Source organism: Euprymna scolopes, chromosome 5 (assembly GCF_053919585.1).
Source record: "Euprymna scolopes isolate OS-2025 chromosome 5, ASM5391958v1, whole genome shotgun sequence".
In the NCBI taxonomy this organism is placed as follows: domain Eukaryota; kingdom Metazoa; phylum Mollusca; class Cephalopoda; order Sepiida; family Sepiolidae; genus Euprymna; species Euprymna scolopes.
In genome coordinates this window covers 37,112,521-37,256,699 of record NC_136486.1, presented here as the reverse complement: position 1 = coordinate 37,256,699, position 144,179 = coordinate 37,112,521, and the positions used below count along the sequence as shown (strand labels likewise).

The following is a 144,179-nucleotide window of genomic DNA, read 5'->3' as shown; positions in this document are numbered from 1 at the left end:
CAAAATTGGCTGAGTAGAGACCGCAGAGGTAAAATTTTTCTTCACTTTGACCCCAATTTTGACCCCTTAAAATTTATTTCTTTGGGCTCAAATCAAATTAAAAAGTTTGATCCATGTCCAAGTAACCCACATCTAAAATCTCAAGTGGCCGAAAACCGATTAAAAAAGATTTTTCTGTATCTTAATACTCCTTATGTAAAACCTCGAGTCAGTAGACTGAAAATTGACAGAGTAGTTTGGTAGGGAAATGTACACACACAGACACGCAGTCAGACAGACAATTTCACTTTTATAGATATATAGATAGATATTTTATTTTTTAATTTATATTTGGGACACTTGAACGAATTCGTTTGCTTCATTTGACTGTGTCGCCGCATTTGACTCCATTGATCTTGGAGCTCTTTGGAAGGTCATGCATGCCGATGACATGCCCTCAAAACTGCTCGACATAATCAAAGCTTACTATCTCTCCACCTGCAGTATATGGCCAGAAGTCACGCTTCTTTGATATTTACTCTGGCGTCTGACAAGATTGCGTTCTCTCGCCTTCACTCTTCAATTACGCCATCGATTGGATTAAAGCGAACGCCTTGACCAACTTTCATGGTGTAACAGTAAGTTGTGGTCTACGAATATTGGACCGCGACTATGATGATAATCTTGCCATATTGGGTAAAAGCTTTGCTGACCTTCAATCGGTCATTGACGAGATGCAATCTTACGCTTAAAAAATCGATATGAAGATAGAGGTCAATAAGACAAAGCACCTGACGGCAGGCTTTCTTTCAAATGAAAAAAAGTTAGTTTTCCGCGACACAGAAGCCCTTGAAGAGCTCAATTGGTTCAAATACCTTGATTCCATCATTATTGCAACAGGTCAAGGGGAGGAAAACAACCTCAATTGCTTACACCATTTTCTGGTCTTAAAAAGAAATAAAGTTGAACATCAAAGCTAACTTCTTGTCCACACCATTATCCTTTATGGTTACGTGACTTGGCTTATGCAGGCTAGTCACCTATGTAAGCTGGAGCTATTCGACCAACACTGCCTACGCCGAATGTCCCGTGCTCGCTGGCAATAGTTTATCTCTAGTACAGATCGTGCTCGCTTCAAGATCCACTCCCTCCAAAAATCTCTCCTTGTCAGACGTTGGTTCAGCCACGTCCTTGATCGACACTCAGGTGACTTCATCTGTGAAGTCATCGACTCAGCATCAACACCAGGCTTAAAGAAAAGTCGCGCAGGTAAACTCAAAACCTGGCTCGGGATGATGAATCAGGATGATGAACTAATTCTGAGCCCTTGCCTTTACGATCTCCATCGTTGAAACCGCAAATAGCTTGCACTTGCAGAAGTAGCCTTGAATCACCGTGCCAGGTCATCTAGTATTCCGGAAACAGTGAACTTGTTGGAAAAAGCCGGCCTAACCGACCCAATGTAGATGCTGCAACCATTACTATTTTTTTTACACTTGATTGAATTCAGCTACTTATACTGACAAGCATTTTACCTAAATGCTATTTCTATTTACTGATGTGATTTAAATGTGGAGCATATATATTTTTAAAATGGTACTGTCCGCGGTTCTGCCGATGTCAGAAGACGACGAAACATTGCCCCAAAGGATGGAGGTTATGCCTGAAATATTGGTCTCATGAGGAACAAGCAGATAGTATGTTACATCTGCCTTTCGAAAAGGAGATGGTAATACCCGGAAGGATTGTATCCTGACAACAGAAAAGATACTCATCTACCCCGTTCCTGATTTAAGAATGAAAATATTGTTCAATTAATCAATCAATTAATAAAGGTTTTATCACTTAATGAGGAACCCTTCACTGGACTTTAGCCATCTAACTCTGTCCCGAGTTATCCGCTGCCATGTGGGGTCCATGTGTTGTATAAGGTCGTCCCTCCATCTTGTTCTTAATAGACCATCTGTTGTCATGTTGTCTGGCTACGTGCCCTGTCCATCTGTGTTTGCATGTTTTGATGACAGTATTGATGTCAATAACTCTTGTTTGTTGGCGGATCCAGATGTTTGTCTTTCTGTCTAGTAGAATGATGTCTAGCATTATCCTCCCCATCTTCCTTTGTGTTACTGTCAAGATTTCAATTTGGCGAGTTGTCAGGGCCAAAGTTTCACAACTGTAGATCATCACAGGTAGTACATATTCATTGAAGATCTTCCCTTATTTTCTTTTCGGCTTTTGAAGATCTTCTTTATTTGCTTTTCGGCTTCTCATGATATTCACCACTTTCCAAAAGCTGCCCATACCAATGCTATCCTTCTCTTTATCTCAGAGAGGAGATCTCCATCTTTCGTCATTTCTTTCCCAAGTAGATGTAGCTTTCAACTTTCTCAATGATCTTTCCATCAACAATTATTGGCGACTTGGAGTCTGCTGGTTTAACATCACCTTGATCTTCCCAAAGTGCATTGAGGCCAACCGGTTTGCTCTTAGATGCCGTTTAGAATGTGATTTAGTTTCCGATGAGAGTGTGCCATCAGTACTATATCATCAGCGAAGATGAGATTTGACAGGTGTTCGTCATCGATGTTCACTCCCGTTCCCTCTCACTTAATCCGACTAATTATCGCTTCCTGGCGATAGGTTGTGAAGAGTTTTGGCGATTTTTTAAAATATTGTTCATTAATCTGAAATAGTATAGAAGAATGAATGAAATATTATAAGTTAGTAATAGTAACGTTTATATTTTAAACGGGCTGATAACAAATATCTATTATTAATGGATGTAATAGCAGTTTCCATTTCAAACAGGCAGATACCAAATTTCCATCATTAATAGAAGTAACAGCACAGTTTCGACTTCAGGGAGATATATACCATACCTTCATCATTAATAGAAATAATCGCACAGTTTCGACTTTAGGCAGACAGATATAAAATCTCTATTATAATTCGAAGTAATAGTATAGTTTCGGCTTCAGAGAGACATATATCAAATCTCCATTAATAAGACTAATAGTATAGTTTTTACGTAAGTTGTTGCAATATTTTTCATATGATGGGAATGTATGATCACCGAAAGTTAGAAGGTTCTACTTATAGACACTGGTGATAGAAACTGGCGAATCAAATGGAGCCATGTTCTGCTAGCAACCAATCAGAAACAAGAGTTGCTCCATAAAAAGTACTAAATCCTTTAGCATTCTAGCACGTATTTTTTTCGTGTTAACACGAGAAAGATTTTTTGCTCTTTGCCTGCAAAATTATAAAGTCCATGACCTGTACAGAAAAGCTACCCACTGAAAACTCTTCATCTCCAGGACTTGTACAGAATAGCTACCCATCGGAAACTTTTCTGGAATTAAACATGGCTTTAAATTCAAGATAAGACATATAAGAATTTCCATTTATAATAGAACTAATGACATAGTTTCATTTTCAGGCAGAAACATATCAAATGCCCACCATAATAGAAGTAATTCAATAGTTTCGTTTTCAGACAGTTAAAATGTCACATCTCCATTATTAATAGAAGTAATAGTATACCTTCGTACCTCCATAGACGGATACTAAATATCTATTATTAATGGAAGAAAAAATATGAGTTTGATTTCGAACAGATATATACCAAATCTCTCTCATTAATAGGAGTTATAATATAGTTTCAACTTAAAACAGACAGATACAAAATCTCCAGTGTTTATACGAGCAATATTATATATTCGCCTTAAAATATATAGATGCCAAATCTCCGTTATTAGCAGAAATGATGGAATAGTTTCAACTTTAGACAGACAGATAACAAATCTCTATTATTTATAAGAGTAATATTATAGTTTCAACTTCAGACATATAGATGCCAAATCTCCGTATTTAATAGAAATAATAGCATAGTTTCAACTTCAAAAATTTCTATTTTTATGAGTAATATTATAGATTCGGCTTAAGACAGACAGATGATAAATATCTATTATTGTAAGAGTAATATGATAGTTTCAACTTCAGACAGATAGATGCCAAATCTCTCTCATTAAAATGAGTAATAGTATAAGGTTCAGCTTAAAAAAAGACGTACTAAATCTCCATTATTTATAAGAGCAATATTATATGTTTGGCTACAAACAGATAGATGCCAAATCTCCGCTATTACTAGAAATAGTAGTATAGTTTCAACTTTAGACAGGCAGATAATAAATCTCTATTATTTATAAGAGGAATAGTATAGTTTCGGTTTTAGACAGACAGACGGCAAATCTTTTTATTATTTTTTTAAAATTTATTATTATTATTGTTATTATTGTTATTATTATTATTATTATTATTATTATTGTTATTATTATTATTATTGTTATTATTATTGTTACTATTATTATTATTGTTATTATTATTGTTGTTATTATTATTATTATTATTGTTATTATTATTATTATTGTTATTAATATTATTATTATTGTTATTATTATTATTATTGCCATTATTATTGTTATTATTATTATTATTTTTATTATTATTATTATTATTATTTTTATTATTATTATTATTATTATTGTTATTATTATTGTTATTATTATTCTTATTATCATTATTATTAATATTATTATTTTTATTATTATTATTATTGTTATTATTATTATTATTGTTATTATTATTATTATTGTTATTATTATTATTATTGTTATTATTATTATTGTTATTATTATTATTATTATTGTTGTTATTATTATTGTTATTATTATTCTTATTATCATTATTATTAATATTATTATTTTTATTATTATTATTATTATTGTTATTATTATTATTATTGTTATTATTATTATTATTGTTATTATTATTATTGTTATTATTATTATTGTTATTATTATTATTATTGTTGTTATTATTATTGTTATTATTATTATTGTTATTATTATTATTATTGTTGTTGTTGTTGTTGTTGTTGTTGCTGTTGTTGTTGTCGTCGTCGTCGTCGTCGTCGTCATCGTCGTTTCGGCCACAATTATAAATAGATGAAATAGTCTAGAAGATCCCAATAAGCTTTCCTCTCAAACTATTTATAAATGTGTTGTTTTTTTCTTCTCAAGGACCCTTAAAACAATCTTTATGGGAGAAACAGGTGTAAGACATGTCAAAAGCCTTTTAACAGTTAATAGGTTTTGTAGGGTATCACATGGCAGTGGTTTTCGTTGATCGACATCGCATAAATAAACCCCTTTACTTGTCCGAATTCCCAAGATAAAATATCAGATGAATCAGTTGAAGCCCTTAAAATCTTGAAATCATATGTAGGAATTATGTAGGCGTAATATGAACCATCTTGTGGGCTTTCGTTACCTCGCAAAAATTGGTGCGAATGTTTTTCCTTTATTCTTTGTAAGAAGGTTGAGAAGAAAAGGAAGAAAAACAAACTGAAAGGGAAGAAAGATAAAGATGAAGAGAGAAAGAGAGAGAGAAAGAGAGGGGAAGAGAAAAAGAGAGGGAGAGTGAAAGAAAGAGAGAGGTGGGAAATGAATGAAAACAGAAAGTGAAAGAAAGAAAAAGAAGGAAAGAAAATAAAAGCAAAGACGAAAAGAAAGAATAAAAGAAAAGAGGAAATGGAAACTGAGGAAGGAATGAATAAAATTGAGCGGAAGAATTAAAGGAAAAGAAATAGATACAGAGCAGGACCGGCCTTAGTTAATTGGAGGCCGTAGACAAAGTGAATTTGGTTACCCCAAATAAAATAGAAAAACAAAAGAAATACCAAAAAATAAAATTACGAAATTTATTAAAAACTATCTATACTTATAACTAAATCAACAAATAACTGAAATTTATGCAAACATATTCGTGCAGATGTCCTAAAAAAAAACAAAAACAAAACAAAAACTTTTCATGTTTTGATAGCAACAATGTCTCGAATAAATTTGTGAATAACCCAGAGACTGGATCTCGTTCGATAGATATCATTGTTCAGGTGTTCTTGCGTTATTGCTGTTCTCAAATAGTTTTTTGTTTCTTTTTATTAATTTCAACTTGGAAAAACTTCTTCCCCCCGATGCAACAATAATCGGAATTGTCAATGCTATATGAAGGGCTATAGCAACATTTGAAATAGCAGTATTTAAACCATGATAATAAATTAAATGTAAAGCACCGAGAGAAGACGAAACAGTATTTGAAACAACGTTGGAAAATATTTGCAATTCACTAAGTATTCAAATAAATATGCATTAAGATCTCAAGCCTATATTAATACGTCTATATTTTGTTTTAGTCATAATTAGCATTATGTATATAAGTTTTTTTCTTATGATTCCTGTGAGAGACCCCCCACTAATCGGAAACCCTAGGCGGCTGCTTAGTTTGTCTATGCCTAAAGCCGGGTTTGTAGCCAGAAAGAAAGAAAAGAAGGAAAAAGAAAGACAGGATTAAAAAAAAATAAAGAAAATTTAAAGATAATTATTTATTGATTTAAAAATACCAGTAAAAACTAAAACTTATAAATCATAATAATTTAGGTAAAAATGCACCGAAAAAATGTACAGGTAAAAATGTGACAGGTAAAAATGGCAAGCGTAGATAAATAAATAAAAATGGCACAAGTGAAAAAATATAGATGCGAGTTTATAAAAATCTTGGTAGCAATATATAAAAAGAAAATATTAAGAAATTTATCAAATTAAAAATAAAATTATATCTACATGTAAAAGTAGATTAGGAATCTCTGCTGATCCCATCCTTTCCCAAAAGAAATTCTACTTTTTTGAGCCACTTAAAGATCGGAAAAGGCAATTGTTTCGAAATCGGGAATTTAGAAACGAATCGGTAATAGTATCGGAATCGGGAAGATATTTGAATAGTCCCATCTCTCATATCATGGCATCCATTCAGTCGCTAGAAGCAATGGACATCCCCTGTAACGCTGATTGCGCGTATAATTGTAAAGCAAGTGGTGCACACTCCCTAACCCCACCGCTATGAATCGGCACTGCTTGAATTCAGTAGGAAACGATTGGAAACGATGCCGGGATAAGTAGAGAGCCGGCAATGCATTTCCAAATGGTCACCCATTTTAGTGCTGACCAGGCTCAGCGCCGCTTAACAATCACTAATCATAAAACTTATAATTACATTTTATATTTTCCATCGAATGCTCAACGGAAGGTCTACAATGCCGTTGTCCTTCTCTCCCTTCTCTAATGTTTCGAAATGTGGACAATGTATCGCAGGCATATCAAGAAACTGGAATTCTGCCACGTGCGAGCTCTCCGCTCCATCCTAGGAATCAGGTGGCAGTACCGTATAATCAATCTGGAGGACCTCGACCAAGCTAATTTCACCACCATAAAGGTCACCATCATCAACATCCAACTTCGATGGGTTAGACACGTGATTCAAATAAAGGCGTGTCGCATGGTGAGACGCCTGATGTACGGAGAGCTCCAGGCCGGCAAAAGAAACCAAGGTTGACCAAAACTGCTGTATAAGGACACAGTTAAAGCCAATCTCCAGTGGTACTACATCAAACCGAAAAACCTGGGGGGCCATGGACAGACCAAGATGGTGAGGCTCAGTTCACAAAGCTGTAGCCAACTTCAAAGACAGAAACTCTACTACCAGAGAGAGACGCCGAAGAGCAGCCTCAGCAGTGATCGCAACAATTGATTTCCAGTCCCTTCATTGTTCAAGACTGTGCCTATAGGTTGGATCTGCAGAGCCACTTCCAAGTTCATAAATGAGATGCAGAACACAAACGGCATCATCGGATCCGACGGACAACCACTATATTTTCCATAAGCCTACGAGTATTTTGTATTTTTTTAATTGCGTAGAAATCGATCGGCTTTTTTTTTTAAATCCAAGAAACACGTTTTATAATATGCTCTTGTTATTAGTTTACTGATACAACAAAGAAGGAATTCTAGGAAAGTGTTGTAGTGAAATAACAATGTGCGCGCGGTTTAATTTGTTTAGCATTGAGCTAGAAATAAAAGATAGACGGCGGCGATGTTGACGGAAGTTTATTTTGTTTTAAAAGCAAAGGGAAAACATGTTGACTTCTGAATGACGTCACGTCACGGTTATTAGACGCCAGAGAGAGAGAGAGAGAGAGAGAGAGAGAGAGAGAGAGAGAGAGAGAGAGAGAGAGAGCATCAGACATGTTCGGGAAGAGACAGTCATTGGAGTGCGTGGGGATTGTCTAGACTCTAGATTCTAGAGGGATGAATCTAAAAAAAGTTATCTCAAATTTTCTCTTTCGATATTTTGCTGTTCCTCTCTCATTCTCCAGTTTTCACATTTTCTATTCTTTTCTCTCCTTTTTTTAACCCCGATTTTACCAGATCAGGCTGTCTGAAGATGCCGACTTTCTGATCTAAAATGCACCAAACATTAATGTTATTCGTATTATGTTTCATTTGGACTAATTCGACTGCTGTTCTTATCCTGAGTGTTATTCGCATAACCTTTCGATCGATACAACCTCCGACCTTCTTCAGATGTATCTTGTACTCAGTAATTTTTCTGACGAACTTGGAAATCAACACGGAATTTCGAACAGAACCCTTTATTTAATCCATGGGGGTATCATTCCGTAGGCCATGGCTGGGTAGAAAACCTAAGTAATTCGCAATTGTATTTTCTTTTTCTTCTTTCTTTCCTTCTTTCTTTCTTTATTTCTTTCTTTCTTACTTTGCCTCCATTTTTTACTCTTCTCTCACTGAGGCCAACGATTTGCCGTGATGGGCAATCTGTGACACTTAAGAACATGATCCTGGTTGCTGAGCAGTCAATTATCCGGAAAAGTGGATATGCGCACAGCAATACTCCACTTTGGCCCTTACCTGGGCTAGACGGATGGTTGGAGAGGCCAGGCCTGCTCAATCGGCTGGTTACATCAAGCCCCGCCACATAAAACACGTTCGAACCTAATCACAACAATTAATATTTCAATTCCAACCGCAACTAATAACTATCAATAATTGCCTCCTAGGATATAAATACGGCACAATAACGTTGACATACCGGTTCTCGCCAGATCACCGGTTAAGCAACGATGAGCCTGGTTAATATCAGATGGGTGACCATTTGGGAAGGCAAGGCGTTGTATGTACCACGCCGAGGCATAGAAATTTCCAGTTGGTATCTGGAGGTGTTTTAACTCACTGGAGGAGATATACCCCCGAAACAAGACGGGAAGCAACGGGAAACCATCGTCTTTACTTGTCTTCCCAAGATTACCATGACTCGACAATTTGGAGAGATATGGTCTCAGACACTGTTAAAACAGAAGTGCCGTTGCATGCATGCGAAGTGTAAAGGAAAGCGGTGGCTGAGAGTCAATTAATTATTTGAAAATATATAGAACTTGAAGAACGAAAGAACTTTTATTAAAATGGTTTGATTTGGAGTTAAATAACCTGGAAAGGGTTGATATGTCGTAAAACAAAATAACCAAACCAAACATTATAAATAAATATTTGAAGATATAAGGAACTTGAAACATAAAAACGTTTTTTTTTAAATTACTGAATTCAGCATTAAATAACGTGAAAAAGGTTGATATGCTGCAAAGCAAAGAACTAAACCAAGCGCCATGAATAAATATTTGAAAAAACAAGAACCCAAGTTTGCCCAGCTGGCTAAACTTGAGTCGTTGTACCGGAAAAATATCCAGTAAATAAAACGTTGTTTAGTAAATCGTTATTTTTTGTCATTTTTTTTTGTTTGCATTTCCATATACCACACATGGATATAAATATCATTAAAACATCTGCTGGGTCATAAGCTTCATTTCGGTATCTAACTTGCCTGGATGGGTTACCATAGAGATAAACAGCGTCACACACAGACAGGCAGACAGCAGGAAAATTTATAATAAGATACAGAATTTGAAGCATAAAACTTTAAGCAAAATGGACGGATTCGGCATTAAATAACTCGAAAGGATAACGCCATTAAACAAAACAACCAAACCTTTTCTTTTGTCGTTTTATTTTTCTTTCCTTCTTTTTGTTCTGTTTTCTTCTTTTTAATTTATTCTTTCCCTTTTCTCTATCTCGCCCGTTCACGCGTGATAATTAAATCAAAACAAACGATATTTAATTATAAACTGTCTGTCGCAGCCTTTATTTCGTAATTTTGATGAGGAGGATATTATTTGTTACTTCATTTCGAACCAAATCTCCTTCTGTAATATATTTACCGCCCTTCCATCCCCAAACCGATCACGAACACTCTCCATTTCAATGCCAACAGTTACAACCCCCCACTCCTAAATACACACCATGAGACACACCCTTTCTGGCACCACGAAGACGCATCATTTTAACCACCTTTCATCAACAATTTCCGAGTTATAAATCTACTTTTATGTGATGCATAAACAATTTTTGTTCGGAAATAAAAGGATTCTGTAGAGGTACCTACCTATGTATGTGTGTGTTTATATGGAACTTCCAAAAGTAATTACAACATAACCTGAAAATCAGATTATCCTTCACAGAAATTACACTACAAAATAACGAGAAAACAAGCATAAAAAACTAAATACGTCCAAGTGCGTACAGTACAAAAACGAACTTTAAATTGTAATATATATATATATATATATATATATATATATATATATATATATATATATATATATATATATATATATATATATATATAAAGCTGAATGTGTGTGTGTATGTGTGTGTGTGTGTGTGTGTGTGGTCACGAATAGGCCAAACACTATGGTTGACTATTTTAAATAAACTGATTACATATAATGATAGGAGATGTATCAAGACACAGGAATGGATATGTTTGATCTCGCAGAACGGTGGTTCATTAAAATTGTGGGATCTGCATTCGCGCCTGGTCCACAAAGTATGGAAAAAAAAAAACGTTTACAAGTATTTTTGATATAGATGTACATAATAATACTTTGATAAGTATGTTTTAACTTAAATAGGGATGGTATAATAAAATTGTAGGGTCTGCGTTCGCGCTTGGCCTCCATAGAATGGAAATAGGCACAAACTTTAATAAAGACTTTTCATACCTATCTGCGTAAGTATACTTTGATAATTATGCTTCAGTTTGAAGAAATATGGTATTATAAAATTATGGGGTGTTCGTTCGCACCTGACCTCCATAGAATGGAAATATGTCACAAAGTTTAACAAGTTTTTTTTAATATAGATCCACAGAATATTGTGATAAGTGTTTCAGTGTGAACAGGCATGGTATAATAAATTATGGGGTTTATCTATTTTATTTTTACTTTCATCATATTTTGCTTTGGTTTTGATACCCCTAAATTCAACCCAAATTTACAACCCTCCATTTTCATAACCTATCATACTTTCATAAATCAGAGTCCATTTTCTGTAGGCTGTTTTTGAACCCAGTCAACGACGGGTGCTTTTGCTGGTATATATATATATATATATATATATATATATATATATATATATACTAGCATTTAAGCCCGGCGTTGCCCGGGTGTTTGGAGATGTATGTTGAGCAAAAAAAAAAAAAAAAGCGGTCAGTTTTTTTTTAATTTTGACCCCTATTATGACCTTTTTACATTTACTTTTTGGGCTCTAATCAAGTTATTAAGTTAGATCTATATGCAAGGAACCTATATCTAAAATTTCAAGTGTTTAGACCCACAATTCTAGGAGGAGTTTGGTAGAGTTATCAAAGGTCAAATCGTGGAACTTTTACCCCTTACCAGCCAAATTTCCGGCCGAAAACGAATTATACATATTTTCTTAAATCTCAGTACTCTGTATCTCAAATTTTGAGTATGTAGACTAAAAATTGACAGAGTTATTGCGTAGGGAAATGTACACAGACAAACAGACACACAGACACTTTCACTTTTATACATATATAGATAGATAGACTAATAGATTAAACAAAAATATATACGTATACATAATATATATGGAAACAATTTTTTGTTTACTGTAAAGATTTTACGCAAATATTATGCAAGTATATATCATGTACAATATCTGCATGAATATAATTACACGTAATAGTTTACTAAACATTATCATCCCATATGAAAACCGAAAAAAATTAATTGGGAATTAATTAAAATGAATGTTTAAAAGTATATGCAAATTAGCTAGATCTTTTGCTAGTGAATGCATTTCCACAACCCATATATAACAAAATTATATTTTCTTTTTAAATAAATAGAAAAATGGGGCTTTTATATGAATGTCAACACACACAAAAGAAAAAAGAATTTATAGGAGTATAGATAAATTGAAACATTATTATCCTTTAATTTCTGTATTTTTGTAAGATTATAAAAAAATAATCATTAATTTAAGTAAGTTGTAATTTAAACTAAGTGCTTATTTAATTAGAATATTTATTTACTTTTTTACATGATGATTTGATTTGTTCTCAAACGTGTTGTAACGATGAATTATTACTTCTTAAAATAAAGTAAAAGAGTATTTAAGTGTGAAACAGTAAATTAAAGTCAATGATTTCACTGACAATTTATTCATTGAAAAAAAATAAGCAAACACAATTTATTAATAAGTAAAGAAAATACAACGACAGAGTAGGATGCAAATCTTGGTCTGTTTGCTTTTTATTTTTTTTTTACAATTTTGCCCATCCGTATTTGTCTAAATTAATCGTTATTAAAAATAATATCAATTTTTCAATTATTTTTTTTTCTTAGTGATCCTAGATCTCAATTGTTTCATTTTTTTTTAATATTTTCAGAATTATAAAAAAAATTCTTACGCTGATATTTGCACCATCATGCGTACAATGAAAACTATTATAATAATAGATTTGAAATTTTTTGAGAATTATCATTAAACCTCCATGAGATATTTATTTTCAATTATATCATTTTTGGGTGAAAATATTGAATAAACAATGAATTAATTCAATATATTATCGATAATTTGAGATATGAATTATATTTATTTCGTCATGTTCCTGAAATATTAAAACATTTTTTTTTAAATTGGTAACATCTATAATGCTTTATTTATTTATTAATTTCTTTTTCATAAAAAACAAACATAAATTAATGCATATTAATTATAGTACATAAAATTAAAATTTAGCAAAGGTGTTTTTGTTTACAAAAAATAATATATTTTTTACTAAAATTAAAAGGAAAATTATGGGTTCATTATATTCTGTGATTGTTAATTAATAAGTAGTGAAAATTTAATTAAAAATGAAATTAGTGGTCAAAATGTGTTTATGCATTTTAGGGATCGGCCATTTATTTTGCACGTACTTAATTAAAAAAAAACACATATTTTTTTTTTACGTATAAGGACACAAAATGTCTTTTAAAATGTCTAAAAATAGAATTTCGGTCGTTTACTACGACCTTTAATGAAAAGAGTGTTTTTGCGGTGGATGGCAGTAGCAAGGGCAATGAGTATAGCGAATATGGTAAAGAAACGCTTACATGTCACTCCATCCACAAACAAACACACACACTCACATGTGCGCACACATACATATATAAACACACAATTTTTAATATTTAATATACATTAAATGTATTTTAATTTCTAAATATTTTCAAGTGGAACATATATATAAATATAAAAATAAAATAAATGAATAATATGAATACATAAAAATAAAAATAAACAATGACAATAAATATAATGGACTCGTCCAAATTGTATAAAAAATAAAGTAGTTTTCTAAATAACGAATACTTTTTTCTTGTGTAAAGACGACTAACACAGATATGAACATTTTTAATTATAGGCAATATAAAATGAATCCGGAACGTTTTCATTCTTGATTTTTAAGGGTGTGGTGTCTAATCAACACTGCTGGGGAGCCATGAGATAAAATGAGTTTTGTTTTTAATCCCCGAAGTAATCTTTCATAGTAAACAATTGATGATCCTTACAAAAATATCGTAAATTCTTGGAAGCTACGTAATAGTTATTTCGAGGGATTGGTTGACTAACAAACACTGGAATTTTCAAACGATAGACGTGGGACTAATAGTTTGTTATTTTATTAAATTTTATGGATTGTAAAAAAAAAGATTATATAACTATCTAGGCACACACACACACACACACACACACACACACACACACACACACACACACACACACACACACACACACACACACACACACACATTAGTGATGGGACGATTCCAATATTTTTCCAATTCCAATACGATTACCAAATCCGTAGTAAATTCCCGATTCTAATCTAATTACCGATTTCGATGCTTTCTAAATCTCTTAAAATACAACTATGAAATGGTTATTTTATCCCGATTACTGAAGAAACACATCTTAAAGGTGCATACATTTTTCTCAAACGTAAAAACACATTTGTGAGGGAGTGATCTATAGATTTTCGTTTTACTTGAAGTTTAAAATCAATAAATATTTATTATTTTATTATTACTACTTAAATAAAAACGATAATGAAATTAATCGTTTTTGACAAAAAAATAAGCACGAATTTTTCCGATTCTGACGCCCTTTTTCCGATTCCCGATTAACCGCCCCATCACTAAAATTATAAAACTCAAATGACCTTGTAACGGGTGTTGTAACCCAACATTCGGTTTACGACTTCCGGTTGCGCGTGGGTACATAAACAAACAACCAACGAGACAATAAAAAGTATTTTACTGTGTACGTTTTCAGCGTTCTAATTGATTTTTTTTCGCGTTTAAATTATCCAAATAAACAATTGTTGATACTTTCTGCATTTTTTTTACATCGTTCATTTCCGTATTATGTTTAAGTTATTTTAACGCAATTTTCTTACAAATAAGTCTACTTTAACCCGTTGACAATCATAAGAGCATTTTACAACGACAATTTACCAACCGCCTTCATCTTTTAAAAAAAATTATTCTACATTTTTTAATACAATTTTCTTAAAAAACATTCATACATTTTCTTCTACACTACCAGCATAAATAAATAACCCCGAAAATATGTTTTCTTTTTAAATTTGCATTACAAATAAATAATCAACGCGACATTAAAACATATTGTTTTACTGTGTACGTTTTCAGCGTCCCAATTGTTTTTTTTTTCGCGTTTAAATTAAAAGATATATCAACATTTGAATTTAACTTTAAGTATTGTGTTAAGTTCACATTTACCTATAAATATGGCAAACCACTTATAATTTAATGGCTGTAAGTTTTTTTTTTCAAAAATAAATAATTATAAACAGAACGATTCATAGAAATCTATCTATATTCTTTTTTCATTTTAATATACTTTCATAGATATGTTTCTATTATGTCACAAAAAAACTATTTTCTTTACGTCACAAGTGTCACGCTCATACATTAATTCCATAGCTAATATAACATACTGACCCAACGGGTCACGGATAGTCTAGTCTAGTATATATATATATATATATATATATATATATATATATATATATATAATTATTTACTATAATAATTATTAAATACCTACAGACACTAGTGTTTCGTGTGTGTGTGTGTGTATATATATATATATATATACATATATATATATATATATATATATATATATATATATATATATATATATATATATATATATATATATTAGGCACCGCCAAAACTGGGGGGGGGGTAGGTCAGTACTTTTTGACGGACCGTCTTTTTAAAAATCTACCAAAAATCAGGTAATTATCCGATCAATACGAAATTTTCAGCGATTATTAGGAGAAGAATGAACTTTATAACAGTGTACTTATTTTTCATAAACGATATTTATATATATATATATTTTTGCTTACAAAACCCCCCTTGTTTTGAAGTGGGAACAAATATGCTTAAAATAATCATCTGAAACTGAACAAAACATATTGTGTTGTTGTAAGGGACAGAATTATAGATTAAAAAAAACTTGTTTGCATACCTTATTTTGACGTCTGAATATCAGAACTTCGATTGTGTTTAATTATCCCGCTTTTGAGTTTTAAAGTGTGAAATTCGGTGAATATGTTAAGTAAAATAATTAATTTAAGTTAAGCAAAACAAAAAAAATTTTTTTTTCAATATTTATACGAAAAAAGCCATTTTAAAATTTTTGATAAATAAATTAACAATTTTTTTTTAGCGAGTCGAATAATGCATGACCATTATTAAGCAGGGCATGCTTTGAATAATCGATACAAAAAAAAAATTCGATAAATATTGTGCCCTTTGTGTTAAAAATAGCATCATTTTTTTCGATCCCGTTTGAAAACGTTTGCCGCCTTTCGACTACGATGGACCAAACGCGCTGAAATAATTTTTTTTATTCTGCTTTAAATTGCCCCCCCCCATTTTGGTGAGCCTGGCCCCCACACACATACACATTAAAAACCAAACTCATACAAATGGTCACCCATCTGGTACTGGCCAGCCTCAGCTTAATAATACATTGAAATTTTCGTCACTGAAAAATAAGTTTTTTTTGGCCTGTTTGGTCTTCCATAGTTTTCTCCTTATCAAACGCAAACGTAAACAGAGTCGATCTAGACTCTACATCGACGCGAAATATCAGAATAAGTGGAATTATTTGAAATTCAGGTACTTATATTATAATATTTTTGCATATTCTCTTAGAAAATCATCCTAAATCTTAGTTAGACAATAAATAAATAAATTAATTATTTCAAAAACCTTTTTTTTTAAATATTTAAGTACGTTTTTTGTGCAAGACAAAAAAATGTCAATTGTTAACTTTTGGGGAAAATTTAACATTTAAAATTTAATTAAAAATAGTAGAAAATGTTTTACATTATTCTGTTTTCTATATGATAAAATTCAGGGTTTTATCTTTCTGGAAAAAAAAAAAAGTTACTCAGAAATAATGGATTTTAATAAATGTAATTTAGTTTTAAAAAACAACAACTTGATTTTGCGGCCATTTTTGGCGGTGCCTAATATATATATATATATATATATATATATATATATATATATATATATATATATATATATATATATATATATATATATAGATAGATAGATAGATAGATATGTAACGTTTGTGGGAGTGAATTCCCAGCAAACTGCTCGATTATAAAGAAAATATTGGTACTATTGTCATAAAAACAGAGGCTAAAGAGAGTTTGACTTAGGCGACCAGATATTGCTCCCCTTTGTTTTAGATTTGAAACTGACGGTACCATGTTTTTTTTCTGATCTTCTGTAGCAGACACATGTATTAACCCTTTTATTTAAATCAAAGTTATTCCATCTTCGTCCTCGTATATAGGTAGCTTCTCCATTTTTCTAATTAAATATATAAACACAAGTCTACCAATATGGGGATATAAAATGCGTACGATTAAAAGACAAAATAAACATTAGAAAACATTTGAACGCGAAATGAAAAAATAAAAGAAAGAAAAAAAAAAGAAAAGCAAAAAATAAAGAAAGGAAAAAAAAAAGAAAGAAAGAAAGGAGCGGGAAGAGATACGTCTGCCGGCGTCTAATGTCAGGTAATCTGAGTGCATCACGTCCAAGTTGCTCTCACCGTATCGTCTTGCCGGCATTTGTTTATGTAAGATCAGTCAGCGTCCGACTCTGCGCTGGAAACTTAAAAGTCTTTTCTGCTCAGACAACAAAGAAGGAGAGGCAACAAGAGCAGATAAGCAAGGCGCCTGGTCTTCATGACTATCGTCTGCTGGTCATGTCGTAGTTGGGTTTCCGGACTGTTGAGTCTAACTCATACTTGAAAGAATCCTCTTCCTCCTCCCCATACTACACTACTACTACTACTACTACTTAGTAGTAGTAGTTTCAAATAGGTTATTTCAAAGTAAACCTTTGTTCTTATAAGCACGGCTTACACCCACGAAGCGCGCCAGCTATGTAAAATGGGTATACATTTACCTACGCGTGTATTCATGGCGCAACAGATAAAGCACTAAGTGTAATCGGTTCTTCTAAACGCTGAAGTTTGATACTTAAAAGGATACTGCTTCTACTATTATTTCTGTTGCTACTAATACTACTGATTTAAAGCATTCGCAGCAAAAATTCGTCTAGCTACAACCATTGCCATTAAGTTCCCTTTTCCCCTTCTATGTATGTCTACCTAAATAATAATAATCACGCTGACACACCGATCCGCATTAGATCACGTTAACGATGTTGAACCTGGTCAGCACTAAAATGGGTGACCATTTTAAAATATCAGATGCTGTATGCGCTCTCTGCATATCTCGGCATTGTTTCCAGTCCTTCTAGAACGGGAATCAAGTAGTGCCGATCTAGGAGATGAATGATTAGGGATTGCGCAACCTTTGTTTCACAATTCAGCACTTGTCATTCATCATCCCCCCCCCAGAATGATCAGATGATCCTCGTTGTTTCGATGGATGGACACCCACCTAAAACTGAACAGAACTTGCATGAACAAAGTTTCTTTCCAAGAACTACCCGTCTATGGAATTCAATACTCAGGACTATTTCTCAGTCGAATAAAACAAGAAATCCAATGTAAATGGATTTTTGTTTAGCCGTCGTCTTATATATAGACTTTTGCAAAAATATTCGTATGATATTGCAAAAGCGCTCGTACAATATAGCTAAAATTGTCCGCCTCGATGACTGCAAATTATCAAAATAGCTGTTTTCTGGTGAGCTGGCAGTTGGCAAGCGTTCACAGCACGAACCGAGGAAGAGATTCAGGGATTGTTTGAGAGACGGGAAGAGATAGCTGTGAGAAGGAGTAAATGGCAGAGAGTGGCAGAGGATTACGAGCATTTAATGTTTTTGGATATAATGTATTTAATGTATTTAAATATAATGTATTTAATGTTTTTGGATATAATGTATTTAATGTTTTTGGATATAATGTATTTAATGTTTTTGGATATAATGTATTTAATGTTTTTGGATATAATATATTTAATGTTTTTGGATATAATATATTTAATGTTTTTGGATATAATGTATTTAATGTTTTTGAATATAATGTATTTAATGTTTTTGGATATAATGTATTTAATGTTTTTGGATATAATGTATTTAATGTTTTTGGATATAGTGTATTTAATGTTTTTGGATATAATGTATTTAATGTTTTTGGATATAATGTATTTAATGTATTTAAATATAATGTATTTAATGCTTTTTGGATATAATGTATTTAATGTATTTAAATATAATGTATTTAATGCTTTTTGGATATAATGTATTTAATGTTTTTGGATATAATGTATTTAATGTTTTTTGGATATAATGTATTTAATGCTTTTTGGATATAATGTATTTAATGTATTTAAATATAATGTATTTAATGCTTTTTGGATATAATGTATTTAATGTTTTTAAATATAATGTATTTAATGCTTTTTGGATATAATGTATTTAATATTTTTGGATATAATGTATTTAATGCTTTTTGGATATAATGTATTTAATGTTTTTAAATATAATGTATTTAATGCTTTTAGGATATAATGTATTTAATGTATTTAAATATAATGTATTTAATGCTTTTTGGATATAATGTATTTAATTTTTTTAAATATAATGTATTTAATGCTTTTTGGATATAATGTATTTAATGTTTTTGGATATAATGTATTTAATGTTTTTGGATATAATGTATTTAATGTTTTTGGATAAATGTATTTAATGTTTTTGGATATAATGTATTTAATACTTTTTGGATATAATGTATTTAATGTTTTTGGATATAATGTATTTAATGTTTTTGGATATAATGTATTTAGTGTTTTTGGATATAATGTATTTAATACTTTTTGGATATAATGTATTTAATGTTTTTGGATATAATGTATTTAATGTATTTAAATATAATGTATTTAATGTTTTTGGATAAATGTATTTAATGTTTTTGGATATAATGTATTTAATGTTTTTAGATATAATGTATTTAGTGTTTTTGGATATAGTGTATTTAGTGTTTTTGGATATAATGTATTTAATGTTTTTTGGATATAATGTATTTAATGTTTTTGGATAAATGTATTTAATGTTTTTGGATATAATGTATTTAATGTTTTTGGATATAATGTATTTAAATATAAGCATTTAATGTATTTAAATATAATGTATTTAAATATAAGCATTTAATGTATTTAAATATAATGTATTTAATGTATTTAAATTTAATGTATTTAGATATAATGTATTTAAATATAATGTATTTAATGTATTTAAATATGATGTATTTACTGTATTTAGATATAATGCATTTAAATATAATGTATTTAATGTATTTAAATATAATGTATTTAATGTATTTAAAAATAATGTATTTAAATATAAGTATTTAATGTATTTAATGTATTTAGATATAATGTATTTAATGTACTTAAGTATACTGTATTTAATGTATTTAAATATAATGCATTTAATGTATTTAAATATAATGCATTTAATGTATTTAAATATAATGTATTTAATGTTTTTTTTCGCAAAACACTTTTTTATGTTGGGCATTAAATTGTCGATCATTAGGGACCACCAAATGAACGTGAAGAATTGTGAAAAATGGACCGCATGTTTCCGTGACGTCAAATATTTGTGTTAACTATACGAACTATGGAAAAGCAGAAGCGACTTAATGACTTTTTTTAAAAACCTTTGTTTATCTTCTTCAAACTGCAATTAATAATTAATTTTTGTTATAATTTTGTTAGGTTTTATGATTTACACAGTTTAACGATTAATAATATTCTAAAAATTTGTATATTAACTATGAACTACGGTTTTACTGAATGTTCTTTTGGTTACCTACAGGGTTCCATATTTTATTCGGTAAAAAGAGACAAACAAAATATGAGGGGGGGCTACAAAATGCATAATATTTGTGCAATAATATTTTGAAATTGGTTTTAATCTGGCGATAAAATAGTTGACAAGAGTTATGTTTATATTAAAACTTAATATTAAAAAAAACAAAACATTTAAACACGATTAATTAGAAATCTATGTTGTAACGGAACATTTTGAAATAATGGAATTTTAATCGTTTTAATCTTTTAAAAATTAATTAATATTTACGAAGTTTCTTTTTCTTGGCAATTCAACTGATTATAGCATATATTAATTCGAAAAAACGCTATTTAAAAAAACATAATAATATTAAGTTTATATCAATTTTTTAATTGCAACATCAAGGCAAGTTTTTGTTCAATATGTGTCTTTAAATTAAAAAAAAAATATTTTTTACTTCTTTGAACTCTTATGTTTCATAACAAATAGAAATATCGATAGATTTAAATATATTTTGTTTTAATTTCGAAAAAAATAAATATGGGGGGGGGTGGAACACGCACTAAAAAAATATTTCCCCTCGTATATTTTACGAAAACTGCATTTTATATGTAATTTCATTCTAAAATGGATAAGTATTGAAAATTTCACGAAAATCTGACCATTAGTTGATTTTTGCTAGATTTATTAAATACGGAGATGTTTTTACGTTCGGAATGTCTACTACATGGGAACATTAATTTGAAGCGCCAATTATGTAAACACGATTTTCGTCTCGCAATTTCATTATTTTCGTTCGATGAAAAAATGTTCCCTTCTTTTAAATGGTACAAAAGTTATACTGATAATATTAATTTATAATAAAGTTACATCGTGTTACATATGGGGGGGGTAATTCTGTGGTGACTTTTGGCAGTCCCCATCGATCATGCAGTGCTGTAGCTGCATTTCACTATCCCCAATATTTTTTCCAAACATTTCTAGGTATATTTATTTATTTATTCATCCTAGTCTTCAAAGGTGTTGTTCAACGACGTTTCGGCCAACTATTTCTCTGGCCTTCGTCACGTAGTTAACCACGACGGGATAGGAACGCTGAATCTCTTAACTGTGTCCACAGTAATTACTGCCTTCATTGGTTGTTGTCGTCTCACCGGGTTTTGGCTAACTAATCCTCTGGCCAGCTTTGGGTAAAATTGAAACCGCTATCTTCAACATTGCTTACTAGGAACCGTAAAGATTCAACGCCTCTATCCACTGCGCCACGGGCTCCTAAAACGTCGTAAAACAGCAATTATGAACACGAGGATAACAGTCCGCAAATAAATATATAAATATACAAATTACTCATCTCAAAGGATTACAATAATAAATAACATTTGTAGAGGACTAGGATATATAAATCCTAATCCCGTTACAAAAGAAAAATAATGAAATGAATGGAATGAAGGAAACAAAGACTCAATTGCTGGAATAGATAAACGTGTCGTTTATTTATTGTTGAAAGAATGAATGTTTTAGATATAACACGTGTTCATGTCCGCGCGGGTGTAACCATCGTTTGTTGCGGGATTGGTAGTATAGAAGGAAAAAGGAAATGTGTGTTCATCTCACGTTCGGGTCACTATCGTTTGTTCGCGCGTGGAAAGAGAAGTGAGTAATGTAATGGATAATGGGAATGATAGTCCAGCGTGTAGACAAAGAAAAATATAGAGGGTTGACATCAGTTAAACTGTGCGCCATGTTAGCCGTCATCTACGCGGTGGTGTTCTCTGGCACAACTAATAGATAGAGAGAGAAAGAGTGAGAATGTCAATCTAGTTCATGGAGAGAGAGAGCGTATAAAGTGTACATACTGTCTGTTAGCTCGTGCCCCCTACATAGTAGCAGGGGACGTGACGCGCGGGGGCGCCCCGACAGTGGGGGGGGGGGCGAATGGTCCGACGACCGCTCAGCTCGAGAGCTAAGTCGAAAAGGCTGGAAACAGCTTGTCTTTTGCTTTTATAGTTGTTTTCAGTAGTCTTTTGCGCATGTGTGGATTTCCTTTGAAAGGGAAGTGACGTCGTCCATCTGTGCGTACGTTAGCGTGTGTGTGTGTATACACGTGAATGTGAGTGTATGTACGCGAACGTGAATATATGTGCGTGTGTGGACGTGCGCGCGTATGTTTGTGTGCGCGTATGTATGTGACAAGTAATATAGCTTGAGATGTGAACGCGTGTTTTTGTGTGAGACTAGAAAACGCTCGCGCACATTTCTAGGTGTTTGTTCCGAATTTCTTTATACGAAAAAACAAAATAAAGAAAAAATCTGTACGATGTACGTACACGAGACAGAAAGAAAATATCGTAAACGAAAAGTCACTAAAATTGATTAAGTAGTTTTATTTTTAAATAAGAAAATCAAATTTTGTTATTAAAAGAACGGAGGCGATATCGCGACGCGATCTTGAAAACAAGGAAAATAACTTCAAATAATTCAAACTTATCAAATTTTAGAAAGCCATTCTTACCATGGGGACATTGCAAAAAAAAAATATCCCTCAAATTCTCTTAAAATGATTTTCTTTATAAAAATAAAGCTACTTGATTAATTAACGTGATTTTTGGAATACGATACGGATTTAAATTTTTTTTTTTTTAATATAGGTGGAATTCTGGACAAGAACCCATTTTTCTTCCAATAAATTATTGTTCACTAATTCCCCACTTTGTATTTGGAAATAGTCGTTTTATTTTTTGTTTTCCTTTTTTTTTTATTTTTTTAAATTTTTTTTTTACTGTGTTTTAAAAAGTTTTTCAGGTAGTTTACACGTAATCGACTAAAAAGTTCAATCTCATTTTTTTGTGTCTGTGTGAGCGGCTTGTGAGGACGATTCAGCGGAGAGCGTTAATCTACAAATCCAAATAAAAACAAGCATTTTTACGTTAAACTTACGGACTTAATATTTTAAGGCAAGAACATAACGTAATGTCGTAGTAATATGCAATACACACCCCTAAAATAACCGAAACACAATTCTTCCGAGCCCCCACTCCCCCAACCCATTCAAAAGTGGAAAAAAATTTTCATCTTCATTGACTGAGCTCAGAAATGTGGAAATGCAGTATTAGAACAGATACCAGACTTTGATCCTAACCAAACGTACGAAGCAGGTTGCAATCAAATTCATAATAATTAAACAAAATTGAAAAAAAAAAAAAGAAATAGATACGAATGCCTCCAGTGAGATTCGAACTCACGACCCCTGGTTTACGAGACCAGTGCTCTAAACCACTGAGCTATGGAGGCACACTTATGCGCAATATTTAAGTTAATTTTGATAGCCTACGCACTTTTTTATACCAGCGTTATATATCGTTATCTATTTATTAATCTCGTTTTAATCCTCAACCACAAACAGAACTAAACATTACATGTTTATATTAAATCACGTGACAAACTTCTTTATAAGTCTAATTTATTTATGCAAAAGTGAAAATAAAAATGTTATTAACACGACCATGTTATATCTATATTCGGAATTATAAATGTAAAATGCACATTTTAAAACCAGTATTGGAATTCTTATTTTGTGTTTATTTATTTAATACACTTGGTTGACGTGGGATCGATCCTCACCCACTACCATCTATGAGAATGAGGTGGGTTTCTCAACAAGACATAAACAACTGTTACCATTCAATCCGTGATATTGATAATTATTTATTTAATCGGCTGTATAAATCTAACTCTATCGATAATATAAAATAAGGTACTTTGAAATAGTAAATTTAGAAAGTCAGCAAAAAAAAAAAAATGAATAAATAAATGAACAACAACAATAACAACAACAACAACAAAAAACAAAAAAAATTTTTTTAAATAATAAAAAACAAACAAACAAAAAACTAAAACAAACTCCATACATACACATTTTCCATAGGTAAATCCGACCCATTTACCAACAAAAATAACTCCATATTTAGAAATTTAAATAGAATCGGAAAAGGTAATTGTATCGGAAAGTGGAAATTAAAAAAAATGAAATTTGCCAGGTGAAGGTTGAACAACAGCATTACGAATATGTATGCGTAACGTAACAGCTATTGCGCCAGACTTGTAGCAAACATGTCTTCATATCTCAAGCATTAACGTCAAAGTAAATCGTAAGCTAAACGTTCTGGTTTCGATTCTCGGTGGTGGCGCACAAATAATTTTTTTTTAAACTATTTAAATCATTACTATATATTGGGTCCAATATAAAATAATAAATACGATATCTACATTATTCAAATTATATTTAAGCGTATTTTACGACCGGGCGGTCTGCTAGTATTATTATAGAATCGTGATTTCAAAAGTAAAAAAAAAAAAAAAGTATTTGGGTACCACCATCCAGAATTGAAACCGAAACTGTAGCATTCTAAGCTACTGACGTTACCACTGCACCATCGCGACACAAATGCGGACTGCTCAAAAATTAAAAATAAACTAAAATTAATGTACAAAATGTATAACGATTTTTTCAATTTTGATCTAACTTTGACCTCATAGAAACTATTTTTTACCGACTAAAGATCCATAAAAGAATGGTCCTTAAAAATTCAATCATTTCGCCGCTTTGCAACTTTTAGTTTCGGTGAAGATAGAGTTTGAAAATATGGAGGCAAACTGACCGACAGACAGACAAACAGACAGATAGACAGAAAGCCAGACATATCGATTTTTATATATTAGATTAAGAAAGCTCCTTGCTTTGATAAGCTCATAGGATTGACTTTTACTCCTGACTAGACAGAATACAAAATAAACTTCGTAATCTAGTGGGGATAGTCTCTTCTTTATCACAGAAACGATGTTGCTAGTCTTTCTCTACTCAATTATTATTTTCATACTCCACACAGCTGCAGTCTCTGGTTACACTTTTTAAAAACATTCACTACGGGAGCTTATCTATTTACAACCACTGCAAAGAACTTTTATAATTGATCGTAACAGATTGTAGAAAATTCTATTTTAAATTTAAATGTTTAAATGTAACAGATCGTAGATAATTCTATTTGCCACGGAAGCGTGAAGCATTAAGCAAACGTTCAGTTTAACCAGAAACGGAACAGACAAATATGGATTCTTACTGAGATAGAATGTATTTAAAAAAGAAAAGTGTCTTGCGAACAGATTGTAACATGTTCTGTGAAATACAAATAACAAAATATTGGTAAGAACTATCGGAAGCCTCCAGTGAGATTCGAACTCACGACCCCTGGTTTACGAGACCAGTGCTCTAAACCACTGAGCTATGGAGGCTAATTGTATGAGTTACTGCTTTTAGCTTACTTGACCTATTATTGTTGACTCATTTTTTTTAAAGAGAAGCATTGTGTATGAGTCTATTAACAACACAGCTTCAAACATCTACCGCAAACACGACTGAAAATAATATGCTTATGTTAAGTCTCGAGGCTGACTTATGCGAGCTAGGAGCAAAGTGTAGTATCTGATAATACAATTGATCTTTACTTTCTCCGTCAGAGAATGAGAAATCCTTCGAGACTGAGGCAATTAAAAAGGTCATATCTAGAGTTAGAGCACCTTTTTTGGGCGGAGAGAAAAAAAAATACGTGACCCTCGCGGGGAGTCAAGTAAATAAGGACTTCGGGACATTTAGAATAACCAACGAGTCAAAAAAAAAAGAAAAAGAAAAAAAAGGGGGGGTGTTAAAAATAAATAAATATACAACAAATAAATGTTACTAAAATAACTATTCTATCTCCCTGGATAAGTATTTTTTGTGTGTTCTAACTTTTTTTAATGTGTTATTTTATTTAAAAACTGTTGAGTTCGAATAAAAAAAAAAAGTAAGAACAAAAAAAATTTGTCGGACGTCTATGAGATTACACTCCGCTCCTAAATTTAACAATTTTCACATTTTTTTTTTTCTTACTTTTTTTTTCGGTTAATTTCATAGATTACATACTAAATTTTCAGATTAATAAATAATTTGAAAAAGAAAATGATTTTTATCACCAGGGATCAGTTTTCAGTTATAACGTCCTACTAAATTGAACACCAACTTTCTGGCTATCATCTAAAAAAAAAAAAAAAAAATGGCGAATCTCTCGCGTGATCAGTGTATATTTTTCCGTCTAAAAAAGGGGTTACGAAGCGAACTTTCCTCACCCTCTCTTCCCCCTGTTCCTCTCATCTATCTAAAAAAAAAAAAAAAAAAATAGAACTTTGTATTCAATTTCTTATTTGAATTGAATATTTAAAAATTTTTTCCCCGACGCTAAAATAGGACATTACCATGACAGTTTTTCCAGCATACTCGATAAACTGTAAAAGTCATCATTTTGTAGGTGAGTCTTGAATTGGAAAGAAAAAAAATTACCATTTACAAAAAGATAGATAGATGGATAGATGAGAGAGAGGGTAGTTGGAATGAAAGCAAAAATTGACGCTAGATAGCTAGATAAATGGAGAGAGAGAGAGAGAGAGAGAGAGAGAGAGAGAGAGAGAGTGAGAGAGGAGAAGGTTAAGTATGTTTCCCTTGTTACCCGCTTTTCGGGCGGAAATATTCACCGGTCATGTGAGGGATTCGCCATTTTTTTTTATAGATGGTGGCCAGAAAATGGGTGTCCAATTTAGTAAAACGTTATAATTGAAAACTGATCCTCGACGATAAAAATAACTAAAAAAAAAAAAAGAAAATTTTTTTTTGGAGTTGTTTGTTTTGAAATCTGAAAGTTAAATCTGTAATCGATAAGATTAACCGGAAAATCGTAAAATAAAATGAAAATTGTGGAATTTAGTGGTGGATGCAATCTCGTAAACGTCTGCCCTCCCTCAAATGAATAACAGATATATACATGTTAGATTGCCATAACTAACAGTTCTAAGCAAAATAGACATCTGTTTTTAGGTTTATTTATCTTAATTTCCGTGGTTAAACTAGATGACTACTTTGCCCTGAATCGATATGTAAAGTAATTTAACGTAATAAAACTGGGAGGTTAATAAAAAAAAATAAATTAAAAAAATATATATTTTAGTTTACCTTGTAGGAGTGAACCTCAGGCCACATACTACTACCATGAAGAAAATACATTGTTTCTTTATCCTCTCTTTCTCTAAAAGAACTCAACTAACCAAGATACCCAAAAATCTATTCCCTTTTCTCTTCTGCTGTTGCTGCTCGCTCACCCCCCACTCTCTCTCTCTCTTTGACCGATGATTGACCTAAAAAGGATTGGACAGTCAGTCTCCAGGTTGTCACACGTGTCCTGCGAAGAGCAGACACAGAATTTTAAAAGTATGTAAAAACTAAGAAAATAAAATATTCCTCTCAAGCTAATATTTGTATCCACTTTGTCAGTTATAACAACCAAGAAACAAATATTAAAACCTTCTTATTTGTGACCTATTTGCACAAATAACCCGTAACGCACAATCACGTTGACACACCGATTGTTGCCAGATCACCAAAGTTAAGCACCGATCAGCATGACCAGTACCAAATAGGTTACCATTTGGGAAGGCTAGGCGCTGTATGTACCGCGCCGAGTCGTAGAACATTTCAGGTTTGTATGTGGGACGAGTTTAACTCACCGGAGGAGATGCACCCCCGAAACAAGACGGAAAGCAGCGGGAAACTACCGTCTAACTATCTGTCTTCCTGAAATTAACATGGCTTTACAATTTGGAGAGCTGTGGTCGTCGACGCTGTTAAAAACAGCAGGGCCGCTGATCTATCTTATAATCTATAAGGCAGTGGTTCCCAACCTTTCAAATATGGCGACTCATTTTAAAATAAAATATCTTATGCTATCAGGGTGACCCAACGTTGCCCGGGATTGAATGATGATCAACGAATGTTTCACACTCCCATATTTTTATTGTCATCGAATTTAATGAAATAACCCATTTTAAATCAAATCGATTGATTGCATACTCTAATTGGGAACCCATCACAATGTACCTGGAGGAAGCTTGACATGCGTCTCGCAGTGACTAAGTTCACAATATATTGTAGTCTACGTTACACTGTAGAGAACCTACTGTTGATTTTATAAAATTATTTGCATATATAATGGCTTGCATTAATGTTTAAAATGCAAAAGTCAATTATCATGCTTCAATTGTGCGCTAAACAGAAACATTTATTTCGAACGCGCCTTTTTATATCAAAGAACCTATTGTTGATTTTATATGCGTGGCATTACTGCTTGCGAGGTGATAATGGCTTGAATTTAAGTTTAAAATGAAAAAGTCAAATATCATGGTGAAATTATGCTTAACAGAAAAATTCATTTCGAACGTACCCCTGTCATATTAAAGAATCTACTGTTGATTTCATATGTCGGGCCTTTCAGTTTATCTGGTAATAAAACTTCTCAAGTGCACTTGTGATCTGAGTACTGTGTAAGATGTTAACTTTGGTCAAAATGGCCTGTTCTTTCTTTTATCGGATTATTTCGATTATCAATTATCGATACTTATTGAAGACATTGCGATATAAAACCTATCTAAGAACACTGTCAGGTACATAAATTACCTTGGTGTGAAATTTGGTAAAAACTGACCCAGCTGTTTTCGAGTCCATAGGGAACGAACTCATAGACACGCAGATACACAGACACACAACGTTCCCTTTATATAATAGCAGAGAGATAGCAGTAGAAATATTCATTTTTTTTCACGACAATCTAATATATATTGCAATTATTGAATTATAGATTTTTTAATCGTGGAGTAATAATAATTTCAAATTTATGCATAAAAAAATCCAAAGCTGCTTCAAAAATTAATTAATTGCAAATCAATTCAAAATTATTCGAACACACGTTTCCATCGTTCTGTAATGCGTATTCATGAACTGACCTCGACGAGACGGCTGGTATTGCAGTTTTTTTTTTAGCGAGCAATTCTTTGTTTGGCTCTGTTGTCGATGTGGTGCACCTCAAGTTATCTTCCACAATTAATTGATTTAAGAAGTTGTGAGAATGCTGTTTCACATAAGTTGTCGGGAACGGCAATAAATTCCTTATGATTTTTGATATGACAGGGAACTCTTGGGAACTTTTTTTTACCCCAAATTCTTGTATTAGGTTGACAAGAAAGTTCTTGCGGGATTTTTAATTTTGATTAACAAATCATGTATTTTCAAATAAGTTTTTGTTAAAATACCTTTACTTCATATATCATTTTAAAGAGCGTTTTTCGCTCTATCTAATAGTTAAAATTACGATGGTTTTAAAACAATTATGTTTTCTTTTCAGAAAATTGAATACAAAATGGACAAAAAAATCAAATTGCACAATTTTCTTTTTTCAATTTAAGCTAAGCCGAAAAGCAATTGAAACAGCTCGCGACATTAACGATGCGTTTGACCCAGGAACCACTACTGAACGCACAGAACAATGGGGGGTTAAGGAATTTTAAGGTGGCTCCGAGAATTTTGAAGATGATAAGCATAGTGGTCGGCCATCCGATGTTGACAACGATCAATTAAGAGCGTTAGTCGAAGCCAATCCATGCAAAACTGTCCGAGAACTTGCTTTTGAATTAGACGTAATGTATACGACGATTTCCAACCACTTGAGAGAAATTGGAATGATAACACTCCCCAAAAGAAACGCCATTATGAAGTGCCATCTTCCCTTCTTTTATGCAACAAGAACGACTTCTCGACCGTGTTGTGACTTGCGATGAAAAGTGGATTCTTTACAACAATCGGCGACGCTCAGCTCAGTGGTTAGACGCCGACGAAGCTTCACGACACTTCCCAGAGCCTGAGTTGCATGGAAAGAAGGTCATGCTGACTGTTTGGTGGTCCGCGACTAGTCTCATCCATTACAGTTTTTGAATGCAGGCGAAACCATTACGGCGGAGAAGTACTGTCAACAAATGGATGAAATGCATCAGAAACTTCGACAACAACACCCAGCATTAGTCAACAGAAAAAGCCCAATTTTCCTCCACGACAATGCCCGACCGCATATTGCAGAAGTTGAACGAATTGAGCTAGGAAACTCTGCATCATTCGCCATACTCTCCAGACTTTTCACCTACCGACTATCACTTTTTCAAGCATCTCGACAACTCTCTGCGTAAGAAATGCTTAAAAACCCTAAGCAATATCAAAAACGCTTCAACGACTTCATCGCAATTGGAACGCAAAATTTTTACGTTACTTGCATAAATACACTTGTTTTGCGTTGGCAAAAGTGTGTTCATTCTGATGGGTCTGATTTCGATCAATAAATCAATCTTAATTGATCCTTGTCAACATCTGATAGCCGATCACTACTTCATCATATTCAAGACTCTCGTTGCCGCCACAAAATTTAGTAGTTCCTGGACATGGACATCGCGAGTTTTTTCTGTAGCTTTTCGGCTTAACTTTAATTGAAATAAGAGAATTATACGAATTTGCTTTTTTCCATCTTGTATTAAACGTTCTGAAAAGAAGACACAGTCATTTTAATACGATTGTAATTCAAATGATTAGATAGAGCGAAACACGCTCTTTAAAATGATATATAAAGTAAGGGTGTTTAACGAAAACTTATTTGAAAATATATCACTTGAAATCAAAATTAAAAATTCCGCAAGCACTTTCTAATCAACTTATACCTAGCTAGTTTTCTTTTTAGTGTTTTATCAATTTTAAAACGCCTATTCCGTTCGAAAAAAACAAGTAGTGCAGCGTTACGCTAGAACAGGAAAACTGGCCGCGATTTGACTCTTACATTTTTGAGCTCTCGATAATGATTTTAAAATAAACAAATAAAGCAAAATGACCAATAAATGTTACCAGTATTTTGTTTTATTTATTTAACTAATTTTTATCGAAGGATCAGAGATGTTAGAATAAACTCGCGGCCATTTTTTTTTTGTTTTCACGTAAGACTAGATACTACTTTATTCGAACAGAATAGACATTTTAAAGTAAGTAAAAACGCTAAAATTATCCAGCTAGGTACAAGAGTAACTTATATTGTCTTTGATAACATATTGTTATATATTTGCTTTTTATCCCTAACCACGTTTTTGTTCCTCTGTCTATTGTAAAACAACCCCAAATATGTATTTCATTCTTTGTCTTGTGCTTAGTAGTTCAATAAAATTGATTGATGTGGGATCGATCCCGTCTATTGACAGCTGTCGAAAAGAAATAATTTCATCGAGTAGACATGCCCAATTACTACTGGTCGATAATTGGTATTTACTCGGTACAGTGGAACAGTTTTAAATGGTAAAGTTGGACTGGAATACACGAAAGACTGGTCGAACAGGATCTTGTGTGATAAATTCAGAGAGAGAGAGAGAGAGAGAGAGAGAGAGAGAGAGAGAGAGAGAGAGAGAGAGAGAGAGAAAGACGGGGGGTTGCTTCAAAGCTCTTTTACAAGAAAGATTATGGTTGTTTGACTCAACAGGAATATCGGTAGACTTTTAGAGATGTGTATGTCATATACGGCACAATCACGTTGACACACAGGTTCCCGTCAGATTATCAAAGTTAAGCAACGATAAGTCTGGCCAGTATTAGATGGGTGACCATTTGGGTAGACATTTCCAGGTTAGTATCTGGAGGCGCATTAATTCACTGGGAGAGCTGCACCCCTAGTCTTAGTTAAGACATGATTCTAGGAGAAGGTAACTCTGATGACGTCGGCAGCAGGACGTTTGATGGCCATGAATGAGGATGAATCTCTAGCAGATCAACGGTTCTATGGTATTAAGAGTTACATTATTCGACTGCAGCTATGCGGATGATCTAAGGACAACAGATAGGTGCAAACAGGAGAGTCAGATGCCACTGCGCTGGGGAAGGTAATGACAACCCATCCCATGTATTCTGCCAAGTTCAAAATCATGTGATGTCTTCAGAGGAATCGGATCAACAATAGATTGAAGCCTTTGAAGAACAATAACCATGATTTCATCTACGGCATTAACATGCCATAGTACGAGAAGAAGAATATGTCCTATTATTTCTACTATTTTTTGCTTATGTTTCTGAATTTTTGAGATGGGGATTTACGATTCGTATCATTTGGATTATTCGAACTACTGTTCTCATCCTAAGTGTTTGGGCTCTCTTGGAGTTTAGATAAGCAAAAAATATGAGGGAAATACTGGGACATATTTGGGGGTACACCGTCTATAAAAATGTAATTTGATTGGATATTGAAATTGACGTAATTATCGTAAAAATTTTAAAATTAAAATGAAAAAATATTGAAATTGACATATTATAAAATTATAGTGAAACAATATTAGAAAACAGAATAATTTTTATTAAATAATTTTTATTAAATACAGAATTTTTTCTTTATTAAATGATTTTTTATTAAATACAGAATTTTTTTTTATTAAATGATTTTTTTTATTAAATACAGTGTTGGAATTTGTGTATTGGAAAAAGAAATCGAGTCAGGTATTTCCTCGTATATTATTTGCATCCAAGAACAATATCATTCCTAATTTTATTTGTTTGTTTCTGTATTTAATAAAAAATCATTTAATAAAAAAAATGCATGTATTTAATAAAATCATTTAATAGAATATTCATGTATTTAATAAAATCATTTAATAAAAAATGTCTATATTTAATAAAATCATTTAATAAAAAATGTCTATATTTAATAAAATCATTTAATAAAAAATGTCTGTATTTAATAAAATCATTTAATAAAAAAATGTCTGTATTTAATAAAATCATTTAATAAAAAATGTCTATATTTAATAAAATCATTTAATAAAAAATGTCTATATTTAATAAAATCATTTAATAAAAAATGTCTGTATTTAATAAAATAATTTAATAAAAAATGCCTGTATTTAATAAAATCATTTAATAGAATATTCATGTATTTAATAAAATCATTTAATAAAAAATGTCTGTATTTAATAAAATCATTTAATAAAAAATGCCTATATTTAATAAAATCATTTAATAAAAAATATTCTGTTTTCTAATATTGTTTCTCTTTAATTTTATAATATGTCAATTTCAATATTGTTTCATTTAAATTTTAAAATTCTTTTATAATAATTACGTCAAATTCAATATCCAATCAAACTGCATTTTTATAGGCGGTGTACCCTCAAATATGTCCCAATATTTTTTCATATTTTTGTTTATCTAAACTGCAAGAGGGCCAGTGTTTGTTAGTCGAACAACGCAAGGACAGTTTCCCGGGTTAGACATGATACGCCTTAAGAAGGGGGAGGTTACATCGACCGAAACGTTGGATGAGAACAGATGTTCTAAAATTAGTGTTGGGATGATTAAGCGGAATATGGAATCGAGAAAAGAGGCATTTTAAGGTATCGGAATCGGAATCGGTATCGGAATCGAAGAAAATTGTGCATAGTTTCCGATGGCAGAAACGATGCTTGCAATTGTTTATAACTTGGTCTCTTTTGGCTTATGTTCCATTACTCACTTACTAAAGATAAAATGGTGAATATTTATTGATTATAAATCACAAACAAAATTAAGATCTATAGATCATCCACACAATGTATAGCATGAAGTTTACGGTGATCTGAGGAAAGACAGCTCTATAACTAAACATTTAGTGATTTTAATAGAATCGGGTAAAATCCCTTCAAAACGTATTGAGGTTGTATGAGACAATAAAGTTGCGTACGCATTACAAATGTTTCTTTTCTGTTACTTATGTAATACATTAGTACATTGGGGGTCATTTCGAGTTAAAAGTTTATTTACTGTACCCACTTGAACTAGAGAAAATCACGATTTAAATGTGTATGTCTCGTGTAAATAACTCATCAAGAAATGAAATATGACCGACGTTCACTAGACCAACAGGTGATCAAAAAGTCAGATCGAGCGTACCGGAAAACGAAATGAGACCAAATTGACAACTCGGACCACATTGACAACTCGGAAATTTAAAATGAAAAAACTTTAATCGTTAATAATTTTTAAATTATTTCTACTTATGTAGAATAAATAATAAAAAAATAATTTAAGTTACATTTTTAAGTAAAATATATTTTTAATTTAAAATGAAAAATAAATTAGGCAACTTTTAATGTTTATACAAGCAACCGAAACGGAAAGAAAAAAAAAATTAATTTAATTGTTTAAATTATTTTTCATGTTTTCTGTTGTTGTTTTGGTGTTGTTGCATTTATTCTACATAAATATGAAATACAATTTGTTTAAATTGTTTCTTTTAGAATTTCCGAATTGTCAATTTGGTCTCATTTCGTTTTCCGGTACGCTCGATCTGACTTTTTGATCACCTGTTGGTCTACTGGAGGTCGGCCATATTTCATATCCTTCATTATCTATTTACACGAGACATACATGATTTTCTCTAGTTCAAATGGGTACAGTAAATAGACTTAACTCGAAATGACCCCTAATGTATTAATGTATAACATAAGAAACAAAAAAGAAACACTTGTAATGCGTACACGGTTTTATTGCCTCAATACGTTTTGAAGGGATTTTACCCAGAATCGGAATCGGAATGAATAATTGTATCGGAATCAGGAATTAAAAAAAGAATTGTTAATTGTATCTGAATCAGGGAAACATTATGGAATCGTTCCATCACTACCAATAACTCAAGTAGTCACTCATCACTCAATCTCTATCTACTAATCAAAACAGTAAACATTCAATCGTAAATTATGCAAATATTGCAATGCAAACATAAATTTTAATTTACTAGAATGTAGTTTAACATATCGTTAATTAGAACAATCAAAACAAAAAAGAAAATAAGGTGCAGTGTTAATACCGACTGCTGCCTCCAGTGAGATTCGAACTCACGACCCCTGGTTTACGAGACCAGTGCTCTAAACCACTGAGCTATGGAGGCTTACACCCACAGCGCCGCACAGCGATTGTGTTTAGCTTACTTGACCTAAATCGCTTATTCACAAACATCTGCTTTCATGAAGTTTATTAATAGCTACAGATTATTGATAAAACTGGTTGTGGATTTTTCTAGCAGGTAGCACGATGGCCGAGTGGTTAAGGCGTTGGACTTAAGTTCCAATGGACATATGTCCGCGTGGGTTCGAACCCCACTCGTGCTAATAAATTTTTATATTCTGGAAATAAATTTAATGTCATATTTTTGTCAAACTAGGAGTATTTTGCTTATTTTGTTGTGATATATATATATATATATATATATATATATATATATATATATATATATATATATCACAACACACACACACGCATATATGTATATACTTTTTGTATTTCTACACGTCAACACATAGGAAATAAATACAGAAAAGATATAGACATTTATACATTTATATATTTTTCGTATATATATCTATATATCTATAAAAGTGAACGTGTCTGTCTGTCTGTCTGTGTGTCTGTCTGTCTGTGTACATTTCCCTACGCAATAACTCTGTCAATTTTTAGTCTATAGACTCGAAATTTGAAATACCGGGTACTGAGATTTGGGAAAATCGATGTGACGGGTGTCAGCCAGAAATTTGGCTGTTAAGGTGTCAAATTTCAACGATTTGACCTTTAAGAACTTTACCAAACTCCTCCGACAATTTTGGGTCTAGACACTTGAAATTTTAGATATAGGTTCCTTGAACCTGGATCTAACTTAATAAAGTGATTTGAGCCCGAAACTATAAATTTTAAGGGGTCATAATAGGGGTCAAAGTTTTTAAAAAATTGACCTCTGCGGTCTCTTCCAAATTACTCAGACAATTTCTGTTCTAAATATTTGAAATTTTATATAAAGGGTATTCAGAGATAGGGCAAGCTTTTTCATCAGTTTGGGTCGAAAATTTTTTGTTACCAATATATAAATGTATGTATGTATGTCTGTTTGCATGTCTGCCTTAAACTTTCAATAGAGGTAACGGATTTTACCAAGATCAGTATCGTTTTTAAGTTCGACCTTTCATACGACAAATATCGAAAAATTGGCTAAAAACATTAATATCTTCCCCTTCAACTAGGCACTTTTCTACAGGGTGGAGGGTCACTTTTTTCGCCGATATTTTTTAAAGTTATCCTCTCCTTTAGATTGTCTAGCCTTACTTTTAAAAAAATGTCGCTTCCGGTTTGGCGGTGATCATAACAGCATAAACTTTAGGTTTTACCCCGTTCTTTTCGTCCTTTGCGGTCCGGGTTCGAGCCTGCCTTCCTACTACCACTTTTTTTTTTTTGCTCAACATACACATCCAAACACCCGGGCAACGCCGGGCTGAAATGCTAGTATATATATATATATATATATATATGTATGTATGTGTGTGTGTGTGTGTGTGTGTGTGTGCATACACGTTAATTTAAGTAATTCGCCAGTGTAAAATTACTACTAATAGATATTTAGTATCTGTTTGTCTAATGCTGAAACTCTTCAATAATTATATTTAATGATCAGGATTTCATCTTCCCAGGCATTTCCGCCTCTATTTTTGATGGAAAGTATACACTCATACTACATATCTTAATCTCATAAGGCCACCAGCGTGTAATAGTCACTGAGTGTCAGGTGGCCATTGAGACAACATCTTGATGATCAGTAATGGTGGAAGTTGGGTAGTATTTGTTGGTTTAAGAGAACGTCTCAACAAAAACTTGTTTATATTAGACTTTAAATCGACCATCTGATAGTCAGCTGGGATGTCGGAATGCGGTATTATGTTACACGAACGAGTAGTTCTCGGTAAGAAACTTTGGTATTTTTTATGACCTAACCCAGCGTGGTTTACCTCCTAAAAAGAAATCAAAATCTACTTTTTCTTGCTAACACGTTGCAACGATCTTTAATTATAAAATGAAAGAAGGAGTTTTTACACAGGAATCACCACTTATCAAGGCCCGGAGGCCACTCGAGGATAAGGGTTAATGGGTTAATGGGTATACATTAGTCAATGTGAATATAGCGTAGTAAACATAAGCGAACAAAATTTTGTAAATTGGATTACTTAGGGGGACGATTCATCAAGAACTTGTTTACATTGGACTTGAAGACAATGAGATTGTAGTCAGCTGGAAAGCAGGCAATCGGAGGAGAGTTCCACAGGCGTGCAGTTCTAAGAAATAAGCTAAAACAAAAATTAACATTTTAGCATGGGGCTCACTTTCCTATATAAATTTAATGTAAAATGAGCACCCACTTCTTGGCCACATAGTGGTCAACGAGACATGTAATCGTAAGCATTTTTTTTCAAGTTTGGTGTCAGGGGGGACGAGGGGGTTTCATAAGTTCCAAATATTTTAACAGCGCGTTGAAACATTTCAAACATTGGGAAGGTACCTTAAAATTTATAACTTTTTTTTTTTAGATTTGCCATGACAAGGTATCACCGTTAAATATTAATTATTCTTTCCTTATATTTTAAGGTTATTAACACAAAAAACTTGGATGGACCTATACAATATCACTCTCAGGTATTTTTTTCTTTAGTCTTTTTTTAACGGATTATCGAATAGACACTAATCTGCCTGATCAAAAAAAAAAAAAAATCAATGTACGGGGTGCTCGGTTTCCAATACAACGATCTCCATAATGGAGCCACTCGACGAGAACACGCACACCCCTCTTATATAAAGGAATTTTCATTTATTAATCGAAGGGCAATGATATTATCCAAATATCCAATGTACTGCGCACGCAAAAATTGAATGCACACGCGCTCGAAAACAAACATGGCGACCAGTGAAAATACGGAGTTCATTGGATAATAAAGGTCTGAATATCATTTGCATTAAATTAATAAATGAAAAAATCCTTTATGTAAGAAGGGTGTGCGTGTTCTCGCTAAGTGGTTCCAATATGAGGAATTGATTATTTTTTAGAAACTGCGCGCACCTTACAAATATTGCTTTTCTTGGATAATATGGTAATTAGTGTCAAACCGATAATAATCCGTTGAAAAAAAAAAAATTGAAAAAAAAAGAAAAAACAAAAAAAGACCCCCCCCCAAAAAAAAACATGAAAAGAATATATACTAAAAGAAAATGTGCATTATTACAGGTCCAGCCTAGTTTTTTTATGTGTGTTAACAGCCTTAAAAATAACAGAAAATAATAATTGATTGATTAAGTAATATTTAAGGTGAAACCTTTTCAAGGCAAACGTTATAAGAAAAAAAAAGAAGAAAACCTCTCCACCATGTTTGGAGTGTTTCTACGGGGTTTTAAAATATTTGAAACTTATGACCCCCCTACCGTTCCCTCTTTCTCCCCACTACCATAAAACTTGTAAAAAAAAAAAAAAAATGGCACCGATTACATGTCCTGTTCACCGCTACATGGCCAAGAAGTGAGTGGTCATTTTACGTTAAATTTATATAGGAAAGCGATCTCTCACTTTAAAATGTTATATATGTTTTTTATTACTTTCTAAACATTTCTTTCATGTTATCTTTAAAGTCTGTTGAAAAGTGTTAAGTAAAAAAAAAAAGGTAGATTTTGATTTCTTTTAGGAAGTAACTACACTGGGTTAGGTCGTAAAAATACCGAAACGTTGTTCATGGGATTTTCGTTAAGTTCTTGTCACAAATAGAGAGTAAAAGAAATTATTAATAGTTTTTTCTAGCTAGACAAATATTTGTGGCCAATGTTTTACAGGGAGACAATAGATAGAAGCTTAGTCAAGCACTTGCCATGAAAATAACAATAGAGAGGAGATAGACTTGCTACATTTTTTCTATGAGAAAAAAAAAAGGGAGAAAGGAAAACAAAATGTCCTAGACCACTAGATTTCGAAGACAGTTTTGTATTTTGTCAAAGCAGGAAATATTACTCTTAGTACACCTTCTCCAGATGTGGCAGCAGTACTTCATTTCAAAACATATTTTATAAAGATAAAGAATTGCATTTGGAGTGAGATACTTTCTGGAGTGATAAATTGATACTACAACGTGAAACCAATGCTAAGACTTCATTTTATTAGCGCCGTTAATCCACGTATTTTTAAAAGCCATTTTGTTGCAATATTCCCAGCTCACATTAACTAGTCATAAAAAGTAATATCGCATTGCACTAAATTTTTTTAAAAATACGTTGTTTTTTTTTTAAATAATTTCAAATTTTTTATATATTACAGACAGCGAGAGTCGTTCAAAAAGTACGGCCTCTTATTTATTTTTTTTAACTAAAACGTTGAGGATCGACGAAGACGGAAGTGGTACTATTAAAACGAGCGATCTTTTGTGCGTCAGAATATATTTTCTACATAGTGAGTACTATTCTCTGTGAACATTTGCCAGTTTCTTTTGAGGTATAAACGTCCGGAAAGCGCTTTGTCACGCATATCTCTGTCACCACGCTGAAATCAACGAACCCATCTAATTGTGTTAACATCAACTGTTTCGGCTTTGTATCCGCCGAACAAGCGCCGGTGAAGGTTGATCGGTTTAATATTTTCAGCATTGAGGAATTTAATAAGGCATGTCTTCATCTAATTCAAGCCCATGACCGGGCTTGCTTCCTAAAAATATCACACCGTCAATATCGGCAACAGAGTGATGAAACTTTCAGACCATGAATATGTACATTTAGTCATTATAACAATGCAATCTGCAATCCCTTTTGATCCATTCGGGTGGAATAAAAAAAAAATAAAAAGATAAGGAATTGCATCTGGAGTGAGGTACTTTCTGGAGTGATACATTGATACTATTTCCAACATGAAACAATGCTAAAACTTCATTTTGTAGGCGCCTTTAAACCACGTATTTTTAAAAGCCATTTTGTTGCATTTTTAAAATGTATATGCTCACTGCACTAAAAATTAGAAAAAAAAATTATTTTTTTTTATAATTTGAAAATTTTATAAGTAACGGACATACGAGAGTCGTTCAAAAAGTAGGGCTTCTTATTTTTCAATTAAAAAAACTAAGACTTTGAAGATATAGGAAGACGGGAGTGGTACCATTAAAACGAGCGATCTTTTGTGTAACAGAATTATTTTTCTACATAGTAAATTCTATTCTCAACGCGCTTTTGCCAATCTCTTTTGATGACTTCGTCGTAAAAGTTCGGAGCGCACTTTGTCACACCTATGGCAGTGGTACTCTGAAATCGACGAATCCATCCTCTAACTGCGTTGACATCAACTGCATCGGATATGAAATCGTTCAACAAGCACCGGGGAATGTTGCTCGATTCAATTTTTCTGCGTAGAAGAATTTAATATCTCATGTCTGCTTTTGACGCATGTCCATGACAGGAGTTGCTTCCTTAGAATCCCACATCGTCAATATCTTCAACAAAGAGATGAAACTCTTTGATCACGAATACATAAGTTCAATCATCATAACAATGCAATCCGCACTTTTTTTTTGATGGAAGAAATTCCATTGTAAATGTACAATTTTATATAATAGTTCGTAATTTTTGTAGGCGATGCGCGAGGCGCAAAGGAAGCGTGGAGTAGTGCAAGAAGCGGAAAATATATCTGGGCAGAGTTAGACCACCCAATAGATATTGTTTTTGTTCGAAAATGTAAGTGGCCTATTTAATGAGAAATACTCTACCGCATTAATATATAGATGCTGTTAATTTGAAAATCAAATCAAATGAAAACGAAAAAATGAAATAAAAGTTCATTATTGGCTACTTTCATGAGTAAGATTCGAACGAACGACTCCTGGTTTACCGAACTAGAGCTCTCCACTCGACTGTGCTATACAGATGGGTACATTTAAACGTATTGTTTAGTCACTTGATCATAATCACTTATTCACAAACACGTGTTCATGATGTTTTATTAATAGCTACCGATTATTGATAAAACTGCTTGTGGCGTCGTATGAAAGGTAGCACGATGGCCGAGTGGTTAGGGCGTCAAACTTAAGTTCCAATGGACATGTGTACGCGTGATTTCGAACCACACTCGTGCTAACGATTTATATTATCTGCAAATTAAAATCCTTTTCTCACATTCGTGAAAATATAAGGCTATTTTGTTCTGTTTGTTTTGGAATCAAATTTATCCCACTATCGCAACACAAAATTATAAATGTACCCACGGGGTGTGATAATATTTATTATTATTGGTTTATATATATATATATATATATATATATATATATATATATATATATATATGAATGTGAGGAAAGGATTTTAATTTGCAGATAATATAAATCGTTAGCACGAGTGTGGTTCGAAATCACGCGTACACATGTCCATTGGAACTTAAGTTCGACGCCCTAACCACTCGGCCATCGTGCTACCTTTCATACGACGCCACAAGCAGTTTTATCAATAATCGGTAGCTATTAATAAAACATCATGAACACGTGTTTGTGAATAAGTGATTATGATCAAGTGACTAAACAATACGTTTAAATGTACCCATCTGTATAGCACAGTCGAGTGGAGAGCTCTAGTTCGGTAAACCAGGAGTCGTTCGTTCGAATCTTACTCATGAAAGTAGCCAATAATGAACTTTTATTTCATTTTTTCGTTTTCATTTGATTTGATTTTCAAATTAACAGCATCTATATATTAATGCGGTAGAGTATTTCTCATTAAATAGGCCACTTACATTTTCGAACAAAAACAATATCTATTGGGTGGTCTAACTCTGCCCAGATATATTTTCCGCTTCTTGCACTACTCCACGCTTCCTTTGCGCCTCGCGCATCGCCTACAAAAATTACGAACTATTATATAAAATTGTACATTTACAATGGAATTTCTTCCATCAAAAAAAAAGTGCGGATTGCATTGTTATGATGATTGAACTTATGTATTCGTGATCAAAGAGTTTCATCTCTTTGTTGAAGATATTGACGATGTGGGATTCTAAGGAAGCAACTCCTGTCATGGACATGCGTCAAAAGCAGACATGAGATATTAAATTCTTCTACGCAGAAAAATTGAATCGAGCAACATTCCCCGGTGCTTGTTGAACGATTTCATATCCGATGCAGTTGATGTCAACGCAGTTAGAGGATGGATTCGTCGATTTCAGAGTACCACTGCCATAGGTGTGACAAAGTGCGCTCCGAACTTTTACGACGAAGTCATCAAAAGAGATTGGCAAAAGCGCGTTGAGAATAGAATTTACTATGTAGAAAAATAATTCTGTTACACAAAAGATCGCTCGTTTTAATGGTACCACTCCCGTCTTCCTATATCTTCAAAGTCTTAGTTTTTTTAATTGAAAAATAAGAAGCCCTACTTTTTGAACGACTCTCGTATGTCCGTTACTTATAAAATTTTCAAATTATAAAAAAAAATAATTTTTTTTTCTAATTTTTAGTGCAGTGAGCATATACATTTAAAAAATGCAACAAAATGGCTTTTAAAAATACGTGGTTTAAAGGCGCCTACAAAATGAAGTTTTAGCATTGTTTCATGTTGGAAATAGTATCAATGTATCACTCCAGAAAGTACCTCACTCCAGATGCAATTCCTTATCTTTTTATTTTTTATTTTATTCCACCCGAATGGATCAAAAGGGATTGCAGATTGCATTGTTATAATGACTAAATGTACATATTCATGGTCTGAAAGTTTCATCACTCTGTTGCCGATATTGACGGTGTGATATTTTTAGGAAGCAAGCCCGGTCATGGGCTTGAATTAGATGAAGACATGACTTATTAAATTATATATATATATATATATATATATATATATATATATATATATATATATATATATATATATATATATATATATGTGTGTGTGTGTGTGTGTGTGTGTGTGTGTGTGTGTGTGTGTTTTTGTTTTTGCGATACGTCTTGAATGAATTCGCTTATTTACGAAAGTGCACTTTTTACCTAAATGCGAGTTGGGAATAATTTTCCCTTTAACGAATTTGGTACCCCCACATGGGGAGCGGTATATATTATTTATTATTTTTAAAATATAATTTTGAAAATATAATAATTATCCTTTAAAAATAATATATATATATATATTATACTATTATTACTACTACCGGAGATTTTGATATCTGTTTGATGTTGAAACTATTCAAAGGTTATATTTAAAGATCAATACAGTTTTCTATTTCAGATTAATGTGGCATCTTTTTTTCAATTCTCACTTCAGGTGACACATAGCGTAGTATCTGTTCTGTTATCAGCATACCATCTTCCCAGGCATTCCCTCCCCCATTTCTGATAGATATCATGCACTCTTATTTCATGTGTCATTTATTTATTTACTAGCAGGCCGCTCGGGGTTGCCCGGTCGTAAAATACGCTTAAATATTTTATTTTAATTAACACAGAAACTGAAATTTGTGCATGCGACTATTATGTTTTTTTTTTTAAACCGTTCACTTATTGGAATTCCTCTATGCTAAGAATAATAGGTATGTTCAAAAGTAACTTCAATTTTCTCATAGTTTTACCCGATCCCGAGCAACGCCGGGAAGCCCTGATATAATAATATATACGAAATCTGCATTAAACAAAATATCATATTTAAGCGTATTTTACGAGCGCGCAATGCCGAGCGACCTGCTACTATATTATAAGGTTGTGATTTCAAAAATAAAAAAAACCATATCCATATAAGTTGGATGCATTAGCTTGAATCGAAACCGAAACCAAAACTTATGAAGAAAAAATAATTTAGTAGATATATATATAATTTGAGTTCCTTGAGCTAGAATACACACCGAAACCAAAACTTATGAGAATTCTTGATAAGATTATTTATAAAAAAAATAGATGATTTGAGTACAATCAGCTATAATCGATACCGAAACAACAAATATGAAGAATTATTGGTAAAATTATTTATTACAAGAACTGGAAGGTCATATGATTAAGCGACAGTTACTCGGAAGAATAAAGATATAAGCGTGAAACACAAAATACCACACACACTCGTATTAATATAGAGATGCCATTAATTAGAAAATCAAATCAAATTGAAACGAAAACCAGTTTAAGTTTGGCTGCTGCCTCCATCGAGATACGAACTCACGAGTCTTGGTTTACGGAAACCAGTGCTCTAAGTAACTGATCTATGGAAATAGACACCGCTCTCTGTAGTGTTCTGTTTACTTGACCTGACTTTACTTGACCTAAATCACTTATTCACAAACATGTGTTCATGATGTTTTAGTAATAGCCACAGATTATTAATAAAACTGCTTGTGGATTCATCTGACGATTAGCACGATGGCCGAGTGGTTAAGGCGTTGGACTTAAGTTCCAATGGACATGTGTCCGCGTGGGTTCGAACCCCACTCGTGCTAAAAAGATTATATTTTTTTGCAAATTGAATTACTTCTGTCATATTTGTGAAAAAATAAGCCTATGTTTTTTTTTCTTAAATTAAATTTATCAAACTATCGCAAAACAACATTATGAAAGTACTCCTGGGGCATAATATACTATTATTTATTATTAATGCTATACATATATATATATATATATATATATATATATATATATATATATATATATATATATATATATATATATATATATGTGTGTGTGTGTGTGTGTGTGTGTATGTATGTATGCATGCATATGTGTGTGTGTGTGTGTGTGTATGTATGCATGCATATGTGTATGTATATATGTATATATGTATGCATATGTGTATGTATGTATATATATATGTATATATATATGTCTATATGTATGTATATATGTATGTATATATTTATATGTGAATGTATGTATATATATATATGTATGTATATATATGTATATATATGTATGTATGTATGTATATATATATATATATGTATATATATATCTATAATATAAAACTAAATGTGTGTGTGTGTGTGTCTGGTCACAAATAGGCTCCTATATGGTTGACTATTTAAAAAAAGCTGATTACATATAATGATAGAAGATGTATCGAGACACAGAAATTGGAATGTTTGGTCTGGCAGAACGGTGGTTCATTAAAATTGTGGGGTCCGCGTTCGCGCCTGGTCCACAAAGTATAGAATTAAAAAATTAAAAATAAAACGTTTACAAGTGTTTTTGATATAGATGTACATAAGAATACTTCGATAAGTATGTTTTAATCTATATAGGGATGGTATAATAAAATTGTGGGGCCTGCGTTCGCGCCTGGCCTCCGTAGAATGAAAACAGACACAAACTTTAATAAAGGCTTTTCATATCTATCTGCGTAAGTATACTTTGGTAATTATGTTTCAGTTTGAAGAAATATGATAAAATAAAATTATGGGGTGTTCGTTCGCAACTGACCTCCATAGAATGGAAATATATCACAAAGTTTAACAAGGTTTTTAATATAGATCCACAGAATATTGTGATAAGTGTTTCAGTGTGAACAGGTATGGTATAATAAATTATGGGGTTTATCTATTTTATTTTTTATTTTCATCATATTTTGCTTTGGTTTTGATACCTCTAAATTCGAAACTATATCTTTACAACCCTTCCTTTTCATAACCTATCATACTTTCATAAAGTATTTTATTTTCTCTAGGCTGTTTTTGAACCCAGTCAACGACGGGTACTTTTGCTAGTATATATATATATATATATATATATATATATATATATATATATATATATATATATATATATATATATATATATATATATGCGCGCATTCGTTAAACAGTTAGCAAATAGATAAAAATCCGATGACTTCTACGTACCAATTTTTAAATTTTGACCTCTTATGAGCCTTTTTTTTCGGATGGAAACAGATTAAAACTTTTTCCACACATATGAATATTTTATATATGAAATTTCAAGTCTGTAGGTGAAAAATTCGTTAGATATATGCGCTTAGAATTGTTCTCACACCCACACGGGGGGTATTTATTTACTCCCCTACCGAGCAAATTAGGCACAAGGCCGATTTCTAATGTGAGGAGTGATGGGGAAATGGGGAACAACTCCCCGGGGAGTAGGGGAGCTGGATAGTGACAATTGGTATGAAGGGTTGCCCCTACAATAACCAAGGTCTTATATGTGGTGTTACCCCGCATATGGTCTTTGCTTGACACTTGTTGCCCACACCCCGAAGGGCTAGGGCCGGGGAAGTATTGTTCTCGCACACACAGGGTGTTTATTTGCACCCCCACCGAGCAAATTAGGCACAAGGCCGATTTTTAATGTGAGGAGTGGAGGGGAAATGGGGACCAACTTCCCGGGGAGTAGGGGAGCTGGATAGTGACAATTGGTATGAAGGGTTGCCCCTACATTGACCAAGGTCTTATATGTGGTGTTACCCCGCATATGGTCTTTGCTTGACACTTGTTGCCCACGCCCCGAAGGGCTAGGGCCGGGGAAGTATTGTTCTCACACACGCAGTCTAACTTTTATAGATGTATCCATTTTAATTACTTTCATTTTTATAAAAGTTATAAGGCCACTTGCGGATAATAGTTATTAAATGTAAGGTGGCCAATTCGACAAAACGGTAATGATCGGTAATAGTGAAGTTAGGCAGTGTTTGTTTATTTAAAAGAACGTCTCAACAAAACGTGTTTATATTAAACTAAAAAGGAACCATGTTGAAGTCAGCTGGGAAGTTGCCCAGTGGTAATGTATTGCACAAACATGTAGTTCTAGGAAATAAACTTTGTTTATGGGATTATCGTTTAGTGTTAGGCACAGATAGAAATGAAAGAAATCGTTGATTGCTGTTGCAGCTAGACGAGTGTTTGTTGCGAATGTTTTACAGGAAAGATCACAGATAGGAGCTCAGTCGAGCATCTACTTTAAAATGACGACAGAGCGTAGATAGACTCGCCACGTTTCTTCTGTGAGAAAGAGAGAGCAAGGAAAAGAAAATATCATCGACTGTTGGATGTTAAAGCCTATTTTGTTCTTGCTCAAACCAGGAAAGTTGACTCTTAGCTGACCTTCTCCAGATGTGGCAACAGTACTCCATTTTAAAATATATTTGCCGCTTACATAGATAAAGAATTGCATCTGGAGTGAGGTACTTTCTGGAGTGATAAATTGATACTATTTCCAACATGAAACAATGCTAAAACTTCATTTTGTAGGCGCCTTTAAACCACGTATTTTTAAAAGCCATTTTGTTGCATTTTTATCAAGTCATAAAAAGTAATATCGCACTGCACTAAAAAATAAAAAAAAATTCATGTTTTCTTTTTATAATTTCAAACTTTTTATACATTACAATAAAAATTAAAAAAATACGTATTTTTCTTTTATAATTTCCAACTTTTTATAAGACACAAACATACAAGAGTCGTTAAAAAAGTAGGGCATCTTATTTTTTAATTAAAAAAAAACTAAGTCTTCGAAGAGCTAGGAAGACGGGAGTGGTACCATTAAAACGAGCGATCTTTTGTGTTACAGAATTTATTTTATCTACATAGTAACTTCTATTCTCAATGCACTTTTGCCAATCTCTTTTGATGACTTCGTCGTAAAAGTTCGGAGCGCACTTTGTCACACTTATCGCTGTGGTACTCTGAAATCGACGAATCCATACTCTAACTGCGTTGGCATCAACTGCATCGGATTTGTAATCGTTCAACAAGCACCGGTGAATGTTGATCAATTCAATTTTTCTGCGTGGAAGAATTCAATATCTCATGTCTGCTTTTGACGCATATCCATGATAGGGATTGCATGTCTCACATCGTCAATATCTTCAACAAAGAGATGAAACACTTTGATCACGAATACATAAGGCCAGTCATCATAACAATGCAATCCGAACTTTTTTTTCTTTCATGGAAGAAATTCCATTGTAAATGTATAATTTTCTATAATAAATCGTAATGCGATGCGCCGGGTGCAAATGAAGTGTGGGGTAGTCCAAGAAGAGGAAAATATATCTGGCCAGAGTTAGACCAATCAATAGATATTTTTTAAAATTTTGTTTTATTACATTTTCACCCCATACAAGGCACATTGCCACTTTGGTGTAGGGGGCTAATAACAGGGGCAACAACTACTGGGGTACTATGTAGGGATTTGGGTAGCAAGATGTTGGTTCACGTTGGACTTGAACTTCTGCACGTCAGTACAGTTTGGGAAGCAGGGACCTGGAATGGAATTCCAAAGTCTAGCGGTTCTGGGGAAGAAACTACTAGAGTAGAAAGATCTTTTACATCTAGGGATTTCTACTGTGTGGGGGTGGGATTTTGCAGCCTGTCGGGTCTGTCGAGGGTGTTCACGTCATGGGGCATAAGTGCTTTCAGTTCGTCAGAGCATTCACCATTATAATACTTGTAGAACAGGCAGAGGGATGCAACGTTTCGTCGATGGGACAGAGGCTGAAGCTTAGATGCCAGTTCAGGGCCGATCAGATTAGCGACTCTCTTTTGAACCCTGTCAAGGAGCGAAAGACTAGTAGTATATGCACCAGCCCAAATATGACAGCAATACTCCATACATGGGCGAATGGTTGCCTTATAGAGGTACAGGATACTTTTGGGTGTTAGTAGTTTTCTAGCACGGTAGAGAGAGCCCACCTTCCTTGCAGCGGCCCTGGCAATGCCCTCGATGTAATTGTCCCAACTCATGTTTCCTGTGAACGTTAGGCCGAGGAGCTTGAAAGACGTACTCTCAGATAAAGAGTCGTTGACCATTGCTATAGGTGGTAGAAAAGGTTTCTTGTAATTATTGAATGAAACTAGTTTAGTCTTGACGGCATTGAACGTGACCATCCATTTTTGTCCCCATTCACCACAGATTGGAGGCCATCTTCTAGTGTTTCTGCCATTTCTTTAGATATGTGTTCATTTGTTTTTCTGTCGTGTCTGTTATAGAGTGTGGTGTCATCAGCATATATACCCATCTCAGAGGAAATTTTGTCGGGGAGGTCATTTATGAATATCAGGAACAGTAGATGTCCAAGGATAGACCCCTGGGGCACTCCCGCGTTTATATCATATTGTTTAGATGTACGACAGTCGAGGACAACCAGGATTTTTCTCTTATCTAAGAAGGATTTAATTATGTTAAGTATTCTACCAGTGATACCGTATGATCTAATCTTCCTGAGGAGACCCTCATGCTATACCCTGTCAAAAGCCTTAGATATATCTAGAGCTACCGCTCTGCCCTCCGCCGCTTTGTCCAGTGAATGGTATATACGTTCAGATATTCTCTTTGTTCGAAAATGTAAGTGTCTCATTTAATGAGAAAGTAACGCCGGGATCGGACTTTGTGTGAAAAGTAATTTTCTAAGCGGTATTCCACGTAAAATTTCTATGTATAGAATCAGTTCTAGACATTATTAAGTGGATGTCTGCAGCAGTAAAACATGAGACAAACGAACAGTGACCGATAACGAAATGCCAGTCTCAGCCAAACGTGAAGAGATCTCAGGATAAGCAGAAAGAGATGAGGTTAAAGACCGTAACCATCACCACTTGTTGGTTTTAGATAGAACGACCCAAAAGTTGAGTCCATATGCCTATTCGGGACTAGGTTTAATGTTTATCGGAATAAGCTTTGATAATCCGCAATTTTATTTTCTTTGGTTGAAAAAAATTCCATTGTAAATGTATAATTTTAAATGATATATCCTCATCTTTGTAGGTGATACAGAGGGTGTACTGATATGCGGTATTCTTATACTTAAATATGGATAATAATTGAGGTTTGCAAATTTAGTACAACTTTTTGAATACAATTGCGAATTACTTAAGATTTTTATGTTAACATGTCTGACGAAACAAAACCATGTAGCAAGTTGGATTATATAAAGGGCACAGAATTCCGCACAGATTCTCGAGTTTTTTTTTATTTTTTTATTTTTTACACAGGCATCACAACATTATCAAGGCCAAGAGGCCACTCGAGGATAAGGGTTAAAGAGTGTACAGTAGAAATTGGACAATATAGTAATCAATTCGGTAAATTTGTTAACTTATATGGAACGGCTCATCAAGAACTTGTATACGTTAGACTTGAAGACAACCATATTGTAGACAGCCGGAAAGTAGGAAAACGGAAGACAATTCCACAGGCGTGCAGTTCTAAGAAAGAAGCTTTGTTCATGGAATCTAGGTTTAGGTTTAGACACAGATAAAGAGTGGGGGAATTATTGATAGTGTTTTCAGCTAGACGAGTGTTTCTTATGAAAGTTTGGCGAGGGGGGGGGCATAGAATGAAGCTCAGTCGACCACTTTCCATGAAAATAACGATACATCAGAGACAAACTGTGAGATAGAGGTTGCAGGGAAGAGAAAACGACATCTCCTACGAGGCTACGAAGCCTATTTTGAACTCTACCAAGGCAGGACAAGCCCTTTCTAGCAGCTCCTGCCCAGATGTGTAGTTCGATTACATTTGAAGAAAGTCGTAGGTTAATTCGACCGAAACATTGGGAGACTAAAAATCAGGATAGGCTTAATAGTCCCAATAATCCAAATACTTCATACTTATCTGCTGGTCAAAGCACTAAACATTCCATAGTAGATTGTGTAAATGTTACAATAAAAACGTTATAAATTCTAATAATTTAACACTAGCCAGACCTGCGGAAATTCCACAGTGAATTCTTTCATGTGTAATATATTGATGTTGGCATTCTGTGGATGATCAGCGCAAATGAAGACGCCCCGATATTATTATAACACTTTTGTTAAAATGTCAAACGTATTTATCCAAAAAAGCAGCGACGGCCGGCATAGCCCGGTCGTAAAACACGCTTAAATATGATACTTTAATTTATACAGATTTTGTATACATAGAGTCAATTTGTTATCGATTCTTATCTATATCTATACTCCTATACTTTTTTTTGTATATTGATATTCACATTAAAGACGATTTTTCTATTTATTTAAAAAGGAAGTACAACTTTCTCATACATGTGTTGTGGAATTGCATTCATCTGCAAAAGATCTAATTTGCATATTTTTAAATACATTTATTTTAATTAATTCCTTATTAGTTTTTTTTTTCGGTTTTCTTATGAAATGATCATCTTTAGTAAACTATTACGTGTAATTATATTCATACAGATATTCTACATGATTTATACTTGCGTAATATTTGCGTAAAATGTCAAAGTAAACGCAAACGTCTTTCTATACATACATTTATGTATGCGTATATATATTTGTTTAAAAAATTTACCTACCAAACTCCTTTGTCAGTTTTTGATCTACAGACATGAAACTTAATATATAGGGTATTCGAACCCACGTGGAACTTTATATTTAGGTCTTAGGCGGGGAAAATCGGTGCAAAAGTGTGAAAATTTAAAAATTTGGAATTTGTGAGGTAAAGGTCCAATGACGGCATTACGAGTATGCATGTGTAACGTAATAGACATTGGTTCATGTTATAATTTTTTAGCCTTGCAACAAACCTATCATCTTAGCCCAGGCATTACCGGCAAATGAAAAAGAAAATCGAAAGCTAAATATTTTGGTTTCGATTCTCACTTGTGACACACCAGCTATTTTTTTTTCCAACTTTTTAAATCATTACTATATATTTAGTATAACTTTTTAAATCATTACTATATATTTAGTATAACTTTTTAAATCATTACTATATATTTAGTATAACTTTTTAAATCATTACTATATATTTAGTATAACTTTTTAAATCATTACTATATATTAAGTATAACTTTTTAAATCATTACTATATATTTAGTATAACTTTTTAAATCATTACTATATATTTAGTATAACTTTTTAATCATTACTATATATTAAGTATAACTTTTTAAATCATTACTATATATTTAGTATAACTTTTTAAATCATTACTATATATTAAGTATAACTTTTTAAATCATTGCTATATATTTAGTACAACTTTTTAAATCATTACTATATATTTAGTATAACTTTTTAAATCATTACTATATATTTAGTATAACTTTTTAAATCATTACTATATATTTAGTATAACTTTTTAAATCATTACTATATATTTAGTATAACTTTTTAAATCATTACTATATATTAAGTATAACTTTTTAAATCATTACTATATATTCGGTCCAAAATAATATAATAATTTATACGTAATCTTCATAAACAAAACATCATATATTACGAACGGACCTGCTAGTGTATTATGAAGTTGTGGTTTCAAAAATTAAAAAAAGATATATCCATATAAGTTGGGGGCATCAGCTTGAATCGAAACCAAAATCAAAAATTAAGAAGAAAGAAAAATTTGTACATATATATAACTTGAGTTCCTTCAACTATAATCGAAACCGAAACCAAAACTTATGCAGAATTCTTGGTAAATATATTTATAAAAATGTAAGAAAAACATGCACACAAAATACTACACTAACCATCGCATTATTATATAGATGTCGTTAATTTGAAAATAAAATCAAATGAAAACGAAAAAGGGAAATAGCAGTTCAAGTTTAATATTGGCAACTGCCTCCACTGTAGTACGAACTCAGGACTCCTAGAATACGGAACCACTGCTCTAAACCAGTGTGCTAAAACAATTGACACATTTAGTAACAGTGTTTAGCTTACTTAACCTAAATCGCTTATTCACAAACATATGCGTTCATGAAGTTTTATTAATAGCCACAGATTATTAATAAAAGTGCCTGCAGATGCGCCCGACAGAAAGCACGATGGCCGAGTGGTTAAGGCGTTGGACTTAAGTTCCAATGGACATGTGTCCGCGTGGGTTCGAACCCCACTCGTGCTAATTATTTTTATTTTTTGCAAATCAAATTAAATTAAATTCATTTTACCATATTTGTGAAAATATAGGACTTCTTTTTTGTTCTGGAATTATATTTATCACACTGTCGCAAAGCAAAATTATAAAAGTTCCCTCGAGGCATAATAATATTTATTATTGTTGGTTTATATATATATATATATATATATATATATATATATATATATATATATTACTAATAGAGATTTGGTATCTGTTTGTTTCATGTTGAAACTCTTCAATGGCTATATTTAAAGATCAATAGAGTTTTCTGTGGCATATTTTTCAGTCCTCACTTCAAGTGGAAGATAGCGTAGTATCTCTTCTGCTATCAGAATACCAACCTCCCAGACATTCCCTCCTCCATTTCTGATGCATATCATACACTCTTATTTCATATCTCATTTATTTATTTACTAGAAGGCCGCTCGGCGTTTCCCGGTCGTAAAATACGCATAAATATTATAATTTTATTAATACAGAAACTGAAACATGTGCATGCCAGTATTAGTTTTTTACTTAACCGGTCCCTTATTGCAATTCCTCTCTCCTAGGAATAATAGGTATGTTAAAAAGTAACTTAATTTTTCTCATTGTTTTATCCGGTCCCGAACAACGCAGGGTAGCACTGCTAGTAGCCCTGTGAGTATAATAATAAATACGAAATTTGCATTAAACAAAATATCATATTTAAGCGTATATTATGAGCGGGAAATGCCGAGAGGCCTGCTAGTATATTATAAATTTGTTATTAATATATATATATATATATATATATATATATATATATATATATATATATATATATATATATATAAGTTGGGTACATCATATAAGTTGGGTACATCAGCTTGGATTGAAACGTAAACCAAAAAAAAATATGTATAGATATATGATTTGAGTTCCTTCAGCCATAATCGAAGCCGAAACCAAAACTTATCAGGGATTCTTGATACAATTATTTATAAAAAATAGAAGATTTGAGTACAATCATATATAATCGAAATCGAAACCAAAACTCAAGAATTCTTGCAAAAATTATTTATTACAAGAAATGGAAGGACATAATAATTAAAGAAGAGTCACTCGGAAGAATAAAGATGTAAGCGTGACACACAAAATACCTAACGCACTATCGTATTAATATAGAGATGTCATTGATTAGAAAATTAAATTAAATTGAAACGCAAAAGGGGAAAAATAGTTCTACTCAGGCCACTACCTCCGACGGGATTCGAACTCCCGCCTCCTAGTTAACAGAACCAGTGTACCACTGCACCAAACCACTAAGTTATAGAGGTAGACGCTGTAGACATAAATGATTAGTTTACTTAACCTAAATAACTTATTTACAAACATATGCGTCCATGATGTTTTATTAATAGGCACAGATTACTGAGAAAACTAATTGTGGGCTCTTCTACGCCCAGCACGATGGCCGAGTAGTTAAGGCTTTGGACTTAAGTTCCACTGGACATGTGTCCGCGTGGGTTCAAACCCCACTCGTGCTAATGAGTTTTATTTTTTCAAATTTAATTAATTTTGTCATATTTGTGAAAAAATTAATCTATTTTGGTATTTTTTTTTCTTGAGTTAAATTTATCACATTATCGTAAATCAAAATTATAAAGTACCGGCGGGGCAAAATAATATTTATTATTATTGGTTTATATATATATATATATATATATATATATATATATATATATATATATATATATATGTATTAATTAATGCAGAGAGAAACCGAGACACGTGCATGCGAGTATTTTGCTTTTTAAAAAACGGGTTTTAACCGTTCACTTTTTGGAAGTAAAAAGAAAGGAGAAAAAAATACTCGAGCTGAGATCGAAACCAAAACCTAGAAATAGAGAGTCAAACACGATAACCATTAGACTAGAATTACACGATATTTAAGCCGTATTTTCCAACTTCTTATTTTTAACACAAGAAATCTGTAGGTACCTCCTCCGCGCGCCACAGTTTTAACTCCTATATGTAACACGATGTAACCGTAATTTAATTTATTAGCATCATAATTTTGTACCATTTAAAAGAAGAAGCTTCAAATAAACTTCTAATGTTTAAAAAGAATTTTTACAGCATACAAAAATAATGACTATGCGAAACAAAAATCGTGTTTACATTATCGACGCTTGAAAACAACGTTCCTATGTAGTGACATTTTTTAAGCCGTAAACATACCGATGTTTAAAAATCTAGCACAAATCAGATAGTAGTCATATCTTCCTGAAATTTTCGATATTTATTCATTATTAAATAAACTTACATAATAAAGGTTTTGTTAAATATATTAGAGAAAATACATTTTAGGTGTTCTACTCCCCCACCTTATATTTCATCTTACGAAAACTAAACAAAATAAATGTAGGTCGATAAAATTTTAACATTTTTTAAAGCTGATAAGATCAAATAATTAAAAAATAGTTATATATATATATATATATATATATATATATATATATATATATATATATATATATAACCCGTTTGTTATTTCATTTCGGCAACAGAGTGAGTAAACTTTCAGACAATGAATACATTAATTTAGTCATTATGACAATGAAATTTGAAATCTGTTTTGATCCATTCAGGTGGAATAAAAATAGGAGCCATTACTTTTGGAACACATATACTATGTAAGATTGGCGACTATTTGTGTCTATTATCCAGTGGTGGATAACGCGTTTACTTAACTTTATCCCTACTTATCCTCAATCCTAACAGCATTTCAGCCTTGTGGCATGCATGAATGTTTATTATCCTACCTTGTTATCTGATTATTGTTGGACGCGCCTTTACAGACTGAGGAAACGCCACCTGCAATAGGTTCTTCTGTATCTTGAAATAAAAATAAAAAAATAATGTAAAAAGAAAATGCTAAAGGCAGAGGAGGTTTATTCGCTTCGATCTTGGTTCCATATCACTGACCACAAGGGTTGGAGGAGACAGAGAAAGATCGACAATCACTAGTGGGTTTACTCGCCCAATATTTCAGAGTATTCTTTAAAGGTTAAATGTCAGCAATAAGGTTTAAAAAATGGAGGCAAAAAAAAAAATTTTTTTTGAATAGGATGCATTACTTTTAAACAAGAATAAATAAATAAATATAAATAAATAAATAAAAATATAAAAAAATAGGAGACATTACTTTTAAGCAAAAAAACAAAAAAAAAAAACAAACAAAAAAAAAACAAAAAAGAAAAAAAATCACCGAGAAAAAGAAAAACAAACACACAAACAAAAAACAAATTAAATAGTTTTACGAGACCACATTTTGAAGTTTTACAGTTACTCATTGCTTCGTAAGAAAAGTCAAGTTTAGGAAATAAACTTTACACAGTGCGACAACTGTTAAAATTATATTTTCACTGCAAGTAAAACCTTTGTACTTAGGATTCATTTCTAAATTTAAAGATAATTTCATTCTTCGCATGTTAGAGCATTTCCACTCTGATGTTACTTAAAGTATTGTCACATCAAATAAATCATAAAATACCTCATTAATTAAATACGTCGTTAATTTAAAAATCAAAACAATTTGAAACGCAATTAAAAGTATAGAGTTAATATTGACAACTGCCTCCAGTATATCCGAACCCAACTCGTGCGAATGATTTTTATTCTTTACTTATAAATTTGATTTTTTGTGTTTGTGTATAATCCGAGTATTTCGTTCTATTTATTGGAGAATTAAATTTCTCACAATTTCGTAAAATAAAATTGTAAAAATACCCCAGAGGCAAGAAATATTTATTATTATTGGTTTATAAATATTTTGAAATTTAAGTAATTCGAAGGAAATAAACGTTACACGGTGCGGCAAATTTAAAAATTTTATTTCCACTGGAAATAGTATCATATATTTTTGGATGCATTTTTATATTTAAAAATAATTTCATACCTCGTATGCTAGAGTGATTCCGCTTTGATGTTAATTAAAGTGTCGGTACATTAAATACATCATAAAATACTTTCATAAGCATTTCTCGACGATTATTTGATTTACCTGTAAACCCATTTTAAAGTTATTTTTTGTGTGAACATGTTCAAACATATCTGGCCAGAGCTACACCACCCAACAGATATTTTCTTTATTCGAAAATGTAAGTGTCTTATTTAATGAGAAAGTAACGCTGGGATCGGACTTTGTGTGAATAATAATTATCTTAGATGGGTTCCACATAAAAGTTCTATGAATAGAAACAGTTCTATATAGACTTCTGCAGCAGTAAAACACGAACACAAACGAACAGTGACCGATAACGAAATGCCAGTCTCAGCCAAACGTGAAGAGATCTCAGGAGAACAGAAAGAGATGAGGTTAAAGACAGTAACCACCACCACCATCACTAGAAGAGGAGAACGAAAAGTGGAAGTTGAGCGGACAGTTGGTTTTAAACAGAACGACCCAAAAGTTGAGTCCATATGCCTATTCGGAACCAGGTGTAATGTTTATCGGAATAAGCTTTGATAATCCGCAATTTTATTTTCTTTGTTTGAAAAAAATTCCATTGTGAAGGTATAATTTTAAATTATATATCCGCATCTTTGTAGGCGATACGGCGGGTGTGCTGATATGCGGTATTCTTATACTTAAATATGGATGAAAATTGAGGTTTGCAAATTAAGTACAACTTTCTGAATACAATTGCGAAATACTTACGATTCTTATCTTAACATGTCTGACGAAACAAAAGCATGCATAAGGTTGGATTAAATAAAAGATACGGAATTCCGTACAGATTACCGAACTCGATAAGATACACTTGAAGAAGGTCGTAGGTTAATTCGATCAAAATGTTGTGAGACTAAAAGTCAGGATAGGAGCAATAGTACTAATAATCCAAATAGTTGATGTTTAGTCACAAGACTAAACATTCCATCGCAGATTGTGTAAATGTTACAAGACAAACGTGATAAATTTCAATTTCCTAGAATACAGTTTAACAGGTCGTTAATTAAAAATAAAACACAAGTAAAAGCATAGGCTTAATGACGACAGCTGCCTCCAGTGAGATTCGAACTCACGACCCCTGGTTTACGAGACCAGTGCTCTAAACCACTGAGCTATGGAGGCTCATATCTTCAGTAACTGTGTTTAGATTACTTGACCTACATTGCTTATTCACAAACATATCCGTTCATAAAGATTTATTAATAGCCATAGATTATTAATAAAAGTGGTTTTGAGTTACTTATACAGGCAGCACGATGGCCGAGTGGTTAAGGCGTTGGACTTAAGTTCCAATGGACATGTGTCCGCGTGGGTTCGAACCCCACTCGTGCTAACGATTTTTATGTTTTTACTGATAAATAATTGAGGTTTGCAAATTAGGTACAACTTTCTGAATACAATTGTGAATTACTAAAGATTTTTTTTTATCTCAACATGTTTGACGAAACGAAACCATGTAGCAGGTTACATTATATAAAGGGTACAAAATTCCGTACAGATTTCCGAGTTCGATTACATTTGAAGAAAGTCGTAGTTTAATTCGACCGAAACGTTGCGAGACTAAAAATCAGGATAGGCGCAATTATCACAATAATCCAACTAGTTGATGCTTATCTACTGGTCAAAGCACTAAACATTCCATAATCGATGGTGTAAATGTTACAATAAAAACGTTATAAATTCTAATAATTTAATAGTAGCGGGATCTGCGGAAATTCCACAGTGAATTCTTTCATGTGTAATATATTGATGTTGGCACTCTTTCGATGTTCATCGTAGCTGGAGATGCCCCCATATTATTATAACTCTTTTGTTTAAATGACAACAGTATTTATCAAAGGGGGCAGGGACGCCCGGCGTAGTCCGGTTGTAAAATACGCTTCAATATGGTATTTTAATTCATCCAAACTTCGTATACATAGAGTCAATTTGTTATCGATTCGTATCTATACTCCTATACATTTTTGTGTATTGATATTCACATTAAAAACAATTTTTCTATTTATTTAAAAAGGAAGTACAACTGGGTCAGGGAATTGCATTAATCTACAAAAGATCTAGATAATTTGTATATTTTTAAATACATTTATTTTAATTAATTCCTTATTAGTTTTTTTCGGTTTTCTTATGGTATGACAACCTTTAGTTAACTATTACTGGTAATTACATTCATACAGATATTCTATATGATTTATACTTGCGTAATATTTGAGTAAAAAGGTTATAGTAAACACAAACGTCTTTCTATATACATTTATGTATGCGTATATATATATATTTGTTTTAAAAATTTACCTATCCAACTCCTCTGTCAGTTTTTTTCTACAGCCATGAAACTTAATATATTAGGTATTCGAACCAGTGCGAAACTTTCCATATAGGTTTCAGGCGGGGAAAATCGGTGAAAAGTATTAAAATTTTAAGAGTTTCGAGGTGATGGTCCAATAATGGCATTACGAATAAACATGTTTAACGTAATAGCAATTGGTTCATGTTCTCATTTTTTAGGCTTGCAGCAAACCTACCTTCATAGCTCAGGCATTAATGGCACATAAAAAAAGAAAATCGAAAGCTAAACATTTTGGTTTCGATTCTCACTGGTGACGAACGAGCTATTTTGTCCAACTTTTTACATCATTACTATATATTTGGTCCAAAATAATATAATAATAAATACGTATTGTGCATTGATAAAATATACTATTTAAGCGTATATTACGGGCGGACCAGCTAGTATATTATGAAGTTGGGGTTTCAAAAATAAAAATATATATGCGTAGAAGTTGGGTGCATCAGCTTTAATCGACACCGAAATCAAAACTTAGGAAGAAAGAAAAATATATGCATATATAAAACTTGAGTTTCTTTAGCTATAATCGAAACTGAAACCAAAACTTATGAAACATTATTGGCCAAATTATTTATAAAAAAGAAAGAAAAACATACAAACAAAATACTACACACACTATGGTATTATTGTATAGATGTGGTTAATTTGAAAATCAAATACAATGGAAACGAAAGTCCAAATTCAATATTGGCGACTGCCTCTGCTGAGTTTCGAACTCCCGAATTATGGAACTGTACTCTACACGATTGCCCTATTCCCGTAAAGATTAACGTGTTTGATTTACCTAAAGCGCTTATTCACAAACATATGTTCATTGTGTTTTATGAATAGACACAGATTATTGATAAAATTGCTTGTAAACGCGCCAGAAAGGCAACACGATGGCTGAGTAGTTAAGGCGTTGGACTTAAGTTCCAATGGATATGTTTCCGCGTGGGTTCGAACCCCACTCGTGCTAATCGTTTTTATTTACTGCAAATTAAATTCGTTTAGTCATATGACTATTTTTTTAAAATTTTTGTTATTGAATTAAATTTATCACACTGTCGCAAAACAAAATTATAAAGGTAACCTCGAGGCATAATAATATCTAAAATTGTTGGTTCATATATATATATATATATATATATATATATATATATATATATATATATATATATATATATATATGTACTAGCAAAAGTACCAGTCGTTGACTGGGTTGGTTCAAAAACAGCCTACAGAAAATGGTCTCTGATTTATCAAAGTATGATAGGTTATGAAAAGGAAGAGTTGTAAAGGGATAGTTTCGAATTCGGGGGTATCAAAACCAAAGCAAAATATGATGAAAGTAAAAATAAAATAGATAAACCCCATAATTGATTATACCATACCTGTTCACACTGAAACACGTATCAGAATTTTATATGGATCTATATTAAAAAAAACCTTGTTAAACTTTGTGACATATTTCCATTCTATGGAGGGCAGGCGCGAACGAACACCCCATAATTTTATTATACCATATTTCTTCAAACTGAAACATAATTATCAATATATACTTACGCAGGTAGATATGAAAAGTCTTTATCAAAGTTTGTGCCTATTTCCATTCTGATGGAGGCCAGGCGTGAACGCTGACCCCACAATTTTATTATACCATCCTATTTAAATTAAAATGTACTTATCAAAGTATTATTATGTACATCTATATTAAAAACACTTGTAAACGTTTTTTTCTTAATGTTTAAATGTTCTATTTACATACTTTGTTGACCAGGCGCGAACGCAGACACCACAATTTTAATGAATCATCATTATGCCAGATCAACCATACCCATTCCTGTATCTCAAAACGTCTATCATTATATGTGATCAGTTTTCTATAATAGTCAACCATATAGGAGCCTATTCCTGACCAGATAGACACACACACACACACACACACACACACACACACACACACACACACACAGACGTTCAGCTTTATATTATATATATATATATATATATATATATAATTATTACTGATACAGATTTGGTATATGTTGTCTGATGCTGACACTCTTCAATGGCTATATTTAAAGATTAATACAGTTTTCTATTTCAGAATAATATGGCATCTTTTTTCAATCCTAACTTCAAGTGGAAGATAGCGTAGTATCTCTTCTGCTATCAGAATATCAACCTCCCAGTCATTCCCTCCCCCAGTTCTGATGTATATCATACACTCATATTTCATGTCTCATTTATTTATTTACTAGCAGGCCGCTCGGCGTTTTCCGGTCGTCAAATTCACATAAATATTACATTTTAATTAATACAGAAACTGAAACATGTGCATGCCAGTAATATGTTTTTTTCTAAACCGTTATCTCGTTGGAATTCCTCTATTCTAAAAATAATAGGTATGTTCAAAAGTAACTTCATTTTTCTCATTGTTTTATCCGGTCCCAAGCAACACCGGCTAGCACTGCTAGTAGCATATCAAGCGTATATTACGAGCGGGAAATGCCAAGAGGCCTGCTAGTATATTATAAAGTTGTGATTAAAAAAAAATATCCATATGCGGTTGATGCATCAGTTTGAATCGAAACCGAAACCAAAACTTATGAAGAAACAATAATATGTATAGATATATAATTTGTGTTCTTTTAGTTATAATCGAAACCGAAACCAAAACTTATGAGAAATTATGGATAAAATTATTTATAAAATTATAGATGATTTGAGTATTATAAGGTATATTCGAAACCGAAAACAAAACTTTATAATTCTGTGTAAAATTATTTATTTCAAGATCTGGAAGGTCATAATAATTAAAGGAGGGTCACTCGGAAGAATAAACATTTAAGCGTGACACACAAAATACCTAACGCACCATGGTATTAATATAGAGATGTCATTAATTAGGAAATCATATCAAATTGAAACGGAAAAAGGAAAACTGGTTTAAGTCTGGCCACTGCCTTCATCGAGATTCAAACTCGGGATTCATGGTTTACAGAACCAGTTCCCTAAACCACTAAGTTATAAAGGTAGACGCCATAACCGCAAGTGTTTAGTTTACTTGACCTAAATCACTTCTTCACAAACATATGCGTTCATGATGTTTTATTAATAGGCATAGATTATTGATAAAACGGATTGTGGATTCTTCTAACGTCCAGCACGATGGCCGAGTGGTTAAGGCGTTGGACTTAAGTTCCAATGGACATGTGTCCGCGTGGGTTCGAACCCCACTCGTGCTAACGATTTTAATTTTTTCAAATTGAATTAATTTTGTTGTAATTGTGAAAAAAATGGACTATTTACAAACATTTTTTTCTTGAATTAAATTTATCACACTCTCTTAAAACAAAATTATGAAAGTACCTACGGAGCGTAATAATATTTATTGTTATTGGTTTATATATATATATATATATATATATATATATATATATATATATATGTATATAAATATATATATATATATATATATATATATATATTTATATGTACTAACATTATAGCATGGGTGATCTCAAAGACTCCGTATAGTCGTTTCAAGAATAATAAAAAACAAATGAGGTCGTTTCATTTATTCGTAAATGTTTTATTTATTTATTTATTTTAATATTTAAAAATAAAGCAAAACATCTTTTTGTCTACCAGAAATTATTTGTTCACGCCAGAAACCTATTGCGATTAACAACTTATATAATATTTTTCATCTTTCGAACTTCGGAATATATAAAATAAGTTCGTCAGGGGAAATAACATTACCCGTTTCTAAAATTAATCGATGTCGGAAATAATAATTCCAAATTAATTAAATTAAATATATTATCAATATAGTTATTATTTAAAGTTGATGAAATAACAATCTTAAATAGAACACTTAAAATAACCCTCTCTCTAAAAATTTGAACTAATATACAGTTATTCAATAAAATCGATTTCCCTTAATATATATGCAATGAGGTAACCTCTTAATCGTATATTTTAAACGAACCATACTATATATAGAAATAAATGAAATATTAAAGTAATGGACCTTTTGTATATGTTAATCAAATTGTGAACAAACAAACAAACACAAACAGACAGGAACACGAATTTTTATATATATATATATATATATATATATATATATATATATATATATATATATATATATAGTAGTATATAATTATTTAAATGTGAATAAACATGTATTTACATTTAAATACTTTGACAGTTTAATAATGCAGCGTTTAATATTATTTCTAATAGAGATTTGATATCTGTTTGTCTGATGTTGAAACTCTTCAATGGCTAATTTTAATGATAAATACAGTTTTCTATTTCAGGTTAATGTGACATCTTTTCAAATTTCAATCCAGGTGGAAGATAGCGTAGTATCTGTTCTGCTAGTAGAATACTGCCCTCCCAGACATTCCCTCCTCAATGTTTTATGCATATCATATACTCTTATTTTATATCTCATTTATTTATTTACTAGCAGGTCGCCCGGCGTTGCCCAGTCGTAAAATACGCATGAATGTTATATTTTAATTTTTTTTTTTTACACAGTGATCACCACTTATCAAGGCCCGGAAGCCACTCAGGGATAAGGGTTATTGCAATTACATTACGTTAGTGTGGAGATTTGATGAAGTGTTTACTTAAGGGTGCGGTTCATTAGGAATTTGTTAACGTTGGACTTGAAGACATCCAAGTTGTAGTCCGGTGGGAAGCAGGCAGACGAAACAGAGTTCCACAGGCGTGCAGTTCTAAGAAAGAAGCGTTGTTCATGGAATCAACGTTTTGATTTAGGCACAGATATAGAGTGGGGGAAATCTTTCGCAGTGGATTCAGCTAGGCGGGTGTTTTTCGTGAAAGATTGGCGAGGGGGGACCAGAGATTGGAGTAATTAATGCATACACAAACTGAGACACGTGCATGTGAGTATTTTACTTTAAAAAACAAAAAAATTTTAATCGTTCACTTTTTGGAAGTAAAAATAAATAGAAAAAAATACTCGAACTGAGATCGAAACCTAAACCTAAAATCAGAAAGTCAAATACGGTAACCATTAGAGCAGTGTTACACGATCTGTAAATAGTGTTTCCCAACCTCTTATATTTAACATAAGAAATCTGTAGGTACCTCCTCCGCGCGCCACAGTTTTAACCCCTATATGTAACACGATGTAACTGTAATTTAATTTAATATTATCATCATAATTTTTATACCATTTAAAAGAAGACGCGGAAAATAAACTGCTAATATTCAAAAAAAAGAATATTCAAAAAAAGAATCACAGCATACGAAAATAATGAAAATGCGAAACAAAATCGCGTGTACATTATCGACGCTTTCAAACAATGTTCCTATGTAATGATGTTTTTTAAGCCGTAAACATACCGATGTTTAAAAATCCTATCAAAAATCAGATACTAGACATATCTTGTTGAAATTTTCGATATTTATTCATTATCAAATAGACTTATATAATAACGGAAGGTTTTGTAAAATATATTAGAGGAAATATTTTTAGGTGTTCTACCCCCCCCCCCATGTTTCATCTCACGAAAACTAAACAAAATAAATGTAGGTCACTAAAATTTCAACATTGTTGAAAGCGGATAAGATCAAATAATTCAAAAATAGTTATATATATATATATATATATATATATATATATATATATATATATATATATATAACTATTTTTTTCACTTACTTTAACGTTGAAAATAAAATTAGACATAAAATCAATATTATTATGTTAAAAAAACACTTTTTGTTGATAATTTTTTCTTGGTAATATAATTGTTTGGATTACAAAAACAAAAACCAAAACAAACAAAAAATAACAAAAACAAAAAAAAAAACAGAAAAAAAAAACAGAATACAAAAAATAATTATTTTTAAAAAGCTTTAAATTATATTAAATTGAAATATAACGCGAAATGAAGTTTAAACAAATTTTGTATAACACGTTTCCAAGAATAAAAACGTATACAAAAAAGTTTTAATATATAACTCTTGAGACATTAAAAATTGCAAATCCTAATCGGCCTAAAAAAATTAATTTTGATTTTATTATTTAAATTGATAGAGGTTGCTCTTTATTTTGGAACCTTTTTTTAAAAATTATATTTGGTTTATTATATTTCATCTGTGTAGTTCGTAAATAAAAATCTATTTGTTTTACAAAAGGTAAGTCTTGTATTGTTTTTATTAATATTAAAAAAAAAAAAACCCAAAAAACAACAAAAAAAGCAAAACAAAACAAAAACAAAACAAAACAAGAACAAAAAACAAACAAACAAAAACATCACTTCCATTAACCATTAAAACGCGAATGCCCATTCATAGAAATTCACACACACACACACACACACACACACACACACACACACACACACACACACACACACACACACACACACACACACACGCGCGCGCGGAATTATGACGTTGTTGTTAATGTGTACAATGTTGCCGTTTTACACAACGCCGTGGTGATTCCTAGAAATCTATAATGTAGACTCTTCACGCTTGCGCATTCGTATAACAGTTAGCAGATAGATAAAAATCCGATGACTCCCACGTACTAATTTTTAAATTTTGACCTCTTATGAGCCCTTTTTCCGGATGAAAACCGATTAAAACTTTTTCCACATGTCTGAATATCGTATCTACCAAATTTCAAGTCTGTAGGTGACAATTTGCTGTATATATGGGCTTAGAATTGTCCTCACACACACATTTTAACTTTTATAGATATATACATTTTGTATTTTTATGAAAGTCATTAGGCCACTTGCAGATAATAGTTATTGAGTGCCAGGTGGCCATTGCGACAACACAGAAATGATCAGTAATGGTGGAAGTTAGGTAGTGTTTGCTTATTTAAGAGGACGTCTCAACAAAAACTTGTTTATATTAAACTAAAAATAAAATAAGTTCGTAGTCAGCTGGGAAGCTGCCCGGTGGTAATGTATTGCACAAACAGGTAGTTCTAGAAAAAAAAACAAACATTGTTCATGGTTTTATGCACAGATAGAAATGAAAGAAATCGTTGGTTGTTGTTGCAGCTAGACGAGTGTTTGTTGCGAATGTTTTACAGGAAAGATCACAGATAGGAGCTCAGTCGAGCATTTGCCATAAAAATGATGACAGAGAAATTTAATAACGCATGTCTGCTTCTTACTCATGACCATGATCGGACTTGCTTCCTAAAAATTTTACACCGTCAATATCGGCAACAGGATGATGAAACTTTCAGACAATGAATACATTAATTTAGTCATTATGACAATGAAATTTGCAATCCTTTTTGATCCATTCGGGTGGAATAAAAAATAGGAGGCATTACTTTTGGAACACATATACTATGTAAGATTGGCGACTATTTGTGTCTATTATCCAGTGGTGGATAATGCGTTTACTTAACTTCATTCCTACTTATCGTAAATCCTAACAGCATTTCAGCCTTGTGGCATGCATGAATGTTTATTATCCTACCTTTATCTGATTATTGTTGTACACGCCTTTACAGACTGAGGAAACGCCACCTACAATAGGTTCTTCTGTATCTCGAAATAAAAATAAATAAATAATGTAAAAAGAAAATGCTAAAGGCAGAGGAGGTTTATTCGCTTCGATCTTGGTTCCATATCACTGACCACAAGGGTTGGAGGAGACAGAGAAAGATCGACAATCACTAATTATATTTTATCACCACATTTTAAAAACTACATATTAAGAGTTCTAGCGCTTCCTCGGGCCTTATATTCTCTCCCCTCCCCCGTCTCTCCCTCTCTCTGATGCATTTGAAGTCACATCAATTTCTATCAATTCCTAAAAAATAAGGGGAAATTATTCTTGAGTTCACCTAGTGGCCCCCAACCATACTGAACATTCATTCTCGCCCAATATTTAAGAGTATTCTTTAAAGGTTAAATGTAAGCAATAAGGTTTAAAAAATTGGAGGCATTAGTTTTAAACAAGAATAAATAAATAAAAATAAATAAATAAAAAGATAGAAAAATAGGAGACATTACTTTTAAGAAAAAAAAAGTGATAAATTGATACTAATTTCAATATGAAACAATGCTAAACTTTCATTTTATTAGCGCTTAAATCTAGGTATTTTTAAAAGGTATTTTGCTGCATTTTTATCTAGTCATAAAAATATCGCACTGCACTAAAAAAAAAAATACATGTTTTTTTTTGATAATTTTAACCTTTTTATACCTCACAGACAGACGAGAGTCGTTTAAAAAGTATGTCCTCTTATTTTTTAACTAAAAAACTAAAACGTTGAGATTCGTCGAAGACGGGAGTGGTACTATTAAATCGAGCGATCTTTTGTGTTTCAGAATATATTTTCTACATAGTGAGTACTATTCTCAATGAACGTTTGTCAGTTTCTTTTGAGACGTAAACGTCGTAACCGTCTGGAAAGCACTTTGTCACTCACATTTTTGTCACCACGCTGAAATCAACGAACCCATCTAAATGTGTTGATATCAACTGCATCGGCGAAGGTTGATCGGTTCAATATTTTCTGCATGGAGAAATTTAATAACGCATGTCTGCTTCTGACTCATGTCCATGACCGAACTTGCTTCCTAAAAATATTACACTATCAATATCGGCAACAGAGTGATGAAACTTTCAAACAATGAATACATTAATTTAGTCATTATGACAATGAAATTTGAAATCCTTTTTGATCCATTCGGGTGGAATAAAAAGTAGGAGGCATTACTTTTGGAACACATATACTATGTAAGATTGGCGACTATTTGTGTCTATTATCCAGTGGTGGATAATGCGTTTACTTTATTCCATCCCTACTTATCCTCAATCCTAACAGCATTTAAGCCTTGTGGCATGCATGAATGTTTATTATCCTACCTTATTATTTGATTATTGTTGTACGCGCCTTTACAGACTGAGAAAACGCCACCTACAATAGGTTCTTCTGTATCTCGAAATAAAAATAAATAAATAATGTAAAAAGAAAATGCTAAAGGCAGAGGAGGTTTATTCGCTTCGATCTTGGTTCCATATCACTGACCACAAGGGTTGGAGGAGACAGAGAAAGATCGACAATCACTAATTATATTTTATCACCACATTTTAAAAACTACATATTAAGAGTTCTAGCTCTTCCTCGAGCCTGATATCCCTCCCCTTCGCTCTCTCCCTCTGTCTGATGCATTTGAAATCGCATCAATTTCTATCAATTCCTAAAAGTAAGGGGAAATTATTCTTGAGTAAACCTAGTGGCCCCCAACCATACTGAACATTCATTCTCGACCCATATTCGTATATAGTAGTGGATTTACTCGCCCAATATTTAAGAGTATTCTTTAAAGGTTAAATGTCAACAATACGGTTTAAAAAATTGGAGGCATTACTTTATGTAAAAATAAATAAATAATTAAATAAACAATAGGATGCATTACTTTTAAACAAGAATAAATAAATAAAAATAAATAAATAAATAAATCAAAATATAGACAAAAAGCAGACATTACTTTTAAGCGAAACAAAAAAGAAAAAGAAAATCACCGAGAAAAAGAAAAACAAACACACAAACAAAAAACAAATTAAGTAGTTTTACTAGACCACATTTTGAAGTTTTACAGTTTCTCATTGCTTTGTAAGAAAAGTAAAGTTTAAGTATTAAAGTTTACACATTGCGACAACTGTTAAAATTACATTTCCACTGGAAGTAAAAGCTTTGTACTTGGGATTTATTTCTCAATTTTCAGATAATTTCATTCTTCGCACGTTAGAGCATTTCCACTCTGATGTTACTTAAAGTATCGTCACATCAAATAAATCATAAAATACCTCATTAATTAAATACGTCGTTAATTTAAAAATCTAAACAATTTGAAACGCAATTAAAAGTATAGAGTTATTATTGACAACTGCCTCCAGTATGTGCGAACCCAACTCGTGCCAATGATTTAATTTTTTGTGTTTGTGTATATTCAGAGTATTTCGTTCCATTTATTGAAGAATTAAATTGCTCACAATTTCGTAAAATAAAATTGTAAAAATACCCTAGAGGCAAAAAATATTTATTATCATTGTTTTATAAATATTTTGAAATTTAATTAATTCGAAGTAAATTTTAGGAAATAAACGTTACACAGTGCGACAAATCTCAAAATTTTATTTCCACAGAAAGTATTATCTTTATCTTTTGGAATAATTCTTAAATTTAAAGATAGTTTACTACCTCGAATTCTGGAAATAGTATCATATACTTTTGGATTCATTTTTATATTTAAAACTAATTTCATACCTCGCATTCTAGAGTGATTTCGCTTTGATGTTAATTAAAGTGTCGGTACATTAAATACATCATAACATACTTAATAAGCATTTCTCGACGATTATTTGATTTACCTGTAAACCCATTTTAAAGTTTTTTTTTAGTGTGAACATGTTCAAATATATCTGGCCAGAGCAACCCCACCCAACAGATATTCTCTTTATTCGAAAATGTAAATGTCTTATTTAATGAGAAAGTAACGCTGGGATCGGACTTTGTGTGAAAATAATTATCTTAGATGGGTTCCACATAAAAGTTCTATGAATAGAAACAGTTCTATATAGACTTCTGCAGCAGTAAAACACGAAACAAACTAACAGTGACCGATGACGAAGTACCAGTATCAGCAAAACGTGAAGAGATCTCCGGAGAACAGAAAGAGATGAGGTTAAAGACAGTAACCACCACCACCATCACTAGAAGAGGAGAACGAAAAGTGGGAGTTGAGCGGACAGTTGGTTTAAGACAGAACGACCCAAAAGTTGAGTCCATATGCCTATTCGGAACCAGGTGTAATGGTTTTCGGAATAAGCTTTGATAATCCGCAATTTTATTTTCTTTGTTTGAAAAAAATCCATTGTGAAGGTATAATTTTAAATGATATATCCCCATCTTTGTAGGCGATAAGGCAGGTGTGCTGATATGCGGTATTCTTATACTTAAATATGGATAACAATTGAGGTTTGTAAATTAAGTACAACTTTCTGAATGCAATTGCGAAATACTAATGATTCTTATCTTAACATGTCTGACGAAACAAAAGCATGCATCAGGTTGGATTATATAAATGATACGGAATTCCGTACAGATTAGCGAATTCAATAAGATACACTTGAAGAAGGTCGTAGGTTAATTCGACCAAAATGTTGTGAGACTAAAAGTCAGGATAGGAACAATAGTACTAATAATCCAAATAGTTGATGTTTACCTGCTAGTCACAAGACTAAACATTTTATCGCAGCTTGTGTAAATGTTACAAGACAAACGTGATAAATTCCAATTTCCTAGAATATAGTTTAACAGGTCGTTAATTAAAAATAAAACACAAGTAAAACATAGGCTTAATGACGACAGCTGCCTCCAGTGAGATTCGAACTCACGACCCCTGGTTTACGAGACCAGTGCTCTAAACCACTGAGCTATGGATGCTCATATCTTCAGTAACTGTGTTTAGATTACTTGACCTAAATTGCTTATTCACAAACATATCCGTTCATAAAGTTTTATTAATAGCCATAGGTTATTGATAAAAGTGGTTTTGAGTTAATTAAATAGGCAGCACGATGGCCGAGTGGTTAAGGCGTTGGACTTAAGTTCCAATGGACATATGTCCGCGTGGGTTCGAACCCCACTCGTGCTAACGAATTTTATTCTTTTTTTTTTACTGATAAATAATTGAGGTTTGCAAATTATAAACAACTTTCTGAATACAATTGTGAATTACTAAAGATTTTTTTTTATCTCAACATGTTTGACGAAACGAATGCATGTAGCAGGTTGGATGATATAAAGGGTAAAAAATTCCGTACAGATTTCCGAATTCGATTACATTTGAAGAAAGTCGTAGGTTAATTCGACCGAAACGTCGTTGCGATACTAAAAATCAGGATAGGCGCAATTATCACAATAATCCAATTAGTTGATGCTTATCTACTGGTCAAACCACTAAACATTCCGTAGTAGATTGTGTAAATGTTGCGATACAAACTTTATAAATTCTAATAATTTAACACAAGCGAGACATGCGGAAATTCCACAGTGAATTCTTTCATGTGTAATATATTGATGTTGGCATTCTGTGGATGTTCATCGTAACTGGAGACGCCCCCATATTATTATAACTCTTTTGTTTAAATGATAAAAGTATTTATCTAAGGAAGCAGGGACGCCCGGCGTAGCCCGGTTGTAAAATACGCTTAAATATGATATTTTAATTCATCCAGATTTCGTATACATAGAGTCAATTTGTTATCGATTCTTATCTATACTCCTATACTTTTTCACATTAAAAACAATTTTTCTATTTATTTAAAAAGGAAGTACAACTTACTTATACATGTGTTGTGGAATTGCATTAATCTACAAAAGATCTAGATAATTTGCATATTTTTAAATACATGTATTTAAATTAATTCCTTATTAGTTTTTCTTTCGGTGTTCTTATGGGATGACCAACGTTAGTTAACTATTACTGGTAATTGCATTCATACAGATATTCTATATGATTTATACTTGCGTAATATTTGAGTAAAAAGGTTATCGTAAACACAAACGTCTTTCTATATATATTTATGTATGCGTATATATATTTATTTTAAAAATTTACCTACGAAACTACTCTGTCAGTTTTTGTTCTACAGCCATGAAACTTAATATATTGGGTATTCGAACTAGTGCGAAACTTTTTATATAGGCTTCAGGCGGGAAAAATCGGTGAAAAGTGTGAAAATTTTAAGAGTTTCGAGGTTATGGTCCAATGATGGCATTGCGAATAAGCATGTTTAACGTAATAGCAATTGATTCATGTTCTAATTTTTTAGGCTTGCCGCAAACCTACCTTCATAGCTTAGGCATTAACGGCAAATTTAAAAGAAAATCGAAAGCTAAACATTTTGGTTTCGATTCCCACTGGTGACGAACGAGCTATTTTGTCCAACTTTTTACATCATTACTATATATTTGATCCAAAATAATATAATAATAAATACGTATTGTGCATTGATAAAATATACTATTTAAGCGTATATTACCGGCAGACCAGCTAGTATATTATGAAGTAGGGTTTTCAAAAATAAAAATATATATGCGTAGAAGTTGGGTGCATCAGCTTTAATCGACACCGAAATCCAAACTTAGGAAGAAAGAAAAATATGCGCATACATAAAACTTGAGTTCCTTAAGCTTTAATCGAAATCGAAACCAAAACTTATGCAGAATTCTTGGTAAATATATTTATAAAAAAAGAAAGAAAAACATACAAACAAAATACTACACACACTATGGCATTATTATATAAATGTGGTTAATTTGAAAATCACATCAAATGGAAACGAAAAAAGGAAATAGAAGTTCAAATTCACGAGTTTGTGCCTATTTCCATTCCATGGAGGCCAGGCGCGAATGCAGACCCCACAATTTAATTATACCATCCCTATTTAAGTTAAAACATAATTATCAAAATATTATGATGTACATCTATATCAAAAACACTTGTAAACGTTTTTTTTCAATTGAACATTTTTTATTTTCATACTTTGTGGACCAGGCGCGTACGCGGACCCCACAATTTTAATGAATCATCATCATGCCAGATCAAACATACCCATTCTTGTGTCTCGATAATCTATCATTATATGTGATCAGTTTTCTATAATAGTCAACCATATAGGAGCCTATTCGTGACCAGACGCACACACACACACACACACACACACACACACACACACACACACACACACACACACACACACACACACAGACGTTCAGCTTTATATTATAGATATATATATGTAATTATTACTAATAGAGATTTGGTATCTGTTGTCTGATGCTGACACTCTTCAATGGCTATATTTAAAGATTAATACAGTTTTCTATTTCAGATTAATCTGGTATCTTTTTCCAATCTTTACTTCAAGTAGAAGATAGCGTAGTATCTCTTCTGCTATCAGAATATCAACCTCCCAGTCATTCCCTCCTCCAGTTCTGATGTATATCATACACTCTTATTTCATGTCTCATTTATTTATTTACAAGCAGGCCGCTCGTCGTTTCCCGGTCGTCAAATTCACATAAATATTACATTTTAATTAATAGAGAAACTGAAACATGTGCATGCCAGTAATATGATTTTTCCTAAACCGTTATCTCATTGGAATTCCTCTATTCTAAAAATAATAGGTATGTTCAAAAGTAACTTCATTTTTCTCATTGTTTTATCCGGTCCCGAGCAATACCGGGTAGCACTGCTAGTTTAATAATAAATACGAAATTTGCATTAAACAAAATATCATATTTAAGCGTATATTACGAGCGGGCAATGCTGAGAAGCCTGCTAGTATATTATAAAGTTGTGATTATATATATATATATATATATATATATATATATATATATATATATATATATATATATATATATATATATATTAGTGATGGGACGATGCCAAAATTTTTCCCGATTCCGATTCCGATTCCGTTCAAAATTTCCGATTCCGATCCGATTCCCGATTCCGATTCCGATTCTTGTAAAATTTATACATATTTAATTAGAGATTTTTTTTGTTTGTTTTTTCGTAAATTTTCAAATTATTACATAAACCCCTGGTTAATGTCCGCGTATATTTTATCTCAAATGTTTGCCTTGTAATTGATTAAAAATTGTAACACAACAAAACATTTATTTTGATTTTAAAACAAAGCTATATTGTACCAGTTCGTATTTACTGTATAACATGCTACTTACATGAATAGTGGAAAATATTCGAAGATTGGTAGGCAAAATAAGAAAACGATGTAAGAACAATATATTTAACAACGCCACTTAGCAAAGCCACATCTCATTGTTACGAACGAATTTCTAAATAATAATATTACTATTATGAAAACCATTTTTAACGTGAGATTGCGTGAGCTTTCTGTGCTTTCTCTCGCAGCTAAATCCCTATTCCAAAATGAAATATTACTTTTATAGATTACGTGTTAGAACATTTTTTTAATTGGCGGAAAGAAAAGCGATCATTTAGAATTTAGAGTGTAAGATCAGTTTCGAATATAAATTTAACGTAAAATGATCATCATTTCTGGCCATCCTAATTCTTTATGGATATTAACTAAAGTGTTTCCCACTAAATTAAGTTCGGTTTGCAACGTTGTAAAACCTTAAAAAGTAGACACCCTATCCCCAATAAGCGCACATAATTTAAAATTGGTAACACACTACAGCTCATGTTACGTTATATTTATTTGTGAAACTGACCGTCTATTATATATATATATATATATATATATATATATATATATATATATATATATATATATATATATATATATATATATATATATATATATATATATATATATATATATATATATATATCACGGAGGCCTCGCTGAAGCCCGCCAATCTCACTCAAAAGTTGAGTTGAAAGTATTATGGGGTAATTAACACCTTCGACGCCGTTGGTTTCGACAACAATACTTTTTCACACCCACTTGCCAAATTTCTCAAGGAGTTTAATATGAAAAGATTTCAAACGAATAGAGTTTTATTTTATTTTCCTGGAGCCACATTGTCTGACACCGTCGCATTTTTCTCGGGTTTCGGAAAAGTTAAAAATATACATGAATATCTCACAATGAATTTATCAAAGTCTGGATAAAATAGATAAAGAGAAAACATTTAGAAATTTTTCAGATTGAAAAAGAAATTATATTTACATTTAAAAGTCCCCCCTCATTGAAATTCTACTTTTGGACGATATTTGTAAACCCACTAAAAACCAAATTATTTTTAGATCTAGGATGAAGCTCTAAACTGTCTTCACGTATTAAAAAAGGGTGCTTGTGCAGTTTACACTATGTTAAAAAACGAAAAATAAAAAAATATATATATTCTACGTACTCGTTATGGAATGAAGTTCTCATAAAAAAATCACGAAATTTCATCAAATAGTTTTTATTTTATGCCGTAAAAACGATTTGGGAAATTCGGAATCTTCCTAAAAAAACTGCGATAATTTGTCAAGGGAGCGTAAAACAAAAACTATTTAATGAAATTACGTGATTTTGTTATGAGAACTTCATTCTATAACGAGTACGTAGATCTATAGAGTTTAGTTTTACTAATAGTTTAAAAGAAATAAATATTTATAATCGGTACAAGCAATTGAAAATTAACTTTTGAAAAATATTCAAAGAATCGATTTTGGAATCGGAAATTATGCACAAATTTTTCCGATTCCGATTCCGATTCCGATTCCCCGAAAATTACCGATTTAACCGATTCCCGATTCCGATTCCGATTCATCGGCACAACACTAATATATATCCATATAAGTTGGGTGCATCAGCTTAGACAATTTGAGTATAATCAGGTAGATTCGAAAATTCTTGGTAAAATTATTTATTTCCAGAACTGGAAGGTCATAATATTTTATGAAGAGTCACTCGGAAGAATAAAGATGTAAGCGTGACACACAAAATACCAAACACACTATCGTATTAATATAGAGATGTCATTAATTAGAAAATCAAATCAAATTCAAACGGAAAAAAATAGTTTATGTCTGGCCACTGCCTCCATCGAGATTCGACCTAACGACTCCTGGTTTACGGAACCAGTGCCCTAAACCACTAAGTTATAGAGGTGTTTAGTTTACTTCACCTAAATCACTTATTCACAAACATATGCGTTCATAATGTTTTATTAATAAGCACAGCTTATTGATAAAACTAATTGTGGACTCTTTTAACGTCCAGCACGATGGCCGAGTGATTGAGGCGTTGGGCTTATGATACAATGGACATGTGTCCACGTGGGTTCGAACCCCAACCGTGCTAATGATTTTTATTTTTTTTTAAATTTAATTAATTTTGTCATATTTGTGAAAAAATTGGACTATTTTTTTTTATTTTTATTCTTGAATTAAATTAAATTTATCACACTATCTTAAAACAAAAATATGTACCTCCGGGGCATAATATTATTTATTATTATTAGTTTATATATATATATATATATATATATATATATATATATATATATATATATATATATATATATATATATATATATATTAGCATGGTAGCATGGGTACCCGGCGATGCTCGGGACAACATGAAGTTCCGTTTGGAATAAACCGGCTATACTAAGGATATTAATTGTTTTTATCGTGGGCAACGTCGATATCCTCACAACAATTTCAACATAAAGAACGGATAAAAACATGTAAATGTAATCGCTCAAAAAGAAGTACATGATACCCTCTCCAGCCGATATTTCGGTAGAATGGATACAAAGAGAAGTTATTCTCCAGATATTGAACCCTCTTTGTTGCTCGTGCGCTGGACCCACCTCCGTAATAAATAAATAAATAAATAAATAAAATAAATAACAAAATATAATCAGAACAACTTTTGTTTTAATAAAAATAGCAGCGAGTGCCGGAGCGATCGAAAAAATTAGCCGTGTAGGCAGACTTAAGCCTGAAAAGTGAATAAAGGGAAAAGCTTATTTGCCCACTGTAGAAATAATAACGTTATAAACATTAACGCGTTTGAAAAGAACAAAATGGAATGACTTTTACTGATTTGATTTATTTTGTTTCTTTTTTTCATTGATATTTTTGCGTAAACAAAACATTTTCGACTGGTTTCATAGTTTTTTTTTCAAGGGGGGGGGTTCAATTCCCGGAATGCTCAAAGATTCTGTATAGTCGTTTCAAGAATAATAAAAAACAAATGAGATCTTTTCATTTATTCGTAAATGTTTTATTTATTTATTTTTTAATATTTAAATATTGAGCAAAACATCTTTCTGTCTACGAGAAATTATGTTTTCACGCCAGAAACATATTGCGATTAGCAAATTATATTATATGGGAGAAAGTTTCGTTTTTTATCTTTCGAACTTCGGAACATATAAAATAAGTTCGTCAGGGGAAATAACTTTACCCGTTTCTAAAAAAAAATCGATGTCGGAAATAATAATTCCAAATTAATTAAATTAAATATATTATCAATATTCTCTACCGCTCTCCCTCAACCCAGGACTGTACCCTAATAAACAAAGTTTCTGACAGCATAGATATAGCACTCTCCCTCGATACTAGCGCACAAATACATGTATTTGGTGACTTCAATGTCCACCACAGTAACTGGCGAGGATTCTCTAATTACACATACGTAGCTGGTAGGACAACACATAGCTTCTCTATATCCCATTCCTATCTCAGACGGTTACATTTCCGACACGTTTCCCAGACCAGTAAGATCAACATACCTCACTTCTAGATCTCTTTCTGACAACGGTTCCCTATGATTGTACAACAAATGCCCACAGCCTACTCGGGAATGCTGATCATGCTGTGATAATGGTAGAAATCACCCTAAATTCTCGCCCTAAAACTGAAGACCCACTACTCAAAACAACGAGTTATTACAAAAAGGATAACTGGGAAGCCATCAGGGATCTCATCAGAGATGCCCATGGCAAAATATCTTTTCTCTTCCAGCGGAACAGTGTGCAAATGAGACTATTGAATGGTTCAAGGCTGTAATTGAAGCACATGTTCCGCACGGAAATTCTATAGCAAGCCCCACTCTCCCCAATGGTTTACTTCTGCTTGTGCAGCTACCATTTGTCAAAGGCAGCATGCGTTCCACAGATTCAACCGACATAAGTCCAGCTCAAACAAACAGAAGTATAAATAAGCTAGAAATAATTGTAAGAGAGTGATAGCGACAGCTAAGACCGATTACTCTGAAACCACCAGAAAACGCACTAAGCACAGAAATTAGGAACCCGTGATATTTGGAAAATCTACAACAGCGTAGTAAATAATGGGCAGTCAACGATCCCCCCACTAGCAAACAATCATGAGTTTGCTTGCACGGCAACTGACAAGGCTAATCTTCTTGCCAGTCGGTTTGCCTCAAACTCCACACTGGACTCGGAAAACCACTCACTCCCTGACTTTCCTTTGCGGACAGACGACACACTAGACGATTTGAAAATCACACCTTCTCAGGTACATGGTATTATAAAAAACCTAGGCACCTCAAAAGCATGTGGACCAGATCTCATCCCAGCTGTGCTATTAAAAAAAATGCTCTGCCGAGGTTGCTCTAGTTCTCTCCAAACTTTACAATAAATGCCTCAACGAATCTTGCTTGCCCGACTGCTGGAAAACCGCTTCTGTGGTACCAGTCTTCAAGAATTCTGGCGAAAGAACTGACCCACTAAATTATCGCCCCATTAGCCTTCTCTCGCTTTTTGCCAAAATATTTGAGTCCTTAGTTAATCAAGCCCTAGTCCAGCACCTAACAGCTGCTAAACTCCTGACTGGCAAACAATATGGATTCAGGCAAGCCCGTTCAACAGCAGATATCTTAACTGTAGTCTCTGAACGTATATACCGTTCACTGGACAAAACTGGAGACGGTAGAGCGGTAGTCCTTGATATATCTAAGGCTTTTGACAGGGTATGGCACGATGGTCTTCTAAGGAAAATTAGATCATATGGAATCAGTGGTAAAATACATAATGTAAGAGAAAAATAAGTAAGAGAAAAGTTTCGGTTGTACATCTAAACAATATGACATAAATGTGGGAGTACCTCAGGGGTCTATCCTTGAACCTCTATTATTCCTGATATTCATAAATGACCTCCCTGATAAACTTGTTTCGGAAATGGGCATATTTGCCGATGACACCACTCTCTATAACAGATATGAGGGGAAAACAAAAGAACACATATCCAAGGAAATGGCAGAAACACTAGAGGATGACCTCCAATCAATAGTGGAATGGGGACAAAAATGGATGGTCAAATTCAATGCTGCTAAGACTAAGCTTGTTTCCTTCAATAACTACAAGAAACCTTCTCTACCACCAATAGCAATGACCAAGAACACATTGCCTGAAAGTACTTCTTTTAAACTCCTCGGCCTAACGTTCACAGGGAACATGAACTGGAATAGATACATTGAGAGCATTGCCAAGGCTGCTGCAAAGAAGGTTGGCTCCCTCTACCGTGCTAGAAAACTACTTACGCCTGAAAGTATCATGTACCTCTATAAGGCCACCATTCGCTCATGTATGGAGTACTGTTGTCATATCTGGGCGGGTGCATCTGCTCCTTGTCTGGGCTGGTGCATCTGCTCCTTGTCTCTCACTCCTGGATAGGGTTCAAAAGAGAGTCGCCAACCTAATAGGTCCTGAACTGTCATCTAGGCTTCAGCCTCTGTCCCATCCACGAGACGTTGCATCTCTCTGTCTGTTCTACAAATACTTTAATGGTGAATGATCTGACGAACTGAAAACACTTGTACCTCCTCGACGTAACTACCTCCGACAAACCCGACAAGCCACTAAGTCTCACCCCTTGACAGTAGAGATCCCTAGGTGCAAGAAAGCCTTTTACTTCAATAGTTTCTTCCCCAAAACTGCAGGTCTTTGGAACTCCCTTCCGGGATTCTGCTTTCCCAACAGTATTGATATGCAGAAGTTCAAGTGTAATGTGAACAAACATCTTTCTACTCATCTCCCTTCATAATGTCCCTGCAAATTATGTCCCTGATAGTAGCCCCCCTGCTTCAAAGTGGCACTGTGCCTTGTTTGGAGTGAAAATTGAATAAAAAAAATATAGTTATTATTGAAAGTTGATGAAATACCAATCTTAAATGGAACACTTAAAATAACTCTGTCGCTAAAAACCTGAACTAACATACAGCTATTTAATAAAATCGATTTTACTAATATATATGAAAATGAGGTAACCTCTTAATAGTATATTGTAAAAGAACCATACATATATAGAAATAAATGAAATATTAAAGTAATTGACTTTTTGTATATATTAATCAAATTGTGAACAAACAAACAAACAAACAGCCAGGTAGGAACACGAATATATATATATATATATATATATATATTTATTTATTTAAATGTGAATATATATACATATATATTTAAATTTAAAAAATTTGACAGTTTAATAGAGCAGTGCTTAATATTATTTCTAATAGGGATTTGGTATCTGTTTGTCTGATGTTGAAACTCTTCAGTGGCTATATTTAAAGATCAATACAGTTTTCTATTTCAGATTAATGTGGCATCTTTTCAATTCTCAATCCAGGTGGAAGATAGCGTAGTATCTGTTCTGCTACTAGAATACCATCCTCCCAGACATTCCTTCTCAATCTTTGATGGATATCATATACTCTTATTTTATATATCATTTATTTACTAGCAGGCCGCCCAGCGTTGCTCAGTCGTAAAATACGCATAAATATAATATTTTAATTAATACAGACAGAAACTGAGAAACGCGCATGCGAGTATTTTGCTTTTTTGAAAAATATTTTTTTTAACCATTCATTTTTTGGAAGTAAAAAAAAGGAAAAAATACTCGAGCTGAGATCGAAACCAAAACCTAAAATCAGAAAGTCAAATACGATAACCATTAGACTAGTGTGACACGATATTTAAATAGTGTTTTCCAACTTCTTATTTTTAACATGAGAAATCTGTAGGTAACTCCACCGCGCGCCACAATTTTAATCCTTATATGTAACTGTAATTTAATTTAATATTATCACCCTAACTTTTTTACCATTTAAAAGAAGAAGCTTCAAATAAACTGCTAATATTTAAAAAAAAAAAAAAATTACAGCATACCAAAATAATAAAAATGCGAAACAAAAATCGCGTGTACATTATCGACGCTTTAAAACAACGTTCCTATATAATGATGTTTTTTAAGCCGTAAACTTACCCATGTTTTAAAAATCTAGCAAAAATCAAATAATAGTCATATCTTGTTGAAATGTTCGATATTTATTCATTATTAAGTCAACTTACATAACAACAGAAGGGCTTGTTAAATATATTAGAGGAGATACTTTTTAGGTGTTCTACCCCCCCCCTATATTTCATCTCAGAAAAACTAAACAAAATAAATGTAGGTCGATACAATCTAAACAGTTTTTAAAGCTGATAAGATCAAATAATTAAACAATTATATATATATATATATATATATATATATATATATATATATATATATATATATATATATATATATATATATATAAACCGTTATTTATTTCGCTTACTTTAAAGTTGAAAATAAAATTGGACATAAAATCAATATTATTATGTTAAAAAAGAAAAAAAAAACACTCTTCTGATAATTTTTTCTCGGTAATATAACTATTTGAATTACAAAAAACAAAAACAAAAAAAACAAACAAAAACAAAACAGAATAATAAAAAATAATTATTTTTAAAAAGCTTTATATGATATTAAATTCAAATATAACGCGATATGAAGATTAAACAGATTTTTTTATAACAGATTTCCAATAATAAAAAAAATATATATTCATATATTTTAATATATGACGCTTGAGATAATAAAAATTGCAAATCGCAAATCGGCCTAAAAAATTCATTTTGATTTTATTATGAGGTTTGCTAATTAAGTACAACTTTCTGAATACAATTGCGAAATACTAAAGATTCTTATCTTAACATGTCTGACGAAACAAAAGCATGCATCAGGTTGGATTATATAAAAGATTCCGTACAGATTACCGAACTCGATAAAATACACACGAAGAAGGTCGTAGATTAATTCGACCAAAATGTTGTGAGACTAAAAGTCAGGATAGGCACAATAGTACTAATAATCGAAATAGTTGATGCTTATCTACTGGTCAAAACACTAAACATTCCATCGCAGATTGTGTAAATGTTACAAGACAAACGTGATAAATTCCGATTTCCTAGAATACAGTTTAACAGGTCGTTAATTAAAAATAAAACACAAGTAAAAACATAGGCTTAATGACGACAGCTGCCTCCAGTGAGATTCGAACTCACGACCCCTGGTTTACGAGACCAGTGCTCTAAACCACTGAGCTATGGAGGCTCATATCTTCAGTAACTGTGTTTAGATTACTTGACCTAAATTGCTTATTCACAAACATATCCGTTCATAAAGTTTTATTAATAGCCATAAGTTATTGATAAAAGTGGTTTTGAGTTAATTATGCAGGCAGCACGATGGCCGAGTGGTTAAGGCGTTGGACTTAAGTTCCAATGGACATGTGTCCGCGTGGGTTCGAACCCCACTCGTGCTAACGAATTTTAATTTTTTTTACTGATAAATTTATTTATTTATTTTTTTGGTGTTTGTGAAGAATATTTTCACACCTTTTGTTGCGGAATTAAATTTCTTACAATTTCGCAAAATAAAATAATAAAAATACCCTTGGCGATAAATAATATTTATTATTATTTGTTTATATATATTTTAAAATTTTAGTAATTTCACAGTTTAATAATGTTGTGTTTAATATTATTAGTAATAGAAATTTGGTATCTGTTTGATACTAAAACTCTTCACTAGCTATCTATAATGCAGTTTACTATTTCAGACTAATGTCGTAACTTTTAATTCTCAATTCAGCTAGAAGATAGTGTAGTATCTGTTCTTCTTTCAGGATACCATCTTGACAGACTTTACCTCCTCTTTTTTCGAAGGAAAGTGCCTCCTCTTATTATGTCTGAATCTATTAATTGATATTAATACAGGGTGTCCAAAACGTCACTTAACTTTTAATTTTGATTTATTTTTGATGATATATTTCTGTAATGTTAACACAATCTGATTAAGACATTCCGAAATTAAAACAAAAGGCGAAATTCAAACAATCTTTCTCTATGAAAAATAATGTCTTTTAAATGTTGCGCATTTTCAGCTTCGCATATTTGTGCTCTTTCCAAAACATTATTCATGACAGATTGCAGAATTTCAGGATTGCGATTTAACTCCCTTATTTCGTTCCTGATGTTTTCCTTCAATTCTTTCAGGATTTGGGGTTAGTTAACATAGACTCTTTCTTTAAGACCCCCAAAGAAAAAGTCGCGGCTAGTCAAGTCTGGAGAACGTGGCGGCCATTTGACATTGCCATAGCGAGAGATAATGTCGCCAAGACATTTCGTACGCTCTACTTATCCACAATTAAGTTCCAAATTATTATCTAATCGCTCTACTTATCCACAATTAAGTTCCAAATTATTATCTGTAAAATATCTTAAATAAAGACGAAAATAATTATTACTGGTAAAATGACAAAGATTTAAAAACCTTCAGTGACTTTTTGGACACCCTGTATTATCACAAAATAATGGTACCGCTCCAGTTGAGAGGCACAATTAAACTGCAGTGAAATCGAGATGCGATTCGATCTAACGCAGTCATTCCCAACGTGGGGCGCATGCCCCACCGGTGGGGCATGGCAATATTTTGGTGGGACATGGACAGGACGTGCACCCTTGGGTTTACTATACCAAAGACTATAGGGCAATTTGAGAATGAGTTATTTTTTTCATCATGATTATTATTATTATTATTATTATTATTATTATTATTATTATTATTATTATTATAATAATAATAATAATAATAATAATATTATTATTATTATAATAATAATAATAATAATAATAATAATAATAATAATAATAATAATAATATTATTATTATTATTATTATTATTATTATTATTATTAACAGTGAATTGTTTCATAGTGAATCTTTGTATTAAGGGGAGCGTCCGGCCGTGTATGTGTGTGCGATATATATATATATATATATATATATATATATATATATATATATATATATATATATATATTTATATATATGCAAGTAGTAGAAGTAATAGTAGTAGTTCTTCTATTACTATTACTACTACTACTGCTACTAATATCACAAAGGGGAGGCATCGGGATTTTAGAAATGCCTAGGTGGGGCATGACCCAAAATAGGTTGGGAACCACCGATCTAACGCCAAAATATGACTGTTTTGAATAGCCACTCTCTATCGTTGTCCATTTCATTGGGATATGCTCTCGTCTTCACTTCCAAAAATTACATATAGTTTTTCAACGGAAGGTGTTAACTCAACATTTTTAACCAATGAAAATCGTTTTAAACCTAAAGTCTAACAATCCAATACGAACATAAATGAGAAAATAATCAAAATTCCCCAGCCAGCGCGACGGAAACACTCAAGACATTATGCTCACTCCACCGTGCCTGCAAGACTAACGAACAAGTTCATCTCGCGTACTAACAAAACAAGTTTAACCAACGCAGACAGTGCAACTCTGCTTAATATGAACGTTGTCTATTAACACACGCGCATACTCACAATAACAAAATGTAATAGAGCGCGTATGGACGCATATGAAAATATCAGCAGCAACTGAAGGATGGATGGCAAGCAATTGCATTAGCAGCAGGAGCAGCTTTTGAACGCATATGCAAATTGGCAAGTGTGCTTGGGCTTGCGTCTGAAGAAAGAGAAAAAAGGACACCACGACCTTTGTGGCCAGCGTGCGGTCTGAAGAAAGAGTGCGGTCGAAAAAGATAGACTTATAAGAAATGGCAGTCTTTGACCGGTGTTTAGTGGGCAGAAGCGAGGGACTTTTCAGCTGGTGACGAGACGGGAAGAAAGAAAAACGGTAATAAATTCCATTTGCACTTTTACAAAAAAAAACAAAAAAAAAACGCCGACCCGGATTTTTATTTATTTATAGCTTTATTTTTTTAACAATTACTAAAGTAAAGTGTAACGCCACGTACTTAACGTTACACACACACACACACACACACACACACACACACACACACACACACACACACACACACACACACACATATGTATATATATACTCCAGACAGATATATATATATATATATATATATATATATATTTTTTCCTTATAATAATAATTATAGAGATGATACAAGTAAATAAGAATGTAAATATATAAAAATAATTCTTATAACAAATGTCAGATTTCAAATGAAGCAAGGGAGATAAGTCAGTTTGTTATGCAAGAATTGGTCGCACAAGTGTACCATATTAGAACCTACGATAAAAGTCAGTAATTTGATATATTCTATTTATACTTGTAATTATCATTTTTTTTTTGGAATTTTTGAAATTTCTATATGGTATGTAAAAAGCAGTCTGAATTAAAGACAAACTGAAGACAAGAATACACACACAAACACACAATATAAATGACTAAAAGTCTATATTTCAAATTTCAAGATGCTGTCCATCTTACAGCTTATTTCTTTTAGCATATTAAAATGTTCAATTCTTGCTGACAGAAATAATCAGTAAGATGGATAACATCCTATAACATCCTACAGAGAATTTTTATCATTTATTTGTATATGCTTCGTAGTTATTTGTATAAATAAGAGGTGAACTATAATTGGATAAGCATATTTTCTCACACACAGATATATATATATATATATATATATATATATATATATATAGTCATCCACATACAGTACTGTTTCGCTGTTTCAAAGCTCATCAGTGTAACTTCCTCAAGCCAGGATCGAAACCCGACCGCCCAAATGACAGTCACGGCTTCTCACCATTGTGCTTTACGGCTGCTGCTGTGTGGGCAATGAATTAATGATGTTTAGATATCGTTCAAATGTCTCCGCTCGATTTGTTTACACAAAGAGCGTCGCTTAGTACGCTAATGGCAGTTTGTATATCACTTCTAGAAATGCTCAACCCAAGATAGGGAGCATTATATATATATATATATATATATATATATATATATATATATATATATATATATATATATATATATATATATATATGAACAAATGATTAATAAAACATGTTAAAAGACATCTTGATATATATATATATATATATATATATATTTCAGAGGAAACATAATTTAATTTAAATACCAAAAAAAAAAAAAAAACAAAAAAAAACGGGCAGGTGAAATTATTAAAATTTCCTTAAGGCCTTATCGTCTGACCCTCTAAGAGGAAACGTCAGAATGATTAATTAAAAACTAAGAAACGAATGAGGAAAGAAGGGAATTTGGTTTCAGTTGGAAGAACAGTGAAAAAAAAAAATCTCACTGTTCAGGTGGTTTTAAATCAATAAATATCTCCAACTGATGTTTCAAAATCTTTTGTCTACACAGGCTAGGTCGAGAGTTATTAATGACTAACGCCTCAATGATATTGAGATGATAGTTCGACCTCGCACTGTATAAAACAGAAAACCACCCATCGGAATATTGATCAGAACACCTATTTATACTCATCAGGTGATTACCAATGGCGGACTTTTTTTTTTCTCACTGGTCTTCTAACTGAAACCAAATTCCCTTCTTTCCTCATTCGTTTCTTAGTTTTTAATTAATCATTCTGACGTTTCCTCTTAGAGGGTCAGACGATAAGGCCTTAAGGAAATTTTAATAATTTCACCTGCTCGTTTTTTTTTGTTTTTTTTTTGGTATTTAAATTAAATTATGTTTCCTCTGAAATTTCTCCTTCCATTTTGCTGTACCAAGAATTTACTTTATATATATATATATATATATATATATATATATATATATATATATATATATATATATAAAATTCTATTACTGTACTTTCCTAGATGTAAATCCGTTAAAACTCCAGCGACTATAAAAAAGTGCTCAACGACAAGCAAAACCTAATAATAGTATATTTATTTGCAGACAGCAAACTTGTATAAAAGAATGACAGTTTAGAATTTCGTTTCATTGTTAACAAAATCTGTCCTGACGAGCGCTGCTTCGTTAAAGGAAATTGTTGCAGAAACGTGTATGCACATATGTAACCAATAATGTTTGTATAATAAACATTATATATATATATATATATATATATATATATATATATATATATATAGATATATGTGTGTGTGCGTGTGTGTGTGTGTGTGTATGGGTGTGTGTGTGTTATTTTTTTGGTTTGAATTTGCTTATATTACAGAAATGATATATAAACCGTCATGCGTAGATTTATAATTGTCTTTTGTACGCCAACAAAGTGGAAACCTGATCTTTCGCGAAGAGACAAACGCTTCCAGAACAACGCCTTACCCACTTCACCATGTGGTCTTCATTTCTGGAAGACATATTTTATTTATTTTCCTTCATTTTTTAACAATGGCATTTGGAGATATTTATAAGTAAAATTAAACATCAGATCTGAAAAGGCTCACAAGAGAAGAAGACAAACAACCAAAAAGAAATCAAATAAAAGGTGACTATGTGGTTCCCAGAAATCAGCATGGAAGGGGGAATATAAGTAGAAAGGAAACCAAAATAGAACAAAAGAGGCGGGAAAAGGAAGTGCGGGAGTACAATATTACTAGTTAGTATATCCGTGCCGTAAAAATAAAATGGTAGGATCGTTTTCCATTGAATTTTGACTTACTAAAAAACTTATCATCTACTATACTAATAAAGTTTTCATCTCTTTGGTCAGGCATTTTTCTTACAAAAGAGACCACTTATCAAGGCCCAAAGGCCACCCGAGGACAAGATTTTAGAGTGTAAGATGAGACAACAGCGTAATTATCGGTAGTGGGAGAAACTGATTAGAATTATGTCTTCTTTTCAGAACGTTGAATACAAGATGGAAAAAAGTAAATTCGCACAATTTCAGTTAGCTTAAGGCCAAAAAACTACTGAAACAGCTCGCGATATCAAAGAAGCGTTTAGCCCAGGAACCACTACTGAACGCACAGCATAATGGTGGTTTAAGAAATTTCGTGACGGCGACGAGAGTCTTGAAGATGATGAGCATTGTGGTCGGCTATTTAATGTTACTAAGTATCAATTAAGAGCCTTAGTTGAAGCCAATCCATGCACATCTGTTCGAAAACTTGCTTCTGAATTAGACGTAACGTATACGACGATTTCCAACCACTTGAAAGAGATTGGAAAGACAAAGTCTTGATAAATGGGTGCCTCACGAATTGAACGACAACCAAAAGAAACGACGTTATGAAGTGTCATCTTTCCTTCTCTTACGAAGCAAGAACTACCCGTTTCTCGACCGGGTTGTGACTTGCAATGAAAAGTGTATTCTTCACGACAACCGGCGACACTCAGCTCAGTTGTTAGACGCCAATGAAGCTTCACGACACTTCCCGAAGCCAGATTTTTACTTTGATGCTCTACCAACTGACCTATTTGAACTTTATTTTAAATAGAGCTTAAAAATTACCTTAACTAAATAATTATAGTTTTGGCATGACGTCATAAATGTACAATTTTCGTCATGCTTCAAAATATGAATTCAAACATAATAAATGGTAAATGAATGGTTAAAAATAGCGTTGTAAATTATTTAAATAAAGCAAGTTATTCTACGTATTATATGTAGTTCGTTTATGAGTATATAATTGTTGTAGCTTGAACAGGTCGCTAAGAAAGACTTGGGTTTCGAAAAAGATATTTGTATTTACAAGACAGAATACATAGAGAACGCGAGTTGTAATACTTAACGCCAATATGGTATGTTACGAAATATAAGGTGCGAGGGGCTGTGACACAAGGTTACAAGGTGGGATAAATGAACCAGCGAATCTAAAGAACGATCACTTTGCCCCTACAAAAATGTATCTGAGTAGCCCCGTCGGCATTCCCCAGTAAGAGCCCCCAGGAAGCAAGCGATGAACTTGCTTCTTCTCGAAATCCGAGACGCAAGGTCTGGGATGGTGGACCTCCTAGATCTACTAATAATATTGCATCAGTCAGACAACAAACAAAAACAAACAATAAAAACAGTACCAAAATGGCCCAGTTTCTAATGGAGTGCTTTATCAAACGCGCCTAGTGTAATACAAAATACACATACAACTAGAGTCGTTACTTTTTGGTATATGAATACTGTTTGTACGGGTAAGGCTCCACAATAAAAATCTTTCCAGCCTAATAAAAAAAATTGTTTCTTTCTTGGTCTTCGGGCATAGATCAAAGTGTAGTATCTGTTCCGGCAGATGCTGCACTTAAGATAATTTGTACCAGTCAATGGAGGGGAAACCCTCCATACTGGGAACCGCCTGGGTAATACCTAAGAGGTCCACCCTCCCAGGCCTTGCCACCGGGCTTTCTGGTGGGGCAAGTTTATTGCTTGCTGCCTGAGGCGCCCCGACCGGGGAATGCCGACGGGGTTACTCAGGCAATTTTTAAAATTGCAGGAGTGCCCCTCCTTTAGGGGAGCCTGCGGGGTTCCCACTTTCCGGCCTTGTGCCACATAATGCTGATGTGGGCAGCATTTAAATAAAAACCCTCTATACTGGGACAATTATTATTTTTGGTAACCAGAGTGACCCCTTTTAGGGGAGCTGGTTTTTACCTCACATTAAAAACGGCCTTGTGCCTAATTTGCTCAGTGGGGGAGCAAATAAACTTTTTTGGCCATGTGCCTAAGTTTTTTGTTCATCGTTGATTTTTTTTCTGTATTTTTTAACATGAATAAAAGATTTAATACCTCAAAGTGTAGTATCTGTTCTGATGCTGCACTAAAATATTTTGATGTCGGTTAATGGAGGATTATCCTTCATAACATACATTTTTTATTTTTGTTATTAACCAGAATACTTCGTTTTGGGGAGATGGATTCCCCCACATTACAAACCGACATTGTGTCTAACTCTGTTCTCATGGAGACGCAAATAAACGACAAAAAATGTGGCTGGAAGAAGCATATATTTGCTTGTACATTAGACCTAAACTAAGTGATCGACTATAGTCGAGAGCGACTCGAAGGCTCACTTTTCATTAGCTACTACACCGATGTGTAGGGGAGAGCACCATTACATTCTCAGGATTACTCCATTTTCCCTTGATCCTACCCTAATAATGCTTGATGGTTAATTATAAAATTTAAGAATCAAATAAAACATACCTCGTTGGTTTTAAATAGAATTCAAACAGTGAGAATCAACCGACATAAACAGAAAAGAAAATTAACACGCCATCATCTTTGTTTTGTTCTACAAATAGACACGAAGAGGCACGTCTGCTTTTATTTACATTTTGCGACGAAGAGAGAAAAATACACAATTTTACACAGTAACGAGAAAAACAAGGGGAAGTAACCATAAGTTATTCAAATTCCATATATCACTAAAAAATAAGCATAATTCTGAAGCCATCAAAGGGAGACAAGTCTTATAACTTTCACATTATTAAAGCATGATCTCAGTTAAAAACTCTGTCAACATTGATAATTCCAACAATGCCGAGTGCTTAGCAAAGTGCAATCTTTTAAGTCTTTGTTATGACTCGACTGAAGATTGAACCCCCGTCTCTCATCTCATTAGCGAAATTGTTACCGTTACGTCAAATAGTATCTGAAAATTTAGATCGCATTCATCGAATCGACAACGCTCAAGCCAACTCGATTGTTTTAAGTTTAAGCAAATTTTCTGAAATTTTAATATACTTTTTGAAATTATTGCTGACGATTAATATTCTTTTCTTTTTAGCTATAGAAATCGCTTCAGACGAGACATGAAGCCACTTGATGCAAGGAGCTAAACATTTAAAAAAATATCATTTCAATGTTAAAAACTAACCGACGATGAGTGTTATATGTGTAGATTACAACTTAGAAAGCAGTAATTCTTCCCCTTTCTCAGAAACATGGAATGTGAGGACTAAAGAGCAAAATAAGGGAAGCAAGAGTTACGAAGCCGCCGGAAATAAACCTAAGCCGCACATTCTATTCTTATGAAATAAAGGTGTGACAGAAGATAATTGTATGTTCTTTTTTTACCCTTTTTTTAAATCCAAAATGAGGCATATTGCAACACGCAATGTAATGGGCTACTATTTCTGATCGTGCATAACAGATGACTGTGGGGAGTGTAGCAGCGAGGTGTTTGTTCACATTACATTTACACTTCTGCAGATTAGTACAGACGGGGAGACGGAAACATGAACAGAATCCAAAAGTCTATCAGTTTGAGGGAATAAACTATTAGAGTTAAAGGCTTTCTGGCATCTAGGGACTTCAACAGTGAAGGGGCGGGGGTTTGCTGCTTGTCAAGTTAGTCGGGGTACGGATGTCAAGACAGCTCATATGCTATTAGTTCATCAGAGCACATTCCAATAAAGCATTTGTAAAGCAAACGCAGAGATACGACATTGTGGCGATGAGACAGAGGTTAGACTTGGCCGACAGTGCGTGATATATTAGATTTGTAGACTCGTTTTTGAACCCTTTCTAAGAGTGATAGACTAGTGGTAGAAGCGCCAGCCCCGATGTGGCAACAATACTCCATGCATGAGCGAAGTGTTGCTTTGTATAGATATAGGATGCCTTCTGGCGTGAGTAGTTTTCTAGCATGATAGATTCTTTGCAGCACCCTTGGCAACGTCCTCAATTTATTTGTTCCAATTCATGTTGGTTTAAGAAAAATATTTTTAGTCGTATTTTTTTACTTGCATTTTCTTTTGCTGTTCATGAGGTTTTATGTTATTATTCTTTTTTATGCTAAAATTACTACGTTTGAGTTGCATACGTTTTATTATTTCTCACCATTCCGGACATTCCTTATGTGGCAGAAATAAACCTTACCAAAATTAGCACGGAATAATCTGTCACCTTAATCCTGACACACAAAAATATGGGCGCTTGTAATTCCAACAAAACTGAAACGTGATACTTTCACGAGCGATTCTAAAGAGCAGTTCCGAAGTAACGCCTTCACAATTGAAGCATCTGTTCCTAATTCATGGAAACAATTATGTTATCTTTATTTTATTTACGCTTAATTCTTTATTCCTGTTCCCTTTTAAAAATAACGGAAAAAGCCAAGCTAAAACAGATGAAATCATATCACACAGATTGGCGATCTTTTCTAGGCCATCCACATTTAGCAGAGGGTACCTTAAACTAACATTAAAATACATGTTGATTTTTTTTGTTTTGGAGTAGAAGCTATACTAACACGATAGATGTCTGCCTCCTCGTATGTACAACTGTTCGTTAATATTAGTTTATTAGACCTATTGAATTTAAATTTAATAGGGGTCACCAATATTGGGATACAAATGTGTGCTACCTTATTTAGTGGAGGTTCTAAGCATATCTAGCAACAGAACGAATAACAGGGGGAGGGGTAATAAAACCAAGTAAAGTTAACACATTTAGTTACAGTTGACAACATATTAACGACATATATTGTATACTAACAGGGAGGTCCGACGTTGCCCGGGATTTAATTAGTATTAACGAATGTTCCAACCTCCCATATTTCATTATCATCTAAATCGCCGAATTCGCCCATTTTTCAATCCAATCGATTAAATAACTGCTCTAGTTGGGTGTCCATGCCTCCCCGCAGTGACTTAGTCTACACTACATTGTAGTTTACAAAGCAATATAGATAATCTACTGCTGATTTTATATGCCCGGCCTTTCTGCTTGTGCGGTAATAAAGCTTCTCAAATGTTAGGCTGTGTGAGGCGTCAACTTGAGTCAAAATCGCTTGCTCCTTCTTGCATTGGATTTTATGATTATCGATTATCGATACTTATCGAAGACATTCCGATAAAAAACATATCTAAGAACACTGTCAGGGCATGTTTATTTTGCATCAACAAGTTTTATAGTAGTTAAAAAAATAATTAATCAATTTTTGGTAATTGTGCAGAATACGGATCGTGCTGAAATAATAACGCTATTATTTAAACGCCAATTATTAATTGAATTATCCAACATATTTTTCTATAAGTTTGATGTAAAAAGATTTCTGCACTAGTAACTTTGTATTTAAATTATTTATTTGTAATTTAAATGGTTTCAATTAAAAATTATTTAACGTTCGTTTTCATTAAGAATTAGTTATTGTTCATTAAAAATATATCGTGAGTTTTGTTTTGAAGAATTATTTATCATTCAATTTTATTTTTTTAAATTTAATTATTGTTTGTTTATACCCTAAATTCGTAATTCGGTTTCTGCAGTATTGAAACATTCGTAATTCAGATGTTTTTAATTTGTCATCGAGTGGCTTTTCGCTTCGGTGACTCATTAGTATCCGAAAATAGTCTATAACTTTAGTAAGATGGGATATATTTTAACATAGCTTTCGATGGGAGGGGGACAGTGATCAAGTGATTAACGACACGGACTGACGACCTGGGTGTTCCAAGTTCGAATCTAGTTTTTTCCATAAAATCACTTTATATAGAACGTTGGCATCCTTCCCGTGGTCCCTCCTGTAAGTATCCGATGTGTTTCTAGAAAGAACTCTGACTAGAGCAATATAAGTGAAACCAATGCCAGCAATAGAAATATATAATTATACGAAATGAATGAATAGCTTTCGTTATAACAGTCTGGTAATCAATGATTGAAATTGAACCTGGCAAGTACTTAGATGGGCAAATATTTGGGAATACCGGGTTATATAACTGGCGATACACTAGCGCTCTGTCACGGAGAGAGTTTCAAGCCATCAGTGCCATTATCGATATTAGAACGGAGATAGGCTCCAAACCTTTAAGATCTTGAAACCTTACCCCGCTGGCCTGCTTTCTAACTGATTACAACATGATCGTCTTCAAGTCCAATGTAAACTAGTTCTTGTTAAGCCGTTCCCTTAAATAATGAAATATCGAATTTCTATCACTAACAATCATAACGACCATCGATGACCAGAGTACACTCATTAGCCTTTATCATCGAGTGATCTTCGGGCCTTGATAAGTGGTGACTCCTTTGTGAAAAAGGGGTTACGGCTACTATCACTATTATTATGATAAAAAATTAAACGAGAATAGAATACAGAAGTTGTAGTGTCATCATATAATTGTTTCTTTAAGACAGACAAAGCCGCTTAAGCATTTTAAGAGCCCAGAGTGCGATTATTCTGCTGCGTTAACCTATCTATCCACACTTTACGACCTTGCACTAGTTAATACTATCATCGAATAGCTTTTGGCTTGGATATATGGTGACTCATTAAACACACACACAAAATATGATTATATATCAAAGTAGACTTACGAGTAGTGGCAAGACAAAGTGACTCTACACTTTTCAAATCTCCGGAAGTAAGCGATTACAGCCGGATGTACTTTAAGGTTATACCCCGGTCCAGTATTATGGCGAATATTTGTCCGGCTTTAATTTTTGTTGTAAGCTTTTGTTTGGTCAACAAGAAAGTAGATCCTAAATTTTGCGGGAGGGGGGATGAAACTTTATCACTTGGCTTTTATATCCGACGTTGAAAAATTGGATGAAAAATATGCAGACAACTGAGCATTTCCGGTTGAAAATATGCAGACAACTGAGCATTTCCGGTTGAAAACTAAAAAAAAAAGAAAAAAAAAAACAACAAGAAAAAAGAAAAGAAAAACAAAACAAACAAAAAAACTGAAAATACTATCAATCAATTAAACTTGTCATCGTTGCACTGAATTTCAAAGTTTGACCGTAATACACACCTTGACAATAAACTTCGTAAATTGCAAGGTATCAGAAATAATATTCTTGCGGAGATTTTCATAAGTCCTCGTCTGAGCTTCAATCTAGGATCCTCCTTCCAAACATTCAAAAAAAGCTCTTATCTAGCTACAACCACTATCAACAATTTCCCTCACTGTGTGTGTGCATAAATCTAAACGTAAATTCCAGGAACAAAATTGCTTTCCCAGAACTTTCTGCCTATGGAACTCTCTTCCACTAGCTTGCTTTTCAGCTGACTACAACATGTTCGTCTTCAAGTCCAATGTAAACAAGTTCTTGTTGAACCGTCCCTTTAAATATATCCAATTTCCACCACTACCGACCACTACGCTGTTGTCTTAGTGACCAATGTACACTCATTAAACCTTATCCCCGAGTAGCTTTGGGGCCTTGATAAGTGGTGACTCCCTTATAAAAAGATAAGAGAAGCCAACTTTCGGATTTTTCTTTTAGGTATTTTGCGCTTAAAGGATTTATTATTTTTTTTCTGAAGCATATATATACATAAATAAGGACATGAGGAAGCATGGCTTTGGAAATCTTTCTACCCGAATACGATGTTCAGCATGTTAAAAATATACCTTTTGTTGTAAAACTCTAATGGATAAACATCTGAAGAAGTTAGTGGGGACAGGATATTTTTATGGACACATAAATCGTAAAATTGCCTACCTATTAATGAAACATCTGTAATGGAAAAAATCCAGGAAATAAACGAAGGTTACAAAAAGAAAACGTGAGTCTTTGTAATTATCAACCAAATTTTACTATATATATATATATATATATATATATATATATATATATATATATATATATATATATATATACGATGGTTCTAGGTTCAATCCTTGGCTTGAGAGTGGTCTAGCGGCACTGATGAGTTGTGATACAACGAAACAGGACTGTATGTCGATGACTGCATATATATACCAAGTTAAAGGCATCCAGGAGATAAAACCCATGAATTAAAACTATGTTATAAAGAGTGCTCCATAAAAAGAGCAAAATATAATATTTTTATTTATATGGACGTATATTACATAGTCACTACACTGAACATGCTAATAAATAAAGTTTATCTGCTATTCAAAGCATCCGCTATTAGATGAAAAAAATGAAACATATTTTTTTTTTATTTATAAAAATAAAATATTAAATCGCTAATTTGAAGTGGGAGGCGTGTTATTAAGTGACATTTTAGACTTAAAAATAGAAGGCGATGTTGGGAAAGAGATGTCAAAGCTTAATATGAGAAAAGAGAAGGGTAAAAAGATAAGAAAATTTTCTTTCGTTTTTTGTGCTGAAGAGACAAGTTTTATTATTTTTTTTTGAAACATACAGTGATGATCATATTTATTGGCACGGTAAAATAAAAGTTAAATTTTGTCTAATAAATTCTAAAAAAGGGATTAAATTAAAAAAAATAACAAAGTATATTATGTATTTTTAACTGGCCTTTCCGATGCAGCAATCGGATTTTAGAAAAAATAAATAAAGGAACAACAAACATAATTGCAAAAAACCTTTGTTCAAAATTATTGGCACGGCTTTGTTTTTCTTTTAGTATCAGTATAATATCAATCAATTTCCGGTTTACGTGCTTTCTGAACTTTTTTATAGCCATATTATGCTTGTTTAACGCTAATTCAGTGAATAATCTTTTTCAGATAATTTTTAGATAGCGATTTATTTAAACTATTATAAGTGACTAAATTATAATTTTCAATCGCCATGGTTAAAACTAAGGAACACAGCGAAGACGTCAGGAAGCTTGTTGTAGCATGCCATACCAATGGGGAGGGCTATGATAAGATTTCAAAGAAGCTAAACCTTCCCAAATCCACTGTTAGAGCCATAATAAACAAGTTCAAATCGCAAGGCCACGTTATGAGTTTAGAGGGTAGAGGGAGAAAAAGGATTATTTCCCCAAGAGATGAACGGAAAATTGTTCGACAAGTAAAACAAAACCCAAGGATCTCTGTTGGGGAGATTGTTGATGAACAGAGCACCTCTGGAGTGAATGTATCTCGACATACAGTTGGTAGAGTTTTGAAGAGAGCTGGTTTAAAAGCATGTCGTCCGAGAAAGACTCCCTTATTGAAGCCTATGCACCTGAAAGCAAGGCTAGCCTTTGCAAAACGTCATATTGATAAAGATGTTGCATTCTGGAAACGTGTTCTATGGACTGACGAAACGAAAATAGAGTTATTTGGCCATAATAAAGTGTCTTATATTTACAGAAAATCTGGCGAAGCTTTCCTGCCTAAGAACACCATACCCACAGTGAAGCACGGTGGAGGCAGTTTGATGTTTTGGGGATCCTTTGCTGCCTCTGGACCAGGGCGACTTGTTAAGGTCACAGGTAGCATAAAAAAGGAAGATTATGTTAAAATATTGGATGAAAACCTGAAAGACTCTGCTAAAGAGCTCTCACTTGGTCGTCGTTGGTGGTTCATGCAAGATAATGACCCAAAGCATTCGGCTAAACTGACTAAGAAATGGCTTGAGGACAATCATATTAATGTTTTGGAGTGGCCATCACAAAGCCCAGACCTTAATCCAATTGAAAATTTATGGAGAACATTAAAATTGAGGGTAATGCAAAGGAAGCCTAAGAATCTTATTCAATTGGAGGATTATTGTCAGGAAGAGTGGGCTAAAATTACTACTGAAGAGTGCAACAACTTGGTTGTAAACTATGAAAAGCGACTGAGGAAGGTAATCAAGGCCAAAGGCTATACAATTGATTATTAAATAAATCGTGCCAATAATTTTGAACAAGGGTTTTTTGCAATTATGTTTGTTGTTCCTTTGTTATTTATTTTTTCTAAAATCCGATTTCTGCATCGGAAAGGCCAGTTAAAAATACATAATATACTTTGTTATTTTCTTTAATTTAATCCCTTTTTTAGAATTTATTAGACAAAATTTAACTTTTATTTTACCGTGCCAATAAATATGATCATCACTGTACGTACATGTAAATATTTGTTGGTGTTTAAGTTTTGGAACATGATTACATAATATTAATTATGTCATAAATTTTGCATTATACTGGGGTATTACACACACACACACACACACACACACACACACACACACACACACATATATATATATACAAAAAATAGCCTTAATAATCTATTTCGCTCCTAATGCAAATATCGCTAGACGTCGCATCCTTATCATGTTACCTAGCACCTCCTCCACTCTTCTGATGAGAAACATTAGGCTTCGAAATGCCATGGCATAAAGAGTCCCCACTTACCCAGCACCCCTAAATAAATGTGCACCTTGTTGAAAAAATGAATAGATCTTTATAAATTATTGTATAGTTTTTATATTTTCATTTCCCTTTCTTCTTCTACACACACACAACACACAACACACACACATATATATATATACATGTATACGTATATGTGCGTGTGTTTAATTTTTGGAACATGATTACATAATAACAATTATGCCATAATATTCTATTCTACTTATATATATATATATATATATATATATATATATATATATATAACTACTAAATTTACTCACATAAAATTAATATACGAAAGTATAAATTTATGCGTAAACTTTAAGTATTTACTTCAAAAGTGCTCAATACATAGGTAGAGCTAGTTAGTAAGTTATAAAATATATATGGCGATTAAGCTACACTAAATATTCTGCGTTTCATCCACTCTAGTACTCTTCAGGCTTATGCGCGAATTCTGTGGTTGTTTGTCGTTTTTATATGCGCATCTTCTATTGCGATTTTAGTTAGCCAATCAGCTTTCTAGTATCCACCGCGCCTTCCTATCAGCCAATGAGCATGCATTTATCGGACAAAGGCCTATATATATATATATATATATATATATATATCGATCGACTAATGTCTCCATTCAGTCTCGAAAGACAGAGGATACATTTGTAGGGGTAGCTGCGCGTGTAATTGTGAGGCAAGGGTTGCGCAATCATCAACCACACCTCTCTTGAATCGGCACTGTTTGAGTCCAGTGGCAAGGAGAAGTCCAGGACGAAAGCGGGATATAGATAAGGAAATAATAATTATTATTTTCTATTATCGTTGTTAATTTATATAATTCATACGTAACTTTAATAATATCTATATTATATTTCTCTTAGTCTTCCTGTATGTCTGCCTGTACCACTTTTCTTGGAAACTACTAGGTCGATTTGGTAGAAATTCTACATGAATCATTGTTATGATAAGGTGCAGCGATCTAAGTATTATGTACACGATGTACGGTTAAGGATTAATAGGAATTAGTCACTACAATACTACATTTAATCTCACCTTTTCATCAGAAACTACTGAGCCGATCTGGCTGAAATTTTGCATGGACCTTTATTATGATACGGTGCAGCAAACTAAATATTATGGTAGCCGTCCAAGCACAGTTAAGGATTAATATAGATTAATAGGGGTTGGTAAGCCAACGGGTTATAAATTTTCCCCATTTTAACTGTCTTGTATAAAAATTAATATGTAACTTATGAGTAAATGATGACGCAAAATGGTCAGCTAATATTTTTAAACAAATACCATTTAATTTTAATAAAATACTAAAACGTTGCATGAATTAAATTATTGTTTGTTTTATTTAATAAATATTGTTCGTAAAATGTCATACGTTCCTACAAGACGTCGTTATTTAATTTTATGGAGGAAGATCTAAGGAGTTGTTGCACATCTGCTGTGTCTGGCTTCATCACGACAGCTGCACAAAATCTGTTAATTTGTAACAGGTCCTGTTTTACGGCGTCAAAATCTTTTCTTTGCGTATAGTTGGGTAATTGTACAGAATAGAATATTCTGAAATAGAAATCTTGAAAATCTAATACATATAAACGGCTATATGTCTGTCTGTCTATCTGTCTCCAAATTTTCAAACTCTATCTTCCCCGAAACTGAAATCGCAGAGCGGCGCAAGGGGTCTCAAATGATTGGATTTTTTCACAGGCCGTTCTTTCATGGGCTAAACTAGTTTTTAAGGGTCAAAAATGGGTCAAAATTGAAATAACCATTAAACATTTTGTGCATTCATATTATTTCATTTTTATTTTTTAATTTTTTAATTGGTTTATATGCATGTCACGTTGATTTTCGGTTTCGATTCTAGCTGATGGTACCTAAATAGTTTTTCTTTTTTTACTTTTGAAATCACAATTCTATAATAATATCTACGAAATCTGGAAAAATTAAAATATCATATTCAAGCATATTTTACGACCGGCCAAAGACGGGTGCCCCCCACACACGCTAGTTATATATATATATATATATATATATATATATATATATATATATATATATATATATATATATATAAAAGTTTTAAAAAGGATAAGTGGAGTCATTATTAGAATTATGAGGAAGGTCAATGGTAAATAGACACGAGAAAAATAGTCAAAAGACTATTTCACTAAAAAAAAAGAACCTCGAGGACCTTTCTGTGTTCACAGAACACACCCGGGCATTTAGGGAGCATACTCGGGCGCTCACCTATTCATGAGTCATCAATTGGTGCACACTCGTATGACAATAAAGCATGTGGTGAAGCGTATTCAGATAGCTGTTTTTGCATTGTACACAAGGCTCGTTCCAAACAGCATCTCAATATTTTGGAGGCCGAAACTGTACTAATGCGCAGATCATCGCTCTGTAGGCGAAAGGAGCTGTCGCATAAATTAGATCTGTTTAAATTAATTAACCAAGAGGAAAAAATGCCTACATTGCGTCATTATTTCTTGTTTCTGCACTTATTTGCATACATGTTATTTTTTTTTGTACTAGGTTCTGAATATGGACGATATATCACGGGTTATTCATTTAATTCACTCAGTGTAGTTTTATATATATTTTTTTGTTTCATCCTTCCCTCCGCCTCCATTTTCAATTATGTGTAAATCGTTTTATTTTAATCGCTACCGATGTAATCTTTTGAAAAGTGTCGGCCGAAAGGTTCTCGAGGTTATTTTTTCTTTTTTTTTTTAGTCGAATCCTTTTTAAAACTTTAATGAAATTTTGTAAGGTCATATGATTGGGAATTATCACCATAAGTTTCTTTCCTTTCATCAAAAGTCTCTTGTGATGTGCGTCCTTTCAAATACAAAAATCTGATCACTGCTCGACATTTAACAGGCTCCATTTCAAACTTGACTCAGTTCAAACACCTGTAAAACAGAAACCACAATTAGTTCAGAGCTGTAATTTGTCACATAACCCGTAGAGATAAAAATCATTGTACATGCAAAATTTCAGCTAGATCACACAACTGGAAGTGGGTTAGGGGCATTACTTATTGCACGCCCCTCGTATATATATATATATATATATATATAAGTAAATTTTTGGTACAACAAAATGGAAGGAGAAATTTCAGAGGAAACATAATTTAATTTAAATACCAAAAAACAAGAAATGGGCAGGTGAAATTAAAATTTCCTTAAGGCCTTATCGTCTGACCCTCTAAGAGGAAACGTCAGAATGATAAATTAAAAACTAAGAAAACGAATGAGGGAAGAGGGGAATTTTGGTTTCAGTTGGAAGAACAGTGAAAAAAAAAAAAAAAAAAAAATTCTCACTGTTCAGGTGGTTTTAAATCAATGAATATCTCCAACTGATGTTTCAGAATCTTTTGTCTACACAGGCTAGGTCGAGAGTTGTTAATAACTAACGCCTCAATGATATTGAGATGATAGTTCGACCTAGCACTGTATAAAACAGAAAACCACCCATCGGAATATTGATCGGCACACCTATTTATACTCAACAGGTGATTGCCAATGGCGGACTCATGAGCTTGGGAGTGCCCGGATGTTCTCGAAACCTGGTGTAGTCGAATATCCCGAGGGATATGTTGAGATATTCTCATTTCTAATCTTTGGGATGTTTTGCCAACGTAGTCAGCTCCACACTGACAAACGAATTTATAAACAACAGAGTTCTTTTGAATGGTTGGCAAAACATCTTTACGAAAAGAAGAGAAAAAGGTTCGAGTTGTGTAAACTACTCTAAGCATAGTAGCTGGAAAACAACGTTGAGTAGCAGAAGAAATCCTTTTAACAATATGAAGGCCATCAGGACCCAACCATGGTAATTTTAGATAAATGGGACAACGTGATGGACCAATATGTTTACCACTATTAAATGTAGTAATTTTACGTTCAATAGTAGAGTTTATTATATTAATGGGATATCCATTATTAAGAAAAATATTTATGATTTCACCAAGTTCCGTATCAAGACGGTTTGGTGAACAAATCATAAGTGCACGATGCGTAAGAGCGCTAATGAGGTTTATTTTTCTAGACTGAGGGGCAAAAGAAAACCAATTAAGATAGAGCCCTGTAAATGTAGGTTTTCTATAAACAGAGGTCTCAAACGTAGTACCAACTTTAGAAACACGAACGTCGAGGAATGGGAGAGAGAGCTACAGTCTTCAACCTCCATAGTAAATTGTAAAGATGGATGCAGGTTACAAAGAAGACGAAGAAACTGTTCAGCTTCGCTCCGAGAGGGAAAGCATGCAAAAGTATCATCAACGTAGCGTGTGTAGAATGCTGGCTTAGTAATTTTGGAAAATAATTCGTTTTCCAAAAATCCAACGAAAATGTTGGCTAACGAAGGACCAAGAGGGCTACCCATAGATATCCCATCAATTTGACGGTACATAATGTTGTTGAAACTAAAGGAGACTGATTTAGTAGCAAGTTCCATCAGTTCAACGAAAATTCGTTCAGGAAATTGTGGAGATTTTAAGGGGCCACGGTATAAATAGTCAGCACAAATACCAATGGTTTCATCCAAAGGTATATTAGTAAAAAGACTATTAATGTCAAAGGAAGCCAAGAACTCGGTATTTTTAGATAAAGGTAATTTTTGTATCTGAGATACGAATTGAAAAGAATCAGAGATACAATGGACCGAATAAAAAGAAAGCACAGGTTTAAGAAGATCAACCAGCCATTTACCAAGTTCATGTTGTGCAGAACCCAGCATAGATAAAATGGGTCGCAAAGGAATGTTGGGTCTATGGACCTTGGGTAAACCGTACATTCTAGGCCTTTGAGAACCGATGGGTCGGATTCTATCATAAATCTCCTTAGAAATAACTCCGCTTTTATGAAGTTGGAGAAATCTTTTCTGGATTTTTATTTCCATACGAAAAGTATCATCATGGCTTAAATCACCCAAACGGAGAAATTTACTTTTATCGTCCAAGATTTGTAACATTTTGGAGATATAATCCGTTTTGTTAAGTATAACAACGCCCGATCCTTTATCCGGGCGAGAAAGATAAATGTCGGGATTAGACCTAATTAATTTTGCCGCTTCAAAATGATTTTTCTGCCAAACAAAATCACTAGATTTAGTATTTATGGCAGAAAACCTCCGACCTAATTCGCCCAACTGAATTTTAACACTAGTTAATTCATCAGTAGAGATAGGCGAATGGTGTTTTAATTGGGTATACAATAATTCAATTTCACTAAATACTGAGATTTTATCAACAGAAGGGGGAGGAATGCAAAATTGTAAGCCAGCAGATAAAACATGATGATACTTTTCGTATGGAAATAAAAATCCAGAAAAGATTTCTCCAACTTCATAAAAGCGGAGTTATTTCTAAGGAGATTTATGATAGAATCCGACCCATCGGTTCTCAAAGGCCTAGAATGTACGGTTTACCCAAGGTCCATAGACCCAACATTCCTTTGCGACCCATTTTATCTATGCTGGGTTCTGCACAACATGAACTTGGTAAATGGCTGGTTGATCTTCTTAAACCTGTGCTTTCTTTTTATTCGGTCCATTGTATCTCTGATTCTTTTCAATTCGTATCTCAGATACAAAAATTACCTTTATCTAAAAATACCGAGTTCTTGGCTTCCTTTGACATTAATAGTCTTTTTACTAATATACCTTTGGATGAAACCATTGGTATTTGTGCTGACTATTTATACCGTGGCCCCTTAAAATCTCCACAATTTCCTGAACGAATTTTCGTTGAACTGATGGAACTTGCTACTAAATCAGTCTCCTTTAGTTTCAACAACATTATGTACCGTCAAATTGATGGGATATCTATGGGTAGCCCTCTTGGTCCTTCGTTAGCCAACATTTTCGTTGGATTTTTGGAAAACGAATTATTTTCCAAAATTACTAAGCCAGCATTCTACACACGCTACGTTGATGATACTTTTGCATGCTTTCCCTCTCGGAGCGAAGCTGAACAGTTTCTTCGTCTTCTTTGTAACCTGCATCCATCTTTACAATTTACTATGGAGGTTGAAGACTGTAGCTCTCTCTCCCATTCCTCGACGTTCGTGTTTCTAAAGTTGGTACTACGTTTGAGACCTCTGTTTATAGAAAACCTACATTTACAGGGCTCTATCTTAATTGGTTTTCTTTTGCCCCTCAGTCTAGAAAAATAAACCTCATTAGCGCTCTTACGCATCGTGCACTTATGATTTGTTCACCAAACCGTCTTGATACGGAACTTGGTGAAATCATAAATATTTTTCTTAATAATGGATATCCCATTAATATAATAAACTCTACTATTGAACGTAAAATTACTACATTTAATAGTGGTAAACATATTGGTCCATCACGTTGTCCCATTTATCTAAAATTACCATGGTTGGGTCCTGATGGCCTTCATATTGTTAAAAGGATTTCTTCTGCTACTCAACGTTGTTTTCCAGCTACTATGCTTAGAGTAGTTTACACAACTCGAACCTTTTTCTCTTCTTTTCGTAAAGATGTTTTGCCAACCATTCAAAAGAACTCTGTTGTTTATAAATTCGTTTGTCAGTGTGGAGCTGACTACGTTGGCAAAACATCCCAAAGATTAGAAATGAGAATATCTCAACATATCCCTCGGGATATTCGACTACACCAGGTTTCGAGAACATCCGGGCACTCCCAAGCTCATGAGTCCGCCATTGGCAATCACCTGTTGAGTATAAATAGGTGTGCCGATCAATATTCCGATGGGTGGTTTTCTGTTTTATACAGTGCTAGGTCGAACTATCATCTCAATATCATTGAGGCGTTAGTTATTAACAACTCTCGACCTAGCCTGTGTAGACAAAAGATTCTGAAACATCAGTTGGAGATATTCATTGATTTAAAACCACCTGAACAGTGAGAATTTTTTTTTTTTTTTTTTTTTTTCACTGTTCTTCCAACTGAAACCAAAATTCCCCTCTTCCCTCATTCGTTTTCTTAGTTTTTAATTTATCATTCTGACGTTTCCTCTTAGAGGGTCAGACGATAAGGCCTTAAGGAAATTTTAATTTCACCTGCCCATTTCTTGTTTTTTGGTATTTAAATTAAATTATGTTTCCTCTGAAATATATATATATATATATATATATATATATATATATATATATAAATGGTAAAAAGTGGTGATAGAAAAAATAATGTAAGGGAGAATGGAACTAGAATAATTATTAAAAGCAAAAAGAACACAACTGCATTAGGCGATTGGATCAGAGAACTACATAGAAATAAAGAATTCAAATGGTCAATAGTGGACAAGGGTAGAAGATACCAACCTTCAAGTCCAAAAGATGCAATCTATGCTTACTTGAAGCTTATCACATAGTGCATTCTAAAGAGGTAATTTTAAACAAAAACCCGAATACCATACAAAGTTGTCTCCACAGAAATAAATTCCTACTCTCGCGACTTAAGCCTGGGTAAAATAAACTCAAAATAGGTATCATAAATAGACAGTAAAGTATAGGGAATTTAAATATGAAAATACGAAGGGCAAAGTAATATAACAACCAAGTGGGTATTAAACTTAACTTAAGGTCAATTAAACGATTACACTGAATTGGAGGGATAGCAATTACTGAAGCTGTAATAATGTTTTTGGTAACTTAGCTCAGACTCTGGAAATTTGCAACGATTAAGTAAAAAATATATAAAATATAAATAATTAAGTAAATTAATAAAAATTTAAAATTAGTCATGATTAAATAAGTGAGGGGCATTGATTAGAAGTGATACCATTCATCTGTTGGTGAAAAAAATAATAAAGATAAAAATAAAAAAGATAAAAATAAAAATTAAAATAAAATAATATAAAAATCAATAAATAATAGAATAAAATAAAATAATTGAAAATAAGAACATATGAACCTTGATATCTAAGTAATTGATAAAACTTTAAACCAACAGTTATATACCCTTGACTGGTTCTCATACAATTTAGGTCTCATAGATAAACAATTTGAAAACGATAGATACTCTATAAAATTACTAAGTCATAATGTAACCAATACGATAATATTTCTCACATCATAATCTAAATAACCGAAATAAATTTGGAGTAATAAGCAAATACTAAGTAAATATAATTATTAGTTAAATACTAACGTGACACCGTAAGTTAATGTAATCGAATAATAATTAAATATGAATGTGTAGACACCGGTGAGTTTTTACAAATCAATTGAGATATAAAAACGTTTGAGATAATTAATTAACTAGGGATTAATTTTAATGCATTAAGTATGGATTAAAATAACTAATACGACGACCTAGATTAGAATAAATTAAGTATGGAATTCAGAGTTACTTCCCCTGAAATAGTTTTTGTTTATTATTCCATCGATGGAAATATTATTGTTAAAAAATAATTATTATTCCTTAATATTCTAAGATATCAATGAAAATGATAGAGTCATCCTATTTTATTTATTTTATATTATATTGTATTTTATTTATTTTAATGTAGGAAAAATAAATAAACAAACAGCATTGCAGTATTAACTAGTTTAACATTAAAATAAACGAGTAATAAAAAAAATACGAAACTTTCCAAATGATAGTTTTGAATTTTGAGTAAAAGTTGAATTATAATCAAATTACTTGAAATTCATTAATATAGCAAACAATAATAACAATAAATCAAAAGTAATAAACCATAAATCTAATTAATCCAGAATTTTTGTCCGTTTTCAAAATAGTCAAAATTTAAATATTCTCGCCGTATTTTAGAGCAAATATACGAAAATAAGGGCTATATAAATTTCTTCAACACAGATGGAGGACATGTTAAAACATGAGGGGGTGGTAATTCACCACTTGATGTAGTTTTTAATGAAAAGAAAAATATGTCAAGATACGTACAAATTTTGTATTCTTTTTCAATCATATCTGATGAGATGTAAATATGAAAATTTTTGAATGATATAAAAATTAAAATTGTTTGATTTATGTTGAAACAATTGCAATATCCCCCCCCCCAAATACAAACATGAAGTTATTTCTTCTTCTTGTTTTTGGTTTTGCGACTCTATCTTTTTTTTCTCTCTCTCTCTCACTCTCTCTCTCTCTTTCTATATATATATATATATATATATATATATATATATATATATATATATATATATATATATATATATAACGTTGTAGACTCAGTCACAAAGGAGACACAGAATAGGAAAGAACTTCAACTCGCTGTTTCACGTTTCAAAAAAGACCCTTATTCGTCATTCTTTCGCCACGGTTGATTTCTCGTTACGACTGTGACGTCATTCACATCTCTAACGTGATTGTCTCCCCTAACGTGCTCGTCGGTCTGTACACACGTTTGTTTTATAGCCTCATTCTTTCGTCACCACACTTTCCCCTAAAACGTCTACTGCTAACATTCACAAACTATACACTCTACTTTCATTTCAGAACGTAAACCGCTCCTGAATATATTTTATAAAAAACGAATGTAATCTTGACTCGCGTTTTAATATTGCCCCTTTTTATTCTGATGAAGTGGTCTTTATATATATATATATATATATATATGTATATATATGCATATATATATACATACATATATATATATGTATATATATATATATGTCATTCAATCACGGTTGTGTTTGAATATATGGTTAAGTATTAGTTTAACTCATTTAGAACTGCTTTAAAGCTTCACTGATCACTCATTTGCGCCCAAATTTCACATGATTTTACAGTTAATGGATCACCTTCTCAGCTATACTTAAAAAATTCAATTTTCGTTTAGTAAAACAAAAGTTATAATAAAATTAATGGTGTTCAAAAGTTCTCAAAATTTTTAAGAAACGTTGATTGACTGTTGGTTACCATAGCAACCAAATTTGTTACGCTACCTCAAATTGGTTGGGAACGGTGGAGATGATGACGTAACAAGATATGAAAAATGGAAAGTTTCCCTGGGTTTGTAGCAAAGTGCTAATGTAGGGAAAAATGAGGATACCCAATTCTTGAAAATAGCAATATATATATATATATATATATATATATATATATATATATATATATATATATATATATATATATATATAAGCGAGATAAGACACTGATAGAGTTCAGATGAAAATCCTGATAGATATTACTTGAAGTAACAATTTCAGGGTGATCCTAGAAAAAAGTAAAAGCTTAATATTTAAGAATAGAGCAATATATAAGTTTGGTGGTTAAATTTTAAATAAAAAAAAAACAAAACAACATACAGACGCATATATTCGAATTAAGAATTTATTGTTTGACAAAAGGAAGATATAGAAGGGGGTATGTTAATTTCCTTAATCCATGGATTGTTACTCCTTCCGATAATGGACTGCCCAGGTTGTATCAAATTATCTCTTCCTATAATTATCTCCATATAATTATCAACAACCACTCAAAAAACTATTTTCAATATTTGTGCTGAAAAGCAAAATAAGTGTCTATTCACAGCTGAACATTTTGCTAACCGCATTTCATTTCCTCTGATGATATGAGCCATTATTGAAAATCCATGGATTAAGGAAATTAACATAACTCCTATATATTCCTTTTGTCAAACAATGAATTCTTAATTCGAATATATATATATATATATATATATATATATATATATTTTTTATCTCTTATATTTTGCCTTCCTTGCAATCTTTTCATTCTTTGCGCACCCGCGTTGTTCACCTTCTTGCTACGATTACGTCGATTCAACTACTATTGTCGCTAATAGTTCACTGTTAGCCCAATCTGTCGCTCAGCTGTATAATTCACCGTCACAATCGATAACCGACCTTTCGCCTTGGCTTGCCTGCTAAAACTGATCGCTGACTATTTATTGACTTAATTACGTCTTTTATTTGATCTTTTTATTAAGCCAATTTAAGAAATTGGTAATAAAAATTTTTATGAATTTTTGACAAAGCAAAGCCTGGAAAAATCATGGATTTCATAGAAAAATGCTAGCAAGAAAAGTAATATGGTTAAGATTAAACTTAGAAAAGTAAAAGGACTAGTTTTTAAAACTGGAAAAGGAAAAGACAAGATATTCTAGTAAAATTATAATAAATTTATAACTTAAAATATTGCAGCATTAAGAATTGGTTATATAATGTTAAATTGAATAATAAAAAAATCTTAATGCTTCAATATTTTAAGTTAAATTTATTATATTTTTACTAAAATATCTGGTATTTTTCTTTTCCAGTTTTAACAACTAGTCCTTTACTTTAATCTTTGCCATATTACTTTTCATGCTCGCATTTTTCTATAGAATAATAATAATAATAATAATAATAATAATAATAATATATATTTATATATATACATATATATATAATAATCTACATACTGTACTGTTTCGCTATATCACAGTTCACCAGTGCAACTAGACTAGCACCCATTCCTAGCCAGGGGTAAATCTAGAACTATCTAGTTGATAGTCAGCAGTTCTAACCTTCGGCCCATGTGATCGGTGCCCGTAAACAACCTCATCAAATTTCCATTAATATTGACACTTGCTCACAGTGCTCGGCTTGCTTATTTGTAAATAAACAAACAAGCAGAGACAACGCTAATTAACTAACGACTGAATGATTTTATCCTTGAGTGTCTTCGGTCTCTGTATAAAGGTTTGTCAAAACAACTCTACATGAGGATACTTCACCTCATAAGTAAACCCTGACTAAATATTCAAAATAACATATCATTCTAAGCACAACGAGATCCCCTCGACACAGCTATACTACACTGGCTCTACGAAATGGTAATGTTTAAGAGATGGTGGAGATCTTTATCTGAATATGCGGATATCTATGTACGAGACACGTTCCAAATGAAATGCCTCTTATTCTCGTTTCGCCTCAGATCAGAGAAGATTGCAAATTACATTGTTATGAAAACTGAACTTATGCATTCATGACCTAATTGTTTCAGCTTCCCGTTGCAGATATTAACGGCGTGATACTCTAAGCAAGAAAATCCTTGTCATGGACATGCATCAGAAGCAGAGCTGCATCATTGAATTCCTGGCAAAAGTGCATTGAGAATGGTGGTGACCATGTAGAAAAATGTAACAAAGCGACCTTTTTGAAGCAGTTTGACCTTGAAAAATTGTATTTGGCTTTTTTCAAAGCGTAACGTATGGACTAATTAAGGAAGGAACAAGCAGAATATTATATAGATAAGCTTTTAATTTCTGAAATTTTGAGATGAGGATTGGTTATTCGTATTATTTGAATTCTTCGGACTACTGTTCTCTTGAGTGTTATTTTCACAACGTTTGAGTCGAGGCAACCTTTGACCTTCTTTAGGTGTATCTTGTCGAACTCGGAAATATTTTTGTCCAACTCGGGAATCTGGACAGAATTTCGAATGAAACCCTTTATTTAATTCACGGGGTAGCATGCTATCGTTCCGTCAGCCATGACTGAATAAAGGTTCTAAGTAATTCACAATTGTATTTTGGTGAGCCACACTGAGAATTGAACCTTCAACCTTCAGGAGAATATTACTTTTTACAATTGATTTTTCTAAGTACTCTAATCATTGCGTCACTGCCGTGAAGTGAAGGGTTAACAATCTGCCTCGATGTGATTTACAATGAGAAATAGATTACTTGCTTATGAATTTATGAAAATCATCCTATTTACTTTTGTATACGTTCTTTGGGATAATTAATTCTGTTATATGATTGAACGAAAACCAAGATTCTATCTTTACATCACCAACGCTCTGATCCTCATCTGGTATAAATTGAAATGAATGGCTCTCGTCTTGGGGAGGCTTCATATTTTGACAAGCTTCTGGGATTTACCTTTACTCTTGATCTGAAATGGAACGCATACATCAAATCTGTAGTCAAAGTCGCTGGAAAAATGGTGGGATACTTCTATTAATCCAGTATATATCTCACTGCTGATACAATTCTCTACCTATATAAGAGCTAGGTACGTCCAAGGATGGAATACTGTTGCCACATCTGGGCAGTAGTTGCTAGAAAGGGCTTATCCTGCCTTGATAGAGTTCAAAATAGACTTCGTAGCCTAGTAGAGGATATCCTTTTCTCTTCCCTGCAACCTCATTTTTACAGAAGAGACGTTGAGAGTCTGTCTCTACTTTATAATTATTTTCATAGCAAATGCTCGTCTGAGCTCCAATCTATGGTCCCCCCCTCACCAAACTATCACGAGAAACATTCGTATAGCTGAAACCACTATCAATAATTCCCCCACTCTTTATCTGTGCCTAAACCTAAACGTAGATTCCATGAAAAAAGTTTCTTTCTTAGAACTGCACGCCTGTGAAACTGTCTTCCGTTTGCCTACTTTCCAGTTGACTACAATATGGTTTTCTTCAAGTCCAACGTAAACAAGTTCTTGATGAGCCGTCCAACTTAAGCTAATAAATTTACCGAATTTTCATTACTAACGATTACTATATTGTTCAATTGAATCAGTCTTTTACCCTTGTCCTCGAGTGGTTTCTGGGCCTTGATAAGTTGTAAGGCCTACAAGATATACTAAGGAGAGAAATAATAATACAGGAGAGTAGAAAGTGGATCATGTGTTTACTTTCAGCAACCTCGACTCATCTTTTTATTCCTTTGTCCTTTAGTCCTGATATTCTATCAGCGATGTTTCTGATAAAGGGGAAAGAATTGATAGTTTGTGTTAGAATCTATTCATCTAGCACTTATCGGTGGCTAGTTCCTTTTTGTTTTACCTTAAAATAGTATTTTTTCTATTTCAGTTCCTTACATCAGGTACCTTCATGCCTTGTCCGGCGCGATACTATATGAAAAATAACCCAGGACCTTGCTAAACTCATGTAAATCTTGATTTTGATATGCTGTTTTCTGAAACATAATCTTCTTCAAAATGATTCATTGTATGATTAAAGTTCTATTATTATACTAAAATTCTGAATCTATTTGTCACCGTCTCAAATTTTAACGTAATGACATCATTTCTAACAAACTTTTCAAACTTAACCATTAAGGTTGGAACGCTGTATGCTTTGGTTTCGATGTTAGCTGATGGTACTAAGTCTTAGTTTTGAAAACCTTTTGAAGTCACTACTATAAATTAGACACAATATAATAATCAATGAGGTATATATAACAATAATAAATACGAAACCTGCACGAATTATATATATCAAAGAAAATCAGCCCAAAATACCTAAAACTAATATTAAAGCCTTTGTATTTTAAAGGAAACATTGAAAATAGGAGATGAAAAGAGTAACCGAAAACCCTTAAACCTGGCAGATCCGCGTACATGAAAATTTTCGAATTTTGCAATGTATGAATTTTCTCTTGATTTTATACTTAAATCAAAGAAAATCAGCAAAAAATACCTAAAACTAACATTAAAGTCTTTGTATTTTAAAGGAAACATCGTATTTTACGACCGTGTCACGCCGGGGAGCACTACTATGTATTGGGTACAATATAGTAATCAATAGAGAATTGGCTCTGTAATAATGAATAAAAAATTTGCATGCGTTAAAATATCATATTTAAGCGTATCTTACGATCGGGCAACGCCGGGCAGCTTTCTGGTAAATGCTAAAAACATAAAACAATTATGAACATTAATTCTCTCTTAAAATAACATCTTTCTTCTGCCTTTTTTCTATTTTAAATTGTCCCATCCTGTACCCAGATGTATTTTTGCTTGTCGTAAACGTTCCTTTAATCTATTTGTCCTTGGCTATATGTCCGTCTTAAGTCGGTTTGTCTTTGCTCTTCCGCTTTTATTTTTACAAAGTGAACAGAACTTATCAAAGCCCGAAAGGCACTCAAGGATAAGGGTTATTGAGTGTAAAGTGGTCAGTGAGCCAACAGCGTAATGATCACTATTGGTGAAAATTTAGAAGAATTTGATTATCACTGTGCAACATCTTTTGTTTTTTGAAAAATCTTTTACTTTTTGAAACATCTTTTTACTTTTTGAAACATCTTTTTACTTTAAGAAACATCTTTTACTTTTTTAAACGTCTTTTACTTTTTGAAACATCTTTTACTACTTGAAACATCTTATACTACTTGAAACATCTTTTACTTTTTGAAACATCTTTACTTCTTGAAACATCTTTTACTCCTTGAAACATCTTTTACTTTTTGAAACGTCTTTACTTTTGGAAACATCTTTTACTTTTAGAAACATCTTGTTATTTTTTGAAACATCTTTTACTTTTTGAAACATCTTTTACTTTTTGGAAAATCTTTACTTTTTGAAACATCTTTTACTTTTTTAAACATCTTTTACTTTTTGAAACATCTTGTTATTTTTAGAAACATCTTTTACTTTTTGAAACATCTTTTACTTTTTGAAAAATCTTTTACTTTTTGAAACATATTTTACTTTTTGAAACATCTTTTACTTTTTGAAACATCTTTTACTTTTTGAAACATCTTTTACTTTTTGAAACATCTTTTACTTTTAGAAACATCTTGTTATTTTTTGAAAAATCTTTTACTTTTAGAAACATCTTTTACTTTTTGAAAAATCTTTTACTTTTTGAAACATCTTTTACTTTTAGAAACATCTTTTACTTTTTGAAAAACCTTGTTATTTTTTTAAACATCTTTTACTTCTTCAAACATCTTTTACTTTTTGAAACATCTTTTACTTTTAGAAACATCTTTTACTTTTTGAAACATCTTTTTACTTTTTGAAACATCTTATTATTTTTTGAAACATCTTGTTATTTTTTGAAACATCTTTTACTTTTTGAAACATCTTGTTATTTTTTGAAACATCTTTTACTTTTTGTGACATCTTTTACTTTTTGAAACATCTTTTACTTCTTGAAACATCTTTTACTTTTTGAGACATCTTTACTGTTTGAGACATCTTTACTTTTTGAAACATCTTTTACTTTTTGCAACATCTTTTACTTTTTGAGACATCTTTTACTTTTTGAGAGATCTTTTTACTTTTAGAAACATCTTTTACTTTTAGAAACATCTTTTACTTTTACAAACATCTTTACTTTTTGAAACATCTTTTACTTTTAGAAACATCTTTTACTTTTTGAAACATCTTCTACTTTTTGAAACATCTTTTTAAAAAAGATGTTTAAAAAAGATTTTTAAAAAAGATGTTTAAAAAAGATGTTTAAAAAAGTAAAAGATGTTTCAAAAAGTAGAAGATGTTTCAAGAAGTAAAAGATGTTTCAAAAAGTAAAAGATGTTTCAAAAAGTAAAGATGTTTCAAAAAGTAAAAGATGTCTCAAAATGTAAAAAGATGTTTCAAAAAGTATTTTGAAACATCTTTTTACATTTTGAGACATCTTTTACTTTTTGAAACATCTTTACTTTTTGAAACATCTTTTACTTTTTGAAACATCTTTTACTTCTTGAAACATCTTCTACTTTTTTAAACATCTTTTACTTTTTTAAACATCTTTTTACTTTTTGTAGACATCTTTTACTTTTTGAAACATCTTTACTTTTAGAAACATCTTTACTTTTAGAAACATCTTTTACTTTTTGAGACAACTTTTACTTTTTGAAACATCTTTTACTTTTTGAAATATGTTTTAACTTTTTTAAACGTCTTTTACTTTTTGAAAAATCTTTTACTTTTTGAAACATCTTTACTTTTTGAAACATCTTTTACTTTTTGAAACATCTTTTACTTTTAGAAACATCTTTTACTTTTTGAAACATCTTTTACTTTTTGAAACATCTTTTACTTTTTGAAACATCTTTTACTTTTTGAAACATCTTTGTATCTTGGAAACATCTTTTTACTTTTTGCAACATCTTTTTACTTTTTGAAACACCTTTACTTTTTGAAACACCTTTTTAGTTTTTGAAATATCTTTTACTTTTTGAAACATCTTGTACTTTTTGAAACATCATGTTATTTTTTGAAACATCTTTTACTTTTTGAGACATCTTTTACTTTTTGAGACATCTTTACTTTTGAGGCATCTTTATTTTTTTAAACATCTTTTACTTTTTGAAAAATCTTTTACTTTTTGAAACATCTTGTTATTTTTTTAAACATCTTTTACTTTTTGAGACATCTTCACTTTTTGAGACATCTTTGCCTTTTGAAACATCTTTTCCTTTAAGAAAAATCTTTTACTTTTGAGACATCTTTACTTTTTGAAACATCTTTTACTTTTTAAAACATCTTTTACTTTTTGAGACATCTTTTACTTTTTGAAACATCTTTTACTTTTTGAGACATCTTTACTTTTTGAAACATCTTTTACTTTTAGAAACATCTTTTACTTCTTGAAACATCTTTTACTTTTTGAAACATCTTTTTACTTTTTGAAACATCTTTACTTTTTGAAGCATCTTTACTTTTTGAAACATCTTTTACTTTTAGAAACATCTTTTACCTTTTGAAACATCTTTTACTTCTTGAGACATCTTTACTTCTTGAAACATCTTTTACTTTTTGAGACATCTTTACTTCTTGAGACATCTTTTACTTTTTGAAACATCTTTTACTTTTTGAAACATCTTTTACTTTTAGAAACATCTTGTTATTTTTTGAAACATCTTTTACTTTTTGAAAAATCTTTTACTTTTTGAAACATCTTTTACTTTTTGAGACATCTTTTACTTTTTGAAAAATCTTGTTATTTTTTTTAAATATCTTTTACTTCTTCAAACATCTTTTACTTTTTGAAAAATCTTTTACTTTTTAAACATCTTTTACTTTTTGAAACATCTTTTACTCTTTGAAACATCTTGTTATTTTTTGAAACATCTTATTATTTTTTGAAACATCTTTTACTTTTTTAGACATCTTTTACTTTTTGAAACATCTTTTACTTCTTGAAACATCTTTTACTTTTTGAGACATCTTTACTTTGTGAGACATCTTTACTTTTATGAAACATCTTTTACTTTTTGAAACATATTTTACTTTTTGAAACATTTTTTACTTTTTGAAACATCTTTTACTTTTTGAAACATCTTTTACTTTTTGAAACATCTTTTACTTTTTGAAACATCTTTTACTTTTAGAAACATCTTGTTATTTTTTGAAACATCTTTTACTTTTTGAAAAATCTTTTACTTTTTGAAACATCTTTTACTTTTTGAGACATCTTTTACTTTTTGAAAAATCTTGTTATTTTTTTTAAACATCTTTTACTTCTTCAAACATCTTTTACTTTTTGAAAAATCTTTTACTTTTTAAACATCTTTTACTTTTTGAAACATCTTTTACTCTTTGAAACATCTTGTTATTTTTTGAAACATCTTATTATTTTTTGAAACATCTTTTACTTTTTTAGACATCTTTTACTTTTTGAAACATCTTTTACTTTTTGAGACATCTTTACTTTTTGAGACATCTTTACTTTTATGAAACATCTTTTACTTTTTGAAACATATTTTACTTTTTGAAACATCTTTTACTTTTTGAAACATCTTTTACTTTTTGAAACATCTTTACTTTTTGAGACATCTTTTACTTTTAGAAACATCTTTTACTTTTATAAACATCTTTTACTTTTTCAAACATCTTTACTTTTAGAAACATCTTGTTATTATTTGAAACATCTTTTACTTTTTGAAACATCTTTTACTTTTTGAGACATCTTCACTTTTTGTGACATCTTAACTTTTTGACACATCTTTTCCTTTTAGAAAAATCTTTTACTTTTAGAAACATCTTTTACTTTTTTAAACATCTTTTTACTTTTTGAAACATCTTTTACTTTTTGAAACATCTTTACTTTTTGAAACATCTTTTACTTTTAGAAACATCTTGTTATTTTTTGAAACATCTTTTACTTTTTGAAACATCTTTTACTTTTTGGAAAATCTTTTACTTTTTGAAACATCTTTTACTTTTTGCAAAACCTTTACTTTTTGAAACATCTTTTACTTTTTTAAACATCTTTTACTTTTAGAAACATCTTGTTATTTTTAGAAACATCTTTTACTTTTTGAAACATCTTTTACTTTTTGAAAAATCTTTTACTTTTTGAAACATATTTTACTTTTTGAAACATCTTTTACTTTTTGAAACATCTTTTACTTTTTGAAACATCTTTTTACTTTTTGAAACATCTTTTACTTTTAAAAACATCTTGTTATTTTTTGAAAAATCTTTTACTTTTAGAAACATCTTTTACTTTTTGAAACATCTTTTACTTTTTGAAACATCTTTTACTTTTAGAAACATCTTTTACTTTTTGAAAAACCTTGTTATTTTTTTAAACATCTTTTACTTCTTCAAACATCTTTTACTTTTTGAAACATCTTTTACTTTTTGAAACATCTTTTACTTTTTGAAACATCTTTTTACTTTTTGAAACATCTTGTTATTTTTTGAAACATCTTGTTATTTTTTGAAACATCTTTTACTTTTTGAAACATCTTGTTATTTTTTGAAACATCTTTTACTTTTTGTGACATCTTTTACTTTTTGAAACATCTTTTACTTCTTCAAACATCTTTTACTTTTTTAGACATCTTTACTGTTTGAGACATCTTTACTTTTTGAAACATCTTTTACTTTTTGCAACATCTTTTACTTTTTGAGACATCTTTTACTTTTTAAGAGATCTTTTTACTTTTAGAAACATCTTTTACTTTTAGAAACATCTTTTACTTTTACAAACATCTTTACTTTTTGAAACATCTTTTACTTTTAGAAACATCTTTTACTTTTTGAAACATCTTCTACTTTTTGAAACATCTTTTACTTTTTGAAACATCTTTTTACATTTTGAGACATCTTTTACTTTTTGAAACATCTTTACTTTTTGAAACATCTTTTACTTTTTGAAACATCTTTTACTTCTTGAAACATCTTCTACTTTTTGAAACATCTTTTACTTTTTTAAACATCTTTTTACTTTTTGTAGACATCTTTTACTTTTTGAAACATCTTTACTTTTAGAAACATCTTTACTTTTAGAAACATCTTTTACTTTTTGAGACAACTTTTACTTTTTGAAACATCTTTTACTTTTTGAAATATGTTTTAACTTTTTTAAACGTCTTTTACTTTTTGAAAAATCTTTTACTTTTTGAAACATCTTTACTTTTTGAAACATCTTTTACTTTTTGAAACATCTTTTACTTTTAGAAACATCTTTTACTTTTTGAAACATCTTTTACTTTTTGAAACATCTTTTACTTTTTGAAACATCTTTTACTTTTTGAAACATCTTTTAATCTTGGAAACATCTTTTTACTTTTTGCAACATCTTTTTACTTTTTGAAACACCTTTACTTTTTGAAACACCTTTTAGTTTTTGAAATATCTTTTACTTTTTGAAACATCTTGTACTTTTTGAAACATCATGTTATTTTTTGAAACATCTTTTACTTTTTGAGACATCTTTTACTTTTTGAGACATCTTTACTTTTTGAGGCATCTTTATTTTTTTAAACATCTTTTACTTTTGAAAAATCTTTTACTTTTTGAAACATCTTGTTATTTTTTTAAACATCTTTTACTTTTTGAGACATCTTCACTTTTTGAGACATCTTTGCCTTTTGAAACATCTTTTCCTTTAAGAAAAATCTTTTACTTTTGAGACATCTTTACTTTTTGAAACATCTTTTACTTTTTAAAACATCTTTTACTTTTTGAGACATCTTTTACTTTTTGAAACATCTTTTACTTTTTGAGACATCTTTACTTTTTGAAACATCTTTTACTTTTAGAAACATCTTTTACTTCTTGAAACATCTTTTACTTTTTGAAACATCTTTTTACTTTTTGAAACATCTTTACTTTTTGAAGCATCTTTACTTTTTGAAACATCTTTTACTTTTAGAAACATCTTTTACCTTTTGAAACATCTTTTACTTCTTGAGACATCTTTACTTCTTGAAACATCTTTTACTTTTTGAGACATCTTTACTTCTTGAGACATCTTTTACTTTTTGAAACATCTTTTACTTTTTGAAACATCTTTTACTTTTAGAAACATCTTGTTATTTTTTGAAACATCTTTTACTTTTTGAAAAATCTTTTACTTTTTGAAACATCTTTTACTTTTTGAGACATCTTTTACTTTTTGAAAAATCTTGTTATTTTTTTTAAATATCTTTTACTTCTTCAAACATCTTTTACTTTTTGAAAAATCTTTTACTTTTTAAACATCTTTTACTTTTTGAAACATCTTTTACTCTTTGAAACATCTTGTTATTTTTTGAAACATCTTATTATTTTTTGAAACATCTTTTACTTTTTTAGACATCTTTTACTTTTTGAAACATCTTTTACTTCTTGAAACATCTTTTACTTTTTGAGACATCTTTACTTTGTGAGACATCTTTACTTTTATGAAACATCTTTTACTTTTTGAAACATATTTTACTTTTTGAAACATTTTTTACTTTTTGAAACATCTTTTACTTTTTGAAACATCTTTACTTTTTGAGACATCTTTTACTTTTAGAAACATCTTTTACTTTTATAAACATCTTTTACTTTTTCAAACATCTTTACTTTTAGAAACATCTTGTTATTATTTGAAACATCTTTTACTTTTTGAAACATCTTTTACTTTTTGAGACATCTTCACTTTTTGTGACATCTTTACTTTTTGACACATCTTTTCCTTTTAGAAAAATCTTTTACTTTTAGAAACATCTTTTACTTTTTTAAACATCTTTTTACTTTTTGAAACATCTTTTACTTTTTGAAACATCTTTACTTTTTGAAACATCTTTCACTTTTTGAAACATCTTTTACTTTTTGAAACATCTTTTACTTTTAGAAACATTTTTTTACTTCTTGAGACATCTTTTACTTTTTGAAACATCTTTTACTTTTTGAAACATATTTACTTCTTGAAACATCTTTTACTTTTTGAGACATCTTTACTTTTTGAGACATCTTTACTTTTTGACACATCTTTTCCTTTTAGAAAAATCTTTTACTTTTAGAAACATCTTTTACTTTTTTAAACATCTTTTTACTTTTTGAAACATCTTTTACTTTTTGAAACATCTTTACTTTTTGAAACATCTTTCACTTTTTGAAACATCTTTTACTTTTTGAAACATCTTTTACTTTTAGAAACATCTTTTTACTTCTTGAGACATCTTTTACTTTTTGAAACATCTTTTACTTTTTGAAACATATTTACTTCTTGAAACATCTTTTACTTTTTGAGACATCTTTACTTTTTGAGACATCTTTACTTTTTGAGACATCTTTACTTTTAGAAACATCTTTTACTTTTTGAAACATCTTTTACTTTTTGAGACATCTTCACTTTTTGAGACATCTTTTACTTTTTGAAACATCTTTCACTTTTTGAGACATCTTTTACTTTTTGAGACATCTTTTACTTTTAGAAACATCTTTTACTTTTTGAAACATCTTTTACTTTTAGAAACATCTTTTACTTTTTGAGACTACTTTACTGTTTGAGACATCTTTACTTTTTGAAAAATCTTTTACTTTTTGAAACATGTTTCTCTTTTTGGTACATCTTTTACTTTTTGAGACATCTTTTTATTTCTTAAAACATCTGTTTACTTTTTGAAACATCTTTTACTTTTAGAAACATCTTTCACTTTTTTAAATATCTTTACTTTTTGAAACATCTTTTACTTTTTGAAACATCTTTTAATTTTATAAACATCTTTTTACTTTTTGAAACATCTTTTACCTTTTGAAACATCTTTTACTGTTTGAGAAATCTTTTACTTTTTTAAACATCTTTACTTTTTGAAACATCTTTTACTTTTAGAAACATCTTGTTACATTTTGAAGCATCTTTTACTTTTTGAAACATCTTTTACTTTTTTAAACATCTTTTACTTTTTAAACATCTTTTACTTTTTGAAACATCTTTTTACTTTTTGCAACATCTTTTTACTTTTTGAAACACCTTTACTTGTTTCTACACCTTTTTACTTTTTGAAATATCTTTTTGCTTTTCGAAACATCTTTTTACTTTTTAAAACATCTTTTTACTTTTTTGAAACATCTTTTTACTTTTTGAAGGTTATCTAGCTTTCTATAACTGATTTAGGGCATCTTTGCACTGCTGAATCAACTAATGGTTCCAGTTTCCCTCGGTCAGGTTCTATGCCAAGTTGATTAAAAAAAATCATATTTTGTGACAAAATTGAGTACATTTTTGTGGCATTATCAGCTGACTTTTATCAACATAAATATGTTTTTAAGAGAAAAAACGTTTTGCCAACAACATATATTAATTACCCGATAGAAACATCAATTACTATAAACTGAATAATGGCCATTGATAAAGGTAAGTTCATGTAAATTGCATGCTGCTTCATCATTGTTTAAACTTCAGGACTTGAACATCCGTTTCTACGAACTCCTGGAATGCTTAGCGACAGGACGGTCTCTGTTCAGATTCCAACAGTAGTTTGTCACCATGACTGCGTCCCAGCGACCCTGATACCTGGTCTCGATCTCTTCCAGGTCCTCATGGAATCTATTCCCCTGCTCTTCACTCATTGAAACCAGGCTCTCAGGGAACCGGTCCATATGTGAAAATAGGTAATGCATATTGATGCTCATGTTGTAGTCCAGGTTTCTGAAAGTCGTTTCTAGCCTTATTGTTGCCAATAAAGTTCTTCACTAGCAAAATGAATGACTTCAACCTTCGGCCGTTGAGGTTTCGAACTCTCGATCTCTGATGAGCTGTCGGATTTGACGACTATAAAAGATGCCAGTTTTCGACATGGTCAATCCTGGAAAAGCCTGGCACAAGTAAGTGAAGCAGCCACCATTTTTGTTCAGAGCCTTGGTGAACTGTTTGATTTAGCCGGGCTTGATGTGTAGCTATGGAAAAAAGTGTTCTGTCTACCAGAGGGTTGTTGATGACGTTCCTTTCTTTGCAAGACACCAATTCATCCCGTACAGGCCAGTCCTTCTTCATATGTGCTGAACACCAATTTTTGGAATATTTAGAGGTTTTATAACTTCTAACTAATCTCTTTTCGACATAATCGCCCAGAACTATCGGATCTGAATACTTCTTGTTATTAAAATAATCAAAACATGACATCTTACCCTTACCAACTTCTTCTAAAATGCTCCATACATGTGTACATGTGAACGAAAACGTAAAAAACACCATGTGGCCATAGATAAAAAAAACTTTGACCTGATTGAATAAAACCAATGTGACTTTTGGATTCAGCGCATTAGATTCGTCCTAAATCGGCTGAAAAAAGTGTATATAACAAGTTTGTTGTTGATCAGTGCTATTTAAAGTTGGCAACTGAACAAAGATTTGTTTACATTAGAGTTGAAGACTACAATGTTGTAGTTTATTGGGAAACAAGCTCGCGGTCCAGAGTTCCACAGATAGGCAGTTCCAAGAAGAAAGTTCGTGGAATTTACGTTTGGATTTAGATAGCGATAGAGAGCGGGGGAAATTGTTGATAGTGCTTCATGCAAAACAAGGTAACGACTGGTTATTTTTAACTTGTGCCAAATTTGAAAGAAATATATTTATAAACTAGAAAAACATACCTACATTATCCTTCACTTCTGAAACTTGATTTAAATGCCCGGGCATTTTGTTGTATCGACCACAAAACAGAAAACATTGATCTAAAAACAAATATATAATACGCATTATTTGGATTCATCGGACTACTGTTGTGTGATTTTCATAACGTGGCGCAGTGGTTAGAGTACTTGGAAAAATCATTTGTAAAAAGTGATATTCTCCTGAAGGTTGAAGATTCAATCCTTAGTGTGGGCGATCGAAACATACAATTGCGAATTACTTAGGACCTCTATCCAGTCATGGCCGACAGAACAAGAGCACGCTACCCCCGTGAAGTAAATTCCGCTCGAAATCCCGTCCAAATTTCCGAGTTCGACAGAAGCATTCAGAGTTCGACAAGATACACCGGAAGAAGGTCAGAGGTTTCATCGACCGAAACGTTATCACACTCAAGATGAGAACAGTAGTCCGATGAATCCAAATAATATGAATAACCAATCTTCGTCTCAAAAATTCCAGAAACGTCAAATATACAATACATGAATGTTACCAAAGGCAAAATAAATTACTCTTCTACCTATCTGGGTAAGTTTTTTTAAAAAACTTATTTTAAAGCGTTTATTTAATTTGAAACACGAGCAATGCAGCCTCTCATGTTTAAACAAGAAAAAATTGCCCGACATAAGACAGCCATTTGGGAAGTCTCGATAATGGCTAAAAGACCGAAAATTAAACAAAGCAACTGTCGCGATAAGATTTATTGAGTAGGTTTCTATGAAAATTGAATTTTGAACGATTATTCAGATTTTTCAGATGATCTCATATCGAAATTTGTTTTGGTGCGAACTAAAAACTCAGCACTTCCCGTGTTTTAAGCAAAATAAACACTTTAAAATAAGTAAAAATACACAAAGCACACACGAGTGTGATTATGTACTTAAATTTCGCGTGTGTGCGCATTACGCACGTTTGTGTGCCTATTTTCGTTCTTGTAAGTGTACGTATGTACGTTCATGTATTTGTGTGGATATAAATCTGTCCGTGTGTGCGTGTTCGTATATTCACATGTATACACTTAAGAATCTATGCATAATATGTGAGTAGTATGTTTGTATGTGTGTGTGTGTGTGTGTGTGTGTGTGAGAGAGAGAGAGAGAGAGAGAGAGAGAGAGAGAGAAGAGGGTTATGTGTGTCTTTTTACTTGGAGTATGTACGTGTGTGTATGCGTGTGCACGTATGTATGTATGTGTATGTGAGGTGTGTGTGTGTGTGTGTGAGAGAGAGAGAGAGAGAGAGAGAGAGAGAGAGAGAGAGAGAGAGGAATAAGAGAGACGGTACGTGTGTGCTTTTTTTGGCGGTGTCTTGTTTCGCAACTACTCTGATAAGTTATAAATCAAAATGTCGTTCGAAACCTGGAAATAATATCCCGACATTTTTGTATCTGACATTTCAACAACTATGGGAACCTACAATAGGCAAAAATTATTATCTTGTAACACCAATCTGCATTGATCATCACAGTCAATCATTTTCTTCTTGGTTTCATTTCTTGTTCTTTTTCTTGTCCATAATTCCTATTATTCTCTCATCTCTTTGCGCGGATCCTGTTTCTTCCCGTCATTTTAACTAACTTGCTTTTTTTTTCGTTTCCATTTATTTATTTTCTCTCGCTCTACATAAATTCTTTCCGTCACCCCCACCCCGTTTATGTTTCCCATGCGATTCTACGTCATTCTCAAACAACCAAAAATGTATAAAATAAGATAAAAGATATGAAAAAGTACTATGTCTTACATACCCAGCCCTTCATCATATTTGGTAATACAAAAAAGAAAAAGAAGAATAAAAAAAGAATATTCCGCATGAAATGAACGAAACAGTCCATTACCAAACATTTCTTCCTGATGTTTTCATCCCACCATTTTCTTATGTTCCGGATGACATTTGAAATCTGTATGAAAATCCATTACCAGTTTTCGAATGTCTAACGTTGAAGACTCTCTGGTAGAGAGTTAAAGGGACACAAGCGTCTCATATCCGTCTAATTGTTATTATTATTACTTCCCCTTTATTTTTTTTTATTCAGGCTAACAAAATATTTTGTTTATTTCAACAGCTCGTCATCTGGGTCAATGCGCATTTCCCCCACAAACACCTAGACGTTTTTATCAATGAGCACCCATCCGTTCGAGGCTGATCCCGAATAATACTGGATCATATTTCGGCTGAACACATTGAAGAATACTTAAATATAAGCTCAAATAAAGAAGAACCGTGAGATTAAAATTGTATAGAGAATATTTACTAGAGATGCAACGATTCAAAATTTTTTACTGCTTACGATACAATTACAGATTCTGTTCTAAATTCATGTTGTCGATGCAATTACCAATTCCGATTTCGATTCTTTTAAAATGTTTAAATATTTAATTACAGATTTGCTGCTTTAATATTTCGAATCGCTCTTCAGTCCTTCTTCAGTGTAATGTCTGCATCTATTTCCGCAAATGTTGGTTGGTTGGTTGTTTTACGGCATATCAACCCTTTTCAGGTTATTTAATACCGAATCCAAAGATTCGGAAGAAAGATTTAATAGAATATATTTGTTGTTTTCAAGTCAGTTTTTATTTAACCCATAGTTGGGACCCTAACAGGTACTACCACTCCGGGTCAGAGTAGACCTGGGAGCAATGGCAATTAAAGGGTGGCTCCACACTCCCCAAAGCCCGCAAGCTGGGGCCTCACCACTGGATATAGTTTAAGGTCATATCCAGGACCATTTCCGCAAATGTAAAAAAAACAAAAACATAAATAGAAAAAAAGTGCGTATATTACACGAGTAGATCATTCTAAATACTTTTGTTCAAATGTTTTCTCTGTAACTGAGTGGAAATAGTGAAGCAACTAAAGATTTATTTCTTTTTTAAAACAAAACCGATTTATATTAGTTCGTCGTTAATCCCGCCCCCCAAAATGCTATTTGAATTTTTCATGAAAATAGTCTACAATTCATTTTCAAAATAAGACGACGTAGGAACAGAATAATTAACAAAATCTCTGCCCCATGTTAAGAACTGTTGAGAATGAGTTTCTTAATAATTGTGAGAAAATAAAAAAAAAAATAAAAAACAGGATTGCTTACGTGGTGGCGCCGGATTCGAGAGCGGAATTCCAATCTAAGAGGACGAGTCTTATATAGACTTGGAGGAGTAGTGGGAGGCACGAATCTTAGTGGCCAGTTGTGTTTATGAAGTACTGGCTAACGGTTGGCACAACCTTTGTTACTCGTTGCTCTCCATGTTTCCTTACTTTGTTACTCGACCCCAGTAGGGGGGTCGCATAGGGCATCCTCTGCAACCTCTCGAAGCTTACGCAATCACTTGGTAATCTCAGTTGGTAATCACCTTTACCCTCAAAATAATTTTTTTTCCCAGATAATAAAGTTACTGTCTAAAATCATTCTTAACGCGAGAAGACTGAGATGGAGATGGTTCGTTAACTATTCTGTATTTTTCCCCTATTAAATAATGTCTGCCTTGCCTTATTCTATATAAAAAAAATTGAAAACGTACTATATGTTACTTACGTAAATAAAAAGCAAAAGAAAAATAAAATAAAATGAAACATGAAAAGAACGAAACAGTCCATTACAAAATATTTCTTCCTAATATTTTCAGCCCACTATTTTCTTCTTTTCCGATAACATTTCGAATCCGTATGAACATCCATTACCAGTTTTCGAATGTCTAACATTGAAGACTCTCCGATAGAGAGTGATAGTTAAAGGGAAATAAGCGTCTCTTGTCCGTTTAATCCATATACTAGTATGATAGCGATTGTGTTATTTTGTGTGTCACGCTTATATTTTTTACTTTCGAGTGACTGTCGTTTAACTGTTATGACCTTTCATTTCTTGTAATAATTTTACCAAGAATGCTTCATACGTTTCGGTTTTGGTTTCGATTATAGCTGAAAGAACTAAAGTTATATGTATGCATACATATATTTTTGTCTTCATAAATTTGGGTTTCGGTTTCGATTTAAGCTGATGCACCCAAATCATATATATTATTTTTTCAATAATACATTTTTTACAATACATAAGAACTGATAGAAAGTTGTCTCTCTAATAATTATATACGAAATCTGCATAAAGTAAATATCCTATTTAAGCATATTCGAACGTCCCTGCTAGCTTAGATAAATACTTTTATTTTTTAACAAAAGAGCACAATAATATAAGAGCGTCTCCATTTACGCTGAACATCCACAGAATGCGAACATCAATATAATACATATAAAAGGGTTCGCTGTGGAATTTCCACAGGCTCCGCTAGTTGTTATTATTACGTCCTCATTTTTATTTATTCACACGCACAAAAAACATATTTTGTTTATTTCAACCGATCATCGTCAGGGCCCATGCTTGTTTCCCCGATCATATATCCAAGATGTTTTTCTCACGTGGATATCCATACGTTCAATGCTGATCCCTAAAAATACTGGATCATATTTCAGTTGAAAATACTTAAGTTATAAACTCAAATAAGAAGACGCGCGAGATTAAAACGCATAGAGAATATTTTATAGGGATGAAGTTTTCCCAATACCAAAACAATTACCAATTCTCTTGTAAATTTGTCGATTCCGATATGATTGCAAATTCTGATTTCGATTCTTTTAAAATGTTTAAATATTTCATTATAGATATGCTGCTTTTTTAATTTCGAATTACTGTTACCCCCCTGTGTAATATCCGTATATATTTCCGCAAACGTAAGAAAAATTCACTTAGTAGAGGGGGGTATATATTAGTTGAGTAGGTCTTAAAATTAAAAAATATATTTTTTAATATTATTTTTAATTTTTTATATAATATTATAAAATTTGGATATTTTTTTAGTCAAATGTCTTCCTTGTAATTTATTGAAAATAGTGAGGTAACTACAGATTTATTTCGTTTTTAAAACAAAGACGATATGTATTAGTTCGACATTAGTGCTATTTGATTTTTTTTCATTAAAATAGTCGGCGATTCGTATTCAATATACGAAAACAGTGTAGCAACAAGAATAGTTAACAATGACCCCATCCCGATGTTAAGAATTCGATTATAAATAATAAAGTTACTATTTAAAAATCATGCTTAACACGAAAAGAGTGAGAGGAGATAGTTTGTTAACTATTCTGTATTTTTCTCTAATTAAGAATATTCATGTTTTAGCCTAACTATAAATATGTGGTCAATTACTGTTAATACAACAAACATGAAGTGGATTGATTTGTTTTAACACAGGAAGTAAAACAATACACTACTATTACTGCTATTGCTGCTGCTACTACTACTACTACTACTACTAATAATAATGATAGCAATAATGGAAACGGCTGAGATATTAAGGAAAACCTTTGAATGTAGAGATTAACAAAGTCACAAACTGAACATACAGAAACTGCTACAGATGTAAAACACAAAGAAACATCACATGGAATCATGAAAACTGAAACTGTATAATTGTAAGTTGACCCCATCTGCCCCTTACCTTTCGCCCTTTCACCCCGTTCTTTTTCTAGTGTGTATGTTACCAGAAACTGGCACCACACTAAATAAGTAAGGAGAGTCGAGGAGGATGGAAATACCAAGGAGTGAAAACACTAAACAGACCTCCGCTGGTTGAGTGCAAACAGGACTGGGACATTGAAGAGGCTTATTGCCACTCAAATTCCAGTGAAGACCAATGGTCGCTGCCAACGAGAAATCAATGGTAAATGGTTGTTGAGATGATGGTGATGATAATAATAATAATAATAATAATAATAATAATAATAATAATAATAATAATAATAATAATGATAACAGCAGCATATGTAATGTATTGCTGCTGTGCAGTCTGTGGACGTTCAACGTGAATGGAGACCTCGCGATATTATTGTAATCCTTTTGTTAAAACTGTAAAAGTATTTATTTAAGTAATCTGGCTGATGTAGTATCAGAATATGTCTGGTTATTACGGTTTATCTCCAATATCCTTATAGGAGTCTGTGACATATTTCCATTGTATGGACGCCCGACGCGAACGGAATTTCCACGATATCATCGAATAATTTACAACCTGAAAACTGCGACGTTAAAGGTATTACGGTATTACTATACAGATTGCTCATACAGTAAAAAGAATCTATTTACTTTATACAAAGATACATTAAAATATCAGTTTAAATATTAATATATAATTGTTAATATTTGTGAAAAAAAAAATGTTTTACGAAACAGAGGATCGATACCCATGTGTATTTTTGTTCTTTTTTAAAAACACCATGGATTTTTTTTCACTAACATTAACAATTAGTATAGATATGCCGAAATATTGTGTCATAGTAAAACCTTCAAAAATATCTTAGTGACCCCTGAATATTGGACCTTCTTTATTATCTACGGACCCACCCTCAAACGCACAGTTCGAATTCTTGTAATGCGTATATATATATATATATATATATATATATATATATATCTTTTATACAGGGTGGCGCATGTCATTGCGTGGCGCAGAAATAACTTCATCATTTTAAAATAAAATATCAGTTTTGTAAATCAGTATACTTTATTAATTCTTTTTTCTCATTGCATAGTTTAAATATTTATTTGAGTTGATTTATTTATGAAAAGTAATGTCACGTAAATCAAAATTAATTTATTGAACAAATGTCATTTAAAATGGTAACGTGACTTTTGCGCCAGCCTGTATTTTAAAACAAATCTTCTGTATTATTATTATTATTATTAAGCACCTTGAAAATTAGCTGCATTGTGTCAATAAACGGTGTATTATTTTTTTCATAATCGATATATATATATATATATATATATAATATATATATATATATATATCGATTATGAAAAAAATAATACACCGTTTATTGACACAATGCAGCTAATTTTCAAGGTGCTTAATAATAATAATAATACAGAAGATTTGTTTTAAAATACAGGCTGGCGCAAAAGTCACGTTACCATTTTAAATGACATTTGTTCAATAAATTAATTTTGATTTACGTGACATTACTTTTCATAAATAAATCAACTCAAATAAATATTTAAACTATGCAATGAGAAAAAGGAATTAATAAAGTATACTGATTTACAAAACTGATATTTTATTTTAAAATGATGAAGTTATTTCTGCGCCACGCAATGACATGCGCCACCCTGTATAAAAGATGTGTTTTATGCGTACACAATGTACACAAGGGCATAGAAAATGAGATATTCAGAAATGCTCTTCGAAATGATGTCATAGTCTCGTCTCCACTGATCATCACAGTCAATCAGCAAAATGGAAGGAGAGGGTACGTATTTTTTAACGAAGTCTCTCTTTAAAAATCTACAAAAAATCAAGTAATTGTCAAATCAATACGTAATTTTCACCGATTATTAAGTAAAGAATGGTCTTTATAACAGTGTACTATTCTTTTTCATAATATATATATATATATATATATATATATATATATATATATATGCCTACAAACCCCCTTCTTTATTTGTGGTTACAAATATGCTTAAAATAATCATTCGAAACTGAACAAAATATATTGTGGAGAGTGTGAGCATTATAGATAAAATAAAAATTAAAAAAAACATTTTTTACAACCGGGCAACGCCATGCAGCCTGCTAATATTAAAATAAGAGAGATTCAGAAAGATGTTGTTAACCAATGCCATAGACAGATGTGCAGTCTGCATAGAGATTAATATGTGATCCCGGATTGTGATTTTGAAGATCATTAATTTAAGTAATTTAAATACTTTTCTTCATTGTTTGGATGAGGATCGATAATTTGTATTATTTCGATTATTCGGACTACTGTTCTAATCCTATTTTCACATATAGGCAAGGACCCGTGACGAAATGAATAAACTGCTGAGCAAATTTAGTTCAAAGTGACACTCTTCTATAGATTTATGGTTCAATCCTTAGTGTTAATGATACTAAGAATGCAATTGTGAATTTCTTAAAACTTATACCCGGTCATGGAACGAGAGCATGCTATCCCCGTGGATTAAATAAAGAGTTTCTTCCACAATTCCGTACAGATTCCCGAGTATAACTGAAAGATTCCTGAGTTATACAAAATAGACCTGAAGATGGCCAGAGGTTACATCGGTCGCAACGTTGTAATTATAACATACATGATAAAAACAGTAATCCGTATACTCCAAATTATAAAAGGTTAATATAAAAAAAATGTAAGTAAAATGTTGGGTGATATTTGTTAGATGTAGGGTGCGTCGCTTAATCGGCAGGTAATCGATAATTGGTCATATTGGCCACTTAGCCAGTTAATCAATTAATCGATTTGTTACTTCTGTCTTTCCTATTAAATTTAAACCATTTAATCAATACAAAGAGACTGTGACAGCTTATCACAATTTAATACTAATTTAACTTGGCAGTTGTTAAGTATCATGGCTTTTAACTTGGTTTTGCTTGATTAAATAAAATGGCAAAAAAAAGAAGTGTTGGATATTGGACTCGCGAGTGGTACCGGGTTAGATAATGGAACGAGGACGCAAGGGGTAGCGTTGTGGTATGTTATAATCTATTGAAACGGAATATTTCGATAGCAAAAGAGATATATTGAAGTGGAAAATAAAATACTATTAATATAATAAAGGACTGGCATTTAGTGAGGTTAGTTAAAAATTGTGTAATAAGAGATTTTGGAATTTTAGTTCCATAAACAAAACTTAAGGTTAATAACAATAAAATTAACCTGAATAGTGATGTATAATGACATACAAAGAAAAAGAGATTATATATTCACGGGACAGACCAGGCAGTTGAAAAGTTAGAGTCAGAGAAAGTGCATGAGTTAGTTAGAATCGAGACGAACTGGAGTTTGTCTCAGAAGAGATTGATTCTCTTGAAATCCACGGAAACGTCCTGTAGACCAACTCGTAGAAGATGTAAGACTACAGAGAAATGCGTCCAACATGCGGGAAATAAATATCTCCTATATAATAAAATGACTGCAGAAATTTTCCTCTGGACCAAAGTATCGCAGGTTTGCAACAACAGATGCCACATACAAATCCAATACGTCTAGGCTATTAGCCACTATCTTATGTAACTTTCGAACACCATTTTAGACACATTAAGTCGTTATAATAAAATGCTACATTGCATCCGAGGAAAACCGCTCTCTTTAGATGAAGGAGTTCCTATTTTTCCTCTAAATATTCAGTCTTCTCACCATCCCCAGTGAACACCGGAAGGAAGTCTACATTATCCACATATTCTAGGCTTACACCGCCCTTAACTGACTCATACAAACACAGATATAGCATTAAATTTCCCAGATTAAAATAAAAAAAATAATAAAGTCTTCCTCAGGAAAATCCGCTTCCTCTGATTCGTTGCCCGCCAATTCTCTTATTCCGGCATTACCTCATTCTAAACGAACACTTCAAAACAATACGTTATGGTGTCGGTTAAATTCATAAAATTTACTGGTTTTATTTCTTTCTTTTTATAGCGTTCTGCTGTTTGTTTAAAATATATTTTACTTTGCTTCAGCGAAAAAATATTGGTTTTGTTTGTTTTTGAAAAGTTTTTTTTTTACACCATATCACGGCATCGGTAAACTATAACAACAAATGCTAATATGCTTTCTTTATTTGTAGGCCTATTACGTTTAAAAAGCCTTTGAAAAAGTATTTTTACAGTATAACCCAGCGTAGTATAAACATGTTAAGAACAGCTTTCATCGGTTTAGGATATTATTTCAACAGACGTTTTTCTACATTCGTCTTTCTTTCTTTCTTTGTGGTGATCAAAACTTCTTTACTTCATGTTTTACTTTGTACCAGTCTGCTTGCTCGCATCTCTTTGCTCACTGTTTGCACAACACATATATGCCGCAGTTTGATGAATAATGTTCACTTATTTTGTTTATTTATATATTCATACTTTTCCTTTTCGGACATTCATTGTATTCTTTTTGGACTTATGCATTTACTGAAGCGCAATGAATTAATCATATGTCTAGAAGTGTAAGCCACGTTTAGTTTCAGAACAGTTTTCGTTGTTCTACACAAGTCCTGAGAGGTGACTGATTTGCAGTAGACAGTTCTACAGGGCAAAAGATTCTTGCCGTGTCGAGACGGAAAAAATATGCGAAATTGTTACAGAAAAGGTTTAATATTTATGGAGTTATTCTGGTTTCTGATTGGTTGGTAGTAGAACGTAAATTAATTCGATTCGTCAGTTCCTAGCAGCATCGTCTATAAATAGAATATATAACAAAAGTACAATTTCCAATTTCTAAATGAATATAATTAAATAACTAGATGAGAAAAAATAAATTACAAACATATAAGGTGTTATTCCAATTCTTAAGTGAATAATTATAAGCTAAAGTTCTGCTTCCACTGGTGCATGCTGTGGTGATTACTTGTACTCCGTTCCTGCTGTTGCTCTACTTCCTCTTCTCTTCCTGCTATCTGCCTACTCTGCTCTTATAGTCTTGCCAGTATTTAATGTTTTAATGTAGAAAAATTAGAATTGCTCCATTTTATGACACAGTCTGTTTCTCGTAGGTTTATACACATTACCACCTGTACTAAAGTGCCTCTCACTCCCTACGGATGAAGCTGGTGCACTTAAATATTTTGAAGCCAGTTTACGTAGCAGCGATAAGGGTTTTTGTGTCTTTTTCTACCACTGAAATGTATCATAACCTCTGACAAATAGTGGAAAGCTGCATAAAAATAAAGTTTTATGCAGTTAGGAATAAAGGATTTACTCCTTTTGAGTTTAGATTGTTATATTTGTATTTCTGTTGTAATTGTAGTTGTAACCTCCCGGTTTAACTCAGCCTCTATCTACCTTAAATCTAGATTTATTGCTGTAGGCTTATTTGAAGCTAATTCATCAATAGGGATATGACAAGAGAATTTTCTTTTCATTGTTTCGCCTCTCGAGTATATATCCGACATAGTTAGATACAGTTAATCAACCGAGAATCACATCACTCTATATTAAAACATATACGATATTAACGGATATATATTCACGAGTCAAAATAATGAAAAGAATATTCTTTTGTCATGATCCTATTTATCAAACAGGCTTGAAAGAGATATAGTTTTACTTTCACTTTGATCTTCTTCTTGACAATCAGCAGAGATTAAAGAAGTATATCCTGATTCTTCTTCATTATCATCAGTAGAAAGTAGAAGATGTAGAATCCAATTCTTTTTTAATTTAAATTTGAATCTGTAATTTGTTGTTACTCATCCAGAACATTTTGTAATGCTCAACTTATTCCTGCATCTGTGTGCGTACAAAGGGAATGGATCAGCTTGAAGCATGACTCTGCACTGGTCAAAGTCATTTGAAAACCAATGATATGTCAGAATAAAAAGAGATCAATATTTGTAGTAGCTGTCCAAATGTATTTAGTCATAGAAATGCTGAGAATTTCATCATGACACGACTGTAGTTATGTTTTTACTTTTATAAGTATGTCTGAAATTAATTTTTCAGTGAATTTTTGTTTTTACTTTTGTAAGTATATCTGAAATTAGTTTTTCAGTGAATTTTTGTTTTTACTTTTGTAAGTATATATGAAATTAGTTTTTCAGTGAATTTTTGTTTTTACTTTTGTAAGTATATATGAAATTAGTTTTTCAGTGAATTTTTGTTTTTACTTTTGTAAGTATGTCTGAAATTAGTTTTTTAGTGGATTTTTGTTTTTACTTTTGTAAGTATATATGAAATTAGTTTTTCAGTGAATTTTTGTTTTTACTTTTATAAGTATGTCTGAAATTAGTTTTTCAGTGAATTTTTGTTTTTACTTTTATAAGTATGTCTGAAATTAGTTTTTCAGTGAGGTACTTTTTGGATGGAATACTGTAATTTGGATCAGTTCTGCAATAAGCCTATTGAATTCACTATCAGATGTTACAGAATATGGATGAATACCAACAGTAATTATTTCTCCTATCGAATAACGTATCTTTTGTGATGTATGGTTATTAATATCCCAACATTTCTTCTTTGCTTTTATTGATTCTATAGTAGGTCAGTGTTTGGTTGGAGGTTTGTAGTTGCCGCTACTTGTTCCGGCAATGACTGTCCTTAAGCATTCATTGTGTTTCTTTTTCTTATCTACAACTTTTGCTTCATTTGAATGGGTTTTTCTAAGATGGCTTAACATATCAGTCATTGTAAAAGTTTTTGCTGATTTGCTACCCATTGATTCGACATAACTTGCGTACAGGTGTATTCTTATTCTTGGGATTGACATAAAAATATTTCCAGCAGAAACTGGTTGCCATAATGGTTGATGGCTGTTGACAATATCTAATTATTTTTTCATGTATTTAGATTACTTATGTCTGATATCTAATTAGTAATTTATCTCAATAAAATATGCATTATCCAAACAAGAAATATGAAATTATATATGTAATGGTAACAAAAGTCCAAAAAACTAAATAACAAGAGTATGACTAATAACGAATATTCTATTTTCAGACGCGTTTGCAATTTACCGTAGAATTGCTTATTTTGAAAACTGAAATATAGAAGAATAATGTTCTTGGACAGTGATCTAAATAACAAATAAATAATGTTAATTTCACAAATTTTCACATGAGAATTTCTATTTGCTTCAAATTCAATCCAATCGCAAATCTTATACGTTAAAAGTGCGCCATGTCCGGTATGGATTGTGCATGCCCCTTCGGATAACAGACAAGCAAAAAGAGAGTTAACTTGCACCAGTTTACAATATATTTAAATTAATATTAATACAATATATAACAACAAAAATTGCTTTTAAATTGGCATTAGAAAGTCTATGAATCGTCCTCTTATGAAAAGTCGATAAATCGGTAATCGACAGTCAATATGCTTATCAGTGAATCTCTAGTTAGTAGATAAAAGCTCTATTTGTTTCAGAAAAGCGATATAAACGAGCAAATAGAAAAAAAAAACAATCAAACAAATAAAAAAAGGATCGTAACATTTTCAACCCGTTTTTACTTGTACATTTCTTTCTCTTTCATTGATTAACATTCGCCTGCCAGTTGTAATCGCTATTTGTATTGCATTTAACTCGCAAATAATATCATTACATCAATATTTAATACTTAACATCATTACATCACTACTGAATACTTAACATCATTACATCAATATTTAATACTTAATATTATTACATCAATATTTAATAGTTAATATCATTACATCACTATTCAATACATAATATCATTACATCAATATTTAATACTTAATATCATTACATCAATATTTAATACTTAATATCATTACATCAATATTTAATACTTAATATCAGTAAATAACTATTTGATACTTATTTTATAATACCATTACATCAATCTTTAATACTTAATATCATTACATCAATATTTAATACTTAATATCATTACATCAATATTTAATACTTAATATCAGTAAATCACTATTTGATACTTATTTTATAATACCATTACATCAATCTTTAATACTTAATATCATTACATCAATATTTAATAATTAATATCATTACATCAATATTTAATACTTAATATCATTACATCAATATTTAATACTTAATATCAGTAAATAACTATTTGATACTTATTTTATAATACCATTACATCAATCTTTAATACTTAATATCATTACATCAATATTTAATACTTAATATCATTACATCAATATTTAATACTTAATATCAGTAAATCACTATTTGATACTTATTTTATAATACCATTACATCAATCTTTAATACTTAATATCATTACATCAATATTTAATAATTAATATCATTACATCAATATTTAATACTTAATATCAGTAAATCACTATTTGATACTTATTTTATAATACCATTACATCAATATTTAATACTTAATATCATTTCATCAATATTTAATACTTAATATCAGTAAATCACTATTTGATACTTATTTTATAATATCATTACATCAATATTTAATACTTAATATCATTACATCACTATGTATACTTAATATACATTACATCAATATTTAATACTTAACATCATTACATCACTACTTAATACTTAACATCATTACATCAATATTTAATACTTAATATCATCACATCAATATTTAATACTTAACATCATTACATCAATATTTAATACTTAACATCATTACATCAATATTTAATTCTTAACATCATTACATCAATATTAAATACTTAACATCATTACATCAATATTTAATACTTAATATCATTACATCAATATTTAATACTTCATATCATTACATCAATATTTAATACTTAATATTAGTACATCAATATATAATACTTAACATCATTACATCAATATTTAATTCTTAACATCATTACATCAATATTAAATACTTAACATCATTACATCAATATTTAATACTTAATATCATTACATCAATATTTAATATATAATATCATTACATCAACATGTAATACTTCATATCATTACATCAATATTTAATACTTAATATTAGTACATCACTATTTGATACTTAATATCATTACATCACTATTTAATACTTAATATCATTACATCAATATTTAATACTTAATATCATTACATCACTACTTAATACTTAACATCATTACATCAATATTTAATACTTAATATCATTACGTCATTATTGAATTTTTAATATCATTACATCAATATTTAATACTTAATATTAGTACATCACTATTTGATACTTAATATCATTACATCATCATTTAATACTTAATATCATTACATCAATATTTAATACTTAATATCATTACATCAATATTTAATACTTAATATTAGTACATCACTATTTGATACTTAATATCATTACATCACTATTTAATACTTAATATCATTACATCAATATTTAATACTTAATATCATTACGTCACTATTGAATTTTTAATATCATTACATCAATATTTAATACTTTATATAATTACATCAATATTTAATACTTAATATCAGTACATCACTATTTAATACTTACTATCGTTACATCAATATTTAGCACTTAATATCATCACATCACTATTTAACACTTAATATCATTACATCACTATTTAATACTTAATATCATTACGTCACTATTGAATTTTTAATATCATTACATCAATATTTAATACTTAATATCAGTAAATCATTATTTGATACTTATTTTATAATACCATTACATCACTATGTAATACTTAATATCATTACATCACTATGTATACTTAATATCATTACATCAATATTTAATACTTAATATCATTACATCACTATGTAATACTAAATATCATTACACCACTCTTTGATATTTAATATCATTACATCATCATTTAATACTTAATCAATATTTACATCAATATTTGATAATATCATCATTGTTTAATACTTAATATCATTACATCAATATTTAATACTTAATATCATTACATCAATATTTAATACTTAATATCATTACATCATTATTTAATACGTAATATCATTACATCACTATGTATACTTAATATCAGTACATCAATATTTAACACTTAATAACATTACTAGGGCTATGACAACAGAATATTCTTTTCATTCTTTTGACTCTCAAGTATATATCCGACACAGTTAGACACAACAGAGTACCACATCCGTCTATATAAAAACATATAAGATATTAACGGATATATACTCAGGAGTCCAAACAATGAAAAGAATATGCTGTTGTCACAGCCCTAATGATTATATCACTATCTCATTGCATACAAATCTAAGATTCGTTCCATATGTCTGAATCTTTGAGATGAGGATTGGTAATTTAGATTATTCTGATTACTGTTCTTATATTGATTGTTATTCTCACAAAATCACGACTAATGTAACCTCCAACTATCTTCAAGAGTATCTTATCGATTGGGGAATTTTTCTGTCAAACGTGGAAATATTTTTGTCGAACTCGAGAATCTGTACGGAATTGCGAACTGAAGAGTTTAATTAATGGAGATCTGACGTTGTCGTTCTGTGAGTCATGACTCGGTAAAAGTCTTAAATAATTTTCAATTCTATTTTAGAACTTAGGATTGAACCTTAACCCCCCCCCCCAGAAGAGTGTCATTAAGAATTGAATTTTATGCTACGGGTTTTTTTCGACCAGAACGTTTTGAGAATAACATTCAATATGAAAAGAGAACAATACAATTTTAGTTTTATTTCCTCGAGCAAAAAATATCGATGAGTGGTTGCTATCATAATTGATAACAAGATAGATGGAGAGCATATGATGCCGTCAATGAGTGATGTTATGTTGATCAATTAGATTTTTCAGTTTCAATTTCACTTAAACCGCATCTTAGTAGAATGTAGATTGATCAAATGGTCATTGTCGTTTTAGTGAAACTCTTATCGCAATGATAGAAGGTCGAGTGGGATATTGTAATGCACCATTGATCACTACTTAAAAAACAAACTATCATTAACGTGTCACCGCAGTTCCTATTATTTATTGCTGACATTTTTTTTTAAGTGGCATATCCTTTACAAATAATAGTGTCAATCTCTTTAAGGAAGATTTCCTGCAGAAAGATTATATTCCGGAAGTTTTGAGATGAGGATAAATAATTTATACTCGTTTGAATTTTTCGGACTACTGCTCTCTGGATATTAATCTCATAAAATCGTTTCGGCCAATGTAATATTTTTTCAGTTAAATCTTGTTGAAATCGGGAATCTACACGGAGTTTCGGATAGAATCCTTTTATGCATGGAGGTATCTTGCTTTTATTCCGTTGGTCATATCCGGGTAGAAGTCTTAAATAATTTATAATTGTTTTCTTAGTATCGCTCGTACTGAGGATTGAACCTTCAACCCCCAGAAGAGTAATTTAGAACTGGTTATTTCTTAGAACCTGTAATCGTTTCGCCATGGGTCCTTGCGACAAATTGTGTGAATGATAATCTAGATGAGACCCCCAAGCCCGACAAGATACACATGAAAAGGTCGGAGGCTACATCGGCCGATATTTCATAAGAATAGCATCTAAGATGCAACATTAGTCTAAAAATAAGAGTAAATGTTTTACGCTTGTCCATTTCTCTTTTTGGAAAGACAAAACAAAAAACGAAAACAAAATGGCTGTAAAACAAAATCTCACGGTACAAAAACTCACCGTGCAAAAACTCACCGAACAAAATCTCATCGTATAAAATATCACTGTAGAAAAGCTCACCGTACAAAAACTCACCGTACAAAATATCACCGTAGAAAACTCACCGTACAGAAACTCAACGTACAAAAACTTACCGTGCAAAAGCTCACCGAACAAAATCTCACCGAAAAAAAAAAAACAAACTCACCGTACAAAAACTCACCGTACAAAACTATCTGGACAGAATTATACTACGATGGGAATGAATGAAATACATTATATAACAAAAATATCCAAAACAGATTTCCCGGTTCGACAAGAAGCACCTGATTGAAGCTGGAGATTACACAACAGCCCACTTATAAATAAGACCTCAAATGTCACATGGCAGGCTAAGTTGTAACAGGCTGATTGAAATTGAAACGAAAAGCAATCAATAGATTGAGTGCTAAGGCAATTAAAATGTTAAAAAGGGCTGTAACTTAGAAGATTACGTTCTTTAAACGTAAATAAATAATTTATAAATTTCAAGAGAATTTGCTAAAACCTATTTTAATTTTAAACATATTTTAATTTTAAACATATTTTCAACACTAAAAGGCATGTTTTTGCTTTAAAATTAAAACAATAAATAATTAGCAATGAAGAGTGATCTTGCTTGAATGATTTTCAAGTGCGTAAGCGATGTTTTTGTATTTGAAACTTCATATATATTTTTGCTAACGCAATAGTTGCATTTATTCAGTTCTTTGCATCAAACATTTTGAAGAAAAATATATTTTGAAAGGAAAAAGAAACAAATTGAACTAGAATTTACAACTAATATCAACAACATATTAAGAACAAATAATAAAACCACTTCCCTTGCCGACTCAAACATATTTTAGACCATTTCAAAGCAATGACGGGTTAAAAAAGATGAATTACAAAGTTTCCTTTCAACTTTACCAAATTGACTGCAAAATATTGTCTCTCTGGTTTTGAATTAAAAACAAAACATGAAAATTATATTCTAATTCATAAAAAAGTCTTTGAAACACATTATCCATCTCTAAAATAATACATTTGTATTGACCGACACCTTTATGTTCAGTTCCAATGCAAGCTAAACCCTAAACCATTACAACAATACAGGATGGAACGATAAAAGTATCACCCTAAAGAAGACACCGCCATGGTTTTAGTCGAATTCAGCTTCAATCGTCGCCTCGATACGGGTCCGGAACTGGGAGCATGCCTTTTGCACAAGCGCCGGCGGGACCTCGCCGGTTATTCAGCGAATGGCGGTGATCAGGCTGGCTTTATTGTTGTGGGAAGTCTTTTTAGTGATATTCTCGACGTATGACCAAACGAAGTAGTCTAGCTGGTTCAGGTCGGGGAAGGAGAGGGGCAGTGAGAGAAGGGTAAAAGTCGTAGCACTCCTTCTGAAGTCTGGGTCTCTTTAGACTTGTGTTCCGGTGCCGAATCCTGCTGCCACGCGCAGGGTCTTCCAGCGGCCATCTGATTGCACCAGGAGATCACCACATCCTTCAGTATATCCAGGTACACTTTGATGTTTACTTTCAAGCCGATTTCGAAAATGTGAGGTGGCATGATGTGGCCCTCACTTGAAACCATACCAAAGGCCATAACCATGGTTGAAAACTTTGTTTCTATCGCCCTGGGCACGTCCCTGTTATTCGGGGCTATCCAACGATGGATTTTGAGGGTGCTGGCAATGGTCCTGTTGTCATAACTTGGATCAGTAGAGAGCATATACAACGGCGCATCTTCGATTTCGCTCATTGAACATTGTATCATTTTCAGACATGATAAAAGGCTCTTATCGCTCTTGGGATTTGTACACAACTGGCCAACTAGTAGATGGTCTGCAACTAAAAAGAAAACCGGTTTTCATTAAACGGAAATGGAATCATGTCGTCTTTTCTAGGGCGACAATTTTATCGTACCACCCTGTATATGGAAATAATGCTTAACTGGAAAATTTAGCATGTTAGAAAAATTTCCAACCTACATCAAAAACGTCGTGGAAGAAGAGCCATACTCGATTTTAAATGAGTTACGAAAAGAAAACATTATAAACCAAAAGACCGTCTTTCATCTTCTGCGGATCTAATACATTATGCCTTACTACTGCGCTACACACCAAGGCTTTTTTCTCTTTTTTCTTCTTTGTTCGTTTGGTTTAGTCTTTTCTCTTTTTTTCTTTTCATTTCTTTCGTCGTTGAATTTTGACAACGAGATGCAATTCGAACGAATACTAAAATGCAAATGGCTTCAATTGCAACCCCTTTGTTTCTCTGCTTTGTTGAGATTCGCTCTCTTCATCACTTCAAAAGCAAATAGGTGTTCACACGAATGTGTGAACTCGAAATATTTTCAACAAATTAAAATCGTTTCAAGCCCCTAAAAGTAACAATCTTGTGTGAAAGTAACCCAGTCTATCAGACAGTGGCATCCACTACTACTACTACTACTACTACTACTACTACTACTACTACTACTACTCGCCTCGACTCTCAGCACCAACAACGCCCAATTGAGAAGATGTGCATGCGCCATGCTGAAATTCCTTTAAGCCTGCTGCTTTATCTCCAGTGAAAACAGTCACCCAAAAGGTAAACACACACACACACACACACACACACACACACACACACACACACACACACACACACACACACACACACACGCGCGCGCGCGCGCGCGTACTTACAACGAAACTTTCAAACGAACTTCGTGACACTTATGTCTACTTTTATAAGACTTCTGAACAAACTTTGGTCTTCCAAAGTATATTTCACATTCTCGTAAAATTGCTGATATAAATATATTTTGTTCGTTAATTCATGTTTTCTCGCCTTCATTCCCAAAATTCTTGTTGTTTAGTTAGCGGTTGCTAACTGGTTACCCATTCATAACATTTATTTTTTATCAATCTTTTTCATTCACCTATTTAACTACATGTACATTAATTGCTAGCGCTGTTCTTGGAACTTTTCAAAGAACGTTACTACCGCCCAAACACATTGTCCAAGAGCGGCATCACACACTATCCATTGCCATTTTTCTCTTTTGTATTTTAATTTAAGAAAATGTGAAACATTTGTTTAACAAGTAGGGTTATTTATTTAAATCAAATATTGTTAAATTAAAATTATTCAGATTAATAAATATAATAAATGGAAACGCAGAAACACGGTTTTTAACTAAATGGAAAAAATTGTTTTCTTTTGAAATCCAATTCACAAGATACGACACGAAAGATGTACGAAGTTTTAAACAAAGAGAAGACAGCTCGACGTTTTGTAAAAGCGTTCGTAAAACTCAACGGAAATTAACTTTATTTCAAAACAAAACGGGAAGTCGTATTTATTGACAGCTCTCACTCATCCTGAAAGCAATGTCACTACTACTACTACTACTACTACTACTACTACTACTACTACTACTGCTGCTGCTGCTGCTGCTACTGCTACTACTACTACTACTACTACTACTACTCTTTATAATAAACACGCTATACTTTTAATAATATTGGTCAGGATTAGATAAGGTTTACCATAAAGATCCCTTGTAATGCTAGCTGTGTCACGGGGAAATAAATATATATGTACTACTACTACTACTACTACTACTACTACTACTACTACTATTAGCAATGAGTTAGGGCTGTCACAACAACATATTCTTTTCATTGTTTTGACTCTTGAGTATATATCCGTTAATATCATATGTTTGTATATAGACGGATGTGGTTCTCTGTTGACTGTGTCTTACTGTGTCGGATATATATTTGAGAGTCAAAAGAATGAAAATAATATTCTGTTGTCACAGCCCTAGTAATGAAGTTGTATTACATTATATGCGCCATAAAAAAAGTCAGAACACGGGTTCAAAGTTTCGCGACTTTCTGACCCATGTACCTAACAAATTGTTTGGGGTTTGTTTTAAAATTAAGTTTAACACCTACGCTATTACATCATGTCATGTTCATTTCAACAATGGTGATAGTTGTGATGTAATGATGATTATTGTGAAGACAGTGACAATATAATGTGAAATGGAATGCCTGTAAAAATAGTAATACAGTTTAATAAAGTTAAATAAACAAGACAAAGTTTTACTGCACTTACATTGCTTCTTAGTCAGTCTGATCTGATGTTAGTATCAGCATAATCCATGAATGTGTTGCAATCATGATCATCAGCATAATTAGATTCTTCACTGACAATCGCACTTGCAAGTAAGGCCGGT

At 32.0% G+C, this 144,179-nt stretch overlaps 15 non-coding genes across 15 annotated transcripts; 9 read left to right on the top strand and 6 right to left on the bottom strand.

Moving 5' to 3' along the window:
• Nucleotides 1-23,900: 23,900 nt before the first annotated feature.
• Nucleotides 23,901-23,974, bottom strand: Trnat-cgu (transfer RNA threonine (anticodon CGU)). The gene has a single exon. It is a non-coding gene; the product is annotated as a tRNA-Thr (tRNA).
• Nucleotides 23,975-25,898: 1,924 nt separating this feature from the next.
• On the bottom strand, nt 25,899-25,972 carry Trnat-cgu (transfer RNA threonine (anticodon CGU)). The gene has a single exon. It is a non-coding gene; the product is annotated as a tRNA-Thr (tRNA).
• A 9,486-nt stretch (nt 25,973-35,458) lies between these two features.
• On the bottom strand, nt 35,459-35,532 carry Trnat-cgu (transfer RNA threonine (anticodon CGU)). Its single transcript has one exon. It is a non-coding gene; the product is annotated as a tRNA-Thr (tRNA).
• Nucleotides 35,533-35,669: 137 nt separating this feature from the next.
• On the top strand, nt 35,670-35,752 carry Trnal-uaa (transfer RNA leucine (anticodon UAA)). Its single transcript has one exon. It is a non-coding gene; the product is annotated as a tRNA-Leu (tRNA).
• A 9,045-nt stretch (nt 35,753-44,797) lies between these two features.
• Nucleotides 44,798-44,880, top strand: Trnal-uaa (transfer RNA leucine (anticodon UAA)). The gene has a single exon. It is a non-coding gene; the product is annotated as a tRNA-Leu (tRNA).
• Nucleotides 44,881-53,177: 8,297 nt separating this feature from the next.
• Trnal-uaa (transfer RNA leucine (anticodon UAA)) lies at nt 53,178-53,260 on the top strand. The gene has a single exon. It is a non-coding gene; the product is annotated as a tRNA-Leu (tRNA).
• A 1,443-nt stretch (nt 53,261-54,703) lies between these two features.
• On the top strand, nt 54,704-54,786 carry Trnal-uaa (transfer RNA leucine (anticodon UAA)). The gene has a single exon. It is a non-coding gene; the product is annotated as a tRNA-Leu (tRNA).
• A 3,516-nt stretch (nt 54,787-58,302) lies between these two features.
• Nucleotides 58,303-58,376, bottom strand: Trnat-cgu (transfer RNA threonine (anticodon CGU)). The gene has a single exon. It is a non-coding gene; the product is annotated as a tRNA-Thr (tRNA).
• Nucleotides 58,377-58,504: 128 nt separating this feature from the next.
• Nucleotides 58,505-58,587, top strand: Trnal-uaa (transfer RNA leucine (anticodon UAA)). Its single transcript has one exon. It is a non-coding gene; the product is annotated as a tRNA-Leu (tRNA).
• A 1,889-nt stretch (nt 58,588-60,476) lies between these two features.
• On the top strand, nt 60,477-60,562 carry Trnal-uaa (transfer RNA leucine (anticodon UAA)). Its single transcript has one exon. It is a non-coding gene; the product is annotated as a tRNA-Leu (tRNA).
• Nucleotides 60,563-62,751: 2,189 nt separating this feature from the next.
• On the top strand, nt 62,752-62,834 carry Trnal-uaa (transfer RNA leucine (anticodon UAA)). The gene has a single exon. It is a non-coding gene; the product is annotated as a tRNA-Leu (tRNA).
• Nucleotides 62,835-70,991: 8,157 nt separating this feature from the next.
• Trnat-cgu (transfer RNA threonine (anticodon CGU)) lies at nt 70,992-71,065 on the bottom strand. Its single transcript has one exon. It is a non-coding gene; the product is annotated as a tRNA-Thr (tRNA).
• A 128-nt stretch (nt 71,066-71,193) lies between these two features.
• Trnal-uaa (transfer RNA leucine (anticodon UAA)) lies at nt 71,194-71,276 on the top strand. Its single transcript has one exon. It is a non-coding gene; the product is annotated as a tRNA-Leu (tRNA).
• Nucleotides 71,277-82,500: 11,224 nt separating this feature from the next.
• Nucleotides 82,501-82,574, bottom strand: Trnat-cgu (transfer RNA threonine (anticodon CGU)). The gene has a single exon. It is a non-coding gene; the product is annotated as a tRNA-Thr (tRNA).
• A 128-nt stretch (nt 82,575-82,702) lies between these two features.
• Trnal-uaa (transfer RNA leucine (anticodon UAA)) lies at nt 82,703-82,785 on the top strand. Its single transcript has one exon. It is a non-coding gene; the product is annotated as a tRNA-Leu (tRNA).
• The last annotated feature ends 61,394 nt before the right edge of the window (nt 82,786-144,179 follow it).